The 144,179-nt window shown below is 40.8% G+C and overlaps 4 protein-coding genes across 12 annotated transcripts; 2 read left to right on the top strand and 2 right to left on the bottom strand.

Annotated features, from left to right (window-relative positions):
• Nucleotides 1-1,743: 1,743 nt before the first annotated feature.
• On the bottom strand, nt 1,744-21,274 carry odad2 (outer dynein arm docking complex subunit 2). Of its 4 annotated transcripts, none has more exons than XM_040018780.1 (22): nt 21,145-21,274; nt 20,294-20,541; nt 19,825-19,982; nt 19,270-19,474; nt 19,027-19,133; nt 16,816-16,952; nt 16,483-16,596; nt 14,223-14,350; nt 13,624-13,755; nt 13,348-13,479; nt 13,063-13,216; nt 12,518-12,664; nt 11,968-12,177; nt 10,848-11,081; nt 8,737-8,847; nt 8,471-8,625; nt 5,389-5,569; nt 5,235-5,296; nt 4,480-4,594; nt 3,424-3,612; nt 2,993-3,214; nt 1,744-2,370 (listed from the first exon to the last, which is right to left on the bottom strand). In XM_040018780.1, exons 2-22 carry the CDS (start codon nt 20,515-20,517, stop codon nt 2,245-2,247), a joined length of 3,243 nt encoding a protein of 1,080 aa, XP_039874714.1. In that variant the 5' UTR covers nt 20,518-20,541; nt 21,145-21,274; the 3' UTR covers nt 1,744-2,244. The 4 variants fall into 4 exon arrangements, with proteins under 4 accessions (XP_039874714.1, XP_039874712.1, XP_039874713.1 ...); XM_040018778.1 differs by having other exon boundaries at nt 1,747-2,370; nt 14,223-14,353; XM_040018779.1 differs by having other exon boundaries at nt 1,747-2,370; nt 14,223-14,353; nt 20,294-20,535; nt 21,145-21,259.
• A 2,843-nt stretch (nt 21,275-24,117) lies between these two features.
• On the bottom strand, nt 24,118-87,116 carry mpp7a (membrane palmitoylated protein 7a). Of its 4 annotated transcripts, none has more exons than XM_040018790.1 (17): nt 86,870-87,116; nt 55,390-55,537; nt 48,935-49,053; nt 44,880-44,957; nt 43,663-43,743; nt 41,558-41,689; nt 41,320-41,401; nt 40,723-40,808; nt 40,135-40,209; nt 39,650-39,846; nt 39,054-39,118; nt 33,301-33,471; nt 32,761-32,841; nt 31,675-31,768; nt 30,875-30,983; nt 29,136-29,279; nt 24,118-26,297 (listed from the first exon to the last, which is right to left on the bottom strand). In XM_040018790.1, exons 2-17 carry the CDS (start codon nt 55,424-55,426, stop codon nt 26,118-26,120), a joined length of 1,731 nt encoding a protein of 576 aa, XP_039874724.1. In that variant the 5' UTR covers nt 55,427-55,537; nt 86,870-87,116; the 3' UTR covers nt 24,118-26,117. The 4 variants fall into 4 exon arrangements, with proteins under 4 accessions (XP_039874724.1, XP_039874726.1, XP_039874725.1 ...); XM_040018792.1 differs by lacking the exon at nt 86,870-87,116 and adding an exon at nt 67,743-71,401; XM_040018791.1 differs by lacking the exon at nt 86,870-87,116 and adding an exon at nt 59,245-61,077.
• A 1,843-nt stretch (nt 87,117-88,959) lies between these two features.
• Nucleotides 88,960-114,172, top strand: waca (WW domain containing adaptor with coiled-coil a). Of its 3 annotated transcripts, none has more exons than XM_040018796.1 (13): nt 88,960-89,253; nt 89,457-89,487; nt 90,333-90,525; nt 100,656-100,747; nt 101,475-101,590; nt 101,690-101,805; nt 107,275-107,526; nt 109,794-109,916; nt 110,083-110,234; nt 110,558-110,682; nt 112,268-112,460; nt 112,545-112,672; nt 112,760-114,172. In XM_040018796.1, exons 1-13 carry the CDS (start codon nt 89,213-89,215, stop codon nt 112,827-112,829), a joined length of 1,632 nt encoding a protein of 543 aa, XP_039874730.1. In that variant the 5' UTR covers nt 88,960-89,212; the 3' UTR covers nt 112,830-114,172. The 3 variants fall into 3 exon arrangements, with proteins under 3 accessions (XP_039874730.1, XP_039874729.1, XP_039874728.1); XM_040018795.1 differs by having other exon boundaries at nt 88,961-89,253; nt 110,086-110,234; nt 112,265-112,460; XM_040018794.1 differs by having other exon boundaries at nt 88,961-89,253; nt 112,265-112,460.
• Nucleotides 114,173-126,152: 11,980 nt separating this feature from the next.
• bambia (BMP and activin membrane-bound inhibitor (Xenopus laevis) homolog a) lies at nt 126,153-130,670 on the top strand. The gene is made up of 3 exons (XM_040018803.1): nt 126,153-126,714; nt 128,433-128,711; nt 129,553-130,670. The coding sequence occupies exons 1-3, from the start codon at nt 126,639-126,641 to the stop codon at nt 129,966-129,968; spliced, it is 771 nt and encodes a 256-aa protein (XP_039874737.1). The 5' UTR covers nt 126,153-126,638; the 3' UTR covers nt 129,969-130,670.
• The last annotated feature ends 13,509 nt before the right edge of the window (nt 130,671-144,179 follow it).

Here is a 144,179-nt window from a genome sequence, read left to right as displayed (position 1 = left end):
GAACCTGTAGATGTCAGTGTGGCACTGTGCTGCATTTCTCCTTTTATCTCACCAAAAAGCTGCTCTCACTGTAATGTAACATACTTTAATCTAACCTCAAAGTCATGTTCCACAAACATTTTCCTTGTAATACAGATCACTATGAACATCTTAAAGGATATTACTGTATATCTGACACGTAAAATATCAGAAGGAGGGAAGAAAATCCTCGGATTTGTCACAGTGTCCCCTTGTCTCTCTTGTGGAACAAGTGGGTATATTTTAGAGAAGGAGTGCTGAGACATACATCAGAGGGTGTCAAGTAAATTTGCAAGGGAAACAATTACAACTTGATCTTTGGCCACGAGGGTCATAAGAAAAACAGTTAATAATGCTAGTACTTTAAAACACTGGTTTCTCTGATGAATTTAAATTCCAAACATTAAAAAAGCGTGCTGATAGACTTTACCTAAAGCAGACCGTAAGGTTTGATGCATCATTAAAGTGCAGCTTTACAAACAAAACAACAGAAGCACTCGTGCAGATTCAATACGCACAAATATAGAATAGATTAGAATAAAATAGCCCTTTAGTGTCATTGTACATGTACAACGAATTTCTGAGTGCTCCACACTAACTGTGACGGAATAAAATATAAATTAGTACACAAATTAGCAAACAACAGAAATATATACAGTCAAGAGAGATATATACAAAAATAAGAGAAAAGCCCACATTAAAGAACATCATATTCATTGATGTGCAAAGGTATGTATGAGGAAATTAACATAAATAAAACTGTGAATGGTCTGATTCTTATATAGTGCTTTCCTACTCAAAGCACTCTATACAACATGGCTCATTCACAAGCACTTCTATACACAAGTGCAAACTAACCTGCATTCACATCGGAGGGCAATTTGGGGTTAGTATCTTGCCTAGGGATACTCGACATGCAGCCTGGGGAAGCCAAGGATCGAACCAACGACCTTCCGATCAGTAGCTGATCTGCTCTACCACCTGAGCCACAGCCATCCCTGTGAAGAATGCGTGCAGACAGCAGATCAATTATGAGTACAGTGGATAAATAAATGTTATGTGACTCGTGTGCATCAATGCAGTAAACTTCAATTCTATTCTATTCAACTTGTAATTTCTAGTTAAATACTGAAATCTGTCCTGACAAGAGAAGCACCTTTGAGCTTTCATCATTAACATTGCGCTAATTCCGTGCAACAAAAGCACAGAAACAAAACACCCAAGCAGTATTTTTAAGTTCCAACCTGTGTCACCATTTATGACATTTAGTTTTCTATATGGGGTTACAGGTGAGAATAAAGAGCCATGCAAACTCGGTCCAGTTCGTTCAAAGTTGTATACGTGTTTGTCCTCTACATCATCCCTGTCCTGAGTCTCAGTAACGTGGCTCCATTCCTGCTGCAGTGTGAGCGCAGTTACCTTGTCCCGGCTCCCTCCTGAGTCTGAAATACTACTCAGAGTTGCCAGCTTGTGAAAAACCCCTTTGGCTGGTATTTAGTCCTTCCGTTTGGAACATAATACTGCAAAGCAATATTATAACTAGTCATTAATGAAGCCTGAGTAATTATAAATTAGTAGACCTGAGTACAGATTATCTTCAAACTTGAAGAGTTGGCTGGATTTGTACAAAGTGAAATGGTTGGCAATGAACAGATGCAAGGATATCACTGTTATAGCCTCATGCAGTAAAGAGCATGTATGCTGTATCACAAGACACAATAAGATGACTGATCAAGGTTTTCACTACCTCATCGATACGAGGCATTTTGTAGAGGGTCAAGCAGCTGTGGCAGTTGTTTGACTTCAAATGACAACTTTAATATCCACATTTAACTTTCAACTTTTTTCTCAAAATGAACATATTTTTTTCTTAAATCGGTCCTAATACTCTGTTGTAGGCACCTGAACTGTAAAGTAGGAGCTCAGGATTAAAGTTCCCTGTTGAAATCGAAACAAGAAAGCCAACAAATATACACTCGTCGATCAAGGTAAAGCAGTTTATTTGAAACCAACAGATAGAATATATCTGAAAGACAGTTCAGACAGTTCAGTGAACAGTTTTGTTATTAGAGCAGAAAGTGTAGGAATTTTTTTTTCTAACAATTAAATGGTCCAAACGAAATTTGATAAGCCTGGAAAAACACAGTTCTTTAAAGTAACACATTACATAACTGCGCTGATCATTTTTGTATAGTCCCGCTTACATATCCAGGGGTGTTGCTGTGATCAGTTTCTAAAAGTGAATAACTCAGCATTCCTGTTAGCCATGTACAGTAGTCGGATGCTGCGCACACAGCCGGCAGCAGCTTCCTGAAGCTCCTCGTCATCGGATCCCATCATGTGGATCAGTGGCTGTGGAAGTATACAGGACAGAGCTGACAACCAGCAGAAGAATGTATTCCCAACAAATCTCATTTACTAAAGAGTGCTTCTCAAAAATGAATTAAAACACCAGAAACACATCACATTTCAAAGCATGAGATGCATTATAATAAACCAGTCCACACATCAGTGTGGTTAGCAAAGAAGCAGAGGCAAGGCATTCCTAGGATTTTCCCAGAAAAACCAGAAGACGAAGTGAGCTAGCCTGTGGGTGAAAAAGCTGTGAACTTACAGAATAAGTCCAGTTAAAATCTAAAAAAACTGCTGTTCTTCTACTTATAACCACATTATTTTGTAGAAAAATACAAAAGCAGTCTGCTCAGTGTCGAGGAGTGTGTGTGAAACATTTGTGTTTCATGTGATTAAAATCCAAATATACATTATGGAGTAGTGTTGCAACTCTTAACTGGTACATTAATAAGGGCAAACATAGACACAGATTTAAAAAGTATTTCTTAAATTGGCACATTCTTACCACCCATTAAAAAAAATCTAATAAAAATGTAAGTCTAAATGGAGGAAACAAAAAAGCAGTTTGAATGTGACTGAATTTTGGAGTCAGATATCTAGGTACCACAGCACTGTAACTGACCTGAACTACTTCTTTTTCATGCATGGTAATACAGTTGTTGGGATTCCTTGACAGCTGATACAGGGCCATGGCTGTGCTCCGCTGTACCGAGCCTTCTTTCGACTTAAGGTTACGCACAAGTGGTGCCACAGCTCCAGCCTCACCAAATGATGCCCTATTGCTGCCCCACATGCAGCACTGTGCGATGGCATCAGCAAGATGGTGACGGAGCCTGTCATGAGTCTGGAGAGAAATAAGACGCTACTGAATCCCAGAGAGCATTTTTTACATTGCCCAGAACAAGTTGTGTCTACTAATGCACCCCTCATTAGCTGGATTCATACAGCAGTGAGTGATTAAAGAGCACCTAAACTCAGCATAAAGACGGTATATGAATACTGACAACAACACTACAACCCTGTTGTTTTTCTCCAGCAGTGAGGTGTTCTTACTGTGTTAGTCAGCTTGGCCAGCGATGGGACGACCCCGAAATCAGTAAGGATTGCCAGATTCTCCTCATCTTTGGCTATTTTGCAGATGGCAGCACAAATACTTGCCAGCACCTCATTGTTTGTTGAGCTCAGCAATTTAACAATCAGTTGGAATCCACCGATGAGCGAGCGTGCAGTTTCTCCTGCATCCTAGAGTCAAAAAGTCTGTTATTAGCTGCAAACGAACACAGAAGATGATCAATAGGGGAGCGGTCCTAAGAATCCAGTCCAGTGGATCCAGTGAATAAGTACTAACAAAGCCCGACCCTGTTTCCAGAAAATATCAGGATGCCTTTTAAAATGTAAATAAAAACAGCATGCAAGCATTTACATTTTTTTTCTTTTTAATTTTAATTTTTATCTATCTATCTATCTATATCTATCTATCTATCTATCTATCTATCTATCTATCTATCTATCTATCTATCTATCTATCTATCAACTTTCAAATCACTGAAGTGGACTCTGACAAACAACACGAGTAACTGATGCTTAAATTATTTTCTGTGTTAAAGCTCAATTTAGCTGGAATCTACACTGGTCCAAAATATGGATAGGCCTTGCTAACCACACAACTTAGCATAACCTTGTTCAAATATTGGCACACAATAACAACACAAAAATGTCCAAAATGCTGAGCTAGAGGTTTAAAGGTGGTAGTCCACTGGATTTGGACACAGTGGGTACATCAATATTTAATTTACAGCATTTCATAAGTTTATATGTTTTCTATGCTTTTAACATACCACGGTTACAAATGAATACAATGTTATTCTGTGCATGGTTGCTCTGTCCTCTGAGCTACAACCACCCCAACTGTGTGCCTCTGGAGCTGGTAGCATGTTCAGAGAAGATTTTCAGCTGGGAAATCAGAAGCCATGCCACAGGATATTACTCAGTCTGGCAAAAACACTGCAGAACTCTTTGATTTACAGGATAAATATGTGCTTCACTTCACACAAACAGGAGACACAAAAGACCCAGTTTTAAGTCACAGACAACTAAAGAAATATATACCTCTGCATTTTCAATGCATGCACAAAGAGCCCAAGCAGCACTAGACTGAACATCTGCACTGGGGTTTTTTAGCAGCGACCACACCAGACGGATTCCATCAAGCTGGTCAATGATTCTGAAGAGAGAGAAAGACATGGAAGTGTTGTGAGAAAAGAGGGAATGAAAGACGGAATGAACAAACAAATAAACAATTGTAAACACATTTTGCCCACTGTGTGAAACTCCCCACAGTAACTGGCTATATTTTATCATACTAACAATTTTTTATTGGGCTTTTTATCCCAAACACATGTAATGGGTTTATTGTTAGTTAGCACTAATAGATAACTAACAACGTGAATTCTGACATTAAGTTGTATTTAGGTTTAGGTATGTTAGTCTGACCAGCTCAGCTCCTAACAGTGACTGCAGGCCGATAGTAAAACACTGGGAATTAAACCACAACCACATTTAACACAGCAGGTACAATAAACAAAGCTTTTAAAACCTGTCATTAAGCCGGGGATAACAGGGTAACCTACCTGCATAATTACAAATGTAAAAAATAGGAGATTTCTTGAAGCATCAATGCATGACCAGTTAATGATACCGTGTTTAGTTCCTTGACTTGATGTCATTCTTTTGTAAAACGGTATGACCGTATTGTCAAGAATATGTGAGTGTATGAATATATGAGTCAGACACATCACATTTTAACAGGCAGTTTGTCTTGTGTAAATTGTACTTGTGATGTACAGAAAGAGACAGAGACTTACACCATGTTATCCTTATTTGTTGCACAGGCACCCACCGCTTTGGTAACATTCACAAGCAGCGCCTGGTTAGATTACAGGAAGAAGAATCGGTAAAGGAGCAAGTTGTAAACATGGCATCACCCTTAATGCAAAAATAGAAAAAAAATCTAGATACCTGGTTTGGGCTTGTGAGCAACTTAACTAGTGGTTTGATGCCTCCAAACTCACGGATGGCAGCCTTGTTAGCAGGTATCTGGGCAAATTCTCCCAGGGCTCCCACTACATTGACCAAGACTTCTTCGGGTTGATCAGTTAGTAGATTCACCAAGATCTTCAAGGCTTTGTACTCTTGAAACCTTTAAGGAAAGAAGACAAAACTGGGGTTGTATGATATCACTTAGAATAATTTAGCAATTAATTATATTAACCAAAGAATGTAAAACAACATTAAGAGTTTAGTAGTGTTTACCAGGTTGTGCTAGACTGGGAACTGTAAACATTTGTGCTACCATTGGCAGCAAAAAAATACATAGGTGGAAAGTCAGGGGATGAATAAAGTACTTCTTATCTCACCTTTTAATCCATTCACTAGTCTGAACCATGTGTGAATTGGTTTGAACAACAGACTGATGACTATCACTATGTCTAGAACCCCATGCAGGGCATACTACTCAAACTTAGCATTGACTTAGTTGCATCTGCAAGCCACACTGCAACCCACCTCTACTCCCCTTCTCCTTTCATGCCGTTTCTGACTAAATCCAGCATGAAATACTAGGAAAATACATACATATCTACAATGGGAAGAAAACCAAGTCAAAAATAAATGTAAAATGTCAACAGCCAGCACACTGTGTGGCTCCAGTTTTGCCTTTTAACTGCACCATGGAATCAATGTCTGTATTATCATTAATCAAGAAAATGGCTAATATGTGCTGCTGTCCAGACCATGTAAATCATTAGTCACAGAAAAGAAAAAAACATCCTGTTGTTTGCAGTGGGCCACAGGGTCTTATTTGACCATGAGCTTAATGACGGAAAAGAGAAGAAAGTCGACTTCCCTCTCAATACTCCTGTAACAAAACATATTCAAAAATGATTGTCATTTCAGTACGCCACTCAGCCTGTGACTGATTCTGAAATGAGCGCATGCCCCTAAAACCCTGTTACCATTAACAGCCTTTCCTTTTTGACAGTAATGGCTCAGTCGCTTCATTCCAAACTTTTGCCTGACCTAGACATTTCAACCTCCTAAGACCCGCACTCCTCTACGGCATGCATTTTTCATTTCTCTTTGATATTTGGTCACATTGGGGCCTTACTTTTGTTTTTAAGAAAAATAAGAGCCACATATGAGGATATTCGTTTAAAATTTTGATAGAACAGTAGCAGTATAACGTCCTCGTAAGTGGATATCAGGCCCTTGTCGAGCAAAATTGAGTATTTTGGTCTAAATAACCCAAAATGTGATGTCCAAATATGTGGACGCCAGGTCCTAGAAGGTTAAGTGATAAGCCTGAGAGAGTCCGAAAAAACAGATCCACTTACACATTCAAGTGGGAATTAAAAACATTTGCTGTACATCATGCTGGTTTCCTCCCGAAGAGGTGGCCAATTTCACCTTCATTCATATCCAGCTGTGCATGTCATCCAAAAAACACAACATAACACAACACACGGAAACCAAACCACAAAATGAGAGAACGCTGTCAACCTTTGTGACAAGTTAAAGTTAGAGTGAGGACAACCAAAGTGTTTTTTAGTCTTTGTAGTGTCACTAAATGTGGTTTACATAAGATTAATGGCATCATTTCTTCTCCCATGGAGGTTATGTATGTGAAAGTGTTTGTGTGTGTGTGCATGCATGCATGTCATTCTTTCTATAAACACTAAAATTGTTTTTATAATCCTTATAAAAATGTCTAAGGCTGTAGAGTGGGGTCATGTTTACTATCCATTAAAGTTGGGCTAACATCCTCCGAGGTCTCAAAGGTTGAGTTGATAATTAATTGGTCAAAAATTGGTAAATAGCTTCAAGTGTAGAGTGTATTGTCAACATAGAGAAAGTACCGTACAAAGACCTATTTAAAACTATGTTTGTTACTGCCATTGTTTGTATGATAACAGCATATAAGAGATTCTAAATATCACATTACTTTGGACCTCTCACCTCTCTTTCAAGGTCAAATGTTCATAAAATGTCTTTTATGTTGTAAACTGCTTAAAATTCTACTGCCATTGCTTGTAGTGGAAACATTTAGGAAGTGATACTGGCATATGGGAATTCTAAATATTACTTTATAGTTTTCATCCAAATATCATGTAACATTTGACCTCTGACCTCACTTTCAAAGAACAAAGAAAACGATAGGAACAAAATACAATACTGTTTCCTTGAAAGTAAATACAGCCCAGAGAGTGAGCTGCCTTGGCTGAGGTTTGCACTGTCTGAGCGCTTCTTCTGTTAGTATTATTATTATTATTATTATTATTATTATTAGCGGTAGCTGGATAACTGTTTTATAGTGTGACAATTCATTAAGTGAGGCAGAGACCCTGTACTGACAGCAAGTGTTTTAAGCTGCTAAATTAGTCATGGCCAGTTAAGCTTTCATTGTGTCAGTTATGATATATGAAGTGCAGAAAGCCTTGTGAGTGCTACTGAACCCTTTTTCTAATTATTTTTAGAATTCCACTAAAATCTGAACTACACATAAGAAAAAATGCATTTTCTCACCTCAGGAAAAAGCTTTCAACTTCATATAGTACTTCTTTTTTTTTTTTAAATCATAGCAATTATTACAACAGACTAGCTTATGAGTTCATTTGCTAAACTGAAGGGAATAACCAACACATCCTGACGTCTATGCAATCAGCATCCACGCTGATCCTTTTGTTTAGCTGTGGAAAAAACTGAAATCTAACAAAAATAACATGTGGTGATGGCATAATGTCCCTCATGCACAGAAGTCGGCAGGATGCGTTCTATATCCACCGCTGCTACTCATGTGTTCACAGACTGCATCATCCTGGCAAACATATGTTCGAAAGGCATGGGCATATGTGGACGATTCAGTGTTTTACTGCTATCAAACTATTTCATCAAGAGATTTGTCAAAGTCATACTAATCTGTTACATCTAATAACGAACACTAAAAAGTTATGACTACATTGTTCTTTGTGTCTCTTTTATATTCTCTTTTAACATCTGTGTGTGTTAATGAGTGGTACCACTGTGCTGTCTGAGGTATTCATACTTAGTTACATTCTCCTGGCTTATGGAACATTTCCATATTGCTCCGGTAGCAGCAGCCAGAAGTTGCTTGTTGTCTGCTTTATGCAGCAGTGAGACCAGTGGCTGCAGACCTTTATACTTGCGCACCAGGTCACGGGTTTGCTTATCCTCTGCACACTGCAGAGCAAAAAGAGAGAAGTGAGAGCTATGTTAACACTGTATAGAACTCTTTTAGTCCAAATCCTTTATTCTCCAATGGATCCAAGACACAGACAAGAAACAAGGTACCTTAAAGATAGCACTGGCACAGTGCATTTGTAGCTCATCGTTGTCACTGTTTAGGTTTCTGACCAAATCTTTGATCATGCCTAAAGTCTGAATGTCATTCCTGTAGCTCTCCTGTAGTGACACAAGAATAAACAGATCACATAACCATGAATGAACCATGAGGTGCTGTAGGGTTAGGCTCAGTGTGTCTCAGGCAGCAGCCAAGAGTGAAGGCCATGGAGGACCAATTGGCGGCTATTGAGGCTGGCGACTGAGTCCCAGCCTCCCAGTCTCCTCTCTAGTGGGGAAGGAGCCTGAACTAGTGTGTGAGGTTGAGAGATACTGGCTAGATATTGCCTCACCTCAACACATGGCTTGAGCTATGGAACCAGTCTCCTAGAGAAGGACTGGACTCTGTTCTAGTCTAGAGTTGCCTTCAATGGGAGGTGGTGGGCTGCGGTGGGCATCCTTGAATTAGAGTTTTAATCAGTGGACAAGAGTGTTTGATCCTTGCACCTGCAAGCCAGGGAATAGGTCCTGGATGTTGTTTGCGCTTGGAGTACCCAGTGTACCCATAGTATCCACCCTTCTGGGAGTTGCTGGGTGGTGTGCTCGACAGTGCTCTGTCTGGAGCCTCTGTTTTCCTACTAGGAGACTTCCACACTCATATGGGCAACAATAGTAAAACCAAATGGTGTTCTGTTATCGGACCTGCACTATATTGCCAAATGTATTCACTCATCTATCCAAATCACTGAATGTAGGTGTTCCAATCACTTCTGTGGTCACAGGTATATAAAATCAAGCACTTAGGAATGCACACTGTTTCTATAAACATTAGAAAGAAAGAATGGGTTGCTCTCAGGAGCTCAGTGAATTCCAGCGTTGCACTGTGATAGGATGCCACCTGTGCAACAAGTCCAGCCATGAATACTTCCTAGCTACTAGACAGCCGACAGTCAACTATTAGTGGTATTAGCTCAAGAACAGTGCATAGAGAGCTTCATGGATTTGTTTTCCATGGCCGAGGAGCTCCAATTAAGCCTTACATCTATAAGTGCAATGCAAAGTGTTGGATGCCATGTTGTAAAGCATGCCACCGCTGGAGTGAAAAATCATGCTTCTCTGGCTGGAAGAGTCTGGTTTGGTGGTTGGAGTGATACTTGACTAACTGCACTGTGCCAAGTGTAAAGTTTGGTGGATGGGGGATTATGGTGTGTGGTTGTTTTTCAGGACTTGGGCTTTGCCCCTTAGTTCCAGTAGAAGGAATTTAAAAATTTTCAGCATACCAAAGCACTTCTGACAAGTTCATGCTTCCAACTTTGTGGGGAGAGTTAAGGAAAGAATGACAATAAGTCAGAATTGTTTTGTGCTCATCCAGTGCTCTCCTAGGTCACACATTTTGTTCATAACCTTTAAGCACAGAATTTGTATGAACAACCAAGCATCGGAAAGTTACGGTTCGTGGCACCCAGTATCTCATGTGGTCTTGCTGGCTGCAGGCGGTGGTCTCCAGCTCACACTGGAGCAATTCACAGTCGAGCATGAACCAGTGAATATGAGAATTAACTCCTACACGTCTAAGGCCATGGCCATCAGCAGAAATAGGGTAAATATTTTGACCCCTCCAGATAAGGGGCTCGTTGCTGCCCCAAGTGGAGGGATTCTTGTTCCCTTGATTGAGGGAAGACAGGAGCAGAAGATTGACAAATAGATTGCGGCTGCTGTACTCGTCCGTCGTGGTCAAGAGAAAGCTAAATGTGAAAGCAAAGCTGTCGATTTACCGGTCTATTTACGTCCCTACCCTCACCTATGGTCACAAGCTTTGAAACTAGTAGAAAACCAGCAGAAACTAAAAACTAAACATTTTTAAACAACAACAAAGAAAATGTAAATAAGAAAGTTAACTCTGAAACTACATTTTAATTTTTTTTAAAGTTAAAATGAAATAAAAATAAAAACTAATTAGAAAATGCAAAACTATTATCAGTTCTATAAATGTATTTACAATAAAAAAGAAAGGGAAATTACTGGCATTGTCATTTAATAAAAATGATTTGCAGTATTTGTTTTAACACTTTGAATAGATGTTTTAATTTGACGACTTGTTGTCAATCCTAGGCCCCTCTCACCTCTGATGCACATTCCTGTAGGGTGCCAACCACTGGAATAAGCATTTTCTGAAGTGGAGACTTGAGCAGGCGTCCCAGCAGAGGGATACCCCCAGCCTTCCGAATGGCCTTCTTGTTCTTGGTGCTCCTGCTGCAGCTCCATAATGCTAAAGCCCCACAACAGGCCACCTCTATATCCTCCTCCTGGCTGGGAGTAAGGCTGGCTAAATTAGGAAGGCAGTCCAGCAGCTTTACCTGATTGGAGATATAGACACCCCAAAACTTACATGTATATAAACACACAGATGAAGCTGTGTGCAGACAAGCAAACACACTCTGTATTTAATCTGATATTCTCTACATATAAGATCTGTGAGCCTAACACAAATTCAAGAACTAAACTCAAAAAATTTATTTGCTAGATTTGGGTAATAATTGATGGTTCCAGATGGAAATAGCTAATTTTTGGTCATGATGGATGGGATTAAAGTTCTGTTACTAGAACATTTCATTCAGAGAGAATTAAAACAACAGAGAAGCTAGGAGTGGAAAACTGTCAGGATAGATGTTGATGCTGAAAAGCCCAGTGTGACCATTTAAAGCCATCATTCTGTGTTCATTTGATTTGAGGCTGAAAAAAATAAACAAGACATGGTGGCTAAATTAGGAAGGCAGTCCAGTCAAAGATCCCTCCATCAATAATCACAAATGCAGGTCAGAGGATGTAGGAGACATTCTATCTGGTACCCAGCACCCACTTTCTAATTTAAAAAAAAATTGATGACCACTATCAGGCATCTATTGTGTGAAAAGGGAACATAATTCTTTACTTCAAGGAAGCCAAAACAACAAAAAAAAACCCTTTGAACTATGTTAATATATGGATTTCATCAGAATAAAACAGAATTTTTCTCAAAGTTTTCAGGTTTTCTGAGGTTATTACACAGAAATACTACATCATAAACAAGCTGACCTGTTTTCAAGGAAAATCTGCCACTGTTGGACATTTTTCGTTATTACCAGTACAGAAAGATCAGGTTCAAATCTGCAGTGTTTTTTCCTGCTGCATTCCTCACCATGGGATTGTAGAGCTTGAGCCATGTCACACTCTGAACTTACATTTTACTGTGCTTACACTCACCAGTTTATTGATACCACCATATAACCTGACATTTCTTCTTGCTCTGCGGAACTTGGCCACGTTAGCGATGGTCTCGGCAGCTAAGGCCTTCAGTTCCTTGACTGGTGAGTCCAGGATCTTCACTATGCTCTGCACGCCTCTCATGTCAACAATAACCCGACGGATTTGCGAGTTGTGGCTGATGGTTCTCAGTATTTTTAGAGATCCGATCTAATCACAAGAACACACATTAATATTAAATATAACCAGTTAAAAATTCTGTTTGTTTTATGATAAAGAAACTTATGCCTACAAGAGGTCTCTAGTAGCCAAAAAAGTAGCAAAACTTTCCACTAAAAGTAGATAAAATGTTGCAGTACAACCCAGTTGAAAAGCACCAACCCACACATCACATTAGGAATGCTATAGAATAATTGCTACCCCATTTTTAAAACAGCATGCTTTCTACCTTGCACTCATGTTTCTGAAACTAAAACACAGGCTGGCACACATGGCCAGCTCTGTTCATGCCAGCAGGCCATGCAGGTCCAACTTTGCCATGGCAACTCACTTTGCATTTGTGTTCATCTGTATCCAGCAAGTTAAGGAGGACTTTAAGGCCACCTGTGTCCTGGATAGCCATTTGGCATGACTCCTGCATCAAATTAAAGTCCATCATGGCACAAAGAGTGTCAACAGTGACTATCTGGTCACCATCCTGAAACAATAATTTCAAACACAAATGAATTAAAAAGTAGGAGAGGAGGAAATAACATTAAGAATTCTCCATTCTCTCATATTGCTCTTCCCTCTTACTCTGTTGTTTCTTTTCATAATGCTACACATGCTGGAGCTGTTTCATTAATGCCACAGCCTTGTACTTTAAGTGTTTAGCGTTGTGCTGGTTAACACTGATAGAAAAAAATGATTTGCTGAATTCCTGGTGTTCAGTTTGGCTCATGGTAGGTTTCAGCATCTAATGGTAATGATATTATAAAATGACTACTGGGCAAACTATAAATAACTGTGCTGTGTGGCGTCCAGACACACACACACACAAAGATGTTTTTGTGAAACCTGAGTTTGCTTCTGTTGTGCAGAGTGAACTTATCATACCTTGAGATACTTAACCAGTTTCTGGATTTGCCAGTATTCAGAGGGCAGGTCTGTGTTAGTCTCTGGATGGCGATATGGCTGCTCCTCTTCCTCTTCACTCTCAGTGGAGCTCTCACTGAAAAGTTCCCCTGGCAGGGCTCCTGCTGATGTCTTCCTAAAATACACAAGAGCAACTTCTGCCTTTTTAATTAGACATACAATCAAAACCGTATATATATGTCTAACCTCTTGGTTGAATTTACCCCAATTGCAGATCTAGAGGAAACTCTTAAAAGGAAAACTTACAGTTTCTGGGAAGACACGTGTCCAGGTGAAGAAGATGCAGATAATTCTGCTTTCGTCTTGCTCTTGGCTCTTTGTCTTAGATTTTTGTGCTCATCTTCAGAACTCTTAAGGGGTTTATTTTCCTCTGTTTTACTATAATGAGGTGAAATAAGAGTCATTATAGCTGCTTCATGGCTACAATCAGATCCCTTGCACTTTTAACCTCTGCTTAGTTTAATTTAGCCCAGCTGCAGTGCATGAAGGAACCCTTGTAGGTTTTGACAAAAGAGATCTTACCGTTTTTGGGAGGACATGTGTCCAGGTGAAGAAGATGCAGAGAATTCTGCTTTTATTTTGCTCTTGGCTCCTTGTCTAAGACTTTTTTCCTCCTCTTCAGAACTCTTATGGCCTTTATTTTCCTCTGTTTTACTGTAATGATGTGAAATAAGACTCATTATACCTACTTCTATTTTGAGATGGTCATTTTTCTGGCATAATCATTATTTAACAATTCAGGACAGGGTTCAGCATTTTTAAGCAATTAAGATTAAAAAGACCAGTTTCTCCTCAGATGGGTACAAATATCCTGAGGTAAAGCTGCAACAGCTCAGCCCTTGCTAGATCTATTTATCAATCAAAGACCAAATGTGATAGATCTTTTGGGGATTCTTTTCTCATACTTATTCCTAAGTTTTGTGTTTAGCAGAGAGCAAAGAGGGTTTCCCTTGAATTTCTAAACCATATAACCATGTTTTTATAACATCTTAGCAGATACACTAAACACATGCATTAAAGACTTGGCATCATGGTCATCAAAGTTCATCTGCTCTTCAAGAAGAATACCTGCAATGCAATGAATATTCAGAAGAATTCTTAAGTAAGGAATCATCACATACCCACATGTAGACAAGATACCACTTGGTCTTGGTTCATATATGTTCCTACGTGTTGTGTGCAGCTCAAGCTGTAGTTGCTCATTCACAGTCTTTTCCTTTTTTGTTGATAGTTCTTGAACTGCAGAAGCCTGCTGGTAAGGGGGAAAGCGAGAAGTTGAAGAATGAGTGTAAATACCTCTTCCAATTTGCAACAAAACAAGCGAAATTTGACTGCAAAGTGCTGACTGTACATTTCTCAAATTCTTGCTTATATAAAAAAAGCTATTCTGATTAAGCTGATTAGCATTTCTTTGACTTCTTGTCAATCAGCGTGCTGTATTTTCCATCCATTTTTGCAACTCTATGTCTGACAAAGTCTTGGTCATGCCACTCAAGGAAGACTCATATAAAAACCACGAAAGAGTAAAAAGTTATAATTAAAAACACAAAATTGACATAAGAGCCCGTACTCAACAATATATGGACTTATTTATTTGGGCTGTGTTTGTGCATTAGCTAGAGCCAAGCATGCCCAATTGCTTTTTTCATTGGCTTGTGTTTTATAAAACACAAAGTGCTATTGGAAACATATGTCAATATACAAACCCACAGTTTGACTTTACTAGGCTAACCAACTTTCTCCAGTTCTACTATATGAGAAATGGACAAATTTGTACTTGTCTGCCTGGAACTCAAAAGTACTACAGGAAATTAGCCCTGTTGTTCTCAGCCAACTTTGGTGGTTTCTCCCATTGATACTTGGGGACGTCTAGTCCATATGCGGCACAGATGTTTCCTATACACAATGTCTCTGTGCTGTCCTTTTTTTGCTTTTAGCCTTTATTTGGACAGATGCAGTGAAGAAAGACAGGAAAGCAGGGAGAGAGAGAGGGGGGTCAGACTCAAATCCTTCTTCCTGATCTACAATCCAGGATACTCACTCCGTGTTTCATCCTTATGACTCTGACATTCACTAATCCTTACTCTCTCTCTTTCACGGACTTCAGGTGGAGACCTCAATGCACTGTAAGGAGTTTTTTTATGTCTTGGCATCAATGCCACCTATCACCTCCTGTGGCCAGCTTATTATTCCATCAATACATATGCCCTATCAGCATATGATCTTATTCCTGCTGTTCAGTTTGCTTTTCAGCACCTTTTTTACCTTCTAGAGGTACTTGGCTATGGCAGGCCTTCACTTCACCTCAGTTCCCACTGGCCTGTGGGATAAGAAGGTACTTGCAGCTGCACTTTTTATCTGATATTCTATCTTCTAGCAAGTTCGGATCGCCTTCCCTCTCTTTGCAGCTATTCGCCTACACTTTCCCAGTCTGAATGACATCTTGATATCCTCGCTAATGATCCTGGTGATGTAATGTTCCCTCACTGATGGGATTTTGCCAGTGAGCCGGGGGACTCCTGCTCTTGGTTGAGTGGCTACTTGAGGTTGGCCACAATCTTTTTCCTCTGATAAAGATTAGATCCTTCTGTCCCTGTAGGCAGCTGGGTATCAACTAGTTCAATTCTGCTGGTCTCTTTTACTACAGTTGGTTCATTATGTCCATATTGCTCACTACTGTTTCCACTGTGCAATAGCCTCTTAAACTCCAGCTTCGTCTTTTATTGATGTCATTGCAGTGAGCTGCCAGGTGCTTCTTGGGCAGGGTGGATGTTGGCTTTTGTGTTCATCCATAGTTCCCACATGTGTTAAAGATAACTGATCTCTTACTGCATTGGCTGGAATAGTAGCATCCATCAATTCTGTGTTGTCAGTCCTTGTCCATGTATAAGGCATACATGGACAAGTAGTAGTTCCAGTAGTCCACTTATCATCAGTATATCCGGGCATATATACAGATGTATAGTATTGCACTATTGCAAAAAATTCACATTCATTCACTCAGCTTAAATGGCTGAGAGTAGTACAACATGCTAACATAAACTGGGAGTTGGTGCAGACTATAAAGTAAAAAAAAACAGGGACACTGCAGGTTCATATACTAACAACTGCTCAATCACTGAAGTCATGTCCAGAAGCATACTCTGCTTTGCTGTTTATTTGGTCTCTAACAAAATTTTTTAGCCTGGATTACAGAATCCCAACTCTGTGTACAAATATGAATCACACAGCATCAGTCATAAAATCACAGGATTAGAGAGAAGGTTCATAAAACAAAGAGGCATTTGAGAACCCACACACTTTTGCTTAGAGAGTTACAATTCACAGCAAAAAAAGACACACCTTAATGTGTTTATGTTAATTGCTATTATTCTACCCTACCTGGTTTATTTTCTCAGCAAAATGTGGAGATCTGCTCTTCAGAAGTGTTACCAGGTCTTCATAAGTATCACTTGTTCGCTCATATCCATTCTCCTCCCCCTCCTGTTTTATGCCCTGTGAAAACAAAGTTAAATTAACTTTTTTTTATTCCAAAAACCACAATTTATTGTGGCTCACATGTCAGCTGTTGTTAGTTAGAGTTACAGTTGAGCTGAGGTTGGAACATATCTGAAAGCTTGTGTGAAAATGAAATGATTATGTTTTAAGCCATATTTACATAGAAATATAAAAGATCACAATGTGGACCACACTGCCTTTCACTTCTAGTCTTACCCCATTGAGAAAACTCCCAGCAGTGCTACAGGTAATGTAGAGGGTTTCAGTGTCACAGGGCTCAATCACAAGGTAGCAAATGTCACCCTGCACCTGTCTCCACAGGGGGGCACGATACCCATTTGAAAATTCAAAGTCTAAAAACAAAAACAAGAAAGCCAACTTAATAACCTTGGAAATGGTTAAAGGTACAGTCCGTTGATTTTCGAGTTTATTTCACAGAAAAAAAGAATTCAGCTTCAAGCCTCATCTCCTGAACTCAAGTTAGGGTTCTAACCAGGGTTCATACGCATTTTTGAGCATCAAATTCAAGCACTTTTTAAGCACTTTCAAGGTCCATTTTCAAGCTTTTCCAGCACATTACCAAAAAAAAAAAAGAATGCATGTTTCACTTTGCATCACCTCAGTAAGACCATGTAAAAATGAAAACAAACCATCTTAGGTCGACTTAAATGTACTTTGTGCCTCTTGTTAAAACAGAGAAAAATGCACCACACAAAAATACTGAAAAAGGAAATGGTTGCCTTAAATGCATATAGTATACAAACTCAAACACATTTCTCTTAAAAATTAAGACATGCAAATGTGAACAAATGAACTTGTTAGAGATATTCATCTCCACTTGAAAAAAAACAACAACCCTACAAAACAAGAAAACTGCACCAAACACCACAATAATACACAGCAAGGCCAAATTAATAAGTCTCTTATCAGGTATTGATGCTTCTTTCCTATGTGACACAAAAATAGGAGACAGATGTTTGTTTTTTTTAAGCACCCATGCCCAGAAAAATGGGGGGAAAAGGGAGGAGATCGCGTTTAATCGGTTATAACAAGAGGTCAGAAATATAAGTGCCGACGTGAGTAGTGTCCATAGAAACCTCCGAATCTCAGCCAGAAAATCATGTAAACCGTTTCAACAACAACCAAACAAAGCGAAGATACCAAACAGTTAAAAGAGCAGTTATGTCACCATGAATCTGTGGACAGGTAATATCCATATTTTGATTTATGATTTTCTGGAGTTAAAGGTGTTATATGCTATAAAATACTTTTAAATAAATTAGGTGAAGGGAAATAAAAAAGACCATTTTTCTATGTTTGAGTTACAGTAACTTTGACATAGTAACATCTGCAATAATGTTTACACCTCTGATGACATCTCAAAAGCGTTAGCTTTATTTTGATACCAAAACTGTTTACAGAGAGCTTGTAATTGCAGAGAAATACCCCACTTTTTTGGTCATTTCATTTTTGAAAAGAAAGCTCAGAAAACCCCTGGAGGCCTAACAGGTTAATTCCCAATAAAACTAACTGTGAGAAGTTTGACTACATTGCTGTCTGTATTATCTTTAAAGTCATAAATGATCACCTTTAAAGTGTTTGTGCTAATAACACCATGTACAGTAAGACAGGCATGGAGAACAGCACTGACTGGAGAGGCTTTGAACAGATGACACACTCAGTTCAATTCAACATATAAGACTTTAAGAATGCACAAGCATCTACCTAAAATCTATTTATTTAGTCTATCATCTGTGATATAATTATGCAAAATTATAATGTGTTGTTCATCTCCCTTAAACAAACAGGCAGCCTTAAAGTATGAAATATTAATATATTAAAACACTTAAATTTCTCTGCTGTCTTGCTCATAGAGGGGCTGTCTGATTGTTGAGGTTTTCTCTGTATTATTTTAGGTGCTTAGCTTACAAAATAAAGGTGATGGTTGTGATTTGGCACTATATAAATTGTTTTGAATTAAAGTAAAAATATAGTGTGTAACAATTTTCTTTTTACGCAAATAGTAGTTGAACCACACCGGCTGGTGCAGCCATCATGGGGCACAGTCTAAATTTCATGTTTTTGATGTTTCCTACAGTAGCTAATCTACTGACATCTAACAGTGCAGCATGATATCATTGGTTATGATGTCTATAGTTATACTTGCAATATAAATCGGATTTGAATGGGTTTTTTTTTGTTTGTTTGCTTTTTCTGTAGAATAGAATAAAATGTGTCATTATGTGTGCATGCTGCTAAATGCAGTGCAATGCAATGAAGCAAAATACCTGAGCTGAAAAATGACTTTGTAAACTGGAATCTGTCTCTCATGTCTTTGAGAGCAGCAGAACACAGCTTTTATGCAGCATTAGAGTTAACAGTGACCGCTTTCCTCGTATTCCAGTAAAATGTGGAACTGATTCAAACCTGATGTGTATCGCAGCGACTTCAACAGCCCTTTATCCCCTCCACTGCAGAACATTTGAAGGATTTCCACTTCATTCTTCACTGCTTTGGGGTTCAGCCTTACTTGTCTTTTGTGAATATTAAGAAAAACAAAACAATAATTCATTAGTAGTTACTTTTTTCAATATGCTTCCTAGTCCAATCAGATAGGCTGTTTCAAATGTGCCTGAACATGTCTAAATGGAAATATTGTGGAGCACTCACTCTGATATGTCTTTAAGAAGCTTGTCAAGGATCTGTTTGTCCATGTCTTGGAACAACTGAAACAGTTTGACCTTGACCTCCAAGTCCTTAGATAAGCCTTCCTCCTTCGTCCTGTCTACCACACTTACTGCATCGTCATGGGCTTCTATCGCCAGGTCAGAGGAAAAGCTCCTACCAAGAATATTAACCAGGGGCTCTCTGTTTTCTGAACAACAAAAGAGGGGAGGTTTAGCGATTCAAATTCAAAGGCTATGAGTTGAATTCATTCTGAACTATAAAAACAGCTGGCTTTGACTGTACTTTGTTTCTTTTCAAAACTAAGCTAATATTATCTCTCCATAACAAATCCACTGGCAGTATGAAATAAGTATTTCTATATTCATCATGTGTCCATCTGTTAAAGAAATATATATTAGTTCAGAGAAAGAATTACCAATGGTGGCATAATTGGATGGCTGTACAGAGTAACAAGGAGGACAAACACATTAAGTCTGTGGGTTATTGAGGAATGCTGGTGGTTGGACTGCTTGGGATGCAAATTCAACTCAAATTTACCTTCTAGACATGCCCAAACCTCCACCAACTTCTTATCATCCGCCAGATGAAGCAGTTTAGTGAGCTGGCTGAAGCTGCGTACATAAACAGTCGGTGGAGAGAGCTGCAGCAGTGGATGGCCCTCACTATCTCTTTCGTGGGACTGAACATCTGAGTCACTGAGTAGGAAATAAAACAAAAAAGAAACTTTAATTGCCTGAAATGCTTAATGGAGATCTGAATCTTTGTTTTTGTACTTTTCCAGGTTCATACAAAGGAAACCACACACTTAAAGTAGAGCAGACATTCTGATGAAATACAGTGGAACGTTCTCAATCTTACTGAAGCTGAAAAACAAATTAATTACAGTCCACATGCAGCTTTGAGTATGTCTAAGGTAAAAACATTTGGACACCATGGTGACAGCAAATCCTGCACAGACACATAATACCGAGAGCCAGCCAGCTGCCCACTTCATGATTAGACCAACCTGATGTCGTAGTCTGTTTTGAAATCAGACGCTACTAAAGTAGTACTCCACTGGAGTGGCTCCTCAAACACATGTTCAGCTTCCTGTGGGTGTTGGGAACTAAAGTGCTCCACAAAGTGCAGGATTTCTTTCAACAAGGACTCATTCATTGGTGTGGATGCCAGCTTTGCAGTACTGGAGCTGACCATGGTCCACTGGGCAGCCCTGGTCAATGATATCCCCATCGCTGTGTCTGGGATACTCTAAAACTTAACATTAACAAAGGAACCATTTGAAACAGCCTTTTAAGTCTTGGTTTGCTTGTTGGATATGACAGGAAATAAATAAATATTTCTGGATTGATTCATGGATAATTTAAAAAAGAAGACAGATGCTTGCACTGGTATCATGATGGCCATAGTGGGTCATTCAAATAAATGGCATGTACTATATACACTATATAATCCCCTCCCTCCTCCCATCATTATTATAGCTGAATAAAATCTAGAGCCAGACCCTTACGTCTGTGTTAGCTGCAGAACTTTAACAAAAGAAAGACATATCCAACAATCAAAACTCGCTAGAGGACAGCAATGCAATAATAAACAAGTAATGTATTATAATAACGGCGTTAATGAGACTGTGAAGAGCACCAGCACACTTTCTTGGGACAGGAGTGACTACAGTTAAGCGTATTTTTATGCTACAGAGACCCGTTATTAGAAAAGCCGATGGTCTTCAGCTAATATTAGATACAACAACTGAAACCACACCGAGGTATTCCTCATTAATTCACCATGAAGCAAGTCTCTTCCGCTGTCTGTCATGAAGTTATGACTATCTGTTTTTTATCTGTATTAGTACAAACTTACCGTGTATTTTAACTTGCTTTACAACACCTTTACTGGTAGCTAGTCAACCACAGTGTCCATAGAAACAAGACCACTATCGGCTCTAAGTGCCCCTCCCACTTTTGTTGCTATGACACTGGTAAACGAAACGGCAAGCGAGTTAAGTCCAAATTCACAAAACCAATTGTTTCAGTTGACACATGACGGTAGAAAACGACTTTTTTATATAGGGAAGAAGAAGAAGAAGAAGAAGAAGAACGATATTCCGAGGGTGTCAAGTGTTGTTGTTGTCACTTACTGAAGTTGGCAATCTTTTCAGCTGCTGGTGAACATGTTAGGAGCCTACAAGTCATGTACTGTATTCAAATTCAAATTTTATTTGTCACATACACAGTCATACACAGTACGATATGCAGTGAAATGCTTAGACAACTGCTCGTGACCTAAAATAAAAGACTATGAATAGGATAGGAAATAAATATGAAAAATTAAAAATAAAAAAAGTTAAAAAATAAAATAACTGTACAACAAAATACACAATACACAAAATACACAATATAGAAAATATATAAGAATATATGAAGAAATATAGAACAATAAGAGCAGCTGTATGAGTAATAAATGGTAATGAAAGAAATGTAATGTCCAGGGTTGTGCAATCCACATATTTAAGTGTCTTGTGCAGTGCAAATATGCTTAAAAGTGATTTATTTAAGTGATTTGTGACTAAGTGAGTGATTTGTTTAGATGACCATGCAGTGTCTTGTGCAGTGGCCACTAGGCTAAACAAATGTCCAGAATGTCCAGTCCAGTGTGTAAAAACCATATGTGTGGGTCAGTACTATGTGGTGATGTGATTGAGAGACCGTATCACCTGCGGAAAGAAGCTCCTCCTCAGTCTCTCTGTGTTGGTCTTCAGGGAGCGGAATCGCTTTCCTGACCTCAACAGAGAGAACAGTCCATTGTTGGGATGGCTGAGGTCCTTCACGATCTTCCTGGCCTTGGTCCAGCACCGCCTGCTGTAGATTGAGTGCAGGTCAGGGAGCTCGGAGCGGATGGTGCGCTCAGCTGACCGCACAACCCTCTGTAGAGCTCGTCTGTCCTGCATGGTGCTGTTCCTGAACCAGGTTGAGATGTTTCCCGTCAGGATGCTCTCTATGGTGCACGAGTAAAAGTTCCTGAGCACCTTGGAGGGCAGTCGGAAGTCTCTCAAGCGTCTGAGGTGGTAGAGACGCTGACGGGCCTTTTTCACCACGGTGTTGATGTGACAGGACCATGACAGGTCCTGCGTGATGTGAACTCCGAGGTATTTGAAGCTGTCCACTCTCTCCACTGGGCACTCGTTGATGACGGGGGTCTGGTAGTTCCTCTCCTGCTTAGTGCTGAAGTCCACTATCAGCTCCTTTGTCTTACTGACGTTTAGAAGGAGGTTGTTCCTCTGGCACCAGTTCTCCAGTACTGTACTATTTTGTTATTTTAATGATCACAGAAGTGTAGTAAACTTTTCACGGATAATATTTGTGTTTAGTAAGTCGAATAAACCAGTAAAATAAAAAGCTATGAAATGTTCAGGATTTAGCCTGTGGAAGGTTGGTGTGTAACAAATGAGATAATTATAAAAATCACTCTGTGTGATAGTTTGCATGTGAGAGGTGTATGAAAACACAGCTGCTGGGTGATCTTATGTGTGTTGGGAAATAATTTATAATTGTGATTTTTTTCATGAAGTTATGGCTATTGTGCCACGTGTGTCTCTTAGATACAGTGAGTACCAAAATGCCACTGAAAATTTGTCACACTTTCTCAAGGATGATACAGTTTGATAACCTCGAGTCAAGACCTGCAATATGTGTGATGACAAACTAGCTGCCTTAAACTAGCCCACTGAATGAACAATGGGCTTTGAGGTCGGTTCCATAATCATTAATAATCAAGGAACTGACCTCACAGCCCATTGTTCTTTCAGTGGTGCTAGTTTCAGTCATTGTTCAAAGGTACTGTTTATAAGGTTGTGAAAATCCTGCAGTCAGCTGAGACTCAAAGTCGTCACTTAGAGGAGTGACAAAATGTTCCTCCCACTGAAGACGCTACGTCCAGATGAACAGAACTTTTGGGGATTTACTTACTTGGATGACTGAACATGCATCAAGACATAGCTCCCATAACAGAGGTGTGGGACAAGTGGGTAAAGGTTCTTCAGATTTTAGATTTTTAGTGAGTTTGGGTCATTTTTGACCCCAGGCGTGTACAGGACATGAGGAGAACAGGAGGGCTAGAGTGTCTTCCTTAAAAGATGCAAAGCAACTTGTGGTATTAACAATTTAAGAGAAAATTTGGTCAAATACACTTACTTAGCACCTCCTAAACCCATCACTGTGCAAGCTTTAGACAGCCTGGAGGTGCTGTTGCCAGTACCCAGTACATCTCCGCATATTAAAAATGAGCCACTGACCTTGATTGCTTTTGGGGGGGAAAAACTTATTTGCCCATTCATTCACTTGTGCGTACAGCCTTGGGAGTGTGGAGGGTTAGTGCCACATTACTGTATGTGAAAGCAGCCATTTTGTGTCCCCCTTTACTCTAGTATCCTAATTATGAAGCAGGAATGAGTGAAAGACATCAGCAGCAATGTGTGGACTAACTGAGTAAGTGCCTTCTCCTCCTCTTCCCCCACCTAGCACTTCTCTGCCCAACACCATTAACTCTCCTTTGGTCTGCTCTACTCTCAAAGTGAGCACCATGGAAGGGACAAAATGTTTGGGTTAAGTCAACCTGATTTTGATCTGTACAGGATTTCTTTTGAACATCAAGCGGAGGGCGGCTAAATCCTCTTCTTAGGAGCCCCCCTTTCACCACCTCCACCTGTTCATTACCTTTATTCACAAAATATGCAACATTTTGCTAAAGAGAAGTAGGGATTGTGCTGGTAAACATAAAGTTGTGTTCACTCTTTGCTTGGCTAACAACATATGAATTAATTTGGGGACATTGCAATTACAAGTTTAGTCGTATTTTCTTTAATAAAAAAATGCAGCAGTTATCAAGAATAATGTAAATTCATACAATGTGCCACTTAAAGAGTATATCATTACAGGGAGACATAAAAAGGTATTTTCTGGAGACTGTACAAATGTGACTTTGATCTGTAAGATGGGCAGCAGGGGGGTGGGGAGGTAGAAAAACTGAATAAACAAAAAGACAAAAAAATGTTGGGACAAAGTATGGCAGACAAGAGTGTTAAAGACATTTAAATCATATTACATCAGAGCAGTATAACCAATCATGCTTACACTTAAAAAAAGGACACAAATCAAGTTTGTATATATCACAGTTGGTGGAAAGGGCGAAATAAATGATGCACAATTTGGAAACATACAACCTGAGCTGGACATTCAGCAGAGTAAGAGAGTATTCTTAGAGTAAAGAAAAAAAAGAATAAATATAGAGTTTAAGGAATCATTTAGACAGTTTGGATAATATGCTTAATGCTTTTTTTTTTACTGAGGCTTTGGAAGACTGATAGCACTCTTAGAGTTTTAAATGCAGCTAGAGATTGGAGGCAACCAGCCGAGCAAGCACAGAAATTAAGAGATGAATTCAATATGAACTAACTGTTATTAATAGGGATGAACAATGTACTAAAATCACAAGTTCAGAAAGACTAGCAGACATAGGCTAGCTCCTCCTAATTGTTTCCAGTCTCCAACTATCCTAGCGCTCTACCTCCTTGTATAAAGGACAACTTATCCATTGGCTTGTATTTTTGTCATATACTAAGCAGATATTAAACACTGCTAAATATGCAAAATATTGAGGTCATCTCTGGGAGGCAGTGCATACGAGCACTAGTTTCTGTTTACAGAGGCTAGGTGAGGGGCAACCAATCAGAAGAAAGTATACTTTTAAGGAGCAGGAAGTTAAAAAACAAAACACAACAGCCCAAAGCATAAATAAATGAAATATGGATTTTTTTTTTGTGTGAATTCTGGTGAATAAAAATGTAGCTGGAATTATAGTCTCCCCTTAATTTAAAGGAGGTCAGCTTGTCCCAGAATCAACAAGAGAGCAAAATCTGGAGCTAGGAGAATTGTAGCAGTGCTGATAATAGAGCCAAATAAAGCCAAGTAGAGCTGACAGAGCCAAAAAACTAAACTAGGGTGACGAACAAAAAAATGCTAGATTGAGAGAAAAAAATGCTTCTAGTAAAAAGAGGCTGTCACAGAGATGGCTACAGCTAAGATCATATTAAAGTCATAAATGTATATAAAATGCATAAAAAGGACTACAAGCAGATATTAGAAAATATATTAATTTCTTTTAAATAAAATTACACTTATTGCCCTTTCTCAAGAGTGTACCTGACAGTGTTTCGCTTGGAATAACAGTCATGGAAGATTTTAGATGTACAAAAGTCTAGTAAGACAGAAGGCAAGTATGTTTTCCTTTCTCCTCTTTCCCTGGTGCTGTGCTCTTTTACAGACAAACACATGTAAGTTGTCCACGAAGAAGAAATACATCAATCCCTTTGGTTTCTAATGGTCTAATGTTATAAAACCACTAAAGGAGTCCTGTTTGGCCGGTTTACTGATGTGCTGGCAGGACTGCTGGTGCTACGATGCTCCAAGCTCGCTCCACGTTCCGGTTTGGACCAAGGCGCTCCAAGTTGTGGCCATGGATGTGTGACCCAGACTGAGACCCTGATCAATGTCAAAGTCTTAGATTCTGGAAAGAAGCCTGCAGCCACAACCTGATCACATCTGGTCAGACCTGGAGCTTCCAGACCACAGCTGAGGTCTAAATCCAACCTGATCCCAGGCAGAAGCTTATTTTTAGCTCGATGCAGTTCAGGTATGGCGACACAGCAGCCAGGCACTGTTTTATTCCTGATTTACTTCCCAACACCGTCCCTGGCAAATATTTTTTTAAAAAGATAGAAAACCTGCATATTTTTGTCAAAGCGCTTCCCTTTTCTCCTTTTACAGTCAGTATGTCTCTCAGGAGTGAGTCCAGCTGACTGGAATCCAGTGTGTCTCTGTCTCCACTTTCTTTAGTGCCAACTGCAGCTCGCTGAAGGCAACATCGAGGTTGTCGTTGACTATAACCATCTCAAAGAGATGGCTGTACTGAGTCTCCATTGTCTGGGCCGTGTTCACCATCTCCTGAAAGTCTTCCTCCTGGGAAAAGAGGGAAGAGACAAAATAGATGGAAGTTAAAAACACAAAACAGATAAAATCTCTTTCATCAGTCATCCAAGTGACTGATGAAACGTTTCTCCCACTGAGAACGCTACGTCCAGATGAACAGAATCAACTTTTGGAGAACTTATTTTATCATTTATCATTCAAGTAAATACTGCCTTTCTAAATGAGCCCAGGTATCTCTTGGTGGGTTAGGGTGCTGTGTTTTTACTGGGAACACTTAACTTTAAATTGGACTTTAGCTCATTTTCGCTGCTTGTATCTGTGATCTTGTTCTTTCGATCACTACCCAAAGTTCATGACCATAGATGAGGTTAGGGACATCCACGGATGAATTGACAGCTTTGCTTTTACACGTTGTCATGATGAAGCTGTCTCTTACAGGGACTTTTGCCAGCAGTTCCTTCAGAATGTTTCTGGTGGTTTCTGCTTCATAATGGATTAGCTGTGTTTTTCTGCCCAGCTGTCTACCAGGTAAAAAGAACATTAATCTGAGCAGGAAGCCGTTTAAGGAACAGCAAGCTGGGTTTGGAAGATGAATAGAAAATCAGAGAACTTAAAAAGAAAAGATTGGTTTAGGATGATGCCTCTTCTGGGGGACCAAACTTGAGAAAAAGCACACCCGGGACTCGTTTATTCCCACTAGGTGGCCTAATTTCCACAAGAAGTTATGTAGCATCTTGTGCCTGTTTAAGTACTTTGTAACAGCATAGATAAATTTCATTGCACAGCAACAAAATACTGAGTCACAGTTTAGGTGAACGTTCCCTCTGTTTTTATTGTAATTCTTTTATTTGTAGCCTTTATACATTTGTTGCTTTTACCGTACAGGACTATAAATCTTTACAGCACTTCAGTGGCATGAAGCAGCACGTGTCACCCACGTTCTCTGCTGGACACCTGCTTTGTTGTGCCAATAAAACCCACCTGTCTTTGCGTTTTAAAAAAGTGTCAGAAACCAAAGAGATTTCCTCAAATCACTTTGAAATGCCTTTCTTCTTTCAGATTGGGTGCCAGTTTCTATGCTAACCACATTACAGCTGGGATTTTGCATTACATCAGATTGTTTTGCTTGTATTCACTTCACGCTTCCAGCCAGCTCGACTGAAACAATGAGACGACTGTTCCTCGGCCTTTATCATTAAAGCAGACCTGTCTCTTGCAAAGAAAAATACAGCTGGCGGTGGATTGAAAATGTCTGGGACGACTTGCCCAACAACAGCTTCCCTTCATTTAATAGTAAATATGAGATGGGTTTGGTTCTGTCAGTGTACATGAACATTTACACAGAGACTTTGTTTGTTAGCTGGTTGAAATACAGCCCGCTGTCACACAGCTTTATAGAAGTATATTTGTATTACATGAGAGAATAACAGAAGCTAATAAAGGGACGTTAAAACTGCAACAGACTGTTCACAACCAGATTGCTTCTGACAACTAAAGCTTATTGTTCTCAAGACCCAGCTGGGAAATAAGGAGCGGACTGAGACAGAATTATGTTTACCTGTGTGAATAATATAAGCTGATGCTGTGTCTGTATCAAGGTTTAACAAGCTGACCTTCAACCATAAATTCGCTGCATGTTCTAGGTGAAAGTGTATTGTGCTCTAGCATTTTCCTCAACACTTATTACCCATAAATGCACTAAATTATGCCTCAATAAGTCGGATCCTATTGTATTTTGTGTTGATGTGACTTGACTAACTATCAGCTCTGGGCATATGTGTTGTAACTTTTTTAAACAGAGTAATGTTTGACCTTTTGATTTGACATGTGAGTTAAAGGTAAATCAACACATGTGGAAATGAAACCACTGGCTATCGACTGATGACAAATTAGCTTTTTATTAGCTTTCAAAAGTTTTCTACATTCCTAAACAATGACCCCTTTGGCTCAGATGTCTGCTGCCTATACCAGAAGCCCTGAAATATTGCCAGTTGTTCTACAGAGGTCAACTAAAGTCCTGTGACTGTATCACTGCAGATTGCATGTGTGTGACTTGTAGTTCATCGTAATATAATTGCCAGAGACTGCTTATTTTCAGGTCATTTCAGATCAGGTCTGACTACCAGGCTTTTAATTTTTATGGGGTTGTGTTTGGGAAATTAATTTTTACCAGTTTGTAATTTCTCTATGGTCCATTCTGGTGTCAGTATAGAGTTGATAGAGCTATGACTAGAAATGTATCAGTGGAGTCATCAACTAATGTGGAATTAAGATCAGCTAATCTGCTGGAATTGCAGCTTAATTTGACTGCATGTCCTGCCTGAAGTAATGCTATGCTTGATTTGACAACTTTAGGAAGGTTTAACTGCTATATTAGCTCAAATAGAGCTGTTGAAACTGAAGAGAAATATTTTTATTTCACAGTATCACGTGAACCGTGCTTGAATGAAATGTACAGGATTGTATTTGTTCCTTGTTGGTCTTCAGAACGGCCATTTGCCCCAAGGCTGCACTTTGAAAACATCTGTTTGAATCAACCAAGCACCACGATGTACCTCAGGCAAAAAATACATCAGAACAAATCACATAAAACAGGTCGTGTGGACAGAGAGAAAGATACATTTAAACCCGACCAAGTCACAGTTACACAGTAACAATTTCCTCTTGCTTTTCTATCTCAACTTAAGCAGGGAGGTAATATCTGATTAACATACGATATAAACTATCAGCCATGTACAACCCACACACTAGAAATGCTTAGCTACACAGTAGTAATTCCCTGTCAGTGTCAACAGAAGGACTCTGTATTAAGCTCTTCAAATCTAAGCTTCAGATTTCAAAGTTTGAAGTTAAACAATAAGTTTTTACCGTGAAGGGTTTGGTGGAGTCTTTGTCGTCTTTGCCTGATATAATTTGGGTTTTCTTTCTGGTCTCTCTCAGTCTGTCGACGGTCGGGGGCTTCACGAACACAACGAAAGGTTTAAACTCTGCTGTTCGGAGATGCTTTATTAGCTGAAAAGAATAAAAGTGGATGCAGAGAAAAAGGAGTTAGGCATTTGGCAGCACATTAAGACGTAATCACAAAGTGTGTCACGTATGGTATAAACAGACTGTGAAAAAATTAATAGACAAAACATTTAAAAATATAATCCTGTAAAAAAAAAAAGGTTGCCAATTCATGGTCCACTTGTAATAGTGATATGAACTGGATTATGGGGTTGTCACAAAGTCCAGTTTAACAGATTCAGTCTGCTGATTTCCAATCGAGGAGATATTAAAAATTAAAATCTTCCTTCTATTTTTAAGCAAAGACATTTTCTGCCTTAAGTTCCTCAGACATGAAAAGTTGAGGCTTTTCCTCCATTCTCTCATTGTAAACCAAATATATTTCTGTTTTGCTGAAGCATTAAATCTTAAATTACCTTTTAACTTATTGACCTCTCTAGAATGAAAAATTCTTTGCATAAATGACTTATTAGTTGGACAGAACAATTAATAATGACCACAGAGCAGATGACTTCCCATCATTCTGAGTAAATCTAGAACTTTGAAATCATGTTTATAGTTTTTGCCATTTAAAAATGACTCACAAACACCAATCTGAGGGATAAAGATTACTCACACTAACTCATCACAGATTTTAAATTCTTTTGGAAGATAGTGGAGGATATATATGTTTTTATTTATGCCTGATCTTTGTGTCTGTCTCTTCTTTGTGGTGACAGTTTTCTGAAATAACATGCCAATCTGGTACCTTAAGGGCCTTTCACATAGGATATGGCAAGTGCAGAGCTGCACTCTGAAACCCATTTGTTTCTATTGCTTGCGCCACTCAATAACAGTTTTAAAGAGCAAGTGCGCCGGTAAGAGTACTCTTGCATGCAAGGGTCAACGTTTAACTGGGTTAAACTTGGTTAAACTTTGACGTACCTTCGCACGACCAACAGAAACGAAGCAAACAGCCCTACTAAGTTCAACCACACAATGAATGAAAACATGGAGGAAAAGTTGATTGTGTGTGTTTCCGAGTTCAACAAACTTCATGACACAAGTTGACATGCATACTGAGACTTTGGGAGGAAACAACACACGTGTTCACTTGTGGGGACAGTGCCAAAGCTTTCTTTTTTATGGATGAGAAATAGCTGGTCCATCGAGTTTTCGACGTACAAGAGCGCAACAACCACTGCAAGACAAATTTTAGGCCACTCGCTCCAGCTTGCGGTAGGTGCGCCCAATGTGAAAGGCCCTTCAGAGGTATGAGAGAGATGAGATTTGATTAGAGGTGGTGTCTGGTGTCTGGTTCTGGCATGATCATCTGACCTTCTTGCTGTGCTAATAGCAGTGGGTCAAGACCCACAACTCACAACAAGACAGATAAAAAACTTAATGGAGAGGCAGCAGCGGAACCACTGGGAAACAGCTTTCATCATTCACTCAGTTGGTCAATAACTGAGAAATGGCATTACTGTGGAGGTTTATGGTGACATAAGCCAAAGAGGAAATCTTCAAATAAAGTAACAGGACGATCTGCTTCTGAAACAGGTAGTTTCCAAAACAGGCTAAGAATACAGTACAGGGATGGTGAGAAAGAAGGTGTCACTCACATGAGGCTGGACATCCAGCAGGCACACTTTCTTCTTTGAGAGGATTGAACGTATCGAGTCCAGACTTGTGCCGTAGAAATTCCCTTTGTACTCGCCATGCTCAATGAACCTGAGACATGAAAAGAAGAGTGATGAGAAAAAGCACGAACGCACATCTTTGGATGGACGCATGGACAAAGTTTCAAATAATTATGTCAGTTTTTAGAAGAGTAATTACTGTAATCTGAGTTAAAGCCTCAGGCCTTGTACCTGAGCTAAAAGAGGTTCTTTTAGACTGTGATGAGACAAGGATTATTTTTAACTGCATATATTGTCCAAGAAAGAAAATATAGATCTTGAAATGAGCATCAGGAGGACATTTTTAAACTAGTTTACATAAAACAAACAAACCTTTCACTTTTTCCACTGTATTAGATATGTTAATTTGTGCTTTTAAGATTTTTTTATATATCCTCATAAGAGCAGGATTTTTTTTTAAACAGCAACTTTCAACTTTCACTTTTATAATTAATTTTCTACAATCACTGTGATTTCTGAGATTAGAGTTTTGAGAAATGGTGATAAACCAAAACAATTCATAATTGTTCTCTCCATTGTAGTAGACATTAAAGAAAGGCCGTTTGAAATAGAGACGTACAAACATATAATCTACACACAGCAGGATATCCAAAAAAGTTTTTCTCTTTTTTTTCCCAGGGAAAAAGTACTTTTGTTTTGGCCAGAGTATGAATATCAATTGTTCATCTCTGCTGTATAAAGTCTGAATGTGTGTTGTGATTGAATTCATCAGTTTTGCTTACTTGTTGTTTTGGATGTCCGTCTCAAAGAGCTGCTTGGAGATGAAGTGGTAATCCACACCATCGGTCTCCTGGTTCTTCTTGGGTCGACTGGTGTCTGAGTGAAAGAAGATGAAGATGGAAAGAGAGGGAGTGATGCCTGTGAGTCATTGCAATGAATAGTGCAATGCTCCTTGTGTGCAACAAGCAGAGAGACAGAGAGAGAGCCGGTGGTCTCCAAAGCTCCGGTTTTCAAATTAACAAAAAGGGGCAACACTTTCGGGCTTAACCCAAAACAACAGCAAGTGTTAAACATATCCATGTGTCCACTGGCAGCGATCAAACATTCAAAAAGAGCGAGACGAGACACTTTCCGATTCTCCTTCCTCTCAATGAGAGCCAGGACCTGTGCCATACGTTTCCTATACGGGTCTGAATCAGACTGTCTGGGCTCTATTAAACAACAGCAGCACAGGTCACATTTGAGAACAATTAACAGGCTGTGTGGAAAAAAAAGGCCACGCCAATGGGATTTTAATACCGGGGACATTTCAAGTGTCAGACTTTGGCTGGGGGAAGACAATAAAGTCATAAAACTTGGTTATAAAAGTTTTTTTTTTTCAATAATTAAAAAAATCTCTCTATGTAAAGAAATATTTCAAATAGTGAGAACAGTGAGAATAATACAGCCACGTTTTTATTACATTTTATTTTATTTCATTTCTGTCTTGCTTTTAATGTTGCATCCTCAATTCAAGATAAAGCACAGAACGAAAGACAGAAACTTTAGTTTCGGCACACAAATGTTTAAAGGTTTCTTTAGGATGAAACAAAGAGAAAAGAGATGGGTAGTTGGGAACACCACATTTAATGGTCAGCGAATTAACTTCTATTCTATTAACTAGTATAAAACACACATTCACATATAAGACGCAGAGATAAGAACAAAGAAATATGCAGAGAGAAAGACAAATGAACTGTACTGTTCAGCCAAAGTTTGGTGGGCTTAAATCAGAAGAGTGAAGTGAACTTTTTTCCCTTTTTTGATTTAACCTTTATTTACACAGGTAGTCACACTGACACCCAACGTCTCTTTTACAGGACACTTACGTGGAATGGTCACACTGAAGTGCTGGGGGTCAGAGATCAACAGTTTCTTCTTCAGTTCACTCAAGCCGACACCTGTGGGTCCTACATACAAACATCTAATTATAAACTCAGCCAAACTCCTCATCACGTTATTATCACATCCATAACATGATATGAGACATTCAAACTGTCTTTCGTCTGTACTTGGTGGTTAGAGTTGCCGAGGTTAACTCAAGACCTCAAACACTAATGATGAGAATATAAATTCAAATGTCTAATAGGATCAAATGATGAACTAATGAAAATTTGTATCCAAAAGATCTAAAGTCACTTATTTTTCTGCAAAAATAAATTTCTGGTTATTCATATTCACTTCTTAGGAACAGATGATAGAGAAACATAATATTCAGCTTCTCTCTTGCAGAGCTGGGCCACCTTTATTGTTTCTGTCGTCTCTATGTGACAATGAGGATTTTCATTAAATTCGGTATCCTAACAGCAACAGTGTGTGAGGTAAGCAGCGACATCAGAGTTTGAGAACTTAAATTTCTCTTCACTCACCTACTAGCACCACCAGCCTGTGTTTGTCTCCCCTTTGCCTGCGGTAGGGGACGACTTCCTCGTATGTGGGCACGTCAGCCATGTCGTACATTTCACTCTTCTTCGCCTCGTACATGGACTTGGTGGTCTTTCTGTCTCTCCTGCTGAGGCGAAAGCTTCTCCTGAACCCAGCTGGAGGTCAGCATGAGCCAAAAGAGGTGACAGAAGAAACAGATTAATCAATACAAAAAAAGAAAATTCTTTGTCAGTAGTGTAAAATCCAGCACAACCGTATGTACACATACAAATACTGTGGACTTCAATTTATAGTTGTTTCAGGATCTTGGCAAACACCTCCACACAAACATTACTTTCCCCAGGTGACATCAAACAGGTGAAAACTCATCACAGGTCTATCATCATCCAAAATACAGTCCCTCTCTCCTCTTGCACCCACTGACACACTCACTAAAATAACACAGGTAACTAATTACACAACAACAACAACAACAACAACCATCCTGTCTTCCATACCAGTGGAAACTGTATTACACAGAGAGGATGACAATGAATGTGCTCCAAATTTTAGAACAAGTCAGGTATGGGTAAACGAAGCTTGCTCATTTGTTATGAAAACCTCATAAGATGATCCAAACACGATCAAGTTAGTAAAAAGAAAGGAACTGGCACAAAGTTCTGATATCTACTTTGATTCAAAGCCCCTTCAGTAAAGTAGAAGTGCAAAAAGGTGAAGGAAAAAGATGAGCATATTTAACACAAGCTGGGACGACGCACACTTGCACACAGATACATACAGGAAGTGACTTTACTTCCATAAACAAACAGTTAAATGAAAACAGAAAGTTGGTATAAAGATTGAAATCAGTGAATGAATCTAAGCGGCATCAGCCAATTAATCTCTACACTTGATGTAACCTAACACTGACCCCCACAGCTGCTCTGTATCAGCCCAACACAGAGCTTTACTGTGATTTCACCACATTAATGCAAGCTAACCTGTTTATTCTGCAAACATGATATTATAAAAACACAAAGTTAGTATACTCACACAATGAAAATAGATCATTTGTCAAAGCACATATGTGATATGTGATTAAAAATTATGACATGTAACCTTTAAATCTGCAGGTCATTAAATGTCCCAGAGCAGAGATCAGCTTTAAAAATAATCTCTACTCTTTCTCTCCTGACCTGACTTTCTTATCTTTCTCCGTCTCTGAGTGAAGCTAGCTCTCTTTCTTTTCTCTCCTTGTGAAATACAGCAGCTGGACCTTTAACTAGCAACACACTGAGACCAACGGCACACAAACAGCTTGAGTCTGCTGATGTTTGTTGAGCTGATAGAAATGTTGTAGAAACATTATGTTGTGAAGCAAGGTTACTCCCTTTATGCTCATTCCTCTTCTGTAACACTAGCTACAAGCTGACTAAAACATACAGACAAATGCACTTTTTCCGACTCAATTTCAGCTGATACTGTTGAGTCGAGTAACGAGCCTGTTTTAAAAATGATATTTGTGCAAAAATGTAGAGAATAAGAGTAAATACTCAGGTAAAGTACAGATACCTGAAGGTTCTACTTAAGTACAGTAACGAAGTAGCCTCTAAACAGTGCTTACTAAGGAGATATCATTCTCAAGTTTGCTGGCTGTAAAATGAGCACAACTTTGGGATCAGCATCCCAAAGTTGTGCTCAAGAATCACTCTGGCAATGGACCTTACAGACGTTGCATCATTGAGAGGCATGGAGAGAAACCCCCCCCCAAAAAATGAGGAGAAAGACTGCCGCCTCCTCCCACTCCTTTATTTCCCCATGCAACCTCGGCAGCATTGCAAAAGCATCTGTAAGTTCTAAGATTTCAAACTTTAAATCATACAACCACATCCAACAGGCTGAAAAGCCATGCAGCAAGTACTCTCATAGAGAAGATGATATTATAACTCACTATTTTTTACTTCTTCTCCTAAGGTTCTCTCATTTCATTTAAACCTCGTTCTTGGCTGCTGGACTCAAGGTGCTGGACTTTTTTGGACAAAAAAATGGAATAATGTTTGGCAGAGTTCGGCTTTGGGAGTCACCCTGATTGAGCTTGGCAGACATGACTCAAATGTAGTATTTATAAACTTGCGTGTGCTCTGGATATCCTGTGAAATCTGGAGTCTAAATGTGCAAATGACAGTGGTAATAAAAACATGATGGGAAACATTTTCTGTACAAGACAGGGATTTGGAAGCAGCTCTCTGGAATTAAAGTGGTTGCAGAACCAAAGTGGGCCATGGTAATTGTCATTAAGTCTGACTGGAACCACATCAGCAAGACCGGCCTTCATCCGGACCTCCACAATGCAGCGAAGCACACAAACCTTTCTTTTAAGGCAACTCCAACCAGAACCTCTCAAAGAAGTCCTCAGACCCACAGCAGAGGCAGAACAGGATAACTACATACTGCAAATCCATGACATGATCTGCCAGTGCACTCATGCTGTCAGCATGGGAGCACAAATAGCACAGCATAGTGAGAAAGTACATAACTATTTAAGTCCAAAAAGTGAATTATGTAAGAAGGTTTAAGAAGTGAATTATTTGCCCCACAAGTGCTCTGTGAGTTAGAAGAACAGGTCAAAGGTATGAACAACTGTTCCGTCCCGTGAAACATGTATGACTTAATAGTTCTTAGAAGATGATATATGAAGGATGCATGTGGAAAAAACAAAACTTGTACTTGGCCACTGTCCTCATATTTATTATAACAGTGAAATGACCACATCTGGCAGGAAAAGAAGGCAAGAAGACAAAAGAAGACAATCTCTCACCTAGGTGAAATCCACCACTATAATCAGCATCCTCTGGTGATGAAAAGAAACAAAGGAGCCAAAAAGAACCACAACATCAAGTTAAATAGAATAGTCAGAAATGAGCTGCAGCCCTCTAAATATGATAAAGGGAAAAACACACAGGTGCTGTTAAGAAGAGAGTGGTCAGAGTGGTTTGGGGTAAATTTTGCTTGAGTTACATTTTATAGTGTGTTCGTTATTTTTAAATATTGGCCTTTTGCCCAGAATGACAGCCACGCATGTAGAGGTAAATTCAAGGACAGGTTACATATAACCTCCATCTAGTGAGCAGCTAAAGTTGACCAAAATAAACAAAATACTCTTTTTCTTTACAGAACTAACAATGTTGAAAATGTTGATGATCCCAGCTAACTGACTAAGCCCCATTTAGCCTTACAGGCCACTACATTCTTGGCTGTGGTGTTGGACGATTCTTGGAGACAGTGAATCAGTTTGTGCTGTGACTGAGTCCAACAAATATTACTTGTGACGGGATGATTCTCAAAAATGATGTCCACATTTATGAAAATGAGTCGAGGAAAGATGAGGCTTTGTAAAATGTTAAAGTCAATAAAATCTATGAGGAACCATTGACTGTGACAACTAATGTTACTCTTAAATGGTGAATAGCTTTAATGGGTCAATTGGGGAGATGAGGTAAGAAGTGGACCTCATTACACACAAATAGCATGAAGGGGAACCAATCACAGATGGTTGGGTTAGTAAAGTCCTACTCGGTGGAGGGTGTCAGAAAAGTAGTACCTTCAATCTCTTCAGCTTTGAGTGCAAGAGAAGCAAGGAATGGAAATTAGGTAATACTAAACAAAATATTAGATTAGGAAAGTAAACATAACTCAGGGATGAGGAAGAAATATAAGAAGAAACCTACCAAACTCTACTGTCACATCATCTTAGAAAAGCAGAGCAAAAGACAACAGAGAGAACATTATAAAACATTTTAAAGCTGAGTGCCACATCCACAAACATCCTATGCAGGTTCAATTCAGTCATTTCTCACAAAACACTGAAAAAGCAAACAATTCTCTTCAGTTTTGTAATGTTTGTGAAAAATACCGAGCTTGACCACTACACAGTAACTCCCAGTATCACTCTAATGGTATCACTAGTTTAACTATCTACGTTTCAAATAATAAAATAACTCAAGTTCCACTTGGTTCTGAAACACTCGTCAGGTCTTCCTGAGAGGAAGTTGCAGTACACTCAGCTGTCATGACATAAATTGATGGAACTCATTGAGGAAATCTTATCCTTAACTTCTTTCTTTTTTAAGGTTGGGTTTAAAAAGAACACGTACAGAAACCCTTCATAAGCCATGCTGCTACTAAAAGGTTACAAAAACACCAGTAAGTGGAGCTTGAGTTCAGGTTTTATGAGAATATAACAAACATTTACTTTCTATTTGCTCCTATTTTGATAGAAATGTATATCCATTGTTACCTAGTGATACACAATCTGCGGTACATGTCTGTGGTGCAGTCACTATTTACAGGGGGGAAAAAAGCCATTTAGATTCATAAGCCTCCAAATGATTGATATTGTAATACTGATACAGTCCTCTGTAAGTATTTAACAGTATGAAGCTCACCTTACATCACTGCATTCATTTTCCAGAGTGTTGTTCAGCATGTCCAGAATTAATGACTAACCAAAACAACAGTCAAGACCTATCTGTGCAAGGTTGTTTGTAGGCTAGACGCATCAGGCACGAGAGCGGCAGCTGTTCTGAAGTGTGTGTACCTTTATCTGACATCTTGTTTCAAATGTCAGTGGTCAGGTCAGTTTTCCCACTGACGTTGCCCTCTTCCTGCTCTAATGTGGCATCTTAAGTTGGGACAGCGACCTCAAAATGTGGTTTTAAGAAGGATGAGAATTACTGTACTGTAAACAAGAGTTTAGCCACATTTAATTATCTAATTTATTTGAAACTAAACCTTAAAGAAAGAATGTGATGAAAACTGCCATAAAGATGTATGATTAGTCCACCTTTATCAAGTCCATGGGTGAGCTGCCAGGGATGTTTACATTGGAAAAATCTGGGTAATAATGTAATAATACTGTAATACTGTTTGTCTTCATTCTCTCTTCCGGCAGTGATGATAAGGAGTTGAACTCTGCAGTTGGAGTCAATCACGGACAATTGCTGAATAACAGGCCGCCATCAAAACCATCCTTGTTATTACCCTCATCATCATCACCCCAAGAGTATAAGTGTTTATGCAAATTAGAAGCCAGGCAGCCAAGTGACAATACCAGTTCACATGAACTTGTCTTTTATCTTTGCTATCTGCATTATGCACAGCTTTTAGAAAATCAATCATCTCTTTAGCTAGAGTAACAGCCAGAGGGCAAACCCTCTCCTAATTCATATTAAAGCTCCTGCGTGACTACAACAACAATCATATGACCCCCTATGAGCAAGCACTTCGGTAACATTGGGAAGGAAAAACTCCCTTTTAACAGGAAGAAACCTCTGGCAGAACCAGGTTTAGGGACGGGCGGCCATCTGCCGTGACCGGTTGGGGGGAGCAAAGGAAGACAGGATAAAAGACATGCTGTGGACTTAGTGAACAACACACAAAGAGGCTGTAGGAGACACATGGAACAGACTCTGGATAGAAATTTAGAGGGAGAAACATTGAGCAGACAGGAAGGAAAATGAAAACAAAGATAAATCTAAATTGCTTCTCCAGACGACCAGCGTGAACTACACAACTACACGAAAGACTCCAGTGGTGGAATCAGCAGAAGGATGAGTCTGTTTCAGAAATGAACTCCACAAACTGTCCTGACCAGCATTCCTCACTTTTGCCATTCTTCTCTTCCTCCCATCCACCTGTTAAAGACAACTGTCTTGTTGTGGTTTATTAGTCGCTAACACAGCAAATAATATATGCTTACATGATCGTCTAGTAGACCTCCTTAGGGACGAAAGAGTCGTAACAGGTTGCTGAAATGCAAGTCTCCTGAAAGCAAAAAGATGGATAAAGAAAGAGAAGAAAAAGGAAAGAACAGAAAAAAGAAAACCATCAGTTTTCATGGTCACTCTGGGAATAATAAACACTCTGCTATGCTACAGAAACCCTGCTCTACAATATCCTTCATTTCTATTCTGTCAGCTGAGACTGGTGAAACCAAAGATTGAGGAGGTGAAGAACAGAACATCTTTCTATTGACAAAAGTAGATTAATAAACCTGAATATAAAATTCAGGTTTACTCTTCAGCCTTCCTCTTTCTGCCCAAGCCTCCTGAGCTCTGTGTAGGTCTGGTGTGTGTTTTCCATCCACTTGCAGTTCAATGTGGATTGGTACCAGCGCTATCATTTTCTGTCATTACTCACTTTGGACCAGAAAATGTGTGGAAACCCAGACTACTTTGGCAGAGTGAAGCAAGAATATATGGATTAAAGAGGGAGAGAAAGGAGATGGAACATCTATGACAGTGACAGCACTGAAGCCAATAAGGTCAGCCTTGTAAACAGGCAGGTGTTTCTCACCTCTCCTGGAACTGTTTGGATGGTATTAAGCCAGCACGAGGATTTGTGTCGCCCTCGTGTTTGGCCTGCCACCAGGTTGCATCATCTTGGCTCATGATCTGTAGGATGCAACCCTTCTTGAAGGCCAAACCAGCTTCCTTACATGGGATGGTGTTGTCATCTTTTGGGTCGTAGTCAAAGAGCGCCTTCACAAACATCTGTACATCATCATGAGGGAAAGGCAAGAAAACAAAGAGGAGGATTGAAGACACAACAGGAACAAGTTCACTATGTTGTATATAAAATGTTTTCTTTCTAAAACATTGTCATCATGGTTAAAGGTGATTCACCAAAGCTCAGAGTGATTATTCTCAAAAGATTACAGCAATCGATGGTAAACGCTGCAAGTGATGGCCAAGATGGTCTTTCAATGACTTTCCACTATCAAAGGGTCTAAATCACTTAACAAGTGGATAAACCAAATAACAGAGAAAGACAGGACCTACCTGTGGCTCCTTGATAGATGCCTCGTCCTTTGCACCAGGGACAACTTTAAAGGTAATGGCTCCTTGTGACTGTGCCTAAATAATGTAGGAACAGAAGTTGGAGTAATTTTAAAGGATAGTTTTCCTATCCTTTTAAGTATTTTATAAGAGACCTAATCTAGTTACAGTGACATAGCGTCAAGCATTGATTTTTCAACAAAGGAAGGTTTAGTGGGATAGCATAACCATTCTTGACAGAATTAGGGAGTACAGTGCAGGGGTGTAAAGGAGGAGTGTTGAGAGCTCAAAGACTTTTGTGTCTGAGAAGGCCTTAAGAGTTTAAGATCCCAGGCACATGACAGAGCTCATTTAGGCCTGTGACCAAAGCTGCATGGAGGAACTACACATCATCGGCCTCATCCACAGAGACTCAATGCATGTGATCTATCGGCCAAGACAGACTTTCCCATCAACACGGCAATGGGAGGCCTGGGTCGTGGATGAGTTGATAAGGGGAGGTTTCTGTCATTATAAACAAAGGCTGGTACCAAGGGAGTGGAGCTGAAAAACCCTCAGTCTCACAAACGTCCATAGAAAGACAAGACTTACCAGAATACGAATGATTTCCTCTGGTTTCTTGTCGTCCACAGGGATTCCATTGACCTCCTTCAGTTCATCCCCTACATGAATTAAGCCTGCCACACATAAACAGACGTTTTCTATTAGATGGCAGCACCTGATACCTACTAGAGCAGTCGTTCTGAGCAGCCTGAGTTGATCTGAAACTGTGACGTCAACAGACTCCATGCCACCATGTGATGCCAGTCAATTACGTCACTTGATGAGTCATGAGAGTGATTCCTTCACAAACATCAAAACTGCCCTTTTTGAAACACGGCATCCAGGGAAATGGGTGCAGAAAAACCAACAGTGTGATCGGACAGGTATACCAACGCCTCCATGTCCACTGTTGTGTGCTGGGTTTGTGTTGCATACAAATGACATCATGGGACTTTCAACTGAGTTGCTATAACGACCCTATGTAAACTGAGGTGCTACACAGTGACAGAAAATGACAGAAAACTGAGTAGAATCGAGTACACACACATACACACACACACACACGCGCACACACATACACACACACACACGCACACACACACACACAGGCAAACTTATAAAAGAGAGAAAAAGGCTGGAACCAACCACTTCTGTCAGCTGGCCCTCCCTTCATGATCCGGGCCACAATGATGGCACCTGTGCTCTCATCACGTCTTATTGTTGCTCCCTATAAAAGAAGAATAGTCATTATAACAGCATTTCTACCTTTATGACATTATAATGTGCAAGTCAAACAGCAATGACCTAAAATTACTGTAAAGATGAAAATTAAGGCGTAGAGACAGATAGATACTGCACACAGGATGATTGTTAAGTTACTTACCAGTGGCTCCTTGTTCTTGACCAATCTTATAATTTTCACAGAATCTTCATCGTCATCGATGTCTTCAGGCAGCGGAGGTAGTTCGGGGTCATACTTCTTTTGGGCAACTGCGTCGTGGACGGACAGGAGGCTCTAGAAAAAGGAGAAAAAAGGATTTATGGGAGGAAACACAAAACAGGTAAGGGTTATCTGTCAAGCCACGAAGGCCTCAACTTTACCCCAGTCCACTTAGCTAAATAAAGTATGGCCATGCATGCTATTAAGAGTCCGATCTATCACTTCCTTTTTTAAGCAGGACAGAGACACTGCAGACTGCAGGGAGGATGGTTATGAATTGGGTTGTCTCCTTCATGTGCTGGGTGATGGATTTGAAAGCATTCAAGGCCAGAGTTTGTAGATGAACAAGCGTTAATTGCCATTAGGCCCGTGCTCTCCCTCCATACATCTCTCTGATTAAAGGCAACCCAGGCTCGCCCTGCACCATTGCTCAGCAAGAGCTGCAAATGGAAGGGAGGGGGGGGGGGCAATGTGACCACCACAAAATCCACGCTTTGCAGGGTAAGGTGGTGAAGACTCAAAAGCAAAGTTCTCAGCTCAGATATTTCACACTTTCACGAGCAGACATAAAAAGAGACGGGACGCAGACGGGAATGATGCCATTCAGGAGACATTCATTTTTCAAAGGAAAAAAGTGAGAAAAACATCTTCCAACCAAAGTGCCAGACAAAAGTAGAGGGGTGGAGAGCAAGAGAAACAGGGAAGAAAGAGAAGGATATGGTGAGAAGAGAAGCAGTGTGTTTTATGACATGGGAGCATGCTGCAGTACAGCATTCAAGATGTTGCTAACTGGGAGCAGATGAGAGGAGGAGACACAACTGGAGCTATGTGAGTAGTCTTTGGAAGTCAAAGAGTCTGTATTACCTTACTATAACTAAAAATAATAACTTCTTTCGATCAAGAGAATCCCAAATGAATAACACATGTAAAGAAAATCTCACAGCCAGGAAATCTTTAAAAATGGTTGGTTTTGATCCTACTTCAGAGATAAAATGCCACTCCTCTCCAGCTTGTCTTCTTTGGCTTGTGCTGCTACACCGTCTGCCAAAATTCACCAGCCAGCAATGGAGGAAGCAGTAGCAGAAAGAACATTTTCCATTGTTTGGTGGGGAATTGCTTGGCTGACCCCATTCTGCACTGGAGCTGAGAGACCACTGCGCAACTACAGCAGCAATTATATGTGTTAGGTGCAGGGGAAAAACATAGTAATGAGCCAAATGAGTACCGGTTTGATGGAGGTGTGTGTGGAGTTGCTGATTCTATGTCTAAAATATGTGCTGCCTGGTGAAATATGTGTGTCTGTACCTATAGCACCTGTAAAAAACACATGGTCCACACTTGTCTTTGAACAGATTAATGTAGTTGTTCTTAATGTGTTTGGAGAATTTAGGAAATGAATCATAATTACCAGCTCAGACATTGAAAAATCCATGTTTGAGAACCACCATCTCTTGAATTCCTGCTGTTTGACACTGATAGGTATTAAATATTTGCATGTACTGTAAGTGTGTGTGTGTGTGTGTGTGTGTGTGTGTGTGTGTGTGTGTGTGTGTGTGTGTGTGTGTGTGTGTGTGTGTGTTATGTTGGGGGAGAACTAGAGAGCTGTTGTTTCTGGCAGAGCCCAAACAAGCATGACGACAGCGCATTAAAAACGGAGCCTGTCCAACTCTGCTTCTATCCTGCCGTCGTGAAGGCAGCTCTGTCTGGCTGAGACACCTGGAGGCCCTGATGGATGGCCCCAGTTATGCATTAGAAAATAAAAATGTGTAAATTTATTTTGTAGCTGTCTGCATCTGGCTAACGAGGTCAGCAACGGCAGCCAAGAAAACGAGACAAGGCCTGGATCTAACAGGCGTGTTATTTTGTGTACAGCACGATGATTGTAACGCTTTAATGTGGCTGCTGTGCAAACAGCAAAGATCCAGAGCCAGAATTGCCAAATGCTTTGCTGTTTTTTGAATGGAATAATACAATCCTCCACAAAGAGAATATGTGGTTTTAGTTTGTTAAAATCTGCTCAGTACAAAATAAGCAAATCCTTTACTCACCTTTACATGTGGGTTTGCCAGCAGTTTAAGAAGCTCTTTGACATCCTGACTGGCTGATTTGCCTTCCAGCTCATCAGACACCTGAAAAAAGTCAAGGACACAATGTTCACACAACTGTGCTCAGACCATTAAGCATGCTTCTCTTTTTCAGGTGTGCATGTGAACATTCAATGCTTCGACAAGAAGACAACAGCAGTCTGTATTATGAAAAACCACTGGTAGAGGTTTGTAATTAACAGTTCAACTCTGCAAGGTGTGCCTTGTGTCAGTAATGAATAGAGGACTTGCATTTAGAGAGATAAACATACTAGTTATGCTTTATCTAAAGAAGTTATGTTGGTGTATCTTCTATTTGTATCATATTGTATTAAGACATAAAAATGCAGCTCTTTCAGTTACAGGATTTATCTGCAGCTTCATCTGGTCTTAAATTAGGTACATCGCAGCTGGAGGCAAGGCCACACTTTGTCATGTGGCCTAGAACTCCCACCTACTGGCACCTGCCCTTTGATAAATCTTCTATTGTACCAGATCATTTTCCAATGAGAATCTCAAGAACTAAAGAAAACAGTCGGTTAAACCTGGAAACAATGGGAGCTCTGAGAGCATCACTGATTTATGGAAGATCCTCCTGGACTTGGTTGGAGTGTGGAAAGGAGCAGCAAGCCATCCTGCACAGTAAAAACTGACATGAAAGCCACTTGACACTGATGAACCCTTTCTCTGTGTTTGTATTTTTCGTATCTGACCCTGCAGGAATAAAATGCAGACCAATGCTCTCTGATGGCACCAAGTGGTCTGTCCAAGTAACAGCAGAGTTTGTATGAAGATGTTTGGAAGTCAGCCAGAAGAGGAAAATGGTTTTCCAACAGGGAGAAGGATACAAGTCAGCCATAACAATCATACAGTTCTAGATCAGTGGCCATCATTTGAACTATTTATTGAGGATGTGGTGTGTCTCACTTCCTTACACCAACAGCACTGGCCATGCTGGTTTCACTTGAGCGGTGGCAGTCACTTGCTGGGAGTTCTAGACAGTGCGGCCGGGGCCAGACGAGGGTTGAAGTGTCATTTTATGTTAGTCAATAAATTAAACCTCCATTAACCGAAACCCATCTAGACAGACACTGTTCACCAAAGGTTCCTTTAATCGATTCATTTGCCTCCCAGCCAATAAAAAGATCAATCAGTTTAAACAAGTTTTTTAAAACACTTACGTCACGTGCCAGAGGTGCAGCTCCTTCCAGGACAGGGGCGGGCTTGCTCTCCTCATAGTGCTGCAGCCGTTCGTGGATCTGAAAGGATAGATTGTATTCATTATTAAGGCTGAGATAGTAGTGAGCACATGTGGAAGAAAAAGTGTGCACGCTGGAAGCCGTGTGCACGTCTCCAAACACACGTGTAAGAAAACATGTACAACTTCCATCAGCACCATCTTGTACATGCACAGAGCTCATTAAATCATGTCCTTAAATACCAAAAGCACACACAAAGATCTTTCACTCCCTCGATCCACTAAGTATTTCAGTTAGCTTAGCCACTGTACAAACAATCCAGTTTTCCACCATGCATTCGATATGTCCCAGTGGCCCCGTGATGATTCCAAATCATTTCAACAGTCTGGTGAAATTGGCTAAACATTTCCTTATCAGCCTCAGCGCTGTGACTGCACAGTGTTGAGAGACAGAGCTGCGTCTCTGGAGAGTTGCTAAAATGGAAAGTAAGCCTGACTCGTGCGCTCACTTTCACTCATTTATATACGCAAAACCACTTCATCATATGTGGAGCAGAGATGGAATAATTTATATACACACAAAGCACACGTTCACACCCACGCACACAATGTCAAAGGCACAGTTGCACACTTGTGCCTACGCACACACAGACTCACAAAAAACACTACAGATTTCCCATTTGTGATTTAAAAGCAGCTGCGCAGGAATCCATTGACAGCCTACAGGCTGCTGTCAGGTCCCATCAAGGAACAGACAAGGACAGCTTTCCTCCCAGCAGCCACTCCTGCGTCTCTCCTTCCTCAGGCCCAGCATGGTGAAGGGGATCTGGGCCACGGGTCTGACTGATAGCTGGGCCCCGAGCCTGGAGCTTCCAGCTGGATGTCCTAGAAAGCATTCCAGGAGGATGGTGGAACAGAGGAGCCTCTGGCTGAGGAGAGAGTGACAGAGACGCTCTGGGCCACTTCTATATCTAAAGAGCCAAATCCACACATGCGGGAGTGCACGCACGCACACGCACACACACGCACACACACACACACACACACACACACACACACACACACACACACACAGATGGAGCAGTGACAATGTGTGACAGAAAATCACTCAGCAGGACAGAAAAAGACAAGAAAAGCAGTTTGTTTGCTGTCACACTGAACAGCTACAGATGCTTTGTGCAATTAAAACATCTGTTTTAGGAATGTTAGACATAGTTTTTACTCCTCGCAACACAAGTGATTATGTTTTAAAGCTAGATGGTAGCAGTACTGTAAATACGGAGGAAAGCAAGTCAGAATCACTGACAGTTGAATGTTCTGACACACTCACAGGACGGTATTTGTCCTCAATGTTTTTGGCCCTGGTAGAAGCTCTGATTAGCAACAACATGAGCAGCATGTGTAGATGAGTTGATTTGAGTCTCTTCAAGCTGTCATCTGGCTTCGATAATCAACAGGGACCAGCACCAAAATCCAAAACATGATGTCATTCAAAAACATTACCTAAAACCAAATGTCACCCATCAAAATGCACTTTTATAACTTTCCAGTGAAGAAAACGCGACGCAACGACGTGTGAAATGTCTTTACATCGTCTCTCCCCATCAAGATTCCAGTTTAAATCTTGGCCTTAAACAGCTACAGCCATTTCAGCTGGACTTATCCACACAGTCTGCCGAGATAAATCACAGCCTGTTAGGACTCTGTCTTGGCCAGCACAACAGTCATGTTTCAAGGCCAGCTTAGAAGTTCAAATCCTGCATAAAGCCGTTATTACTCAGCAATAAAACACGGTGCATTATGCGTGTCGTGGAGGTAAACATGTTTTTCCCCTGTGGACATGCTGATGGATGTTAGGACTGCTGTTGATGCTTCGGCAACCTGTCATGCTGTAAACTTTTTTAGACCCCCAATTACCTCAGAATTAATCCTGAGATAAATGGGGGTCAAATCACTCTATAACACTATATAAAACAGTGCTAACTGCATCTTGTGAACATCATCTATAAGCCCTAACATTATGGCTAACTAGTTTTATTTTTCTTTCCACTGAGTTATTGGTTTGAAATAATCTGTCACTAGTTTGCTAACATGAACTAATGTAATGTTTAGGGTCAGGGTTGCACACTTTGGAGACTTTTCAAAATACCCGAAGACATAAAACATAGTATTTAAGCAGGCTTAAGACCTCTGCCCAGAAAACTTCACATCACATCCTTTACAAGCTGAACATCTTTTTCAAAGTGACCCGGAGCAAAACCCTGTGACAGACTGGCGACCTGTCCACGGGTGTACCCTGCTTCTCGCCCTAAGACAGCTGGGATAGGCTCCACAGTCTCCCCTGCAACTCTGAAAAACAGCAGAGAATGGATGGATGGATGGATGGAGGGATGGATGAAACTGGAGTAATGGCTGTGGGATTTTCCTTGATTACCAATACAGACAATACAAAATGATAGAATAGGGACTGGTTGACCTGTAGCTTTCTTCTTGTTTTAATTGTCCCTCCAGTGTGCTTGACATGGTTCAAAAAGTTTTTCAGTAGTCAACAGCATACTGTGACCTGTCTGCTGCAATATGGAGTTTCCTTCTTCCTTCCCCTGTCCCTATCATAACCTTGCATTTGGCTTCATCTATCATCATCTAGCCACTTTTGGCTCATTTCAGAGGTACTTGTTTGTGAACAACGTGCTTGATCCAGTAAATCTGGGCTGCAGTCAACCATTGAACTTTAATGAAAATATTTGGAAGGTAGCCTAAATCCAAAGTAAGACAGTACAAGGAAGGGGATATATTTTGGATTCAAGTGAGGCTTTTAAAATATAAATAAGCACCTGGGTCGTGTCATGAGAATATTTTCTAGCAACAAACAGATGTAAATAAAAGCTGAAAGATGATATCGGACAATAATTCTTTCATCTCTGTAACATAATCGGATTAGGATGGATGTGAGACGTCCCGACCATCTGGTGAGTACAGGTGAGAGAGACAGAAAGAGCATATGTCTGGTTTAAGTCTTCATGTTACTCTGAATTCTCTACTTCTTTCTTGTTTCTCTCTCCATCTGTGACACCTCCTCCTCTGGACCGTCTCTCTCCTTCCAGACAGAGTGACCAACAACTGGTTGTAATTATACCAGGTGAGGCATGAGCGTTTCCATATGAGCGACCTGGGTTAGGAAGCCTGTCAGATTAACGTGATGTGTGTGTGTTTTCTCTCTGCTGTTTAGCCATTCTTTCGTATCCCCTCTACAACCTTACACAAACCCCAAATAAAGGTGGACTGTGGAGATTTGGTGGCAGAGCTTTAGGAAGAGGACAATTAAGGTTTTATTAATGGTGTGTCCATGATGTTAGCCACGTACACCTGAATGCTGCATCTGGTTTCTGAGTAAGACGAGATGGTTGTTTAGTACTTGTGTGCGTTTTAAAGTCTGCCCGTCTGTCCATTTGGCTCACTAGGATGGCTCAGTTAATCAGTCAGACACAGCAGTCGAGCAGCTATTACATTTATTTACTGAATAATAAAGAATGGAAAGCTGATTTGCAGGAAACTACCCCATGTTTGGGGGGGAAATTGTTCTCTATTTAACAACAAAAATCAGAGAAAGATTTCAGACAAACCTTCTCCCCCATCTCTGCAGCTATCTAGTTTAACAGGCAGTAACCAAACCACAGGCCCCTTCCTGCTGGTAGAGGAAGGAATTAGAAGATCTGGGCAAGTAGATGGGGCAATAGGACTGTAATTCATGAATAATAATTGCTTTGGAGGCCGGGGACTCCTCTTTTCAAGACTTTTTATGTGACTAATTTAGTTGTCTGCCTTCTTGACAATAAACTTTGTACACAATCTACATGTGCAATTAAAGCTAGGCTTGGTTAAACTGAGGTATTCATATGTATAGCACTTAAATGAAATTACTTAAGTGTTTTAAGTGTATTTAAGAGTTATCAGTGCGTGCATATATGAGTTAAACAACACGTGATTTTCTGAAAAATATGTAGGCGAAATTCCTATAACTCTATTTGTTTGTTGTACCTTAACAAGTGAGTGGAGACTTCTCTCTCCAAACATATCCTGAAGGAAGGTGTTGTCCTCAGAGCAGTTGACATGAGGCTGCAGCTGGGATGGCAGGGCCGCCAGCAGCTCATACAGACCTGCAGAAGGAAAGAGGAAGCAGGAGGGGTCAGTGTGGTAGTGGGAGGTGTGAGTTGTTGCATGCACAGCAAAAGACACAAGTGCTGTATGTGTGCATGAATACATATACACCCAACACACCCAGAGTCAGGCAGAAAGCAGATGCACACGTAAAAACAAAACACACAAAGTCCTGTACTAGTGCCTTTAGGAAGGAGTACATACTTACACAGACTACAGCTCTAATTATAATCTGTGGATGCTCTTCCTTTTCCTTCCATGCTGATTCTATTACGCATTAAAAAAAAAACAGAAACAAAAATGTATGGTTCAAACTTCTACGAGCGACAAAACAGACGATGATATCCCTCGCTTTCTTGCCACTGGAAAGAAGAGGAAACGTAAAGGCAATAAACTATTTCCCTTCCCCCGCCTTTACTTCTTGCTTTTGTTCCAGCCCTTCCTGTTGTTTTAGGGACGCTTCTGTCCATGATTAGAAACAACTGAAAAAAACAGGGAATAAATCTGAATCCTCTCAGAACAGCGGATGCTGAAATCCACAAGGCCTTTCAGGGTTTTACTCACCCAGCTTATAAAAAGAATGAAGATTTCAAATTCAATTTAAAGAGAACCAGACTGGGGAGCTGATGGTTTCAAGATTAAGCAGGGGGGAGGTGAAGCACTCAAGACGGAGAGAGCACAAAACCAGTGAGTGAGTGGGGTTACATCCAAACACAACACAGTCTTGGAGCACAGCTGATGGAGAGTGGTAGCAGATACTTGTTTGCTGCTCACTTCTGGTCCTCAGCGTGGCTGTGATCCACCAAACTAGGTGATGCATTAAAGGTCAGGCTCATACTGAATGCAGTCAAGCTGCATCAAAGACCCCTTCACTAATTCTCCAGAAAAGGCCCCCCAGTTTCAAACTCCACAAACACAACCACACTGTGCTTTAAAGCCTTTGAACTAACACTGATCACGTGAAGAAGTTCTAAACATATCCACAGCAGAGCCACTGAAACGTCAAAACAAAGACAAGTGGCTTGGCTACCTCTCTGAGAGTGTCTTTCATCAGAGCACAGGGCAACAGAGAGAAAGGAGAGAGAGAAAAATCACCACAGACAGAAGCAGAGTAAGTCAGAGCTGAAAAGGACTGATTGATGGTTGACGTTGACTGCTGGACGAGCGACTGACTGAACTGGGTTCTGACCAGGTTAGAGTCAGTGTGTACTGGCAGCTCTGGACGTTTTGTGGGAGAGCTTATGTCATGCTCTCCGTCTGCTGCTGTTGGGCACCAGGATACATCAGTATGATATCCTGTCCTTTTCTCTAAACCCTGACACGATTCCTGTGCAGTGTTAGCGCCTCATACCTCACCGTTTCTCTGGAGAAAAAAAAAGGGGGGAAGAGAGACCAAGAGAACTTTTACACATAATGATGCAGGCCAGATGCAGGTTCTGGTGTCCTCATCACCAGAAAGTTTGCTTTGTAGCTAACAAAAGCCGACTGAGGGCAGCTGGCCCTCTCAATCATTTACAACTTGGAACTCTCTACAGAACATCTCACATAATATATTCAACTAAAGGATTTAAAGAGACATGGGATGAGGTGATGGGTGTAGAAAGGGCTGCTAAGGGAGCCCACTTCCCACACTATACTGATCTTCTTACAAAATACGAACTGATGAAAACAAACTCGTTTGAATAGAGGAAATGAACGCTGGGTTTTGTCTTTCTCCCAGGTGCTCGGTGAATTATGGACCCCCCTCAATATATGGGGGGATTTACGAGGTTTGCCAGACTGCTGGGGGAATAGTGTTGTGACAACATATTTCAAACACTGCCTTGTGAACATGTCTGAGAGTCATGTTCACTAATCCACTTGAGGCTTGATTTAGCTTCCTGTTCTCCAGTTGAGAGAGGAGGAAAGACGGCCTCAAGCAACAGCTTTACTGACAAAGCAGTAGACTTGATAGTAAAAGATACTTATTTGAAATTTTTTTGCCAAACTTGCTGAAAAAAATGGTTTTCAGTGAACTTTGATAAAAGAAATTACAGAAGAGGATGTACTGATGGATAACTGCAATCACACTGAGGAGCGTGAATTTTTGTCAGGCATGTGTTTGGTGTTTTGCTGACAGATTTGACATGTTTTCAGTATAAATGTGGGAACAGGGTGACAGCAGAAGTTGCAGACTGATGGATTTGGATGGAAAATCTCAAAACCCCATTATTTGTCACTATGACCTGCCAGTTTAATAAGCTAGAACTGTCAGATGACATACAAGGGCCCAAATAGCAGACAGGTCTGGCCCGGATCTGGTGTCAAGCCGGCACTGCTGGCTGACTTCCGGCATGGTAAGTGATATGTCATCCAGATATGGGCCAGGCCTGGCATAGATGGCACTGTTTATGTGATGGCATGCCACATTTGGCCCGATGTGGTTTGGTGTATGTGGCCCAGGCTCATAGAAAATAGGTCTGGCCCGGATCTGGGATCAAGCTGGCACTTCTGACTGACTGGTGTCATGCCAGGGTGTATGTCAACCAGATGTGGGCCAGGTCTGGCAATGATGGCACTATTTATGTTCCTATTTTCCTATTTTAGTTAGAAGACCCAAATGCCATGTTGCAATACTAGACTGCTATGGTAGCCAACGTTTCAAATGCAGGTTTGACAGGTTTATGAGTGTACACTTTATCCAAAACCTAGTGACAGTTTACTCATGTTTACCACTGGGTGGCTGTAGTTCAGGAGGTAGAGCAGGTCATCTACTGATCGGAAGCTTAGTGATTCGATCCCTGGCTCCTCCAGTCTGCATGTCAAGAGTGTGAATGTGTACGAATGTAGTTAGGAAGCACTGAGTTAAGAATCAGTCCATTCACTGTCTGAACACAGTTTCATCATGTTACTTTTGTACTATTATGTTCCAGCACATGTTGTTATTACATGGCTTGATTAAGGTACACATTAGGCTGATATCTGGGGCCAGAGTTGAAACTGTTCTGGGCCAGCACAGGGCCAGCAGTGTGTCTGCAACTGGCCTTGTGCTGGCCCATGTGTGGGCCACCTCTGGTAACCTGATCTGGGCCACCAAAGGGCCGTCATTCTTTGTGGTACGTGTGCCACGTGTAAGCACAATGTGTGGGCCAGATCCGGGCCTTACCAATTTTGCTATGTGGGGATGTGTGCTGCATACAAATTCAGGAAAATACACATCAAAACACAAACATTTTGATGAAATGTATCTACAAATTGAAATTTACAGACATACTTACAGTTTTTAGAGGTTAACATTTTTCAAGTTATTAAATTTATATGAATTATTATATAAACAATGGCGTGGCTTTTTGGCAACAAATCATAGGTATGGAAAATGTCATTTTTTCCCACTCATCAAGTCAGGAACTCCCTTTAAAAACACACATTAGTAATTTAATGTGTGTGATACCATCCCTACCATATTGTCTGTTTTCTTCTCATGATTCTTTTAAAGTCAGGTGTCACAGTGTAAGTACCATATTCTTTATTTCCTCCTGAAGTTTAGCTTAGATTCATTTCTCTTACCTCTGAATAAATCTATGGAAGTGCTTGTTTGTATAAGCCTTTGTGTTGTTGAATGTAACTTCCTTTACTCTATGTCCTCTTTGTCTATGTGTTATTGTCTGAGTTTATTCTCTCCTTTTTTTTCAGTTCCTACCTCTTTCATTTTAAATGTTGGTTCCTCTTTGGGCTTTCACTTTTAAAGATAGATTTGGCAGAAATGAGTTTCATTCTAATTAAGGATGGGAATCAATAACAAGTTCTTGTAGAGAAACAGTTCCCAGTAGTCCAAGTCCTTGGAACCGTTAATGTGTTTGCCTATCGATTCCACTTATCCACTTGCACTTGCTCTACAATCAGCTGGTGTTAAAGTGCAAATGATATCCAGGACAGAAACAACTGTACTATGCTCTTAACACAACTTTGGCTCTTTACAAGTATCTGCATAGACAACATGCTAATGCTAAGCTAGCCAAGAACCTAAAGTGATGTTAAAGCTGAGTGAATGGCAACCCCAGACCCTGAACTTCAACAGATTACAAACAGACGAGCACAAACCTTTGAGCATACAGTCTGTAATTAATTTGCACAAATGTAATGTCTTTGAGATCCTACTTAACAATGGTGACAACAGCTGATATTGATAATGGAATCAGAATCAATAAATTCTGATCAATTCCCATCCATACTTCCAAGGATGGCTGGGCTGTCCCTTAGAGACAGGATGAGGAGCTCGGAGTCGAGCAGCTGCTGCTCCACATTTAAAGGAGTCAGATAAATAAGGGATCTGACTAGGATGCCATCTGGATGCCTGCTAGATGAAGTATTCTGGGCATGTCCTACCATGGGGTAACCCCAGAGCAGACCAATGACTTGCTGGAGAGATTATATCTGTTGATTGGCTCTGTTGAAGTCTTGGTGTCCCCTAGAAGAGCCTCCTTTCTCTGACTAAAGATAAGGCCGCCAGGGTGAGGGAAGTCTGGGCTTCTCTGCTCAGGCTGCTGCTGCTTAACTACGATACAGGGTGATTGATGGATGGATGGATGGATGGATGTTGTTCATCCTTCGCGTGGTAGGAAGGTGTGATGGCGTAATACCTTGCTAAGGGTGCAACAAACCTCAGCATAGCACAAACCTTTCTCCCCATGCCATAACTGCCGTTCACTTTAGTTTATCTCAGTTTCTCATTTCTTCTCTCTCGTGCTTGGCCTCTCACTCGCCACACGATTCTGCAGAGTTTCATCATCATCATTTTTGTGGCTTATTTGTGGTAGCAGAGCAACCTTTAAAACCAGGGCATGGCAAATATAAAACTACACTGCAGAAAGGAAATTCAATAAAATATTATCTATCATATGTCTTCCAGCTGGAAGTACAGATTGTATTGAAACAGATTAAACTACAGTGGTGCACCAGGAGTCATCATATTTTTTAAGATGTTATTTCCTTATTACATTTTGAAGCTGTAGTTTTAAGTCACAGCTGATCTAAAAATGTATTTATCAATTAAACGGTTGCTTTTTTTCTTGAAAACTATGAATTCTGTTTTCCATCATCCTCACAGAACTTTGGCTCCTAAATCAACAGCTTTCTTAGGATACCAGGAGTAATACTACCAGTAATCTGTGCGAACGTCGGTAGAACGCCAGGCACTCCCTATGCCAGGCTAACCACAAGCATTTATGACTTCTCCCAACCTGTAACACAACATTCATCCATAATGCTCATTAGGTTTCACCTGCACACACAACTTCACGGCTTTCTACTTTGCCTCTACAAATTTCCAGAACAACAGGACCTTTGGTTACTAGTAAATGGACTGATTCTTATATAGCGCTTTTCTACTCTCCCGGAGCACTCAAAGCACAACATGCCACATTCCCCCCCATTCATTCTTCTATACTTCAGGGATGTTTAGCAAACATTCACACACATTCACGCTGCGACGGATGCATTGGAGAGCAACCGGGGGTTAGAATCTTGCTCAAGGATTTTTGGCATGCAGACTAGGGGGAGCCAGGGATCGAACCACCAACCTTCCAATGAGTAGCTGACCTGATCTATCACCTGAGCTACAGCCACCCTGGTGCTCTTTACTCTGTTAAAAGTCTGGACACAGAAACACACACGCTCTTTATCCATCAGCGTAAGACTTAATGTGTCTCCTCCTTTTGTCCTCATGCTGTTCGGAGCTTGTCGGGTCAAGACCTCTGTGTGTGCGTGCAACAGTGATGTAGCCGCCCATTAAGCCGGTCTGAGAGGAGGAAAGCGTTCCTGAGGGGAGAGGTGGTGATTTCTGCCAGCTGTCTCGGTGATGACAAGTCTGACATGTTCCTCATTCTGACATCAAACACACGCACTCCTCACAACTGGAAGGCGAGAGCACGGTGTATGTATTTTAACATCGTTTTGCTCTATGTTGTTAAACTGTAAATTCACAGCAGTATGCTTTTCATTGAGCTGGGCACAAAATGGAGCGAAAATAGACTTTGGTTTATTTTCCAACCGCAGTTTTACATGGTCCACTCGAGTCAAGAAAAAGTACCCTGAGGCACACGAATAGTAATTCTTTTCTACACTGAAATTAGATTTAGGCTCCCCTTAAAGTGGTGGGCGCACCAACAGGCTATACTGATATTTAAATAAAGATGTATTCATTTTTCAGCTGAGGTCAGACTTGCATTCATACTCTTCTATTTGTATGCTGTGGAGCCACATAATAGCATGAATCAAATAAGTCCTTTAGCAAATTCTTCTATAAGACACATATTAGTAGTGTTGCTGATTGTGTTCCTCGCCTGAGGTTCTGTTACCTGGCTCATGGCCGGTTCCGGTGGCCAGGGCAGGCATGTCTCCTGCCGGCTACTTCCTGGTTCTCCTCAGACTGTGGAAAATGGCGTCAGGAGCTCCTCGGAAGCAATCTCCAGCTGAATCTGAGGATGGGCTTTATGCCATAGAGCCCTGCAAGAGAACAAGAATTTTGAGCCTACTTGTGGCAGAACAGATGTATATGTCTTGAGTATGTGTTTAGGGATTACACTGGCATCTGTAACCATGGATATAAATATCTATTATACCAGCAAAACATATATTTTCCTCTGTAGGTGAGCCAGTGCATGTGCGTTGACAGTGTGTTCACAATTTACTTCTGGTGTTTACAACGCATTATTTTTTCTGCTGCTACTTTTCAGCTTACATATCCCCCTGAATCACAACATAAGGAAACCAAGCAGCTAATGTGCATCAGTGTGGACAACACACACGTATTCTGCTCATTTCCAACTCCATGTCTTTATTCTTGGATTCTATTGAAGTAGTTTTCCATTATCCAGAGCTCAAACTAATCCTTTTTTCTCCTTCTGTTCATCCTCTGCATGGGTTGGAGTTTCAGCTACTTTACCCCAACCTTTAATAAATTTTATGTATATAAGACTGTATCACAGCAACAGTCACATCAAGGCGCTTATTGTAAGCTAAATACCCTACAATAATAGAGAGAAAACCCCGACAATCAGACAACGCCGTATTAGAAAACACTTAGCATCAGTGGGAACTACAATCTTTAACAGGAAGAAAACCTCCAGCTCTGTACAAACACATGTAGAGTTTGAGCCTACGCAGCAAAATAGAAACAAACATGAAAAGTCTTAAGGCATGCTGCACCATCTTTTTCTTCATTTTTTGTTGCATGTGAAGGGGAATGACCACATTCTCAACTGTTAGTGTCTGTTCAGACCACAAGAAAATCTGATGGTCATGGGAGGAGTAAAGTGACACCTTGCCATGTTGATAAAGGTCAAGCTCTGCTTAGTTGCAATGAGCTGTTCCTCCATGTATCCATGTAAAGCCTGACATCTCCAAATGGTTCTCCCACCATCTAGTGGGAACTGTTGCAACTGCAGGGAGTGTTCACCCTAAAAAACCCAGCTGGGGTGCAACCTGAAGGACTTTTCCTCAACAAACCACCTGTATGTGTGTAAGTCAGAAGATCTTGTCTGCATGTACGAAAACACATCTGGGTGATGGAAATGTGTACAGACTGTTTTTCTTCTTCTCTTTTCAAAAACAATCCTTTCTGCTGGGCCTGCAGGGAGAATTGGTGGAACAATCTGAATCTCAGCTGGATGCTGATGAAGTTAGAGAGAGAAACAGTCAGGAGGTGAATGACTTACAGAGAAAAACACTCGAGTGCCTGAAACTTCTCACTGCCTATCAAGAAATGTAAAGTCTCTGTTTCAAGTTTAAAACTTGAAGACAGTTTTGTTATTTAATCTTTAGCTTCTTCTCCTCTTTCTTGAGCAGACGGGACACTGCGCAAAAGACATCAAGAACTTCATCAGGTAAAGAAACAGGAGAAAAACGTGTCATCCTCTGAATGCTTTCTCAGCGTTCAACTGGGAGAAATGCTGTCTCCATCTGGGCCTGACAGGAAGAGCAACGACAGGATACAAGAGAGGTCAACTTTGCCAACGAAGGTCAGCGCCACTGAATCCTCCCCAGGCACCCACTGGGATGTTGGATTTTCTGTCTGTCCTGTTCTTCCCACATCAAGTAACAGCAAGGCCAGCTCCTGGCACTGGATTTTACTGGGCCACCATGAATGACACTCGTCTCCACTGCGTAACTGATGACCATCCAAAACCAGCCCTGTCACACCTGCTCTGGTTACAGCTCAAAGGAGCAGTTAGCTCCAAAGTTATCCAGCAGCTCCAGTGTCTGCTGATCAGCTTCAGGGTTTATCTACACTGGTCCTTATATGACAGAAAATCTATTCAGCAGCCTGTGCAACACATGCTCCTTTTACCAACACCGTTCTGTCAGCTAGATTGAAGAAATTTATCTTGTGACATTTAAATAAAAGCAATCACTGCAGTGATCACAAATTTGATGAAAATATTTAATGTTAGCTTTCAGATTCGACACTTCTTAGACACTCAATCCTACTAGATGTTTTAGTCAGTACCAAATATATATTAAAAGGATAAAACAGTTTGAGGTCTGTGTAATCACTGGTGATCCCCTAACCCTTTACCTCCAACTATCATCTAAATCCACTGCATAGTTCTTGCAGCATCCAAGGCCACAGACTTGCTGAGGTATTAAATTTGCAGACAGTAATCAACAGCTGCATGCTGAAGGGTACACTATGTTGTTTTTGCTTGCTCTTGTGTGTTCCCATAAAGGTCAGTTATGGTAGCAGACAGCACACAATCTTCCAGCCCATTAAAAGAGGTTTCCAAATATTTTTCCTGTGATGATGTTTAGAGGAGGGAAGTTCTGCTACAGAGACTGAAGATGAGAGATGTACAAGCTCATGGGTTTAAAACGAGGAATAAAGCTGTACTTTTTATGGAAAACTGTGGTTGCTTCAAGCCACTATGATGTAGAGTAGCTGAAATACAAATTGATTTCTTTCTTCACAGTCGCCCCGATACCAACACCCCAAACCACCACAATGTGCAAAGTCAGACAGACAGAAGTAGATAGAGTTACAGGCGATGCACACAAGCATACATGACACACTTGTAAGAGCATAATTGCAGCTTAACCAGCTGTGGTAAAGGCGAACATTCATTTACACACAGTGGAACTCCATTTCAATGAGCTGTGCATAATTGCAGTGTATTAAAGCGTGGTCTTTGGGAATTTTTATCCACATGACATTCTGAAATGGAAAGAAAGAAATTGAGAAATCCTTCTGATGGCAGCCCTCTGCCGTTTTCTGGTTCTTCTGTGGAAAAACACATTGTTGAATAATGTCTTTCTCCTGCCTCGCTGTGGCCCTGCCAAAGTGTCACCACGTCCATTCCTATTAAGCATGAGGCGTGTGGCGTTGGTGGGACAGGGTTGAGTTTTCTGGAGCGTGCCATGCGTCTTCTGCTTAATAGCCGTTAGCTTTATGAGGGATCGGGGCTGCTTGAAATAAGACTTGGCGGTACCTGGCACGGTTTGTGTTCCTGCAATGACTGACTGCTATGAAGGAGGAGAGGAGCAGTAATAACAATGAATAGGAAGAAGTCCATGCATGCATATGTAAATTAGGTTAGGTTAGGATTAGGTTAGCAAATGTGGAATATCGGTGTAAACCAAGATGTAGAAGAGTTCATATCAAGGGCAGCGTCCTTGTAAGCAGTTAACAGGAAAATGTGAAAAGTGAGCTCTCATCTCTCGGGCTCAGGTGGGATTTTTTTGACAGCTCAGGCAGAATCAGCACTCAGCCATGTGTTCCTCATGACTGTCCAGTTGTTCCACATAAAATACTTCTGCTTATGTATATGTACACACATGAACACACACACACCAAGAAAATCAATATACAACTCTCTACTGTAGTCTATATTTCCTATAGAAAAACTACACTAAAGGTTTTGCAGCAGCACTCCAAACTGTAACACTTCCCATGTAATAAAAGCTCATAGTAACAGGGTAATCGTATCGATCAGTATGAACTGTACAAATACTGATAGAAAGTGAAAAAAGAACAAGCAAAGTCACTTTGTCTACACAAAAATCATTTGACCACAGAAACCTTCATGAGCACATGATTGAATACATGTACAGGGCAAAAACAGGTTCAGTAAGCCAACCAGCCAAAATCCGATGACAAAGATGTTCTACACAAGATAACAAATCAAGAAGAAATGGCCAAAAGCTCTGCAGGGACTTACCAGATCACCTTCTTCGTTCAACAGAAACAGCTTTCTATGCAGCAGCAGATACTCAGACGTGCACAAAAACATTAGAGCCTCCCATACAGGATGATACCCACCCGCCAGGTGTGTCAGCTCACCTGGAAAGACCTGAAATTCGAGTTCCTCCTGCCTAAGGGTTGACTGCGCTCCACCCACTTTTAATTTACACTACAACTCAATAGTAAAGAGACAGAAAGGGTGTTAACCAGTTTGACCCTGGCACAAAAAAAACAAGTCTTATCTTGGTCTTCTCCGAAACTGGAAACTTTTATTTGACTTTGATTTTACATACAGCCTTGCTTCTGTTTGGCTAAACATGCTTTTAAGTATACTATAGAAATGTATCAATCAAACTATATTTCCTTCTGTCATACACAATGTAACAAAAAGGTCCAGATAAAGTGCTTAGTAAACGCAATGCAGCGTAGTCTTTTCAAAACGTAATAACAACAAATAACCACTAGATGGTGCAATCAGCTCACTAAATATTTTCATTGCTCAGCCACCAGGAGCAAAAACTACTTTGGAGAATAGCTGACAGCTTACATTCACATTGTTGCTTCAGTTTGTGTATTTTTTGTGTGTGTGAGTGTCCCCATCATGACCTCAAGATGTGCCTCAGTGTGCCAGTAAATACAGGGATCGGTAATCTCATCCACTGCCTGCCAGGCAGGGCCCCATTATTCCTCCACAGAGGAGGCAGTTTTGTTCTTGATGCTCATTTAGTTAAGGTGGCACACAAAGACAGAAAATTATAATGCTTATTAACAAATCAGATTACAATGGATTTTGAGAAGAAAAAAAAGGAATTAATTAAGAGTATTGTAGTGCAATAATTTTGCACGACTTGAGCAAGTTGCCAGTTGTACATATTATCTGAGCTTTTTTCATTGAACACTTAATTCAACCCTGATCTGCCAAAAGAGGCATATAAAGAAAGCAGATAAAGGGTCATTTCAAGCAGATATTCTTTTTCAAACACAGCTTTGCAGATGCATGGCCAAAAATCCTTGATAAGGCTTTTTCAGGAGCATTAACGTACCATTTGCCATTTTCCTCCAAGTATACTGAATGGGGACATCTATTACCTGCGTAACCTTCTTACTAAGTTGAAACTAACAGATAATGATAATAAATGGGAGATTAATTGTCCATAATAATACAACAGCACTGCTATAATACACAGTGTGTTTCTTTGTCCACAAACTCATCGTAGACCATCAGGTGTTGAACAACCAAACCTTTCCCACAGGTACATCTTAGGCTCCTGAAGGTTCTTATCTAGATCAGATGTCATTATTTCACAGATTATTTCACATATGCCCACGATGAATACATGTCACCCTTTGATTACAGCTCTATCTTAAAGACCTCATAGCATCAAATTATCTCAACTGAGCCCTCCCTGAACATGTTCACTTCCTGTTTAAAATGAGTTCTTTCTCCCCCCGTGTTTGCTTATAGGAGAGTGTCTGCTTGTTGGGGTTTTCTCACTAATATTGTAGGACATTTACATCACATGCCCCTTGAAGCGGCCGTTAAGGTTAATTGATGCTGCATAAATTAAACCTTGCTGAAAGGAACAGTGTGTTACTTAACGCTTATAAAGTTTTTAGCAGGAGAAAAATAATTTTTACCATAAAACCTGAAAGATATGGTCCAAGTCTTGTGCAGTCTAATTGTATTTTTTAAATCTCTTTTCTGATGATATTCAAATGTTCAACATATTTTATATACTCCTAACAGAAGAAAGAGTAATTGCCATATCATAAAGCCTATAAACAATGACTCATTAAAAATACAAATATACAGTACATTTGTTTCAAATGCTCCAGTGTACAGTCAGCTGCTTGCTTGTCCTTAACACCTCCTCCTCCACCTCTTTGTTCTCCTCCTGTCACTCCCCTCTGCTTCCCATGCAGACATAGCAGCTCTTTGTCTGTCTCTGACCCATCAACAAGGACAGGAGGCCAAAGTGACTATCAGTTGCCACTGACACATTCCACTTTCTCTCTCACACACACACACACACACACACACACACACACACTTACCGTGTTGAACCAGTCATTAACCAATTACATTGATCCTAGACATCAGATGGAGAACAAAAAGGTGGGAGTGGTGGTGCAGAGAAAAGAGGAGTAAAACACACTTTGCTTAATCACATAATATCATTGATTTGAGTACTTCACTTAAGCCCCACAGGACTCAAAGTCCCTGAATGAAATTGTGTTTATTTATAGTGAGGGAGATGCTAATGCATGACTCTTCTTCACACACACACACACACACACACACACACACACACACACACACACACACACACACACACACACACACACACACACACACACACACACACACACACACACTTCAATTTCCATTCATTAGATGAGCAAATAAAATAAACCTACAGTGAGAGGGACAGAGAGAGAACAGCAGGTAGCCATAAGCCTCTCTAATCTCTATGTCCTTCCAAATGCCAGTGTTGCCGGGTAGCCTACATCCTCACCAGATATTACCGGAGTGAAGTGCTCTACCTGGAGTGCACTGTAGGTGAGGAGGGGGTGAGAGAGAGAGATATACAGATAGAATAAAGGAAAGAGAGAGAACGAGAGAGTTTGACAGACGGATGAGATGAAGCCGATAAGAAAGCAGGAATGCGGCCTGCAGAAAGGCCGATAAGTTAAAGTACGGTCTGCCTACTTTTCATGCATGTTGACACACACGCCCACCCACTGTGAGTGTTTAACATATGAGTTACCAAAGCTGCAGTGGAAAGTGGAAGCGAGCCCATTAACACGTGCATAATTAATACATGTAGAAAGCAAGAGGAAAGAGCAACAATGAGGAGAATATAAAAGAATATCACCTAAATAAAGGTAGATAAATAAAAAAAAGAAGTGTAGCATTTACTCATCCCAATGACACCAGCTGTATCTCACGCTCCTAGCTGCACTCTAATGCTGTTTGGCCCATTTTAGCCCAAAATAACTCTCACTGCCACTATAAATAATCCCTTGTAGTATCAATAAGCATTGTGGTAAAATTCGAGGCACAAAGCTAGCCATGTCAAGACAACTTCAGAGCAAAGATAACTATGAGTCAGATACATTTACAGCTGTACAGGTCCATCAGTAAGGCTGCACTTATTTGGATGGGTGTTTCATCTGTTTCATAGGAATTCTGTCATAAACCAGAGGATTGGAAACTTTTCTGTATATATTATATGTAACACTTTACATAATTGGAGAAATTGTGTCTAACGTTGTCGTTAGCGACAAAAAGGTTCCTGCTTCAAACTTCCTGGTCAGCCGAGACCTTCCTGTGTGTTGCTTGTATGTCCTTGCAGGTTCCTCCCACAGTCCACAGACATGCATTTCAAGTTAACCCCAGGTGTAATCACGCTGATAATGTGGAAGTCTAAAATCTCACAAAAAAACTGTATGTATCAAATATGGCGTTAATGATCTATGAACATTTTTATAGATTTTATATTTATGAGTTTGTTTTAGTAATGGTGTTTGTAGCATCTTACATATTGTAATTGTAATAATAAATAAATAAATTAATCAAGAAAAATACAGAGATGTATAGATAAATAGACATTTGACTGTTGATCCATGGCACCCAACACTAATGTCCACATGTAAGACATTCACTGTATTTTAAAAGCAAAGAGACTCCAGCGTGCAGTCTCTGTAGTTGCACCACTCAAACAAAAAACAGAAGAAATTGGTCAGAAGTCTGAAAACCTGGTAATTTTTGAGGACGCACAGCTTGAGTAAAATCCAAGACCTTAGTAGACAGCTGCATGGATTAAAACTGCAGCTGATGCAGGTCAGAGCTAGAGCTGGTAAGGTCATGCTACTGCAGTAACAAATATCACCATCATCGTGCTCAGGAGATGGAGAGATAAATGCTTAAGTGATGGTTTGCGTGATGAGCTCTTAACTCCCATAATTCACTTAGAAGTCATAAACTAAGAGTCCCTCTGAGCAAGTAGACATCTGCCTGCTCGTAGATTACAAAACTGCCATGTAAGTGAACGTCCGCTCTAAAAATAGGGCTTTTATTTCATTAATCCCCAGAGAGGTGGGCTTTTTGGAAATGTTGCCTTTTGACTTGATATAAAAATATCCTGAGCTTCGCAGACTCAAATGCAACTGCAACAGGATCATTTTCCATTTCGGGCTGGTTCAATAACTCCAGGTTACTGACTCTGGTGTCATTCTCTTGAAGACACAGCATTATAGCACATTCTGGCCCAATGCAAAGAGAAAATCCTTAGCAGACTGTGAGCAAGCATTTAATTCTTTTATAGCATACTGGGAGGCATACGCTAAACTGACCAACAATAAAACCAACACTTAATCTCATCTTGTGATTTATCATCATAATGTTGATCACCTGCCACATGTTTAAAAACTACTAAAACTGTCTTTAATCTTTTTATGTTGTCACTATTTATCTACTCTGATAACAGAGCAGGATCCAAGTCCACCTCTCACAGTATAACAGGTGCTATGAGGGTGGAGGCAAGAATAGAAGCTGGCACGCCAAGGGAATAACAACGGAAGGTATATGGCTGAAGCAATCCTTGCTGCGAAACATCACTTGCAGCGACTGATAATCTGAGGGCTAAGCTGCTTATGTTGGAAAACAAACATTACTAGATGCCACCCAGCTGGTGGTGGAGCAAGAGCTTGGTCAAAACCTGGACCCCAGAGTGAAAAGCACACGGCCGTGTGTCCAGAGCTCTGCTTCACTGCAAGTAAACAAAGATATTCAAGAAAAAATAATCAAAACACATCTGAGAGGAATGTGTTGTGTAGCCATGTAACCACATCAGTGGTTTACAGTCACAAAACAAAAACTATTCACAGACTCCTTTAAACAGGAAGAAATGTGTTTTAACCACACACCAACAGCAGTTTTAACTAGAAGCTGTTATTATCTCAACTTTTCATCTATCTGGGGGGGGGGGTTACCATGCCACCCACTGGAGCCACTTCCTCCAATAAGCCTCCACAGTTTGTCTATGGTCTTGCCCCCTCCGTGACACAAACACAGGTTTAAATCAGCCGGGGTGACAGTCATCTTACGTGTGTCCAACATAGTTTCTAACTGCCAAGGAAAGTCCAAACCACCGAGCAACCTCAAAGCTGCCAAATCCTCAATTCTACTCTCTCTGCGTGTCACACAGAAGCTATTCAAGGAACAAACTAAAGGATGTCAGGTCAGCACTCCAGCCATTTGGTGGCGATTGTTTCTCAGAGCAGATAAAGATACACTGTTTGCAATAAGTTAGCTGTCCAGTGAAGGCAGGAGCTACAAAGTGAAATTTTAATCAGAAGTAATCAGTGTTGTGGCTGAAAGCAATGGCCTGGTCCATTTAAAACTGCACAGTCAATAAAAACAGGTCTGCTGGAGTTCCCAAAATTACTGGATTTGCTCAAAAACTGCACAAATTTGAAACACGAGCTTTCAAAGATGTGCGACTAATGCCTCATCCATTCAGTGTTAACGGCTTCTGGGAATCCATTTGAAAAGGTAGGATGCACCAGCTTTGACTAAAACCCAGAGTGCTTCTTTGCAAAACAGGGGTTAAAAAGTCAGAAAACACACCAAACTCTTCTCCATCACCGTGAGGAACAGGAGGCAGTTTCCTCCACCTCTGCCTCCTGTTAGTCATTTGTCCACTCACCCCCTCTATGATCCCTTTCAGAGTAATGAAGCAAGGCCTCCAGATGACCCAGACCTAAAATGAAGCAGCAGAGACCTACACTAAGCTCAGTAATAAATAGGAGGCTGTACAGAGTTCTTCACAGCAAACAGAAACACATGAAGATACTTCCCCATCTTAAAAGAGAAAAGCTGGTAAAACCTGACTTTTCTTTCAAGATAAAAGCTGGCAGGAATTCAGCTTTCATATATTATACAAAAACTATAAAATTGTTCTTGGTTAACCACAGAGTATATTTCCTTAAAAGTCCTGTGATACATACAATTATGTAACAACTAGCACAGAAAGCATTCGACAAACCAGCAAAACTCAATATGGAGACTGTAGGCAATGAAGCATGACTTTATCAGCTAAGCTCTGCTATGTTTCTTTGCCTCATCAGGTGAAACTCTACACTGTTCCCACATTGAACAATGAAATGTGAGAACATCTGTCAAGCGTGCGCGTGTGTGCACGTGTGTCTAACAACATCATTATCAATTCATCGTGACAATGCATGTTGAGAGACAAGCTGGGAAAACTAGCCTGCTGAGAGAACCGGATCATCACCAATAAGACAGGAAAGGATTTAGATGTGCGGCTGTACACTAAATCACTTTCCCCTCACGTTCATAATTTAACACAAGCCCGGTGCATAAACACCCAATCTTTATAACAAACTGTTAGGACACATCCTACATCTGGTAGATGAACTTTCATGATACAAGAATAAATCAATTCACAATAATGCTAATTGTGTTTATACAAAGCCTTGATCCCAAACTGCAATTCCCACTGTGAGGAAGAGACTGAGAATCGTTCCATAATGTTTGAGGTCATCCAGCCTCAACTTTAAATTTAGTAAACTTACTGAACACGTTGTGTGTGGAGCGGAGTTGACAAGAGGCAGGTGAAGTGAAATACCATTAATGGAGTTGGCGACAACATGCAAGTGCAGTAAAAGCTTCCAAACAAGCGTTACAACAAGCATACTGAGAGTGAAAGTGAGTGAATGCAGGAGGGGGAGAGAATGAGAAATATGGTCTCCATCTGAGCTATTTGGTTGTATCGACACAGTTTACACTAAAACAAATAAACAGACAAAAAGCTGTTGGTGTAGCTGGAATTAAATACGTCCATGCTGCTGTCACTTTGCTACATTAGCTCTCTTGCTAGCAGCCAATGTGCTGCTGCTGATGTGTCTCATGTGACAAGACTTAACAGTGATATCTGAGGCAATTTTTCATCTCAGAGTCAAATCAATATCCAATACAGTTATTAGATCACTATCACCTATTGACTTTTTGGTCAGTATCTTCTCCCCCTTAACGGGCAGACCAATCTCAACGAAACTTTGCACGAACATCGTCACACATACAGCGATTAATAATGTTTACATCTTAAAAAAACATCCATAATAAATCCCAATTGTTCTTATTTTCATCTTCATCATCCCCCTGTGAATGCGATATTGCATGCTCTGTTTGTGTTTCCCATGTCACATTCAGCGTACATTGCCATTGATAACTTAACAAAATTTGAATCACAGCTGGAATTTTCTTCATGTCGCCATTAAATACAGAATAAAAAATTTTAAAAACTCTTGCATCCTGGTAAAAACTACCGATAGGAAGGGTTTCTGCTGTTATTATATAAATATTGCTAATATTATCTTAAAATAGCAAGCTGTTCCACCCTTTTCTGTGTTAACCACTTCAGCCACGATGAACTGTCATATTTCAATATGTAGTTTCCAAACGTGGACATCCAGTCACAGTTCATTTTAAGAAGATTAAAATCATTTTATTTGCTGAAAATCCTAGCTTTTTATGCCCGCTTGCAGTCCCAATCAAAAGTTTAAGACCACTTGAAAAATGGTAGACAGTAGATCCCCTACGTGCGGCCGTCTTCACCACTTGCAGAAATGTTCCCACACCTCATGGAAATGCTTGCGTCAAGCATGCCGCAACAAATTTTTGAAGTGATCAACAATAACGGTGCAGCTACTCATTACTGAGTTCATGTTTGGAACTTTGATTTCTGTTTTGGGGGGTTTACAGGGTTTTTTGAGGTGTGGTCCTAAACTTTTGATCAGCTGTAAAAGAGCCTGCTTCAGTTTAAGCGTTGTTTTCAATAAATTGCATGCTCAAAAAAATGTTTTGTCTCACTCTCATTTCTTCTTGTTGAATGTTGAAGCTCTACTTGGAACCTTGTTAAGTTCCCACCATGCTAAATATGAATATTTGCCATTTTTCCAAAAAAAATGGGAAACTTTGGATCCGGACTGTAATTCATTTAGACTAAAAAGGCATGCAGGTAAAATGTACCTTGGAGACTGTGACGGATGTCGTTAACCTGGAGACAACATAGCCCACAAGTTCAGTACACTAAGATTGTGTTTGGTTGTCCCTAAATGGTGGATACAGAACCAGAAAACATGACATGTCGTACACAGCAGTAACCCTGCTGAGGTTGACTCTGCTTTATTTCATACCAGATGGAGAAAGTCTGATCGAGCAGATGGACAAAGGTGGTGAGATGGTGTGTGGGAAGCTTTGGTGGCAGAAAATACTGTATTACACCAAAGCTGCTCCTCTGGGGGCAGCAAAACAACTGTCAGCCAGGCTGCCACGATCAGGGTAGTACCACCAGGGCAACAAGCAACTCGCTCTTAGTATAACGTGGAAAATGAAAATGTACTGTAGACAGACAACACAAAAACAAAAACAAACAAAAAAAAACTCACCTACAATGCTACTGTGTGTGCCACCACGTGAGTCCAATCCTTCCAGCAGATCACGTTTTCAAAACGATATCATCACCAAGGCATCAGACATGAGCAGATGGCACAGATCTATAGAATCAATTGTGCTGTGTCATAAAATATCCACGAGCAGAAGCTTAACCTTGGAGACTGCAAATGCAGCTTTTTCTACTGCAGGGCGGCGTCTCACACAGACACTGGCTGTGAGAATGGGAGTATCACCATAGCTATCCCCTGGCAGAGTGACAGCAGCCATAATGGAGTGTCAGCAATCAGCACCTTCCAAATTACCAACACACACAGGTCAACCTGCGGTTTAATACAGCATGTGTGCATGAGGGTGAGTGCATGGGGGCGCCAAGGCTTACTGTCTCACTAAATCTTTGCTCTGATGTCTCAGGCTGATAGAGACCATCACAGATTTTGGTTGTGATAGTTGGGAGTTTCCTACAGATTTACATTTTTGCTTAGCTGGTGACGGCATTACTTTAGAGCAGATGAAGCACTACCATCCTGGAGCGACCAGCTTTGGTCCATGAAGGTGGAGTTCAGGTACTTCTTACAATGGAACAAGATGTTTTTTGCAGATGAATGATACTAAGTGCAGACAGAATAACGACCTGAAATGGCCTGAAAGCCGGTTTCTAGTCATAAAACGAGACTAACTGCAAAAATAAAAGTATCCAAGAATGTATCATCGCATATGGCAATGGTCCTCCAGATGGATTAAAAAAAACAAAAAACGTAGTAACATGATTTGCCACTTTACTTGGGCAGGCCCATCAAAGTTAAGTCAATGTGTGGGAAAACACTGGTTTTGTAAATTAATTTAGATTTCATGTATAAGGTGATGTGAGATATAAATGTAGTAGGCACAACAATGTAGATCAGGGGTCTCAAACTCGCAACCCAGGGGTCACTTGCAGCCCACATCATCCCTGCTTGTGGCCTGCATGTTGGCGTGAATGCACTTTGGCCCTTGAAGTTACTTTTTTTGTTAGGAGGATTTGTTTGTTGTTGAGTACAATGCTAAAATAAGTTCTTTAAAAAGCAAAAAATGATTTAATATGAGGGCAATATGAGCAGGAAGCACACACATGTTGAGATTGGCTGTGTTAGTTCAGTGAGAGAGTTATTTATAAAGAAAACAACTTTCACTAGCAGTCATAAAACTAAAGTGTACATTTTCTGCATTTTTATGTTGTCAAATACAAACAAAATGATAGCAGAACTGCTGCCACGTGTCTGGCCAGAAAGAGAGTACCAATTTATTTATTTAGTAATTCAACGAAAGGCTTCAGTTAGTTAGGACGAGAAAAAAAATCTCAACAACTATTTGGCTCTACAAAACATTTGATTCATTAGACTCAAGATCAGACATGATGTATCAGTTGATGTTGAATCAATTCACATGTGCCTGTGCAGGTTTAGCAGAAACGTTTTTTTGGGGGGGGGGGGGGGGGGGGGGGGGGGATAGTAACATGCTTTAGGCAATAGCCGAACAATGCCAAATTAAATATATTTCTAGAAACCATGACCTCTAATTTTTGTATCACCTCATATTGTCGAGAGCTTTTAATCTGCGGAACGGAAACCACAGACCGCCATGTATTTCAACATAAGCCTCTGTTTGCAATGACTGTCTTGCTGCTGGTACTTCAGAACTGAATGAGAACAAAACCAAAACCGGGCGAGTTCTTACATGCAATTATGGGCTAGACTCAAAGACATTGTTGGGATTAAGGAGATAGACAAACAGGGTATTCACATAGAATTTAGCTTCTAGTGCTGGGAAAGTGAGAGAATTCACCTGAGGCAGTGAACAGGGGAAACAGATCGGTGCAGCAGTGCATCAGCTGAAGTCAGGGTGGTAGATCAGAAGGCCTGCTAGCACATTCCTCGACATTCATGTTATGCAGTACGGGAAAATATTAGACTGATAAATGAAAAACAGCAGTGTTTATGACCTCTATTTTTCCTGGCAACGCAACAGATTTTGGCTTTGGTTACTGCAAATGAAAGAGGAGGTATAAGCAGGGAGAACAATGCCTCAATTGATTATCAGAGTGGTGCCCCAACTCTAAACATGACTCACCTCATTTAAAACCACAAGTCTTTCAAAGACCAAACTCTAACATCATGTTCGGGGGACTTTGACTCTCTCACTGATGTGCTTGAACTAAATATTCAGACCATATATTCAGTGTTCCTGTGAGAATTAATCAGAAATAATCAGCTGCAGCTTCCTTCAGTGTCCTGTCACATCTATCAGACGGTGCTGAGCCGTCTGAGCTGAGAGACAATAATGATCCCTTTTGTCTACGACAGCCATTCTAAGTGCCTAAGCAGCACCTGTCAGCAGCTAATCAGGTACACAGAGAATCCAACACACATATCTCCATTAATTTCTCCCGTCTCCCAACCCTTTTCATCCCACTCTCTGAAGTGCTCTCATCCCCACACTCCTCCACATTCCACACACACAATGACGTACAGCCGGCACTTCCTCCTCCACTCTAGCAAAATGGGATCAGTTTCCATCGCAGCCTGGCTCCCATCGTCCTGTTGCTTTGTTAGTGAAATCGGAGCTGTGTGGATACAGGTTACTTAGTCTACAATTATAAAAGAAAAAAGTTCTCAAGCTTCAAAAAAAGCTTTACAAAAGGTTTCTACATGCTGTAAGCATGTTTTACTGTGAACTCAGAGAGGATTGTGTAATTAGGTGTAGGTCCTTTCTACCTTTCAGATTAAGTTACAAGGTTAGAGGGTTAAATAGAACTGAACATGTAAACACTTCTCCTGCCTGCTGAAGGGAATTCAACCTGTCTTGGCCTTAGTAATTAAACATGGTCTCTGTTCTAATCCATAGTTTTTCTTCCTTTGTGTTAATTCTTAGTTCTTGTCCTGCTTAGTTTTATGAGTGTTTTCTCAATGAGAAGGAAAACTGTAATTTGGTTACATCATTGGTCCCTCTCTTAGCTTATCCTTGTTTTATTTCCAAGGTTTGTTTTCCCGTTTGTGTTTTTAGTTCCCTTCTTTATTCCTTTTCTGTCCTTGATACTGTCTTGATTGAGTTCACTTGTGTCTGATTGGCCCTTTAACTGTTATGTGTAATAAGTGTGTTTTTTCTCAGTCTTTGTCAGTGCAATAGACCTCATTCACTAATGTGTGCATAGAAATGATGTTATTTTGCATAAAAAAATAAGTGCGTATACAAATTTACTGTCAGATTCATGAAATGCAAATGCATTAGTGAATCAGCATAATTCTAAACCAACAGGATAGTGCAATCAGCATTTTCATGTCTCCATTTAACTGTATGAGCAAACAGATTTACCTCAAGGTGAAGGAAAGAAAGTGGCAGTGATGTTGTAAGAGAGAAGCCTGTTAAGGCAAGACAGCAGGAGAAAGACCAACTGAAGAAATTTAGACAATAGTGTCCTAGGAGGAAGCCACAAAAGGAACCGCTTTCCAAAGCTTCCAAATAAAAAGCAAGCTCGGGCTCAGAGTCTGAGGAGGACAAGAAGGTCCAAGGTGGACAAGGGAGTAGGGGTGGGTTTTGATAATCGATTTATCGATTAAAATCGTTTCTAGCTCGGATAACGTGATATCGATTCATTAAAATCCTGAATCGATTTTTTAATATAAATTTATTTTGCCCGAAATGCCAGAATCTCAGGTGAAACCTCACAAAATGTCAACAACCACCAAACAGCTAAAACAGTGAATGAGAGCAGGAACACAATACTTCAACGCACAAGACTGCCGTTGTTTACAGCGCTGTCGGCCGCTGTTTTTTTCCTTTTACTTACTTCCGAAAAGAAAACCTAATTTCTGCTGTTCAATGGGCTACTGAACAAATTGAAACGGTAATGTTCATATGTTGATTAATGGTTTTCTTTCGTTTTTGATCTACTGCAGAATATTTTTATAAAATCCCAGGCCAGGAAAATCACCATCATCTTTTTCTGTGTTTTATCTTCAGCTACTTTGACACAAAGGCCTCTGCTGTGATGCTTACACCTTTGATAAAGTCTTGCGAGTGTCAGCTTCCTTTTTATAGATACAAAAATATGTAAATGTACTGATCTGAATTATAACATTTCTGACTGTCTGAGGCAAAATTTCCCAGATACAAATGGAATTGAATCGAATTGTGGATCGAATTGATTCGGGACCTTGTGAATCAGAATCAAATCGATTCTAGAAATCAGTGACGATACCCAGCCCTACAAGGGACACCTGATCTGTCAACCAAATAAGAGAAAGTTACTAAAAAACATCCATATTATGGGATATTCTGGACATCTGTGATAGTACGTGAGGACATTAAACAAGGTTGAAAGTCAGTTTTAATGAAAGATAAGATTCTTGTTGCACATGGTCTGAGGCAGTTTTAAATCAGTTTGTTGAATATGAACAAATTAAGGTGTGAAAATAACAATGAACTGCAGATTAAACTCAGATTTGTGCATATCGACTGTGAATGAGACCCACTGTGCTTTGTATAATTCCTGCTGTTGCTTCCTAATTAGATTCCTAATGTCTGATGTTTATAGTTTTAGGCCTGTGATTGCTTGGTCAAAGTATAACATTTCCTGTTGACCACCCAACTGCCAGTTTATTTTGTACCTGCATATTAGTTCTTTCTATGAACTTCATCAGAGATGTCTGACAGGTACCAGCGGTTATTCTGTTCAAAAATGCAACTAAAATTGTGTTGAGCTGTGCTGGTGTATGCTGCTTTTCAGCTTTTCCTCATTCAACACACAAACCTTGTATTAGTGAAACCACATTTTGGGCTTTACTGGGAAGTCATGCACAAGTAAGAAGGAAAACTACCCAGTTCAAGACCCCTGAGAATGCTAAATAAACAAATAAAATCAGTTTCCAACTAAAGCTGGTATCAGCTGGCACACACCAAAGAGAAAAAACAACCTTAAAACTTTACTTTGGATCCAACATATTCAAACCATCTAACCACATATTTCTCCAAGTGCAAATGGGAGTTGCTATCGCTGCAAACCTCTGACACATGTTGAATGTTTCTAGATAAAGTTTTTTCTTGGAAATAACCTCCTTTGGCTGAAAAAGTCCAGATAATGGAATAGTGGAGGAGTACCTGGCCGTTATCTTTGCTATAAACGCAAAGCTGAAAGAAGTTGCCTGGGTGGTGAACATGGCAGAACCTCACTGTATCGAGCTGAAACTTTTGTTTTAAAAATGAAAACCTAAAAAACCATTGACAGCCTCAGAGAGGCGGTGGACTGCTGAGTGCCACCAGTGATGATCCCTAGTTCTGTGGATGATGGCCAGGCTAGATGTTCTAATACCTCGTTACGCAACGAGCCATTCACTTCACCCATTCACACTCCCGTCTGTTCAAATCACATAGATGAACTAAAGCATTTTCTAAGCGTTATTAGGCTTCCCCAGCTTTAAAAGAACTGTTAGGGATGAAAGAGGATGTGTGTGAATCAATGGTGAAAGTCAAAAGCTTAATGATGTGGCAAAGGGCCTGCTTGGTGTCTGCACCCGGAATTTCCCACGTTTTATTGTGCAGAACAAGAGTGCACTACACAGAGTACACACTGCTGTCACAGATGTTATTGACAAGAAAAGAGCAAACTGATGAGTGACCTTTAACATGCAAGCAAATTTACCAAAGTGTGCACAATACACTTGGTGATGCATACACACAGTTACTCAAAAGCACTTTCACAGTTGCTTAGACACTCCTTAGTGTTTACTGATGTTGCTCTGCAGTCTAAATGCCAGCAGCTCTGTTGAAGCTTTGAAAACTCAGCTCTATCTAAGGTCTGGGAAAATGAAAAACGTGCAGTTTTCTAACTAAGATTCTGATTAGATATAAAACTTTGGAGTGTCATGTATCAAGCGAAGATACATGCAATAATGGGTTACAGGCAGCTGTAGCCAATCGCTGTGTACTAGGCCTCAACTACACTAAATGGAGTCACTGAACTGCTTTTCAAAACTGTGTTTGATGTTAGTGCCTAATGACTCTTTATTAGTGTAATAATTTGATAAATATTATGAGTTGTAGTGATGTTGTTACTGATGAATGTTACTTAGTCCTAATTGGCACCAATAGATGTCCTAATGTTTGTTTTAGTACACTTTACTGATGATAACTTCTACTAGGGGTGGGGGAAAAAATCGATACTGTGTAGTATCGTGATATTTTGTTTGCTAATAATGTATCGATACAGGGACAGCAGAAATCGATATTTTGTTACAAAAAAAGTTTTTGTGGACTGGAACATGCTCTGACTTCAGAGCATGTTGATCCTTTTTCTGATTCCTGAGATTCCTTCACTGTCCAAATGTGTTTAACTTTTTTTTTGGCAGCAATAAACATGACAGTTTACTTATTTTAATTTAAGACATGTTTTATTTTAATTAAGTTTAAAACTTTTTTATTTAATGTAAAATTATATTTTGTTTTAATTTACTTTCAAATTCTTCAGTTGCTGAATGGGCTGCATAGTTTTCATAAATTTCATAGTTCAGAATAGCTATAATTGTACCAGATGGTTGCATTCAGTTAAGTTGGACTAGACTGTAATACAAACCGTTCAGTTTGTCAACAATAAAACTGACTGAAATGAGAGACTGAGTGTGAGACTTTGATATTAGATAAAATGAATATTGATAAAGTTTACCGTTATGTACAGAATCTGAATTTCACAAAATATGTTTAAAAATTGCAATAATATCGTATCGTGCGTTAAGTATTGTGATAATATCGTATTGTGGGATGTACCAGACACACTGGACCCATTACAGTTTGCTTACCGTCCAAATCGTTCCACAGACGATGCCATCTCTCATCTCCTCCACACATCACTTACTCACTTGGACACTAAAAGGGGGAATTATGTTAAAATGCTCTTCATAGACTACAGCTCTGCATTTAACACCATAATTCCCTCCACACTCACCACCAAGCTGGAGCATCTGGGACTCAGCTCATCTATGTGTCAGTGGATCTCCAACTTCCTAGCTGGCAGACCACAGGCAGTAAGGATGGGTGGACATGTCTCAGCCTCCACCACTCTCAGCACTGGAGCCCCCCAGGGGTGTGTTCTGAGCCCCTTGCTGTACTCTTTGTACACATATGACTGTGTGGCCACTACCAGCTCCACCACCATCATCAAGTTTGCTGACGACACCGTCGTGGTGGGCCTGATCTCTGATAACAACGAGACGGCCTACCTGAAGGAGATTAGGAATCTGGAGAACTGGTGCCAGAGGAACAACCTCCTTCTAAACGTCAGTAAGACAAAGGAGCTGATAGTGGACTTCAGCACTAAGCAGGAGAGGAACTACCAGACCCCCGTCATCAACGAGTGTCCAGTGGAGAGAGTGGCCAGCTTCAAATACCTCGGGGTTCACATCACGCAGGATCTGTCATGGTCCTGTCACATCAACACCGTGGTGAAAAAGGCCCGTCAGCGTCTCTACCACCTCAGACGCTTGAGAGACTTCCAACTGCCCTCCAAGGTGCTCAGGAACTTTTACTCGTGCACCATAGAGAGCATCCTGACGGGAAACATCTTAACCTGGTTCGGGAACAGCACCATGCAGGACAGATGAGCTCTACAGAGGGTTGTGCGATCAGCTGAGCGCACCATCCGCTCCGAGCTCCCTGACCTGCACTCAATCTACAGCAGGTGGTGCTGGACCAAGGCCAGGAAGATCGTGAAGGACCTCAGCCATCCCAACAACGGACTGTTCTCTCTGTTGAGGTCAGGAAAGCGATTCCACTCCCTGAAGACCAACACAGAGAGACTGAGGAGGAGCTTCTTCCCGCAGGCGATACGGTCTCTCAATCACACCACCACACAGTACTGACCCACACATATGGTTCTTACACACACACTGGACATTCTGGACATTGTTTTCACTTCATCACTTAATCACTTTAAGCATATTTGCACTGCACAAGACATAATGTGGATTGCACAACACTGGACATTATATTCTTCATTTCCAGTTAATACTTGTACAGCTGCTGTTATTGTGTATATATTTATTTATATTTCTTCATACATTCTTATATAGTTCTATATTGTGTATTTTGTTGTACAGTTATTTTATTTTCAACTTTAATTTATATATTTTATCTTATTCTTTCCCAGTTAAATTTACCCTTCATTCTAATTTGTGTTGTACAGTTATTTCATTTTTAACCTTAATTTATATTTTATTCCTTCCTAGTTAAATTTACCCTTTTTAATTTTTTCATATTTATTTCCTATCTTATTCATAGCCTTTTTTTGTTTTCTTTAGGTCACGAGCAGTTGTCTAAGCATTTCACTACATATCGTACTGTGTATGACTGTGTATGTGACAAATAAAATTTGAATTTGAATTTGTATGGTGATTCCCACCTCTAACTTCTACCATCTGGTCCAAATAAGGTAAGATCAGGTTAGAGCAGGGCGATATGACCAAAAATATTTATCACGATATACATTTGAAAATTTGCGATAACGATATAACTGACGATATAATTGACACTAGACAAAATACTTTATAACTCCTCAACTTTATTGGTGCAAAAAAAAACCCATCAATGTATTTTCACTTAAACAAGCAGCTTTTTTATGTGCATTAAAGTTATATAAAAAATTTGCAGTGCAAATGCAAATTCCTTGCTGACAGTTTAACCAAAAGGCGTTTCCAGTGGAAACTGGCCGACATATCCTCAGCATAACCATGTATAATATCCACAAAACTTAAAAAGCGGTTATACACACACAATACGGTAATATTATGTTGAAGCACAGTATGTATCACTCCGTGAGGCACCTGCCTACAATAGCCGTAATGCTCCGACAATCCATCAAGCTGTGCGGGTTCGTAGATTAGCAAAGTTGTACTAAAACATTTGACAGATTTTCCAGCGCCGTGTACCACATAAAATCGTTTCGAGGTCAGTAAACACGACCAGAATTCATACATAAGGCACACGGGATTATAAGGGGCACTGTCGATTTTCAGAAATATCAAAGGATCGATTTTAAGTGTGCCGTATTTTCCAAAAAAAACATGGTAATAACGACGCCCTGCTAGCATGCTCTACCAAAAATAGTGCTTTGTTGTGTATCTGATGGACGAAAGCTAAACCAGTTCCACACCACTGAAGTTGCAGCATTTTTACAAACCAATTCTGGTTCATCAGTTTCATTTAACGATCCGCTTTCGCTCTCCTCATTCTGCGTCGCCGCCATGTGGGTATGTAAACAAAGGCACTGTGCATGTGCATTTTACCAATGTTCTATCGCAATATTTCATTTTCCTATCATTGCCCAACATTACACCGGTATGATATAGCCCAGCCCTAGATCTGGTTCCAAAAAACCAGCAGCGATAATACTAAGCTGCTGTGAGTCTCTTAACCAGGAGGTGATGTCATAGTAGTTCCTGTCATTTTTTATATCGACTCTATGGTCTACACACCTCTCCTCTATCAGTAGCTACTGCTTTCTGTTCCCTTAATACAGTTTTCAGCACCATTAGGAACTTGTATGAACTTCTCCAGTTAAGGACATAAAGAAAGGAAATAAACAAAAGTGGTGTAAGTAACAACATACTGAAATATCACAGGTCATAGCATTTTTTCACACTGCAGTTTGGTCTTTTGAAGTCGAAGCATAGTCAGCTGGATGTGGTTACAACGTTCACACATTCGAGTGCTGTTAGCGTCAGAACCTAGCCCTCGCTGAAACCACTGAAAGTGTAGTCAAAACCAGTAAAACTAAAACAATCCTTTCCAGCATCTGTCTCACAGGTTTCTCGTGTGATGGGGTGTCTACTGAAATACATTAAAGGTACTAATGAAGGAGGACACATGTCTAGGTTGTTGTGAAAAGATTTCTTTGATACTTAAGATGGATATCAATAAGATTTTAACTGATAGCAGTGCCATTACTGATTTTGCCTATAGGTCAGAGAAAGGGACGTCAATTGGATTCAACAAAATACGCTTAAAATGAACAGTTCATCTGTTTAACTAATCAGATAAAGACAATTTTTTGTCACTTTTTAACAATTTTAGAGACAAAGTTTTAGGTGATTTGTATCTCAATTTAAAAACGCGAACTTTCATCTGTTTAAACATTTTGGAAGCTTAACTTCCAAAGTTCCCTTCTCTGCCAGCATCTGGAGGTCATCAAGAGAAAGGAAGGACGATTTTTTTCATTCTTGATCAAATACCAACTCTATAGTCCAGTCTATTCATAGAGATCAAGTTACAGCTTCATATTTATTTGTCAACACCAAAAAATTGCATCACTAAATGAAGTTTAAGGGAAAATCTTTTCCTCCACACTGGCCTTGACCTTTGGGACGACAGATTAATAAGTGGCCAAAACATCTCCAGTAAATTCTTTTGTTCTCCTTTAACAGCTACTTCACATAAACCTAACTGAGAACTAAAGCAGCTTTTCTTATATGCATATCATAGTCTTGTCTTGTCAACTGCTTCTGAGAATCTTGGGTTGAGGTGTATTGTTGGTAAATGTATCCCTGGCAGATTCCCTTATGATGTTTTGGAGATTTAACACCACTGTCCTCCTGTATTAAAAAAGAAAGAAAGAAAGAAGCAAGCTGTTCTACAGTGGCTCACTGGCACACAATACTCCTCTGTTCACTGGATGCCAAATGGTCCAGTCATCACCCCTCATGCCACCCCAACCCCTCTTTCACTGTCTCTCAGGATTTTTCTCTGTCTTTCCCTGTGACAGAAGCTGCTGCTGATGGTCAGTCAGATTAGCTGAAGAGGCAACTCGAAAACAGACAAATAAAGAGCTGCTTTGTGTCCCTCTGGTGCCAACGACCCCGGAAATAAGAGAGGAAACTGAGTGGACAGAGAAAGAGCCATTATAATGACCAACTGTTAAAGGTTGGGTTTGCAGGGAAAACCAGCAGTACCTGGGTCAGTACGATGTCCAATTATATGCTTTTATTTTAATGTGTATTTCATGTTGTCGCAGAGGTTCTCAAATAATGGATCAAGCACAGTGAATCTTGAAACTATAGAAAAACTAGAGATTTTTCACTTGTTCCACTGGCAGATTTTTTCACTTGCCTCTGACAAAGGACACTAAACTCCATTAGGCAGTCACTGGGTGGTGGGAATTATTAAAGACTGTAATTAATAAGAAAATATGTGAGGGGGGAATTTTAGCTGACTGCTAGCATGAAAAAAAAACCTTTAAAATGGAGGCAAACTTTTCTGTATGCATTCAGATAGAAAACTAATACTAACAATGCCAAGCATCCCTCCTTAAAGAAACCTGGCCTTTCAAAAGAGCATGCAATCTGATTGGGAGGTCACAAATCTACTCACTACCTTAATACCACTGTGCTGCTATACAAGCACTTCTGAATAGAAAGCTGAAATACAGAAACAAGTTAAGGAGATCTCAAGTGATGTAGTATAATATCAATCAAAACTCTCTGAACAAGTTTCATTATCATAAAGCAACCATGTGACCCAAACCCTATCCCCACACTGCACATCTATTCAAACTCTATTCAAATCTAAATAGACTAACAGCTGCATTATGGTGCCGCCAGAGAGAGTCAACTGCACCAACACACGGTGCTCCATGAACACCATACGCCTGCTGTTATCAACTGACAATCCAAAGCAAACTATAAATATCATACTTTGATTTCACCAGAGCAAAAAAAAAAAAAGAAAATACAGTCAAAGGTTACTCAGCAATTAGTGGTGAGCTAAGTTAGCGGTGCTTTGATATGAGGGTTCTGTGTCACAGGCGGCAGGGAGTGCTTACAGCTGTTTACATTTTAGGATGGTTCCCAAAAAAAAACCCAAAAAACCAACCTCATTTCAGCTGGTGGAAATGTTAGGCTGAGGCAGTCATTCCTGCTGGTTTGAATCATGTATGCAATGTGAAGGCAGTTTAGGTTCAATGTGGCAAAACCTGTTTAGATAACAGCAGCATGAAACAACAATGTATTAGTATTAGAAAACAAAGGGACATGGGTCAAATTTACCAAACAACACTGCAGAAAACAACAGAAGCATACAAAGTCACAAGAAACATGCTGTACATGCAGGAAGCTACAGTTCATATCAGCCCAGAACAGTCATTAAAACACTGTAGCAGTCACAGCTGTAGTCACATAAGCTCAGTGCGAAATAATTTAGTTTTTCCAAGTCCTACTGTGGTGCGTATAACATGTAGGTTTTCCTATTGACTATTCACTTGTGTAATCCTTATATTGAGAAAGAATTAGGGTTATTTTCTCTCCAGGTCTCACCAAACCTTCTCTCACAAAAAAGACTAACAGAGCTCAGAGCGTAGCACACTGCCCTGCTGGTTTAAATAGTTTATAATCCCTTTGTCCCTTTGTCTGCCATCATTTAGACTGAATAGCCTTTATCATGTGGGTCATCAAAGAGTGAAGATTGCATAGTTAATAGTCCTATTAGACTCTTGTGAAGGGTTTATTCACAGTCGAATTGCCCTAATTGTGTTCAATGAGCAACAAGGGAGTAGACACACACAGAGTGGGGCTCGTGGGCTAAAGATGAATGAATGAATGCCTGTCCGATACAGGCACACACAAACACACACACAGAAGCCTGAGAACATGCTTTCCAGCTCAGAGACAAAAACATGCATTCACACACACACACACACACACACACACACACACACACACACACACACACACACACACACACGCACACACACAGACCTCCAAAGATTTACATGTACTGGCGTGTAGTTGAGATTGCTACCCCTGCAGCCAGAAGTAGGTGGCAGGAGACATCAGCAACAAGTGTGGAGAACTACAGCTCACACTACTTGAGACACCCCACACACAAAAGAGGGGGGATGTACCCGTGAAAAACAGCATTGCTTTCTGGAAAGGGTCCCTGCCAACTGACAAAAAACAGGCAACAGGAGAAAAAGAAGAGAAAAAACCTCTTAGCCTAATCAGCACCATTCTGGAGGTCTGTGCAAGATGCCACCCACAGTCACAGAGAGCATACCCAAGTACTAAGTCCCCTGCCACTCATCACATCAATGATAACAATGCAGCAAGGTCAAGAAGGTGAAGACATCTTGAGTGACATCAGTAAATGAAACATGCTTTACTTAAATGCACCGATCCACTACAGAATGAATAGCTTTAGATCTAGCAGGCCAATAGCAGCCCACATCAATGGATACCCTAACTCATTCCCTTCTTCAAGTCAATTGGTGAAGCACATACAGGTCATGCAATTGAAACTGTTATTTTAGCCTTTCCACAACTGCTGCAGTCTGCAAACTTCTTTGCAACCCATCTCACCTCATGCTGTTTAATATAAATGATCAGCGGCTAAGAAAACAAGAGCAGTTGTAGTGGAACTCAGATTCCTTGCCAGAAAGCCCAAGGTAGCAGAAAAAAGGAAATACATTAACATTAAGTTCACTTAATCTCTTTATTTTGTGTCCTTGCTCTACAGGACCCTTCACCATGTAAAAAAAAGAAGGCAATGTTTTAGGAAAAGAAGTCATGTTCGCTTGTGTTATCTGTTTTATCTGATGCTCTCACAGCAGCAAGCAAGGAAGACTGTGCTGACATCAGTGTGTTATGTGCGTGTTGCATCATAAATGGTGTTACATTACCCTTACATTAATTAAATCAAATGCTCAAGTTACTGTCAAGTTGCTGTTAGAGGTAAAGGCGAGCAAGGAAATCATGGGTCACAGGACAAATGTTTGGTAACTAAGTGCTCCAAACACTCTAAATATCATGGCCATTAATACAGCAGTGGTGAACGTCACTGACAGTTGACGAAGAGCTTGTCATGCTGATGGAGTAAACTTGAAGCCTTCAGGTCAAATAGCAAAAACAAAAGTCTTCCTATTCAGATCCACAAAAGTCATTAAGTTCACATTTAAAGAGAGTTACATAAACTGCATTATTTAACTAAACCACCAACAAGCGCACAGTTTAGGCTGTTTTAGTTCTATTTGCCCCGAGCGCACTGAATAATTCATGGCGCTGCCATAAGCGGAACAGGCATAGTAACACTAAGCAGGGGCCACGCATGGAAAACTCTCATCAATAAAACACCGTTTGACAAATAAGCCTGACATCAGTTAAGGGTACCCTCTTCTGCCTCTAGCCCTCACTGACTGCACACAAGTTCTTACAGACATGCATCATGTCTTTACATGACTGTGCGACATTGTCTTTGAACTAATTATAAAAGAAAACCATGCATATAGAGTTTACTGTACATATTCCTATTAGCGCAAAGGCTTTAAATGTAAATCAAATTAGGTTAGAGATGTAGCTGAACACGTGCATGTCTTAATTGCCTATGACCTAAATGAGAAGAAAACAGCATCCCACAACAAGATATCACTTTCCTACTAATCATGTTTAGACCTTTACACAGTAGCACATGGCTTGACATTCTCCCTTAGGGTTTAGGGTCTAACTTATTTTCACTAAGTGCTGTCATTCATTCAGTCTCTCTGTTTTCTCCATCAAAAAATGGGCCGCAGTGAGTAAGGAGGGCTGCATGCCTGCACAGTGAGCGCAGCGTTTCATGTACACAGGCTGGAATGTGACGCAGTTGACCGTCGGTGTCTGATAGCTGGCATCTGCTAGGTGGGCTAATTCCACCGCAGCACAGCAGAGGCTTAGGTGGTACTGAGAGAAACTCTACACCTCTGCAAGGCAGGCAGGGGCATGAGAACACAGCATCACTAATGCTCATCAACCATGACCCCTGCCAGGGACCCTGACGAGCACATCAGTTTAATGTATCCATCTGGGATTGGCAGAGCGGCAGAAGGCTCACAAGTCCACTGCAAACTCAGAGATTACAGAAAGATGGTCACTATAGACAGACAGTAGGACTGATGGATAAATAGATGGATGGATGAATGGTGTAATGAAAGAATGGCTGGGGTGGGTAGATGGATGGATGGATGAACGAATGAATGAATGAATGAATGAATGAATGAATGAATGAATGAATGAATGGAGAGACTGATGTGTCATTGGATAGCCTGTTCTCAGTATGCATGATGCTTGGATCATTACAACAACAGCAGTGATGAAGTAAGAACAGACTGAGTCAGAGAGGATCACTTCCACTGATGTCAGAATTGTTGATCTAGTTCTGGGAAGCTAGCTTTAACAATCTCATCACTTCTCAGCTGTCAATTTCACAACATGGGTTGCAACATGTGCGATCATGGAAAATGTGCTATATAAGACCCTTGACAAATCTACATGCGAGGTGTAAAAATATTTTGATCAGTCTGGCTTCAGACTGTATAAATGGATTAAGCTAGTGAAACAGCATACTTGTATTCATATTTCATATGATGCCAAGTTTAGCAAATGGCCAGCTGTAAAGTAGGTTTGCCACAAGGCAGTGCTCGAAGACCTGAGCAAAGAGAACACAGCGCTTGATGAAGAGGAAGTACTGCTGAAACACAATGACTTTTAAAAGAGTCCACAATAACACCATGTCTTTCTCATGATTCTGTGGATTTTTTAGTCTTGTGCTTCACTTCAGTGCCAGAGGAGCTGCACACTGTACTCCAAACATTCACAATTAGCAGACACCTGCCTACTGCTTGAATTAGACTTAATTTATTACCTTTCATATTAAATATAAGCAATTCTTGGAGGTGTTTAAGAAGAAAACATTTGTGAAACACTTATTTAATAAACTTATTTTCCCAGCGTTTCTCTTCCAAGTCAAATGCTTACAGCTGTGCTTAGACTGGTGTATGAGCACAGCTGCTCAGACTTCCTTCTCCCGTGACACCAGGCTTCTGCTCGGGGGATGCTGAGATGTTTCCAAGCCAGCTGAGAGACAAAGTATATCCCGACTCTGCCCAAGGGTCTTTTTCCTCTTTGGCCATGTCTGAAACACCTCACACGCTGACCTTGTGATTCTATCTCAGATGGGAAGCTTGTCAGCCTTGCCTTCGCAAATGACGCCGTACGACAAGGGTGACGCAGCATCCACTGGTGAGAGCTAGATTTTGGTGTCATTTTAGCCTGTCGTGCACCTCTCAGTTTTTGTAAGCAGATGTAGGTTCTGCAGCTGCTTTTACTAACATTTTATTGCTCCACGAGTACAGAAGCTTGTGGATTCACAGATTATACAGAGGACGATATTGCAATAGTTTGAAAAAAATGAGACTTCTGCTTCCAGTTTTAACTTATTCTCATTGTACAGCAGCGCTGATGTGAAGGTTTTGTCTGAGTAGTGACACCTAGTGTTCAGGAAAATACTGCAGAAAGTAACCACGCCCTCAGTGCTGGTAGAACTGCTATAGAAATGTGGCGACACGCATGTCGCAACACAGCCTAACAACACAGCCTAACAACAGGTATAACAGGTGTGAGTCCAGGCAGGCATAAGTGTTTTTCAGTTGCTACCATTAGCTCATGGGCAGAGATAAAGCTCAGAAATTAAACTGACCAATCAAATTGACAGTTTTGCCTCTAGGCTCAGCTCTCTCCTCATAAAATCTGAATAGATGATGCAGATGCTTCACCAATCCATCTGTCCACTCTTTCCCCCACTTGTGAACAAGATTCCGGGATACTTAAAAACCTGCAGCATTAACAACAGTCCCAGTACCCCATTCTCCTGAAGCATCTCCCACAGGACACCCAAGAGAGTCATAGATACATGACAGACATAGAGTGGTCAGGCAAACTCCAATGAACTGTCTTCACACAAGGCAATTTCCCATGACTCTGAGAGCTGATAGTAATCCAAACTAATGCTTGGATTAAGAGTCTTAAACCACTGTATCCCACCCACCCTTAAGCCCCAAGAAAATAGCCTCCCTGCTGACAAGCAGTTCCGAACCAAATCTCAGCTTTGTCTCCGGCCGTGGGCACAGTACTGAGCTGCTGATAGGTTTCTCATCAACACAGACCAGGCTGGTGTAGGGACAGGAAGCGTTTGTCTCTGTCAGCAGGTTGCCAGGGTGAATTCTGGGAGTTAAGCCTTCTATGCATAGCATTCTCAGTTCCCACATCTCCCTCCCCCAGCTCAGTGACCATCCACGCCAGGAACAAAACCCTGAGAATGCGAGCTATGCAGAGCTGCAGCTCGGAGACACCTGTTCAGGCAACCACCACGGGTCAAACTCTCCTACACGGAGCCTCGTCTGAGTCACAGCATTTGACCCCACCCTAACCTCCGCTGCTCCCATATACACACTCCAGAGAACTATGTGCACAAAAAACAAAAGAAAATCATCTGGCAGCAGGGATTTGCACAGTCAATTTCCAGGATGCAAACATTTGTACCTTGACCCCTTCAATCATCACTAAGAGTCCCTGAACCCACTAACCATGACAAACCTGATTTAATGAAACCCTCTGTCATGATGCCCGACTGCTGACCTCACAAACAAGCTGGAGTAATGAACTTGACTAAAATACTTACAAAGTCTCCTGAGAGACTTTTCCTGCCCATTTGGAATGCAGACTAAAGGCCTCCTACCTTTTTCTAGACAAGATTTGAAAAAAAAAAAAAAAAAAAAGCTGGGTTATTCCCAGTGAGAGCATAATAGGTGGCCAAAAAACTGTAGATTAAACCACACAGAGGAATGTCAGCTCTTCAGAAAGTCCCCTCAGTGGCAGTGAACCATGAGGAAAAGAAGGTCATCCTCTTACTGTCTTTTTTTTCCCTTTTCACTCTCAGCCAAAGCACCACAAATGTGGTAAAAGGATACGAACAAAATCACTACTGAGTGATGGGACACAGTTCAGGCACTTTACCTGCCAGCAAGCAGTGAGAGGTTTATTCGAAATTAAGTCACCTAGACATTGATTTAAATTTGGAAAACCCTTGAATTCAATGGGATGTTTGCCAGTGAAGTCCAGCTTTCTTTTTAATGAACTGTTTCCTCCAAACATCACTGCACTTCCTCTTTTACATGAGAGCCACATTTGGAGTCAGTGGTTATGCAGAATTTAACTTTCAAGGGACTCAGAGGAATAAGAGGAATTGAAAACAACAGCTTAATTCGGCAAATTATACTGGTGTCTTGGGTCCCTTTGACTTTTGGCCACTTCAAGAAACCCATTATAGGAAGATACTTTCACTTCTGGACTATCAGGCACTCTTAAGTAAAGATGCACAAAGGGTGTGAGCTATAATTATATGAAGGCATAGCAATAAGGATTATGAAGGAATTGTGTGAGACAAAACACACATACACCTGCTCGATCATGATTATGCACATTCAAAATATGCAAAACCAGTGGCTGAACTGGGAGGCGGTGGCAGCTGGCCAAGTGCTGAGTCTCCCGGTGTGGCAGCCCAGTCAGAGGCTTGGCGATGTCAGCCAGTGTCAAGCTCCGTGTCACCATACTTGACTTCGCAGGGCACAAGGGCTCTGTATTCCCTCTGTGCACACTACAAGGCGTGGATAGAGGGAGAAGGAGCTTTACGTTGTAGGTGTGTGTGCTTGTGGAAAGGTTGTCTTTATGCTTGGTTTGTGTGTATTTTACCAGGCTGGACTACCTGTGTCGTGTCATTAGGTTGTACGTGTAGCCGTGCATGTTGCTATCACTAATAACAACTTATCACTGTCATTTCGAAACATTGTTGTGGGCCCTGCAACGCAGCTGCGTTCACTTCCCCGCGGAAACCCCACACAAGAAAAGCCGTCAGGTGAAATTGTATTTACTAAAAAGGCGATATTAGGAATGAATTTCACATTTCACTGCGCATATAATATCGACAGAAGGGGACGAGGTTAACATTTCCTTCGAATTAATCAATTTTACCGTGTAAAATTTGGCACAAGTCCCAGGTGGTTACTTTTATATTTTGTAGGTTGGTAACAACAGAAGTTCGCTGTTAGGTTAGCGCATACAAAGCAGCTCCACCTCTATTACACTGTTACACGGCTAGTCTCGCTACCTATAGCCTTACGCTTTTCCCCCATGGAACCACTGCAATATTCACGGCAGCTTTTATTTTAAATACAAATATATTAGTTTGTTTTCATTGTTCTGACAGCTGTGAGGATAAATAACGTGATGGTTCTACTCACTCGGAGTTCGGAGTTGAATGGCCACGGTGTAGCTACTCCACTGGTTCTTTCGAGGACAAAACTTTTCACTGGTTTTGTTTCCCACTTTTAAAACCGTCTGTTCTTTCCTTTGTAGACCCTTAACTCATCCCCGCTCTCTGCGGTGTGTGCTGAGCTTTCAAAACGTTACGCCTCGGCAGACGGTGCCACTCTCCAAGAATCGTAAAGTGCTCTGTCAAGGGGCTGACTTGGAAGCGGTTTGTATATTTAGACACAGCGTTAGCGGGAGGGCGTGCAACAACACAGAGCTGCTCTGAGATCTGTGCCGCGCGGAGCTTTCACCACCCAGGCAACCCCATCCGCTCGTTCATTGGTCAGTGCTCTATCGAGGTGTGTCCAGAGATTCATTCTACATTTTAATTGGCTTGTTTTCGTTGTCCGTCATCCGCAAACGCCTTGTAAACTTGCCTTTCCGTAGTAAGCAAGGAGGCACAATTACAATTAAAAATCAGGTAGCTGAGGAAATATGTTTATGGACACATTGATGGGAAATTTACAGAAGTGCGTCCAAAGCAAAGGTTATGTGTGCCGGTTTAATCATAAGGAGTGAAGTAATTCATTTTCATTTATCGACAAGTATCATAGTAGGACTTTTTTGTTTTGTTTTTTCTATTTTAAAAAAAAAGCTGAAAAAAACGAAACTAGAAAATCAAAACCCATAAGAATCTAGTGTTCAGGTGAGTTTTTGTACCTTTCCTACTAGAGCCATAAAACTGGTGTGATATCTCCCCCTATCGGTCATATTAAGATAGAAAGCAACAAGTTGCCCAATGAAGGGCCAGAAGTTATTTGATTTAATTCTGCTTTATTCCTAAAACAAATAAACACATACGTAAATAAATATATTAATTAATTAATGCCATTTTAATATAGCTCAGAGACATCATACACATGGTCACACGCAACACTGGACGTGTGTGAAAAAGTTCCTGAAATATGCTAACAATAGAAACACCCCCTGTTTGTGGCCTCTTGTCCCCACATTAATTTGCACTGTGAGCCAAAATGCTTAACTGCAGCTTCTTTTGTCCTCGGGCTTGGGATATGATGTGGGCTGCATTGTCTGGGAACAATGGACTCCTGCAGCCCCCTTGTGACAGCTACTCACTCTGAAACTTTAATACAACCTGGTCAAACTCTGTGTTAGGAAATGGCTTCACGTAGTACGCGTTTATTATAGTCCATAACGATTCCTTTGGGGATTTATATATTTATGTTTGGATTAGTCTTTTTTTTTATCATTACTATATCCCTTTCATAAATTTTTGACAGACAGATTTTTTAAAAAGTCGACTGAAAGTAGAATAGTACAGTAATTAAAAAATGGCCCCTGTTTCATTTGTTAATCTGACAAAGGAAAGTCTGTCATTCAAAATCTTCCCAGTCGTTTGTGGTATACCATAAACCGTGTTTTAGGTAGTGCAGTTTTATTGATTGCTGACGCTTAGATGAAAATCACCTGCGATGTCAAAGTACAACCACTAGATGTCAGGAGAGAACAAGTCACTGGCAGTCTCAGATCTGTCAACATGATATTTATTCACAATCGTTTATTCAGTATGGAGGACCACAAGAGCCACGTGCATTAAATCAAAATTCTGGGTAGAAAATAGTAATTTCTCCGATGCAGCAACACAGATTCACGTTTTTGCAAGTTTTGAGGGGACTCCAGTCGCTTTGTGGCCCGGATGTTGCCATAGAAAGGGGGTGTGTGTAGTTGCAGCGGTTGCAGCTAGGTTGCCAGGTCTGTAAAAAAATTGTAGTTAATGTATATATATATATACTCGTCATTTTTCCAAATACTTATCAGTGACGTCATAGTGCTGGCACGCGAGGTGATTTTAATGCGCCGTTAAATAATTTATGTGTAAGTTTTACATATCCACATTCGGTAATGTTAAAGTAAAATTAACAGTATTAGCTTAAAACTGTCAAAACAAATATATGTACATGGCAGAGAGCAACAAAACCTCACATATATAATGTTATTAGCATGACTTGGTAAACATTTTCTGACTTCACGAAGGCGTGCTCCTAGTGGTGGATGTGGCCTATCTGGCAACCCCGGTCTCAGCTCGGCTTCTCTGCTACGTTTGCTCGGCTGTTAGAGACACGGCTGTGAGCCAGAGTGGGAGATGGACTGAGTGAGGGCGCTCTTTCGACCAGTGCAGCCGATTTAGCATTGCAATACCCAGAAGCTAGGCTGAAAAATAACTGGCGATTTCAGGTCGCTGAATCAACACGAAAACATAGTGCAGTTATCAGTCTTTCACATCCCACTCCAATCACACTAACACGGCATTGATGGTAATGTATGCAAGGAAACAACCGAGACTCGGCGATGGGTAAACACCTCCTTTTAACCTTACTTATTCACATTTTTTTTTTCCTTTTCCTCATAGCTACGCTTTGACAATCCGCCATTTTTACTGAAACCAAAATAACTGTGTGGAAACTTGTATCCCTCACTCGCTGCGGGGCTTTCACCGATTTCTGAACATTGACATTTGAAGCTTAAAATTCACAACTGTTTCCTTTTTCTTTGCAGGTGCGACCGAAGAGATTCTCAGCCCTATCAGGTACTTGTTAGCCAAGCGTCTCCTGCTAGCTTGCTAGCAGCAAATAAGATTAAAATGGACACTCTAGTGCAGGCTTCTGGAGAGCACAACAGGCCCCAGTCAGTGCGGAAAATAACACAAAAAGTAGAAAGGTTTGCTTAAAGCCTCCATGTAAGCCCTGTAAATGTATCCTAACGTTAGCATTGCTAGTAAAGACTTGACAGAGTGAACATATTCGTCGAAGTCGGCTGTTTTGGAAAAGGTACGGGCGAGTTTTATTACAGCTGAAAGCTAATGATAGCTTGTTACTGTTAGCTTGCTTGCTAGCCAGTCCGATTAGGGCCTGACCGCAATCTGTCATTTTAAGGATATAGCCAGTTAAGCTTCCTTAATATCAAAGTGCTTGATATTTATACAGCAAACCAGTGAATTCACTACCTAATTCAAATCGCGATAGCCAAGTGAAATGGCGAGCTAATACTCATAGGTCGAATAAAATATTGTTTACTTCGTCATTTAACATGTGTTAGTTTGCATGCATACGTTGTTATGAGCAGAAATACGGGCACAATTAACGTGGCTGTTAAATATAAGCTTATAGAAGGGACGAAGTCGATAAATAAGCTGCTCGATTTATATATATATATATATATATATATATATATATATATATATATATGCATTTCCTCGTGCTAATTAATTTCTGCATCATTGAAACTATGAATGAAATGACATGACAGTACTTTCAAGAGCTGAGGACTCTGCTCACCATGGCTGCTTTTAGAAACCTGCTAATGGTGATAACAGAAGCGTAGGCCTATTTTAAGTGTGAGGTTTTTAGTAAAGCGTTTGATTTGTGTTTACAGACTCTCAAATACTCATCCAAGAGCCATCCAGGAGGGGACCACCGGCATGACAAGATGCGAGACTCTTCAGACGTCACCCCTCCCTGCAAGATGCTCAGGAGGTCTGACAGCCCTGAAAACAAGCACATCGACAGCACGGGACACAGTAGAGCAAAGGGTGTCCACACGCACCGGGCCAGAGACAGGGATGGAGGTGAGAGCGGGGAATAAAATGAGTTTAGAAAGAAATAAAGCTGCTCTCTTTAATTACTCCAGAAACAGGTGCTCTTTCTCTTAGTGAGGCGCTGTTTTGTTTTTTTGTTTTTCTTACAACTGAGTGCTTCAGTATTGAAACTGCAGCTGTCAGGTTTTACACTGTGGGTAATCCGGCCGTGGTAGTTTTTGAACAAACAAATTTAAAATAAACGCGTTGTTAAGCTGTTGCTATGTGCTTTAATTTTAACCACTGAGCATTAGTCTCTGCAGGTTGCATTTGATTGAATGAATGGTTATCGTGGTTTCCAACCTCACAGGTAGATGTTCTGTGAGTACAGTTAAAGTTCAGACCAGAGTAAGACCACACTCTGCACAGACATTCAAGTCTTGAAGGACACGTTTTGTGGAGGGGAGTAACTGCTTTTGTTTCTTCGCCTTGGTCAACTGCTAATTTTAACAACATTATTTCAGTACAGTTTTGTCAAAGTGGACTTTTTTGGTAAACTTTGAGTAACTGGCACGCAAGCAGTTGAGTCCATGCGTGGAGTATTGTGGTGTTTTGAGCTCCTTTTCAGACATGCTCTCCTCTCTGGAATCGGAGTGTGTCAGCTGTCCTGGTCACTTTTCTGTAAAAAGTCACTACAGCAAACTAATACTACTCGAACACTAGTAACAGTGCCACAAGTTTGCATGCAAGCAGCCACATGATGGATAGGCTCTGACAATATAAGGACAGCACGTGTCTTTCTTTTCCAGACGAAAACAGCTGTTTGCTAACTTGTCTGACCTTTAGGCATTGGCCACATTTCATTACATTCCAGCACCAAAGATCCATTTTGCATGTTTTTAAGTGTAGGAAGTGTATCCATACTAGGGGTGGGCGATATAAACGATATATGATATAAACGATATAAATTTGGCCAACGATATAGATTTTGACTATACCGCTCTATCGCGATAGCGCATGTTGATGATGTCATCAAGCTACGCCTGTTTTGGTCGAAAGCATCGCAGCGGCTACAACCATAATCATCTGCAAATTATGCCGGGCAACAGTCATAGCAAAGAGATGAAGCACTTTTGAAATATGGGGAAAGCCAAAAACTGCGCTTCCTCCACTTCCGTAACATTGATTCATTAATGTTGAATTCTCTCGCAGCTGCTCTATTCCCATGTTGTTGCAGTATATTAATAACTAACCTCGTATTGTGGATGAATGATCTAAGTTGTTCTCCTGACTGAAGTTTGGCCCGTTTATAGCATCCTGCTATGCGATTGCGTTTGTCTCTGACCACCAGAATCCCTCACGTTAACTTTTATCGAGTGGAAAAAAGTTGGCGTTCATCCTCCAGCTTCACTGTGCTAATGTTATGCTAACATAGCTGTGTCGCTAGCAATCACGTAGCACAACATTATATACCAGGTAGTCCAACTTCAGTAACCCTACAAACGTCACTGCTGTTTAGTTTTCTGTCTTCATTTATGTTGGAAGTGGCAGCAGAGCTGTACGTTTGAATTAGTTTCAAAAATCTCTCAGTCAGAACATGGTATGTCATGTTTAGGTGGAAACTAGCGAGCTAACTTCCTGTTAACTTCTAACTCCGTTAAATTTAATAAATTCTGTTTTCATGGATGCCTGGATGTTAAACTTAATTGTCACACCTGGTAAAGCAGCAACGCTGATGATTTTATTAAAGATGAAAGAATTTAGACCGTTTTTAACTCTCAGTGTTCGTTTGACTTTGGGACCTGAAGAGGACGGAGTTTTGGACCCAGATTACTCCGCGAAGCTCCTCACTACAGCAGCCATAATGCTCTGACAATCCATCAAACATTTTTAACAGATTTATGCACGCCAAAATCGGTTTGAGGTCAGTAAGCACAACCAGAATTCATACATAAGGCACTCTCTCGATTTTTGAGAAAATTAAAGGATTTTAAGTGTGCCTTATAGTGTGGAAAATACGTTATACAGAAGAAAAGAATATATCGCGATATATATCGTTACCGCACATGCTTCAAATTATATCGCGATATGAATCTTAGGCCATATCGCCCAGCCCTATCCATACCCCTACAAACTGTGTGTCTTGTCTTTCCCTCAATGTTTGATCTGCAATTTCAGTTATTTGAAATGTTTCTAAAATGCCGTTTCATGAAGTCTTTACTGTGACGAAGACAAATGCATTGACAGTTTAGGGTTAACAAGATTCTCCATCATGAATCACAGAGCCAAAATATCAGTGCAGGATTACAGGTGCTCCAATTAGATTTCTGCATATAAAGCATTTCTAATGTGGGAGAATCTACAATGACAGCAGTCTAATAATGTTCAGCCCAATGTTTGAATCAGTGCAAAATAACTAGCCTGGAGCACTGCAGAGATGGACCGACATCCAATCTGAACAGCAACACCTGGTCTGCTTTCTCTTTTTCTTTCTCTGTAAGATTATAGTCTCCTACAGGCAAAGATGTGAAATTGAAAGCGTTCAGACAAGGACTGCTAGCTGAAAATTTACATTTACAGCTGACAAGGAACTCACTCAGAAAACAGCAACTCAACACTTGAAGGGACAGCGTGTGTTCTCAGTGAAGCTGATGGTTAAGGCTTTGAATTCTTGGGTTTCTCAAATGAATAATGCTAATATTATTAGCGCGCCATACCAGATAAATCTGATAAACATTCTAAACAAACCTGCCTTAAAAACTGCTTTAAAGTGTCATCTGCCTTTTTCATCTCTGCTCCCCTCCTACTCTCCACCTCAAACATTGTTTCCTAAGCTAAAGTTAGGGCTTTAACACACAAAAACATGCATAAACAATGTCCAGAATTTCCAGACATTGTCGCAGTTACTGATTTTTAAGCAGAAAAGAAATGCTACCCTTCCATCTGTGGACAGCTGACAACAAGCTGGTTAAACAACAACAACAACAGCTGGTTATAAACAAAGTTATGATAGCTGGTGTTTGAGTGTCCTAAACATCGCACTTTGCCTCTGATAAATACTTTAATCACATTCGCAAATCTTATGAGTGGATTGTTGGCCTCAAAGAAAATTTCATTGAAACCAGCTAATAGCAGTGTTACTCTCACTAAAATGCTTACTGATGGGCAAAGTTTTGGCGATCCTCAACAACTCCTCTCAGTATCTCTGTCATCCATCAGAGGTGAGCTTCACTGACTCATCAACTCGTATCGTAATCCTTTCACAAACTTTTACAGCCTCAGAGTAAATAGTTGTGGACACTTCTTACTTAGCATTGTGAGGGTTAGTAGAAAGAACCAGTCCAAATTAAGTAAAATGATGTGACAGCGCAGAGATGTGTTAAGTCAAGGAAAAATAACCCACTGGGCAGTATGTTTGTATTTTTTTTGTCTCCTGTAGAAAGTCTAAATTTTGGTTATGGTTCCCGTTTCTGTTTTGTAGCAGTTTTTGTGTTCAGTTAGATGTGATTGAGCCAGCACTTTTAATATGTCGATATGTCATACTGACATGTTGGAGGTTTCAGTAAGGGAATACAATCGGTCTTAAATTCTGTATGATGTTTTCCTTATTTGCAGTTTCTTCTGAATAGCTGTGTCGCAGTATTGTTACTATTATTATTTGCTGAACTCAATCTTTTTAGCAGATATGAACTTTATTATTTTGGAGTTTTAGCAAATTGTTAATAGGACTTGAAATTATTATTTTGTTTTTGCTTCCAGATTTTTCTAGAAGTTTTTCTTCTGCATTATTTACATATCTGCAGAATTGGATAAGCTTTTTCAAAATGACTATTGCCTTCAAGTAACTCTGATACTGTGATTTTCAGACAAGTGGCACTCTTAACTATTATAACTACTATTATAGGTACTCTCTATAATGACAAACTAGACATATATTAAAATGCAGGCTCTTTGCCTTAAGCATTACATATCACTTGATATACTGTTGTCATGTCACTTATGGCAGTGTACAGAATGCCACATAAGTACTATTAAGTATAATTTGTGGTCCTGCCAATGTGTCTCGTCTGTGTAAGCGTTCCCGTTTAGACAGCGAACCTGCTCCCATCCAGTCCTCCAAAATACGCAACTGGAGGACAAAGACCTATGTAGCCATCAAACCAGGTGATTGGTTGAAGAGTGGGCAGGAGTAGGAAAGGCAGTGAGAGTGTAATTCACCAAATCCTCAAAGATCAAATAATACAGCAAGAAAAACACCAACACAAGACTGTCCACGGGCCCATATTTTGTACACTGTGTCCATCAACAACAAACACTTTCTACAGGTAGAAGGCAGTCTGTAACTGTCAGAGGACTGCCTTTTTGCTACCTCCACTCAAACATAAAATAAGTATTGGTGTTCTGTCAGTGTGGTGGGAGTGTCTAAAGATGTGGCAGCATCCATGTAAAAGTGCCTCATGTCTGAATGCCAGTGCCATTTTTACAGATTGGTGCTACATATCTCACACACGAAAAGGCATTTAGAAATGCATGGGAGGGTTAATCACAGCTGTACATTAGTGAATTTTGCATTTACATTTGTAGTGTTATATTACTGTAACTTTCATATTACTAAGTTGATGGGGTTACGCTTGACCTGAAGAAGTGTCTGTCTACAGACTAGGAATACCTTGATAGCAGAAATCTGGTAGTCTATATAACAAAATCAATCAGCGATGTTGTGCCACAGAGGGCTGTACAGGGGTGACCTGACTGCATGTATCTATTCTGATTTATTTAATTGTTAAATGATTTAGTCCTTTATGGTGACAGAATTAGAAATGACTTCTTTCTTTTAATATACATATATGCATAAGAAATATACAATTTTTGTAGTTTCTTCAGGTCAGTGTAGCTAATTAATAACTAAAGGTGTCTCTTGCGTGCTTCATGTCCCAGTGATGTCCCACACCTGCTGTTTGGTGTGAATGATTCCTCAGTAAAGCATTTCATCTTTCACAGCTTTCTGCTGTTTATTGTGGAATTACTGTATCCATGTCTAAGCAAGCTTGCAGAATAACAAGTAGATAAAAAATGCTGCCTGTTCTGTCATAATTGCTTTGACAGTGTTGGGTATTGAAAGCTATTTTTATTCTAGTTCTGGTTGGTTTGTAAAAATCAAACTGGATTTGTTAATCTTAGAGACATTTGTTGCTGCTATGGAACTATTTTTATGGTCGCTCATGCGGAAGTCGGTGCTTTAGTTGAAGATCTCATTAGACTTGGATTCTTTGAGTTGCGTTTTTTCCTTTTGTACATTTATTTTATGACAAAAAAAGAGTTCATGGTTGAGATGGGAATCCCAGTAGTTCAATTCCTTGGAATTGTTAGTCTGCTTGCCTATTGACTTTTCTTATCGGTTCCACTTGCATTACAATCAGCTGATTTCAGTTTGTCCAAGAGAAGCAAAATAGTGGCACAGTCTACAGCGTGTATATGGACATTACTTTTATTGCACAAATTAAAGCTGAGTAAATGCTGACCCCAGCCTAGCAAACAGACACTGAACTTCAACAGCTAACAAAGGGATGAGCTGTGAGGCTACAGCCTGTTTCTACCTGTTCATGCTTCCAAAGTAGAATCATTGTGGCGACTGGTTTTCATGTTTGCCTTGGGTTGCCAGCTTTGTGTTGATACATAAATAGTAGCCTCGGGCTTAAATTGGTCGATGGTAAATGGCCTGTATTTGTATAGCGCTTTACTAGTCCCTAAGGACCCCAAAGCGCTCTACACAACCAGTCATCCACCCATTCACACACACATTCACACACTGGTGATGGCAAGCTACATTGTAGCCACAGCCACCCTGGGGCGCACTGACAGAGGCGCCCCAGAGGTTGATGGTAATTTTGAGATGAAGGGTTTCAGGTCATTTTACAGAGAAACAAGTATTGTAATGTTAAACTAATCACTTTCTTCAGTGAGTGATGTGTAATGGAGTACTTTTTTAAGTAATCACTGATCACAACAAAGAGGGGAAAATGCCCAATGCTCCAACATGCACAAACATCTGATCACACAGGATGAAATTCATTTTGCACGAGCAGATGAGTTGACATTTCTCGACTTGATGGAGGAAAGAGCCAAGGAGGAAGAAAACCCCACCTTAGCCAACTACATAACTACCCGAAGATGTCAGTAAAGCTGATGATGTCCTCTTACACGTTGGCGACAGACATTAACTGTGCTTTGGTGAATTTGGCTTTCAGGCCACGGTACACTCTTTAGGTTTCAGATAGTTTGTGTTTGACCAGCTGTTTTGTCAGATTAGATGTGTGGCTAGCTTTGTACTAGAAATGTTCCAGAAAGCATTGTGTGTGTGGGGGGAGGTTTTTAAAAAATTTCCTCAACATTGAGTGATATAACATGGTCTTGCGCTTGTTTTCCCTCAAACCCAGATATGCTCTGGTACAGAAATTTGGTACAGATTGAGTTCGTGTGAACCGATACTCAGTTGGTCCGACAGTGTAATTTTGACAGAAAATTTAGTTTAGTCATAATTTAGGATTCTAAATTCTTTGTTTTAGTTCACTAAATATCATAAGATTATCGTAGACTAAATGTAAAGTTGATTCAGTTGACTGAAATATGTCCTGTTTTCAACCAGTGAAACTTATTCCACATGTTCACTCATTTAACTCGTCCCGCCTCTCTATACAACTTAATTGTGATTCTGATTGGCTCTCATCTCTCCTGATCATTTTCATCTCGTTTTTATTCGTCAACGAAAGTGTCAACATATTTCTTCATAGTTTTTGACCTTGTGCATTAATTTTTATTTAATTATCACCTTTTTTACAGTACAATTGGGGAACTTTTGAAGGTATTTGGCAGGTGGGGCTTTGGTGGGAGGAGGGTATGTATAGTGTCGGGTAGGGCTGGGCCATACTATACCGTTCACGGTAATACCGGTACAATGTTAGGCAACGATAAGAAAATGAAATATCGTGATAGAATATGGGTAAAACGCACATGCGCAGTGCCTTTGTTTTCATACGCACATGGCCAAAAAAGCATGGCAGCAGCGGAGAATGAGAAGGGAGAAAGCGGATCGTTGAGTGAAACGGATGAACCAGAATCCGGTCGTTAAGTGATGACGTGACGAATCCTACTTCCGGGCCTAAAGTAGTCTGCGTTTAACATGGCTTTTGTGTTGTTAACATGTTTAATGTTTTGTATTTTCTTCTATTTAATCTCAAAAAGCTCCTAAAACAGTCAGTGATCACTGTTGACCTCCCTCGGCTTTTATTACCGCTAATCATTTATTTAAGCTCAGTTTTTAAAACCTTAGGAAGCAACTACAGCCCAGCCCATGCAGCAGTATATGAATGATTATCTCAGTTGTCCTCCTGGCTGAAGTTTTGGTCCTTTTACAGCATCCTGCCATGCGATTACATTTGTTCCTGACCACCGAGAACACTCACGTTAACTTTTATCGAGTGGGGAAAAAAGTTAGCTTGTTTATATTATGCTAACATAGCTGTGTCGCTAGCGGTCACGTAGCGCATCATTATATACCAGCTAGCCAAACTTCAGTAACCCTACAAACGTCACTGCTGTTTAGTTTTCTGTCTTCATTTATGTTGGAAGTGATAACAGAGCTGTACGTTTTAATTTGTTTCCAAAACCCCGCATGTCATAAATTCCATTTTCATGGATGCCTGGATGTTAAACTCGATTGTTACACCTGGTAGAGCAGAACACTGATCATTTTATTAAAGATGAAAGACTTTAGACAGTTTTTCAACTCTCAGTAATGCCATAGTGATCGTTTGATATATGGACCTGCAGCGGAGTTTAGGCCCAGACACGGCTAGTGACTTTCAGACTTAACGACCGGATAGGTTTGTAAAAATGGTGCCACTTCAGTGATGTGGAACTGGTTTGGTGTTTGTCTGTCAGATACCCACAAAAGCACTTTTTTTTTTTTTTTTTTTTTTTTTTTTTTTTTTGGTAGAACATGCAAGCGGCCATCATTATTGCCGTATTTGTCAGACTAAGGTGCTCGTAAATCTGGGAGTAATCTGGGTCCTAAACTCTGTCCGCTTCAGGTTCCAAAGTCAAACGAACACTGCAGCATCACTGAGAGTTAAAAACTGTCTAAATTCTTTCATCTTTAATAAAACGATCAGCATTGCTGCTTTACCAGGTGTAACTATGAAGTTTAACATCCAGGTATCCATGAAAACAGAATTTATTACATTTAACAGAGTTAGAAGTTAGTGGATGTTAGCTCGCTAGTTTCGCTAGTTACCTAAGCATGATGTAACATGTTCTGACTGAGAGATTTCTGAAAAAATTCAAACGTACAGCTCTGCTATCACTTCCAACATAAATGAAGACAGGAAACTAAACAGCAGTGACGTTTGTAAGGTTACTGAAGTTGGGCTAGGTGGTATATAATGTGATCACTAGCGACACAGCTATGTTAGCATAACATAAACAGTGAAGCTGGAGGATGAACGCTAACACTTTTCCACTCGATAAAAGTTAACATGAAGGTTCCTGATGGTCAGACAAATGCAATCGCATGGCAGGATGCAAACGGACCAAACTTCAGTCAGGAGAACAACTGAGATAATCCATCCACAATAGAAGGTTAGTCATTAATATACTGCAACAACATGGGAATAGAGCAGCTGTGATAGAAAACCGCATTAATGAATCAATGGTACAGAAGTGGACGAAGCAAGAAGAATGAGTTCAATAAAGTTTGATTTATCTGACTGCTTTGTTTTGCTTAATGTGTCTTATAATCCCGTGCACCTTATAGTCCGAAAAATATGTATTTGACTTTTTTATTTGGCACACTGCAGTTTAATGTTGCAGAGCACCACTTTTTAACTTCAGTGGGTATTATACATGTTATGCTCAGGATATGTCAGCCCATTTCTACTGGAAATGCCTTTTGGTTAAACTTTCAGCAAGGAATTTTCCTTTGCACTGTTAAATTTTTACATAGCTCTAATGCACATAAAAAAACAGCTGCTTGTTTAAATGAAAATAAATGGATGGGGTTTTTTGTTTTTTTTGTTTTTTGCGCTAGTAAAGTTGTGGAGTTGTATTTTGTCTCGCATCAATTATATCGTCAGTTATATCGTTATCGCAAATTTTCAAATATATATCGTGATAAATATTTTTGGCCATATCGCCCTGCTCTAGGGTCGGGCATTGAGACCGGATCCCAGTATCTGTTTAATATGTCTGTTTTAGATGTTCAGCCTTCGCTTGCATCCACATTGCATTGGACCTGAGAGGTCCAGTGAAATGATACAAACTGCTTTTCAGTCAGTTGTCCAGTTGCTTTTGAGCATCTGTAAATAAGAGACTATGGGTGTAATTTCTAAGAGTGTTAGTATGGGATGGGACTGATCTGTCTAACCGGCCGTATGTCATAAAAATTATCCTGGAAATATGCTCAAATTATTTCTTGGGTTGTAAACCTAAGATGCTAGTCAGGTTTTTTTTTTAATAAAAATTATTAAATGAGATGATTTACAAGCTAGTAAAGTTTATAAGCTGAAACTTTCATTTTGCACCAGTAGCACATTGTAGTGATGCCTGTGTGTCCACCGCTAGAGAATCTAGTCTATACAGAGTGATGCTCACTGAGTCATTCATCTCCTTATGCTGCATGTGCAGAAACAATGATCACCAGAGGCCTTTCTGTCACGTGTACCTTGCCTGCTGTTCTGCCTCACTGACATATAGTTATATCACCAAAGCAGTTTAAAAATGTTATGGCATGTTATCTCAAAATGCACACTCTTGTAGCATCTCGGTAAAGATGAGAGTTCATATCCAAAAGCAGGTTCACTGTTTCCATCGGATTGTTGTACTTGTTCTGTTACCTGTTGAAGTGCTGGCAGTCTTCAAATGTATCAAGTAGGCAGCTTAATTCTCAGATTTTTAAGTTTCTAATTATTTGATAGGCCACATAGCTGGAATAAATTATACCAATACTGTTACATTAATGGAGCTTACTTGTTAAAGTACAACCTGGAAGTTAAGTTGGCCGAGAGAACATTGATGCTTGCCGCAGTCTGCTTCATCCAAACACTCGGTGATGCCAGTGAACTTTGTTTGTGTTTTTGTGTGTTACTCATGGATCTCTCCCTCTGCTGTGCTGTGTTTCATTGCAGGGACCAGTTATTCTCCACAGGAAAATTCTCACAATCACAGTTCCCTTCATAGCTCCAACTCGCATTCTAACCCCAGCAAGACCTCAGACACAGTAAGTATCGCCTCTTCCTTAACACAGGAAGCTATAACGGCCCGAAGTCTTGTCTATCCTGTGCAATAGACTGAATTGTTTCCTGGCAGCAGCACCTGCTGATGTGTCGTTTCACAGGTGTAAAAAAAATAGTGTTGTTTTTTGGTACTTGCATTTCATCTAAGTTCCCTTACATGTCACACATAAATCAGGGTAATCCTCCTCTTACACTCAAACTTGTGCTTTTATTTGTAGTTATTTCTACTTTGCTTTTCTCTCAGTGCACGTAAGCTTCAAGTCTCTCAGTAAGCTTCAAGTTACTCATAATATTGGATTAAATTTGTTAGGTTATTTCTAAATGATGGAAATGAAGAAGAAGAAAAAACTTCAGTGACAATACAGTAATGTTTTAAAAAGCAACCCTTTTCAATCTGATGCCTTAACAGCCAAACCTGTCTCTAGAATGAGTCTTCCTCCTTCTTACAAAGCTGCTCTGCAAACAGCCTTCCTAGGCTTTCTGCTTTCACCCCAATATCTATTGTACATTTCAGATTGTATTACAAGTTCTTGCATCAGAACCTGCCCACACACACACACACACACACACACACACACACACACACACACACACACACACACACACACACACACACACACACACACACACACACACACACACACACTCTCTCTCTCTCTCTTTCATTCTGTCTCATTGGCTTCATGTTCCTAAATGTATATTTCTTTTCAGCCTTATGAACCTGGTGATGACTGGTCAGAGCACATCAGTTCCTCTGGAAAGAAATACTATTACAACTGCAGGACAGAAGTGTCCCAGTGGGAGAAGCCCAAAGAATGGCTGGAGAGGTAGCTAAAACTATTTCATTATATAAGCTTTGACTTTGTCCCAGTGTTGTCACATAAAGAATGCATGCATGGTTAATTTGTATTGTATGCGTTTCATAGAGAACAGAGGCAAAAAGAGGCAACAAAGACTGCTGTTGTCAACAGTTTCCCAAAGGACAGGGACTACAGAAGGGAGGCTATGCAAGCATCGGCAGCCCCTGGCTTTACTGGACCTAGTAAGTGTTCCACACACTATTAAATCATGCACTGTTCTAGTCGGGTCTGCTATTTATGATCATACTATGTCAAAACTGCTTTGTTTACTTTTTGTGTGTGTGTTTGTTTCTTTGCTTGGCATGGCAGATGTTTATCAGTAACGGTCCTTCTACACAGCTAAATAAAATACATTTAAAGATTATTACTGGTTCATTAGTAATGATAGTGTTGAGGTGCTCTCTGGTGGATCAATGCTAAGGAACTCTTTACCAAGCTACTGAGGCTCCAAATGACTGAACAGTGTTGCTGAGGTTTTACGTTGTGTACTGTGGCAGTGAGCTGAAGCTAATTGAGTTCAAAGCTATTAATTTCTGCTGTGAAGTTAAGGGAACACATCTCAGTTTATCTAATTATAGCTGTTATTTTGACATTCTGTCTGTTCAACCAAGTTGGGTCGAGTCTGCAGTCAGTTTGAGTTTAGTAATTTATCTGCAAAATCGCTGCATTGTTTTCCTACTGGATAATATGAGATGCATTTTTTACAAGATTTGGGACTACTTTCTGAGCGGAATTCTCGAGGGAGCCGAAGAACTCCCATTGCAATCCTGTACAATCCTTCTATTTTATTTGGATGGCAAAAGTTGCCAAAGCACTTGGCGTTTAATACCACTTGGTAAATATTACTGGTCTTTATTTCAACCAATTTACTAGTGGATGAAATGGGAGATAAAAATCAGTCTAATCACCAAATTTTATGAGTAGTAAATTGAGCACAGTGAGATGGAGTGTCCATTAGAATCACGTTCTAATAATCACAATTTTCAGCAACAGATGCATATTTTAAATGCTATTGTGCGTAGGGCTGTGCGATATGATGAAATATATCGGATGACGATATGAAAACATCTGTTGTTTCATATTATACACTATCGTTTGTTTCGTGGTGTTGCAAAATACACTGTTAACGGCAATATTTTTTTTTCTTCTACCACCCACGCAAGAATCACGTGAGAGAGTATGGAGAGAGTTTACGGATGAGAAGCAAAAAAGAGCCGTCAGGTGCTCAAAATAAACCTTTGACTCAAACTTTAGAACAGGGTTTTCCTGGCAGCACGCCATGTAATAAATACAAAGAAAATGGCAGCTGTTACAACTTATATCTAAAATATATAGTTTCATGCATCGGTCACAAAACATGACTCCAGGTACACAACGCCCAGCAGAAAACACTTCACACAAGTCGAGTTGCCTGAGATTAACTGAATTTACAGAAAAATCAATATTGTGATATATATAGTTATTGGGATATGAGATTTTGGTCATATCGGACAGCCCTAATTGTGCGTGTAAAATATTATGCACTCTATGCTGTGCGCACATGCAGTATCAGTTGGCAGTATGGCTGTAGGATCTCTAGCTGTGCTAATTCTAGCATCCTTCTTTTGTTTCAGGTTAGCGTCCACATGTTTGTGCTGAATGTGTACATGTGTTGCTTTGTTTGAATGGAGACAGTGTCAGAATATTCTGTTTCCCTCTGGTCCATCTGACTTTTTAGCTTCTAAATGATCTTTTATGCTCACAAGTTTCCATCATAGCTACACCGGTGCTGCCATCTGCTGGGCCTGCAGCTGCAGCTAGTCGCTGTATAACGTCTTAGATCCAAAGATCAGTCATTAATAAAATGTATTTAGGTTAACAGACTGCAGTTTCTCTTGCCAAGTATCAGGGGCAGCAGTATTAAATCGAGTAGTCAGTTACTCACACACATCCCTGATAAATATGTATTTGAGCCCTGGAAAAACAGGGACTGTGAAAGAGATCTTACGCTAGAGATGCTGGAACTACAGCCACATCTATAAACTACAGTTGTGTTACAGAGTGAAGCATCAAACAGTCTTTGGCTGATTACACTGCCTCACAGAGAGACCCAAACCCAACATCAGGGAAGGTTTTTATTTTGTATGAAGCTGTTTTGCAGAACTAGAGCTGCTCGTGAACCCAAATAATTTCATCTTTGCACACTAATCATCGATCCATTTTCTTTACTGCTTATTCGGTTCAGTTTCGTGTGAGGGCTGGAGCCTATCACAACAGTTCTGGCGCAAAAGGCAGGGTACAGGAAAGCTCACTGGTCTCTTACAGGTCTAACGCAGAGGCAGAGATAACCATTAGTGCTCACATTCATACCTACAGCTAGTTTCAAATCAGCAGTTGCCTCCTATGGGTGAGACCCCACGCAGTCATAGGGAGAACACACAAACGCCAGGACGTCCTTCTGTGAGGCCAAAGTCGTGACCACTGCATGACTGTTTGTGCACACTTTAAATTTGAAATGCAGATATGAATAAGATGCGCAAAGTTTTAAAGAGGTTTTTTTTAAATACTTGTTCACCATCATGTGAGATTTTGTGTTCTTTAAAAATCACAATCACACAATCTGTTGCCGAGTCTGCCTATTGTCCCCGTGTTATTGGCTTATTTCACAATGACACAGAAAACTTGTCTGTGTGTAGATGGAAATAGTTATTTGAGTGGGCCGGTCCTGATGCTGTGTGTTTGAACAATCTGGTAAATGATTTCCTGGAGCGTGGTTGTCTTCTATTATTGTGATAGGAATTTAAGCAAGGCTGCTACAAGCTAGTTCCAGGCAAAATGTTGCTGAGCGTTTGTCAGTAGTAATCTTCTGAAAAGTAAACAAACATGTAATGAAGTGGTGTACTGAGAAAAGGATGTCATTTATCATGAATAACCTGTTTCTGAATATCTAATAACCGCTCCTTATACTGCTTCCTGCTTAACAGAGGAGTACATGACATACCTGACAGATATGTTCATTAAATCTTTCTGATTTACAGAAACACAGTTATGTTGTGTAATATGTTAACATTTTCTAACCGTCCAGACACCCAGCAGGTGGTAATTGCTGCTATATTTAAAGCGTGGTGATCACACACTTGCTCAGTGCAAAAATTTACCTCCTGGAAGTTTTTGTCTTTACCTGGACAAAAACTAACAGGCTGTAATGAAGCAATTATATGAAGGATGCTTACAGCTTGTAAAAAAAATGAACAAACAAGCATTCATAACATACACGCTTAAAAGATCAAAGTGAACAACAGTGACGTTAGGCTTGCCTGTCATTGCTTCTGGATGGGTTGTGAGCTGATAATTGTCAGACAAAAACAGAGGTTTCCACATTGGTGCTTATCAGCCGCAGGTCTCCACAGCACTACGCTCGCTAATCACAAGCTTTCAGTCTATGAACGTCTGTATATCACTCTCACCACCTTTATAAAACTGTAAAAATGAAAGCGGAGTCTCCTTTTAGTGCTTCACAAGGTAGTTATAGTTGAAGCGTGTTGAACCTGTTTATAAGGATGCAGACTAAATTGGCCAAATGACAAAAATGAACCTACTCAAGCCCTAATACAGTCCTGATCAAAACTTAAAGACCACTTGAAAAATGGCAAAAAATCATATTTGCATGGTTGGATCTTAACAAGGTTCCAAGTAGAGCTACAACATGCAACAAGAAGAAATGAGAGTGAGACAAAACATTTTTTTGAGCATCCAATTTATTGAAAACAACACTTAAACTGAAACAGGCTGTTTTACAGCTGATCAAAAGTTTAGGACCCCATGCCTTTAAAAGGCCAAATCTGTGCAGAAATGTGCATTTCATTGTCATTTTCGGTCATGACGTTCTGATGGCAAAGGGAAAAACTTTCCCTTTTTCAATGTTTTCGGGTTTTTGAACTGCCTAAGTAGGGTCTCTCGCAGTGCGCCATCACTGTTGAGGTGGGGTGCAGTAGACAGTCATGTGGAATTTCTTAAATGATCCTGAGGGTTATGGAACAGGACTGTATGAACACATGAAATCATCATATAGTGGCATGCTTCACTACAGCAGTCCATGTTACTAGTATTGTGTATTAGGGTTGGGCGATATGTAAAACTTTTCCAACCAATAATGGACGACGGGCGATACATTTGCGCATGCGCTGACTTTTTGATAGGCGGAGCAATGTAATCATGCACGGACTGATTTGCGCGTTTACAACACGGGAGTCCAAACATGGACAACTAATTTCTCCAAAAAATTAGGGCTGTTAGCGTTAACGCTGTCATCACCATTAAAAATTTTAACACGCTCAACCCATCTGGAGCGCAGAATGAACAAACTTTGGACAAACTGCCCGAAATGCGTTGCGTTTCGGGGACTTTGACTCAGCCTGCACTCCAGATGGGTTAATTGTTAATCGCGTTAGTCATGATGACGGCATGTTAACGCTGACATCACTGAAATAAATATCAAGTTGCCCATTTGGGATGAAAGAGGTAAACTTAAGGATGTAACCAAAGTGGTGTGCCGCTTGTGCAGATGTATAGTGCGAGCAAAGTACTCAAACACAACTTGCATGAGCACGTACATGCGCATGAGCACGTACGTGTCCACTATCCGCCTGAGTATGCTAGGCTATCACCAGCTTCTGCAGCTCCATCAACTCCATCAACAAGCATTTGGGTGCACTCTGAGGAGGGTGAATTTGCTCGCAGATAAAAGAGGGTGCTGTTAAAACAGCGCTTTTGGTTTTTCGGGGTTTTTTGTTTTTTTTGCTGTTGACTGCTTCTATTAACGCCATCATTATTAGCAAACTTACTCATGGGCAAATAAATAAATAAATCACTCTTGTTAAAACGATTGCCGATGGGCTCAGCCTATCGTTGATAGTCGATATATTCGTCCAATCACCCAACCCTATTGTATATTAGTAATGCAAATATACAATAACCCCATTCAGGGCTGACATTGGTCACAGTTCTCCTTCTCCTTCGTAGTCTTTCAAAAGACAGCTATTAAAATTATTATTGTGATCATTTTTACTACGTTTGCAACCATACAGGAAGTTAACATCTCACTTTGTGAAACGTTTAATATAAACAACTAAATGACAAAAATTAGATTCTGAATTCTGGTTTTCAGACCAACAAAAAATAAGCTGAATCATAAGGGTTCAGTTTTGTTTAGATTGTTGCCCCGTTTATGGGCAGTCATACTGTAACCAGTCATGCACAGGCCTCTGAAGGTGTTGGCGTAGTGCTTGTTCTTCCATTGAAACACAATCTATAAAATCCAGCTGGAACAGCAGAAAGTCTTGTAAAGCCTGATCAAATGCCACAACACTGATTTAAAGTACTAAGACCAGAAACAAAACCACATGCAGCATTCACATGCTGACTGTTTGACCAGGTGTCTCACTTGCAGGGATGTGTTAAATGTTGAAGCAATCACAGTGGCTTGTTTGCACTTATTGGCATATCACCGTGTGCTGGAAAGTGAACGATAGTTCCTGGACAGGTCTTTTTCAGATGAATGTTGTTGTTTTTTTAAGGTTGTGTGTTTTATGTTGGACCATAAATTATTGGAGGAAATGGATTTCAGACTTCCACCTTTGATGACACTGCATCTTTATCTTTTTGCTCCACAGAGTCTGCCCAGGTGGAAAAGCCTGCAGCAGCACTTGCCACCCAGTCTCAGTCGTCATCTGGCTCTGGGAGCTTGAATCCGTCATCAGGCCCACCTGGGTCGTCGGCGTCTACAGTACCCGTGTCTCCAGTCCTTCAATCCCCAGCTCCTCCGCTCCTCCAGGACCCCACCCTGCTTCGACAGCTTCTCCCAGCACTTCAGACTGCCCTGCAGCTCAACAACGCCAGTGTGGACATGGCAAAAATCAACGAAGGTAAGAAGAAATAGATTTAAGAGCCGCTTGACATATTCAACTTGTCTATATTCAGCTTGCAGCAGAGACGGTGATTGATGGCCACTGGTTACAAGAAGGCACTGAAATTATTTACTGTTATCAGCTTTTGTTCTGACACCGTTGTTAGAAGCTTTGTCATAATCTGTCCTGTCAGTCTAAGCACAGTACAGTCCTAACTCGACATCGTCAGTGTGGTGCTGTTTGCATAGCTGATGTCTGGATGAAGAATGCCTCACGGCAAGAGTTTGCTAGATGAGAACATGGTATCTGACCATGTGACACTGAAAGGAAAGATTCAGCTGTCAGAGTGGTATGAGATGCATTAATTGTAAAATGGGAACGACAGCACAGACTTTTCTAAGTCTAGAATGTGTTGTAATGTACCAGATGCTGGCTGCTAGATGTCCTTAGAAGTCATCCTGCTTCAGTTTGATAGACTCTGTCAAGTCCAAGGTTCCAGGGTCGGCATGAAGATAATGGTGTTTCAATGTTTACAAGTGTGAGTCACTGTGGTACCAGCTCATGGTGTAAACCATGGCATAGTAGTGGGAACTTCAATAAAAAAAAAATTCCCCTCTCACCCCTGCGGGCGGTCTTTATCCTTCAAGCTCGGGTCCTCTACCAGATGCCTGGGAGCTTGAGGGTCCTTTGCTGTTACTAGGACTGCGCGCTTCTGAACAGAGATCTCGGATGTTGTTCCTGGGATCTTCTGGAGCTACTTGCCTCGCTTTGGGGGTCACTGCACTGAGTGCTCAGATTACCACTGGGACCACTGTTACCTTCACCCTTCACATCCTCTCAAGCTCTTCTCTGAGCCTTTGGTACTTCTCCAGCTTCTTGTGTTTCTTCTTCCTGATGTTGCTGTCATTCAGTATGGCTATGTCTATCACCATGGACATCTCTGCTTGACTACCACTACTACGTCTGGTTGGTTAGCCATCAGTATTTCGTCCGTCTGTATCTGGAAGTTCCACAGGATCTTAGCTTAGCTCATTTTCAACCACCCTAAGGGGTGGTCTCCCATTTTGACCTCCAGACTTCCAGGCCATACTCTGCACAGATGTTTCTATATTCTATGCCATCCCCTTGGTTATGGCGTACCATGTTGTTTTGTGCTGGATTGTGTCAGGGGCACCTTGGGTCTTGCCTGTTGTGGTAGACCCCAGCCTCTATGGATCTTGTGCTCTGAGCTTGTTCCTATGCTGCCATGATTATTGTCTCTGTGCTGTCTTTCAGTCCAGCTTTGTCCAGGCATTGGTAGGATTTCTGGATGTCAGCCACTTCCTCTATTTGCTGGTAATACATACCATGCAGGGGCCTGTCCTTCCATGATGGTTCTCCTATTGCCCCTCTCTCTCGGGTTTCTGCTGCCTGAGGTATTCACTAAGCAGTTAGGGCCATCTTCCTGATGTATTCGTAGGTGTTCGTTATCTCATCCTGGACGGTGGTACTGACACTCACGAGTCTTCCTTAAGCTTAGCATACAGCCTCAGGGTGCTGAAGTTAGGGTGAAACCCTCCATGCATGGTCATAAACTTCCTGGTCTTGATGTCAGTGGCTTCTGAGGTTGTGTAGAGAATTTTTGATCAATAATTCAAATGTCTGTGGTAGCAGGTTATGCGTGGGGTGTATTTGTAGCAGCATAATAACTTGGGCTAAGGTACTTTATATGTATGTATATCAAATTTCCCTGTTACCTTCTGTTACAAATATATGTGAATGAGCTATATATGATGAGAGAGCAGTGTGGGTCTGAAGTTTTAAGATTTTTCCCTCTCCTTATGTGTGACATCTCATTTACAAACATACAGGAGAAAAATATTTATATATATATATATATATATATATATATTTTAAGACAAAAAAGGGATAAATGAGGGCCTGTTATGTCCTCGCATTTATATTCTCACAGGTGGGTTTCACTATTCAGAGATGCCGTTGACAATCAAAGCAGCAGACATATGGACGTGCATACTGTGTCATATTGCACAGCATAGAGTTGATCTCGGTTAATGAACAGGATCACTTGTGCTGAATAACACTGATCACCACCATATTCCCACCAGAAACATCTCTGTAAACACACAACTGATAGGCTCTGCTTTTATTTCTAATTTCTAAACCAGCTTATAGGAGACATCTGAGTTTTGACTGTCAGACTTACTGCAGTGCAGTATCTAAACTATTCTTGTAGCAGGACTCGTGTCATCAGTTCTAACCACGTGTCCATTTTCTTTTCTCTGTAGTTCTCACAGCTGCCGTCACACAAGCTTCATTACAGTCTATGCTTCATAAGATCCTCACTGCTGGACCATCAGCTTTCAATATCACTACTATCCTCTCTCAAGCTGCTCAACTATCCAACCAAGGTAAATGAAGCTCATACACAAGTGTTTCTATACCACCACTGTATTCTTATGTGTGCTGTGAAATGACTGCGTCGGCTTCCTGTGTGTTTCCTGTGAGGTACTTAGAAGTTGTATTTGAAGTTGTTTTGATTCCCTAGAGTGACTTTGTTGTTTTGTTTATGTCTAGCAGCTCAGCAGTCGAACCAGTCACCAATGTCATTAACATCAGACGCCTCATCGCCAAGGTCCTATGTGTCTCCGAGGATCAGCACACCACAGACCAACGCTGGTCCTCTAAAGCCCCTCCTCAGCACACAGCCTGTCATCACACAGCCAAAAGTAAGATAGTAGGATAGTAGGCAGGTACTGAAAACTCCCAGCTTAGTGAATATTGAATATTTCCCAAGGGGGGAAAAAAAAGGTCAGAGGAGGGGGAAAAATCAATAGTTTGCAATTATGAACGTGAAATGCTTTCCAAAGAATGTTAACAGGTGTGAAAAATCTTTTGAATTTATTAAATATCCACCTACAGTCACGATTGACACTGTCAGTCTGTTTCATGTATTGTTTGTGAGATAGACGGACATGCTTCAGATTAAGCCATTGTGTATATCAGTAGTCTGTTTCAGTGAAATGACGTGTTGTTTGTCTTGTTGTTTTAGGTAAGCACGCCATCAGCAAAGCAGGCATCTCACCCCCAGCCCACATCCCAGCAGCCCCTCTCCAGCGATAAGCAGCACAGTTATGATGCGACCACATCTTCCCCACGCACCCTCCAGCGCCAAGGGTGAGTGTCTGAACAACAGTTCATTTTATAAATCCCACTTTTTGGGGGGTTGCTTGGAATTATGACATGAATGATGAGTAGGTGAGCTCTCAGAGAAACAAGGGATGTTTTTTGGGTTTAGGTGTCAATATGCGTGAGTTCATGAAGCTTGGGTTGTCCCTTCTTGAGGGCAGAATTGGTTACAAGTAATTAAGACATATCTTGTTAGAGTTATATTAATCTCTGGGCACTGATTTCATCTACATCTGCTATCAGAGAGTGGAAATTCTGCATTAGCGAAAATACACTCACTCTCAAAAGCTGTTTTCAGTTTTCATTTTGTGGTGTTGTTGCTCCCTCTGCTGGCTGTTGATGGAACAGTGAGTTGCTCTTTGATTCATTTCTAGGTCTTGATTTACTTTGTGCAACAGTCATTTGATTGGAGGTGTTCATTACTGCGTGAAGTGTATTTAGTGTTAGTGTGAACAGGTTTGAACATGACTTTCCTCTGAGCTTAACTCTTGTACATGCAGACTCTCGCAGATATTATTCAAAATCCAATTCCAAAAGTCAGAATCTGAGATCCGAGTTGGTGCTAATGTAAAAGGGGCTTAAGCTTAATCCAAAACATTCTGTTATATCTGACATTGTTATAAATTAACGCTGACGTATATCCATGGTAACATACTGAGTTTAGAGTGCAGCACAGCAAAGTAAATATAGTTCAGCATTTATCCCATTTTTGTGCAGAATATGTATCTCAGGGGTCTTGAAACCATATTTTCATTTCAGTCTCGCATGAATCAGGCAATCAAGTGGACGAATTCAGTTTTTTAGGAGGGGGGAGATCCATCACTCACTCAGAAGTACTGCTTCACATCACTCTAGAGAGCTATTTTTGTACAAATTACCCAAAGTAAATTGCAGTGGCTTTAAATGCCTATTTGGGTAGAGTTACTATTATGCCATGTCAAGCTGCTTCTTTTCCTTAAAACAACAGAGTTGGCCAATCTGTCAGACTGAATTCAGGCTGTACTTCTGTTTTTTATCACGGCCCACCAAGGAGGCCCCAACCCACACTTTGGGAACTACTGTACTAGCATTATGAGTTAGCAAGTTCAAATTACAGGCTGTTGACAGTGTTTCTTGCTCGAGTCAGTGTGCTTTGTGTTTATTGTGTTGCGTATTTAAAGTGCACATTAACACAAAGCAGAACAATTACATTTGTTGTACTTGGACCCTTGCAAACACTTGATCACATTCCAGGACAGCTGACCATCAGGCTGTTGCAAATCAGCACAGAACCAGATAGATCTGGCCTGACATCAGTCAGCTGCCTGCATGCTGCTCACAAGTGTCAAACAAAGGCCTGAAAATCTCACACTGCACACACAAACAGTATATTGTTCCATTAATGTGCCAGCTTTCTTCTAGATCACCGTACTATGTTGATCTATCGATTGTAACTATAATACTGAGACACCTTGTGAAACTCACGTTATCATGTTCAGCATTCTACCTCAGAGGGCTGCTGTATGATTGTCACAGGCCAGTTTGTTCATGCACATCGCTCACATTCTCCCCAACACTGTGCTCACTTCAGCAGTCAGAGGAGTCCCTCCCCAGGTCCCAACCACGTCGCCTCCAGCAGCAGCAACACCTCCAACTCGGCCTCCGCTCTCCCTGCCCCCTCAGCAGCCCGACCCTCTTGCTCCTTCACCCCCACCTTGGCTGCCCACTTCAACGAGAACCTTATCAAACACGTGCAGGGATGGCCCGCCGAACACGCAGAGAAGCAGGTCTGTACCACTAACATTTCCACAGGTTTTGGCTACATCTTCATGAAAGCATCGTTCAAATGATTTTCATCTTAACCCTCACAGGCATCAAGACTACGTGAAGAAGCTCACACCATGGGCAGCATCTGCATGTCCGAGAACTGCACCGAGCTCAAAAACCTGCGGTCTTTGGTCAGAGTCTGTGAAATACAAGCAACATTGCGTGAGCAGAGGTGAGGGTCTGTGTTTTAGAAGAGTCCCTGTTAATGATGTAAAACACACCTGCACATAACTCATTGTTCTCTGCCTTTTCCCCACAGGATACTGTTTCTGAGACAGCAAATCAAAGAACTTGAAAAGCTGAAGAATCAGAATTCTTTTATGGTCTGAGAACTTCTGATTTGCAAGTCGGAGCAGGTGTCGGAGAAGAGTGGGGACGGGTGGGGGTGGGGAGACCCATTGCACATAGTCGGAAGCTGGAGGGAGAACGGGTTGTTCAATTTCAATTCCTCTTGAGCCCAGTCTAAACACACAGACACACACACACACAAACACACACACAGAGGAGCTGTAGTCAGGTTTGCTTTGGACCGTTGGGCTGGGAATCCAAGAGGGAGAAATGAAGAGCTGTTGTGGGAGGATGAGGGGAAGGGGGGAGGGCAATTTACAAGACTTTGTTTTGTAAAAACCCGTGGCTGGCGGGTGGACGGGGAGGGGTGTAGATTTCTTGTAGATGTTATTATCTATGTTGTAAATATGTTTTGTAGATTGAAGCCATGGAAAGCCATGCCTATCAAAGCTTTTGACATCCAGACTAATCAACGCCTAGGCGGCTACATTCATTAGCTAGCCTTTTCCTTCATGTTAACTCGTCAGCAGACTTTACAGCTTCATTTTGTCAGTTCATAGATCGCTGAACCACTGAGCATGTGTGACCTGCGTGGAAACAGAGGAGGATGTTTGAAGGCATTTATTTACACAGAAGCCTAGCATAAAGCATAACACACTGTCGTCGATGTAGTTTGGGTTTTATTTTAATTTTTAATTTTTTTTTTTCTTCAAATCTACTCTGTCTAGATTCTCTTCCTTCCACCCTCTCGTGGTGAACTGTAACATGTACTTAGGCGTGGCAGACATCCCCTCTGTGTGGGTCTGTGCTTCCAGTGGTTCACTGATTCGTTTTGCAGCTTTCTGGTGGCCCTGCATTTCCCAGTCTGAAAATAAACAGTGCCTGATGGTGTGATGAGTGAGTGATGGGGGGGAAAAAAAAAAGACATGATGGCGTGCTGCTTTGGACCATTCCCGCTCCACTCCCCTGGCCTCTGCCCTGCCTCACCTCCTCCTGAGACATCACACCCCTCCGTTTTTTTTCTCCCGCACCCTCCAACTGTTTCTGCTCCTGTTTTTTACATTCAGGTGTCATCACTGGTTCATTCCTTTGTACAGTTGCTAATAGCAGTGCAGTTTTAAGTAAACATAAGAAAAGGGTTTATTTATAAAGAGTTGTTGTGATGAGAGCTAAATCATGACAATATCCACACTTGTTTTGTTTTTTTTTGGTTTGGGTTTTTTCTCTTTTCCCAAAAGCACCCAAGGTTAGGAGATGTATCACAACTGCGAGCGGGTCAGAGGCAGGCGGGTGGGTGTGTATGTGGAGCACCTCTTGAGTTAGTGCAGGGTAACAAGAGGTCAAATGTGAAATGTATGTATTGTAATAAACATGTTAAACTAAAGCGAGCACTGGTTATTTCCTTGGAGTGTTAGGTTTGGTTCATTTGCTAGTGCCTTGTTGAAAGTCTTAAGCCTCATTCACCTGTTGAACCCACTTTCTGTTTTTTAATCCCAACAAGATTATCTTCAACAAGCATGTGACACACACACACTCGATTTTCTGGCACGTCCCGTCCTCCCCTGCCCTGCTCCCCTCTCGTTTGTTTGCTTCCCACTGTTGAAGAGCAGGGTCCTCAGTTGCAAAGGCCTGTTTATTTCTCCCACCATAACTATCTATTGATAAGTGAACTGCACCACACATTCAGTAAAAGGTGACCACATCATTGCTTTGTATATTGTTTCCTGAAGTATATTGACAAATGAAATAAAATATGCCTTTCCAGGGCCATGTTGTTCTTGGGTTTTTGATGGTGCTGCAAGCTTAATTTTCCTCCTCTCATTTAACTCTGATGTGAAACGCCTGATGGTTAAGTAAACATGTAAACTGGGACGAGCTGTGCCTGTCTCATTTTGTTCAGTGATTGAGCCAAATTAACAACCCGCTGTGGCTCACAGTAGATGCTCTTAAATGCATCTGCAATCAAACACACCAGTCAATTGCAAACTGGAGCTCAGCAATAAGATTACCAGTCAGCTGTGTAGACTCTGATCCCATCTTGTGCTTTTATTTCTTTCGTTCTTGCGGTCATTGCTCAACACGTGAAAGCTTGTTGATCAAATATGTGACATAAAGTCAAACACATCAACAGGATTTTTTTATTTTATTTATTTTTTTAGCAGTCTATTGTAACTGTGTAAAATGTTGAAGGTTGGTAATCTGTTTGGGATACGACAATATTGATATTTTTTTTTTAAAAAACCCAGAAAATGTGAGACCAGTCCAAGAGCAGGATTTTAACTCTTCAGTAAATATTGGACTTGCTGTGGAGGATAAGGCCCGAACCACCTCAGCTGGCTACTTTTGATGTGGAGGAGCAGCTCTCCTCTGTGCCCCTCCTGGATGGTCCAACGTCTCACCCTATTTCTACGTGAGAGGCTATCCATGGAGAAAGATCATTTCCGCCGTATTTATCCGTGGTGTCGTTCTTGCAGTCATTGCCCAAAGCTCATGACCACAGGGTGAGGGTAAGGACATACCTCAACTGGACCATTGGATACCATGAGGACCATGGCCTCAGACTTGGAGGTGCTGAGTCTCATTCCTGCTGCTTCCCACTCGGCTGGAAACAGTGCAAGCTGGAGGTGACCACCTGATGAAGTCAACAGAACCACATCAAAAGCAGAGGAGACTCTTAGGCCATCCAAGTGGAAGCCTTGCACCAAATCTTATTGTTGGCTATGCGGACCAAGCTCTTGCAATAGTTTTATTAGAATAACACCCCTTACTCCCAAAGTGCTTGCTCATAGGGGGTCATATGATTGTTGGTTTTTTTTCTCTGTATCTATGAAGCGCCTTGAGGCGACTTATGTTGTGATTTGGCGCTATATAAATAAAATTGAATTGAATTGAATTGAATTACTCGCGAGGAAGCAAGCACAGGACACTCCAAGAGACCACAAAACGTGTGTAGACTTGTTGGGCATACTCTCAAGTATCCTCCAGAGGGTAAAGAGCTGGTCTGGTGTTCTGTGGCTGGGACAAAACCCCCATTATTCCTTCTGTATCGCAGGTTTGACTAGCAGACGACTCTAGCACCCTGGCATAGATATTCCAGAAGTGGCTTAGGAGTGTGATTCCTCTATAGATGATGATGTTCTCCTCGTGCCCAGACTCTGCTTCCTGTATGGTAGATCTGCCAGTGTGATTAAGGAGGTCCTCGAGGTATTCCTTTCACCGCCTGACAATATCCTCAGCTGAAGTCAGCAGCGCTCCACCCGCACAGTCCAGGTAGAGGACAGGTTTTCCCACCGGAGTCACCTGAGGGTTTGCCAGAATTTCGTCGAGGCAGTCCCAAAGTCTTTCTACATGGCCTCTCCATCCATAACCTGCTGGGAGGCTGCCAAGGTACGAGACCCTGGTGGTTCAATCTCTGACTACCAAGACTAGTTACTGGGACACGGAACATCACAAAAGTCTTTCCTGTAATCTTTTAAAGTGCTTAGCAATAGCAGGCTTTCTGAGGATCTTTCATCATTTTCCTTTATACATTGTCTGAATTTTCCATTCATTTTCAGTTCTGTTCTTGGTGGTTTTTAGAGGATTTTTTTAAAAGTCCCTTTAACACTCCCTTCAGAATCATTTGAGCAATAAATACCAACAATAACCAAAGTCTAATAGTCATAAAACAATATTTTTACACCAACAAAGCAATTCCCAAAGAGCTATTAGCTGAACACTTAGCATGTTTCACCATGGTGTGTGGTGTGTTGTTAAAATGTGAGGAAACTGGACAAATGCAAGATGAGAAGAAGTGGCAGGCCTGAAAACACTAACAACAAAAGATGAACAGTACCTGAAAGTCATGACCTTAAGAAAGAGGAAAATATCCGGCAAGAACCTGACACAGGAACTTCAATTCTTTCATCTACTGTTCACTGAAGCCTCATCAGTAATGGTCTCAGTGGAAAAGTGGCTGCCAAGAAGCTGTTTTAAGGAAGGAAAGGCCAAGGTATGCCATCTTGCACATCAGTTCTTTGGGAGTAACTGACATTTGTGACTAAAATTGTCATGAATATGTATGGAGGGGGTCAGGAAACAACAATCAGTAAAAACAAGGGTGGAGGCTCTTCCATGGCCTTTGGCTAAATTACAGCCAGTGGCGTTGGGGATCCTGATGAACGCAGAAAAATCTGATTTTGATCCACCATTTAATACCATGTGGAAAACATCTGATTGGCAACAGCTTCATTTTTCAGCATGACAATGATCCCTAACACTGCCAATACAGTTAAACCATACCTGGACACAAACACACAATAGAACACTATCAGTCATTGACTGGCTTCCCTGGATATCAACACTGTTGAAGCGGTGCTGGATCATCTTGGCAGAGAAAAGAACAAAAGGCAAAGAAGAGCTTTGCATGTCCTTTGAGAAGGCTGGAGAACTTTCATGAGGACCACACAAAAACATGCCAACCTGCCCAAAGGGCTTCAGGGTGGTCTGAAGAATAAACAGGTCAACAGCCAAATACTGGCTTTGAATTCATTCAGGTTCAGAACTGAAAACAAATTGGGTTTTTTTTGCTTTCTTTTGGTTTTTTTGTGCTATTTGTTCCAATATATGTTTTACAATGTTTAATGCACCTATTTCCTATTTTTCTATGAAAACAAAGAAATGAAGAATGGCTCCAGACTTTGTGCCTTGCTTAGTTTGAACTTACTGCTGAAGCTCTAAGCTGCCTGCAGAGGGCAGCATCTGCTTTCTCATCTCGTTATTAAAAACAGTGTGACGGCTCAGAGCTCTTATTTTGTCATAACCAATACATATTTTTATGCATCTAATAATATTCTTGTTTTATTGACAGGGAGACAACTCTATTTCAGCATCAAAGAAAGCTATTTTCCACCCTTTAAATTTCCTGCATTTTATTCCTTATTTGTTTTCATAAAATCTAAAGTAATTATTTGCCAGTCTTGTACTGTTCTGTAATTTTTTGATCTGCCTTTTTTATTTAAAGGATATATACATGTGACTTGGATTACTTTTTAAAAAAAAACAACCTCTATATACTTTTTATTTTATCGATTTGTTTTTCGTCTTAATTTTATCCTGTAGCATTTCTGGCCTCTCATGACTGTTTTAATAAATCAAACCCAGTCAGCTCTGCACATCTGTATTAAAGATCTACTGTTTACTGCTACACATCATTTAAAAGGGGGGAAATGCACACAAACCTTACCCCCCTCTCTACTCTACATTGCTGTACGCTAAAAGTAAGAGCAGCATGAGGAAAGTGGAAGATGCGATTAAACAGGTAAAAATCAAAGGTGAATGTCATCAGCTTGCTGTCTCAAACAGTCTGGATAAACAGGGGCAGATCTACAGGGGTGGCATGTGCCACCCTAAAATGATCTCTTGCAACCCCAGTTTTGCATATCACAGTGCTGTTTATTAAAATAAGCTAGCATTAACACTTTGAGCCCAGCTACAATAAACATTGCCTATAAATTCTTAAACTAAATATATTACATAGTATCACATGGAGACTTAGCCAGGCCGATTTGTGTGGCATCTTATTGTTCTCTCATTTTAGTTTTAGTAGAATTTTTAAATGGTTGTACAACAACGCCAGATGCAGTAGCTGAATTTATTTTAGGTAATATTTGTATATAACTTTATTGTTTACTAAATTAGTGCATGCGTTTTTAAAATTTAAAATGTATATTTGCATTTCAAGTTAAGAAAATCATTCACTAAACATGTTTGTGGTTTTTACAATAAAAACTATAACTTTTTCCTACTCAGTTTTGTGTGGTTTTCAGAAAAAATAACTGTAAATTCAGACATGTGTGATAGTGCTGAAGAGTATGATACCAAACAAAGGTAAAATAAAAAGTAGTCAAAAATGACCAATGTATCCTGGACCCAGAGGGTTAACCCAATAAATCATGGAAAGCTAAGTTTAAATTTTTTGGTGGAAAAAGGGTAACAGTGCAGTTCAGACAGTTCAGAGTCTGAGACTGAAGTCAGACTTGGGTTTGTGTGTGGCTATACAGTACATAAAATCAAAATACACATGTTTTATGTAACTGAAATGTTTAATTATGTAGGTTAAAGAAAATAAAGTTACAGGCTATATTTATACAGTGGGGCAAAAAAGTATTTAGTCAGCCACCAATTGTGCAAGTTCCCCCACTTAAAATGATGACAGAGGTCAGTAATTTGCACCAGAGGTACACTTCAACTGTGAGAGACAGAATGTGAAAAAAAAAAATCCATGAATTCACATGGTAGGATTTGTAAAGAATTTATTCGTAAATCAGGGTGGAAAATAAGTATTTGGTCACCTCAAACAAGGAAAATCTCTGGCTCTCACAGACCTGTAACGTCTTCTGTAAGAAGCTTTTCTGTCCCCCACTCGTTACCTGTATGAATGGCACCTGTTTGAACTCATCATCTATATAAAAGACACCTGTCCACAACTCTGCCATGGCCAAGACCAAAGAGCTTTCGAGGACACCAGGAAAAGTATTGTAGACCTGCACCAGACTGGGAAGAGTGAATCTACAATAGGCAAGCAGCTTGGTGTGAAAAAATCAACTGTGGGAGCAATCATCAGAAAATGGAAGACATACAAGACCACTGATAATCTCCCTCGATCTGGGGCTCCACGCAAGATCTCATCCCGTGGGGTCAAAATGATCATGAGAACGGTGAGCAAAGATCCCAGAACCACACGGGGGGACCTGGTGAATGACCTGCAGAGAGCTGGGACCAAAGTAACAAAGGTCACCATCAGTAACACACTACAACGGCAGGGAATCAAATCCCGCAGTGCCAGACGTGTTCCGCTGCTGAAGCCAGTGCATGTCCAGGCCCGTCTGAAGTTTGCCAGAGAGCACATGGATGATACAGCAGAGGATTGGGAGAATGTCATGTGGTCAGATGAAACCAAAGTAGAACTTTGTGGTATAAACTCAACTCGTCGTGTTTGGAGGAAGAAGAATACTGAGTTGCATCCCAAGAACACCATACCTACTGTGAAGCATGGGGGTGGAAACATCATGCTATGGGGCTGTTTTTCTGCCAAGGGGACAGGACGACTGATCCGTGTTAAGGACAGAATGAATGGGGCCATGTATGGTGAGATTTTGAGCCAAAACCTCCTTCCATCAGTGAGAACTTTGAAGATGAAACGAGGCTGGGTCTTCCAACATGACAATGATCCAAAACACACCGCCCGGGCAACAAAGGAGTGGCTCCGTAAGAAGCATTTGAAAGTCCTGGAGTGGCCTAGCCAGTCTCCAGACCTCAACCCCATAGAAAATCTGTGGCGGGAGTTGAAAGTCCGTGTTGCTCGGCGACAGCCCCAAAACATCACTGCTCTCGAGAAGATCTGCATGGAGGAATGGGCCAAAATACCAGCTACTGTGTGTGCAAACCTGGTAAAGACCTATAGTAAACGTTTGACCTCTGTTATTGCCAACAAAGGTTATGTTACAAAGTATTGGGTTGTATTTTTGTTATTGACCAAATACTTATTTTCTACCCTGATTTACGAATAAATTCTTTACAAATCCTACCATGTGGATTCATGGATTTTTTTTTTTTCACATTCTGTCTCTCACAGTTGAAGTGTACCTCTGGTGCAAATTACTGACCTCTGTCATCATTTTAAGTGGGGGAACTTGCACAATCGGTGGCTGACTAAATACTTTTTTGCCCCACTGTATGAAATGTGTATTCCTACTGTATTTGATGCTTTTTTTTTTTTTTTTTTACCATATATAATTCATATTACAGAATGTAACACCTGCATGTGTGTGAAAAAATGGCTTTGATTTTGCCACTCTGTTTGATTTCCATGCTATCCTAAGAAAATTTCTCTAGATCCGCCCCTGTGGATAAAACAAGCCCACCCAGAGTGCTGGGGAGTGTAGCCCCTTGGACCCAACCCAGAACAACAAAGCTTCTGTGAGCAGTCTCCCCGTGCCTCTCTTTCCTCTCTTTCCACAGAAGGCTCTCAGGAGCAGACAATATTATGTTGAGGAGAGTAAACTAGATCACGAAAGAAAGAGACAGTCTGCCTGTCTGTGACTCTTCAGACGTCGATATGGCTCACTTCAAAGTGAGAAGAGGAAGCACCAGAGGAGGTGTTAGAGGAAGGCTGTCTATCTAGACGGAAGTGTTCACTGAGCTGTTCATGAAATCAGTGATATTTGAGTGAAATCACTTGGGCCTCCTTAGGGAGCTCGGCTTAAAATGTACTTTTTAAGAGTGAAATTAGACCCCAGTTAGCCCTCTGCTCCCTCTGCCTCAGCAGCAATGGGGCTTTTATTAAGCAAAGCCTGTCCTTTCTGCAGCAGGTCACACCTACAAGTCTCTCCTAATGTGTGAAAGCAGACGCTACCTGTGGGGCACGATCACACCCTTAAAAGAGCACTTACATGAAATGCCCCTCTCCCCTCTATGCCTAAATCCCTTTGACGCTCATCTTCTCTGCAGGAGAAGACACAAAGTTTTGTTTTCTTACTGCTACTGTGTGGGGGGCTGGGGACAAGCTCACAACAACACCTCTCACAGCTCACTTCTGACACCCCCACATCCATGTATAAAGCATATAACCAATTATGAAATGCCTAGCTGTTGCTATAGTGATCTCATTAGGATTATCTTGGCCTAGGTCTGGATCATATGAACAGCTATGAACAACCAAAGCTATCACACTATTTACAATGTATAACATATACGTCTTGATAAATTTTAAAGGTTTATCAAGACCTACTGAAACTTATACCATTTATAGTTACATAATGGACATGGATATAATGTGTAGACTCTCAGCTTTCACTTGATGCTATCCAAATTCAAATTGGATGAAGAGTTTATGGTAAAATGGTAAATGGCCTGTATTTATATAGCGCTTTACTAGTCCCTAAGGACCCCAAAGCGCTTTACATATCCAGTCATCCACCCATTCACGCACTGGTGATGGCAGCTACATTGTAGCCACAGCCACCCTGGGGCGCACTGACAGAGGCGAGGCTGCCGGACACTGGCGCCACCGGGCCCTCTGACCACCACCAGTAGGCAACGGGTGAAGTGTCTTGCCCAAGGACACAACGACCGAGACTGTCCAAGCCGGGGCTCAAACCGGCAACCTTCCAATTACAAGGCGAACTCCCAACTCTTGAGCCACAATCGCCCTAGGAGTTTAGGAGTTTCCGCTCCTTAACATGTGCCAGCTTCTTTTTTAAAGGGACCAAAGGTAATTGGACAAGTGACTCATAAGCTATTTCATGGACATGTGTGGGTAATTCCTTGGTTGCGTCAATATCAATTAAGTAAATAAAAGGCCTGGAGTTGATTTGAGGTATGATGCTTGCACTTGGAAGAATTTGCTGTAAACAGACAACATGCGGTCAAACCTGCTCTCCATGCAGGTGAAACAAGCCATCCTTTAGCTTCGAAGACAGCTCCGAGAAATTGCTGCAATATTAGGAGTGGCAAAACCTACAGTTTGGTACATCCTGAGAAAGAAAGACAGCACTGGTGTGCTCACCAACACAAAAAGACCTGGATGACCACAGAAGACAACAGTGGTGGATGATCACAGAATCATTTCCAAGGTGAAGAGACACCCCTTCACAATGGCCGACCAAGTGAACTACACTCTCTAGAAGGTATCATTATCCAAGTCTACCATAAAGAGAAGACTGCATGAAAGTAAATACAGACAGTTCACTGCAAGGTGCAAGCAACTCATATGCCTCAAGAATAGAAATGAATAGAGAATAGAGATGAGCGTGTATTTTACTTGTTGAAGACTAAACTTCAGATAGAAAGGCCCACAAACAAACAGCAACTTAAAGCCACTGGAGTAAAGGCCTAGCAGAGCATTTAAAAGTTGGAAACCCAGCATCTGGTGATCTCCATGAGTTCAACACTTCAGTCTGTCAGTGCCGGCAAGGGGTTTTCAACCAAAGTATTATAAGTTGACATTACATAATTTCATTTATTTCATTTGTCCAATTACTTTTGAGCCCCTAAAATGAAGGGGGGGGGGGGGGGGGGGGGGGGTTAAAAATGATTTAGTACCTCTCAATTTCATGCAGTCTTTTTGTTTAGTCCTGAAAATCTGAGTTGTTTCATTTAAAATTCATTGTGGTAATTTACAGAACCAAAATTAGAAAAAACAAAAATGATTCTGTCTAAATATTTATGGACGTAACTATAGCTGTGTGTGCATGGTTTTTTTCTGGGTACTCCATCTTCCTCCCACAGTCCAAAGACATGCAGTTAGTGGGGTTAGGTTCATTGGTAGTTGCCCATAGGTATGAATGTGAGTGCAAATAGTCTCTCTGTGTTATCCCTGCATCAAACTGACACCTGTCCAAGGTTTACCCTGCCTCTCACTCTATGGTAGCTGGGACAGGCTCCAGACCCCCTGAGACCCTTATAAACAGAACAGGATGGGTGCTATGCAGAGCTTTGCAGACATCATGTTTACATGTTGTAGCTGTGTACTGTCAGCATGGGGCCGTGTCAAAAATATGTGGAACATCTGGTGATGTGGCCTGCTCTTTCTGTGTGTTTGTGCTATTTGACTTAGCCACTAAACGTCATGTTGCACAAAGAATGTTTTCCTGTACTAGAGGGAAATTGAAACAAGATTTATGCTTTTGTGTTAAATACCATAGCTACTCCAAACCCTTCTGAAACCCTGCTGTACACCTCCCTGGTTATGTATGAGGCAGCTTATGCTACTAAATAGACTCTCACAGGTTATACATAGACAATTAAAACTCTCCGTTTCACACTCTTTCTACTTGTAAGTGCTTCACTCCCTTTCCTCTTAAACTTCCAAACCAATCAGCATTTGTTCTTTACATGGTAATGATGACCAGTGATTCCTTGTTTCTCCCTTTTCTCTCCCCCCCCATCAGATGTCGTTGTAGTCTCTGCATTGGTATAATCCAACTTGCTATATGCAAACAGACACAACTCCATCTGTCTTCTATGGAAATGTAGAATTCAGAGCTTGTTGAATAGGTTTAATTAAGACTAACCCTTAAAGGTACTTACTGGAAACTAATTTTTTTTACATTTTTAAAACCTTTCAAAATTAACAAAAGCCATAAACAGAATGTGAAGAACATGTGCAAGTGAGTCAGTATATTTTTTTATTTTACCAGCCAAGCCATTAAGAGCAGATTATTATTATTATTATTATTGTTATTATTATTATTATTATTATTATTATTGTTGTTGTTGTTTTTGTTTTTGTTGTTGTTGTTGTTGTTGTTGTTAGAAATCCAAAAAGAAGTAGTAAAAGTTAAAAGAATAGCAACAAACATCCAAAAACATTTCAGCCCTCAGTGGTAAATTACTACAGCTGATGGTAGAAGTTTTATTTAAATTGTCTGGAGGTATTACAAAAAGGACCTTTAATATCTCGAAATTCGACCTTCGGGTTTTGAAGCAAATGTGTGAACCACTAAACTGCCTACGTTGTTTAGGGCACTGTCACTTTGTAACGTAAAATTGTCCTTAACAGCTTCGACCACCAGGGGATGATAGTTGTCCATCAAGCACAAGTACAGACAGGCTTTAAGTAGGGGAAAATAATGCAGCTGGGATATTAAAGGTGAATTTCCCTTCATATTTGACTGAAAACGAAAATTTCTCATGTTTCTTGTTAGCAGGAGTTAAGGTCAGAGAAACAGCACTTCATGGGGAGAAGAGGTGCCTTAGCATTTCTGCCCAGCATCACAAACTTTACGAGGACTTCAGATGAATAAAGCTTCCAGAATTCTGAACTACTACCTTTGTCCCGTTGCACCCATTTCACGCACTCCACAGTTACAGATAAATGATGTAACGCCAGCCGTGGACTGGCGCCTCTGTGGAATTGCAGATAATTACTTTAATAGCAGTGTGTGTGTGTGTGTGTGTGTGTGTGTGTGTGTGTGTGTGTGTGTGTGTGTGTGTGTGTATTCTCCTGTGTTGCCTGAGGCAGTATCCTCCTGTTGTCTGTTGGCCGCAAACCGCCTGCGGATGTTTTATTTCTGCGCTTAATGAGTCATTACATGAATGAAAGCATGCTTAACAAATGCGTGAGATTATTAACACGCATCATCTATTTGTTTGTTTCTTCTTTTTCTTCTTCTTTTTTTAATACAGACACCATCTGCGGATGAAGCTTGCGCGCACACCTATGTTTTGCATTGTCGGTTGTTAATGGGTAAATGTGTACTGTGTGCGTGCGTCCAGGGTGTGTGTGTGTGCGCAAGCCGTCTCGGTGGCGCCATGTGCTTTTTTGGATTGCTAATTTCTCTGACTGTCCGCTCTTTCCTGCAGCAGCAGCAGTGTGATGGCCTGAAGGGGAGAGGCTCATCGCGGCGTCAACCTGGCTGCCATCGGGATCACCCTGCAGGTATCTGCGACTGTCCACACTGCACACACGGCTGTTTTACAATGCACTTACTTGTGCTCAATGAAGAATCTGTCAGTACTCTTGGGTAAGTTTTGGGTAATTTATATCATCCAAATTTGGAAAAAAGTGGGGAGGATTACATCACATATCGGCTGCACCCATAACACTGAAAACACAGATAATAGTCCAAGACCTGCATTATCATCAGGCGACAGTATGATTGTGTGCGGGACAGCTGTTAACCTGCTGGAGTGACTGCTGCCCGGACCAATGGCACCCACTACTGATAAATGGGATACTTTATTATGGAAATAAAGAACGATGAATGAAAGCTTCAGAGTGATCAAGCTACAGAAGAATAAGCAGTGTGAGACCGGAAACAAGTTGATTATGTCTAGAGAATAAATCTTCAGGGGCTACCTGATTGGAACATTAGGAGAAATAAATCATATAATAATAATTCCTCAAGATGACTGTGCAAAACCTAAAAAAAAAATCTAAAAGAATGCTATGGGTTTTTTTTAAGTATAGTGTTTAAGTTTTAACATATTAATGGCACGATGCGTAACATTAAAATTTTCTGTTAACATTATCCTTCCATTACCAGTGTAACTGCATCTGCTTATTTATTTAGTAATGCACTAATAATAGGAGATCCCATTTGTTTTACATACATCGATAATAAAACATGCTTTATGTTTAGTGTCCATTTCATGTAATTTATACATAGAATTTATTCATATAATTTATCTTAATATCTTAATTTTTCTCATTCTCTTCTTTTTTAATAGTACTTTCCTTTTTAAAATACTTTATATTTTTTGCCTTATTTTGAAAAGAGCCACCGGATGCTTTGTTGTACGTCCTATCACTAACTTCTTTCTCGGTAGGCTGGCCAATCAGATTAGAGGAGGCGGAGCTCTGACTGACCACAGCTATTTCTGCTCGATCGTGCCTGTCCCTTGTAGTCTTTGGCACAGCGGAGTTGTCCGTGTTTAGTGTTTGTTTCTCAGTCGTGGAATACAAAAGTGATGCTTCGACGTGACCGGCTGCAGAGCGAGACAGATGAAGACCAGCACTGACAACTTTATGACTCGGTTTCACTCTGTTCAACGGAGTATATATCTTTTCTTTTGTTTCTGGGCTTGAAGAAGAGGCTGCTGTATTTTGTGCGCTCCGGTAACAAATTCGCGAGGGTCTCGGTGGCTCCATGCGGGAGAGGAGACATTTTGGGGTGTTTTTTTTCCCCTTTTTCCTTGGTGTTCCAGTCAGGATCGTGAGCTACCGCGTTCCGACCCCACGAAGGCTTCATTTTTCACCATAGCTTCATGTAAATCTTTTTTTTCTCGCGCTGCTTTCTGCCCAGCGGACTCTTCTGCTGCTGCTACTGGATATATGAGGACTCTTCTTGTGCAGTAATTTGGTGTAAATGGATCGCCAGTCCAGTTTCATTTCCATTTGGCTACAATTGGAACTCTGTGCCATGGCCGTTCTTCTGACCAAAGGTACGTGTGGACTTTGATGCGTGTTTGTTGGCTTCTTCAAAAGAGGATAAACAGTGTTTTGAAGCGATAAAAACGAGGCTGAACGTAACCCTCAGTCGACGGCTCCAGGCTTCTGCGGGGCAGCTTACGCTCGCGCCAGTGTTTGCGGGGAAAACCCGTCATAATTAGCAAGAAAATGATTTAACATTTGGTCATAAAGTCGTACTTTACCAATGAGGGGAATCATAAACGCGTTTGTTTATTACTGGGTTTTTTTTCGTAATAAACATATTATTCTCCCAGTCGTCTTCAGATTTCAGTTCATTTTATTCAGTCATACCTCCCCTTTAAAAAAAATAAGAGAAAACTTAATAACAGCAGCGGAAACAACAATAACTACCCCTGCCCTCATTATTATTCTTTTTTTTCTGAAGGCATGACATACCTTTTTTCAGTTAAAACCTAATTTTTAATAAGACCTAACCTCTATGCACTGTTATTAATATAATAGTAATACGCTGTGATTAATCCTCAAGTGTGTAATACAGTTCTTAGCTGCTAGGCTACACTTAATAACTCCACTAATGTTGTAGCTGCCATTCATACGAGACTTAGCAGGGCTAGAAAAGCTTCAGTACTCCCCCCGCCACCACCCCCTCAGTCCACAAAGGGGCCTCTCCTTTCTAATGAAATATTCTCCAAATGACCTGCCTGGGCCCCACCGCTCCAATCATTCACAGGGAAAACACTGATCTGATGAATGTGTTCCTGCGCTGCTAAGTTGGTGCAGTCACAGACTTTCGGGCTTTTTAGCTCTCTCATTCCAGGTTTTGTTCCTGAGTCCAGCACATAAAAGCTTAAGGGAAGTCTTTATATGTGGAGCTCTGATAATTTTCCTCAAAATAAAGCAGTCACGGAGTATGTGAAATGACATTTACATTGGTCGTCCTGCAGTGGTCCTTATACTTATAATAATAACAGTAACAGAGGGCATCAAAGGCAAACTAAGTTGATAAATATGTGTTTCAGTGGTTCTGTTTTGTTCGGGCAGATCCTTGGCCCAGATTTCTGTTTTGAGAAAGGAGCCCTGGATGAAGTAATGAGTGGGCCCGTGTAAGAGCAGGTTGCCTTAATGATAAGGTTGCTGGAGGCTCCTTAGATGGGACCTCAGAGCTCCCGCACCCAACCACCACACCCATACCAATACCCCCAGGCAATTTTGCATGCAAACTTTGGATGGGGGAGAAAGTTTGCAGGTAAAAAAAAAAATCTCTTCCTCTCTTTACTAATTTTCATTTAGGTTGAAAGAAATTGACGTTTGAGACAACCCACTAATTACAAGCTACGTGCTTCCTGTTTTAGAATACAGAGAAAAAGAACCATTTAAACGTTATGCTCTTAAATGAAGGTGTGACAGGTGAACAGGTTAAAAAAAATCCTGTGATCTCTTCAAAAGTTACCAGGTTGTTTAATGCAGGGCTTAACAGATACTTTTAGAGCAGTACTTCAAAATAAAAGCAGGGTATACCACTATGGGAAAAGTTGAACTACAGTTGGTGTAAAATAGAAGCCAGCATGAGTTTGATTAAAAACACGGAGAAAATCAGCTGCAAAATATACAAGTTTTATATTCACATGGTTGGACGTTAAAGACAAAATAGCCATGGTGACTCTGAAACCTTGAGCGGATTAATGTCAGCACAGGTTTCCCTAACGCTGCCTTTTTTCCCCACTTTTAGGAGAAATTAGGTGCTACTGTGATGCGCCGCACTGTGTGGCCACCGGATACATGTGCAAATCAGAGCTGAACGCCTGCTTCACCAAGGTGCTGGACCCGCTCAACGCCAACTCTCCACTCACCCATGGGTGTTTAGACCCCATTGCCAACGCTGCGGACGTCTGCAGCAGCCAAAGGGCCTTGGATGCTCTCAGCAGGGCGGCAACACTGGAGTGCTGCCATGATGACATGTGCAACTACAGGGGCCTACATGACCTGGCGCACACCAGAGACTCGACAGGTAAGTAAAACAGGGTAGCGGAGCTGAGCTACTGGCTGTCGGGATGTTTGTTTTTAGACTGTAGCTACGTTTTTAGAAACGATGGCACTTTGTGGAGGGATTTTACGAGTCCTCTTCAGCAAATACTCCCATGTTTTCCTCCATCTAGTTCCAGGAGCAATACATTGAGCTTTAATGTTCTTTAAACACTTGATGTTTATGGATATTCAGACCACCCTTGCCCCCTTCTGCCCCCCCACCCCAAGCTTAATAGAACTTTGGTTTGACTTTTAATGGGTTCCAGCTCTGTGCCTGGGAAGGCAGGGAGCAGCCCGTTTACCTTTAAGCACTTGGAAAGAGATCAGATATAATCTTTTTCTTTTTTTTCTTTTTTTATTATGTGTGCACCATGTAATTTTCCCACTGAGCTGGAATGTGCCTCATAGAATGAATATGCATGTTGGGCAGAAACATCAGCTTATAGAGTCATGAAAAGGTGCACGAAAAGTCAGAGAGGAAGGACGGCAGCTCTCCTGTGTGAACCCGAGCACAGCAGACTATAGTTTATTAGCTCAAATTAATTTCTGGCTCTCAGTTCGGGACAAGGTGACTCATTTGTTTTTGCCCCTGCTGGCCTTTCTGACTTGTGCGTTCGCGTCTGTCTGTCTGTCTTATTTTCCCTCTTTGCGGTTACTTTACTGGCATGACTGGCGAGTAGAGCAGCTCCTTCTCATTAAGCTCCAAACAGCAGTTCAAACATAATCACTTGCTTTAAGACCAGGCTCTATGGAGCAGTGGAAACCATATGAGCATGCATTTAACCAGATTTTTTATTTTAATTTTTTTCCATGCGTGTGTGCAGATGGCCGCTACCAGCCAGACAGCAACAACAGGAACCTGGTGACCCGGGTTCAGGAGCTGACCTCAGCCAAAGAAGTGTGGTTCCGTGCGGCTGTGATCGCTGTGCCGATCGCTGGCGGCCTCATCCTGGTCCTGCTCATCATGCTGGCGTTACGGATGCTGCGCAGCGAGAACAAGCGGCTGCAGGACCAGCGGCAGCAGATGCTGTCGCGGCTCCATTACAGCTTCCACGGCCACCACACCAAGAAGGGACACGTGGCCAAGCTGGACCTGGAGTGCATGGTACCTGTGACGGGCCACGAGAACTGCTGTCTGACCTGCGACAAGATGAGGCAGGCTGACCTAGGCAACGACAAGATCCTGTCTCTGGTGCACTGGGGGATGTACAGTGGCCACGGCAAGCTGGAGTTTGTATGACCAGTTCCTGCTGGGAACTGAATGACTGACACCTCCAAGAAACAGCCAGGACTGCCTCTCAATTGTTGGCTTTGGCTCTTTTGTACTTTAAAAAGACATTCCCACATTTTTTGTCCTTTGGGTTGTTTTTCAATTTGTTTTTTTTTTTTAAACATCAGCGAAAAAATACGAGACTGATCTCATGCCTTGTGGTTTTTGCTAGAGGAGCACTTTACTTGAAAATGAAAGGCGAAGCAACGAGGAGCTGTATTTAAACTTGAGAGGGCAGGGCTGAGGTAGAGTGAGAGCTCTGTCACCGCTCCCGAGGATCCTGGACTGTTTTATTTTTACACTGAGCGCTGAAGGATTCCAAATCTGTCTTATTTGCACATTTGTAAAAAAAAACAACAACAGCAACAAAACAAACATCATTGCTTAAGACAACAACTCAACACTGACACCAGGGTACAAAATAAAATGACTTGTGTGAGGAGTAAAAAAAATAAATAAATCAGTGTTTGGCTGTAGGTGTGCGCACTCCTCTGTGTATGTTTCATGATTCAAGCTTAATGTAAAGATTCTAAATATATATATTTTTGTCTGATAAAACTGACCGGCGTGTGTCTTATTCTGGGTGAATGTCCAACATCTCTCTCTGTGATCAGACTATAAGCTTGATTGAGTGTGAAAGAAGAACTTCCATTAAAAGTGACTTTTTATTTATTTGCCGATTCACGCTTCTGTTTTTGCTACATATTCAGCTTTGAAATGTACCATCCGTGAACTTACAGACACACTGCTGGGGCTGTTGTGAAGTTTTTAGTGACTATCAGATCTTGTTAAAAGCACGCGCTAGGGTGGCCTTTATGCTGTGTGTGTGTGTGCGTGTGTGTATCTAATGGAGCTAACAGTAAAGTCTTGTTTTACCATAGAGATGCTATCTATCTCAGTTATTCCTGAACCCTCAGCAGAGGTCAGGTTTTCAGCTTCATATAACTCCCTCCTCATGGGCTACACTTCACACAGGAAGTAGTAAAGCTGTTTCTTTTCTATACTCCACTCTAAATGCCAGTAAGAGTCACCCAAGTTCCCCCGTCTGTGTTCAGCAGAGTATCAGTGAGGAGGGATTGCAATATTGAAGCACAAACTCACTCCTACACGTTTAGTCCTGCTGCTGCAAATGCTCACCAGAGCACCAAAGGTGTATCAGTTCACTGCTGAAGATGGGTTAGCCTAACCCTAACAAAAATCTTTTCTCTTCTTTGTGATATTTATTGAAACTACAGAGTCCAGCTGTTCTGAAACAAAAATGTCAAAACGTATGTCTTTAGTAGGAAACAACAGACAAGCAGTGGATGGAAACTCATCTTTGGCTTTGCAGGATTATTATTAAAAAAAACAAAAACAATAATAGTTATTCCTTGTTGTTAAAAGGTTGGTTCACCCAAATTACAACGTGCCGTTCAGCAAAGCTCTTAGTTTGGAACAGAAACATTATAGGAGAGAAAGAAAGAGGCAGCACTTAAAGAAGCCCGATCTATGGGAGATGTCCACAATAACAAAGATTTTGGGAGAAGTATAATTCTAGAGGTGAAACGGCTTTTGAAAACATTTGTGGTGCAGTGATCAGACTGGTTTTTAAGTGGTTGCCAGATTTGACTTGTACATATTTTTGTCTCCCAATGGCCAGTGAAATTAAAAGTTTAAAGTTAAAATAACTTTCCTAATTAGTTCCCGTAGGAGCAGAGGAGAGTGCCAAGGAGAGTAACTTAATTTTAGGGATCCCGTCCAGGCTTCAGTCTCTACCAAGGACCTCGATACAACAAAAAAGCCACTTCAGCTGTGACAGTGTGCTATAAGCATTATATAGCAACTACATGAGAAATGTGATTTTTCTTTTCATTTTACTAATTAAAGTAACCTGACTCTCAACTAGTGGAAGGAAAGTGATTTAGATGTGTTACATACAAATGAGAGGGGGAAAATATCAGACTTTAAAAAGTTGATTTTAATGCTCAGAAAACAGGATGTAGCAGAACATAATGGAAGAGGTCAACCACTGGCAATGCAAGTACAGCATGTGTATTTAAGATTTTACATGTTTTAAATGTTACTGAAATGTGACATTTGCGTGCACATACAGTTTCTTATAAATTTGCTGATTGTGCCAGGAGTTAGCACAGGCTGCCACAAATGTCTTTGTAGATCGCTTTTAATGTCTTTGTGAAGCACTGGATAGCGTAAAATGGAAATCCAGTAATTTACAATACTTGAATAAGTATATTTAATTAATTTCAATTTCAATTTTATTTATATAGCACCAAATCACAACAACAGTCGCCTCAAGGCGCTTTATATTGTACAGTAGATCGTACAGTAATACATACAGAGAAAAACCCAACAATCATATGACTCCCTATGAGCAAGCACTTTGGCGACAGTGGGAAGGAAAAACTCCCTTTTAACAGGAAGAAACATCCGGCAGAACCAGGCTCGGGGAGGGGCGGGGCCATCTGCTGTGACCGGTTGGGGTGAGAGAAGGAAGACAGGATGAAAGACATGCTGTGGAAGAAGATATGATTCAATGCAGAGAGGTCTATTAACACATAGTGAATGAGAAAGGTGACTGGAAAGGAAAAACTCAATGCATCATGGGAATCCCCGACAGCCTACGTCTACTGCAGCATAACTAAGGGAGGATTCAGGGTCACCTGGTCCAGCCCTAACTATATGCTTTAGCAAAAAGGAAAGTTTTAAGCCTAATCTTAAAAGTAGAGATAGTGTCTGTCTCCTGAATCCAAACTGGATTCCACCCCTGCCCTTTCAGAATAAAAGCCCTTTTGAAGGGACTGCGATGACACTGTCACAAAGTATTCGGGCTGCTGTAGAAAGGCATTGCTTTTCTGCTCAATTCTTGCAGAACGGGGATACAAACTGGAAAAAAAAGGGTAAAAGCTGGATTCTGACAGCTTGTTTGAAGTCTGAGGTCAGGTTTCTCTCAGGCTCGCTTGCTGGTCAGCACTTTCTAAACTCCCGCCGAATATTTACATTTCTAAAAAGTCCAAATGTGGCAGTGATCGCTACGGGAACTTGCAACAGGCTGGGTATTATGCGCCACGTGCGTCATGCTGGAGGATGACAGGAGAAGCTTGGGTTGAAAAGTTCACACCCTTGTGATTGCTCTCGTGTTACCACGGCAATGCAATTAAGACATCCTGTAAGTATTTTGAAAGTGGAGGTCTGCTTGGCTAAAAAGTGTGTGAGTGTGTGTTGAGCACTGACCCTTGTTTCTTTCCATTAGGAGGACAGGAAAACACTATTAGCAGCTAACCACTTAACGGCAGCTTGCATTAGCGAGGCTCAGCCCACGCTCAGGGCCTCCCCCAGGACTATTACCCTTGTAATAATAACAATGTCCTTTGCCTGGCCTGCCTAATGTGACTGCTGTTTTCTTTAGCTTGATCCCACTTTGCTGTCTCACCCATGGGTGTCAGGTAGCCACAGGAAGGTTAGGGAATCACCTCAGGTAAGCCTTAAAGGAGGATGAGCAAGTGGACTCCCCTTTTGTGCATCTGGCAGCATTGGGAATTAATTACATGCACACACACAGCTCCAGCTTCCACAGTACGAGGCATACACAGGCATGGTCATTAGCATCGGCCTTTTTGTGCAGCGCTAGGCGGTCAAGCTGTCTGCATTCACATGCAAATTTAATGAGGTGGCCAACTGGCCCGCATCAAAAGAGCCCCAATTTGTTTGGAAACGACTTCAAGCCGGCCCCCAGCGCCGCCACCAGTACAACCACCACCATGACATTGGTGCCAGCTTCCAGCGGAAAATCTCACCGTCCTTCCCTTTTTATCTTAAATGCCGCCTCCTGAATGTTCTCCATCCTCAGGTGGGCAGCCTTCCTGCTGCAAGGTTAACAATCTGAAATGTGTGAACCACCGCCTCTGCGTCCCGGAAAGCCGTATGCCCACTGTGGCGGCAGCGACGTGTGGAACAATATATGAAGTGTAAACACACGTGGAACCTGTTAACACCTGTGCGTGGCGATGGCTGCGTGCCTCCTGGGGTTCGTAACAAGCCCTGTTTTAAACCCTTGTTTTAGAAAGATCCTCTGTTTTTTTCCTTGGTTTTCTTCACTCCATATCCTCAGATCACCGTATTTTCTGCTGCCTACCTGATCCACAGGTGGAACACACGCAATTGGTAGCTCAGCTGATGTCATGTGTATTCAGCAGCAGCTGTGGTAATCAAAGGATGTTTTAAGGTAATCATGCCAAACAAATTGCTGGCCATAGCTGATAGTTAAAACTGTGGAGGTGCCTTAAACTTGTCTTCTCTCAATCCTAGCAAGGGAACGAATCCTGTAGTTGCAAAACAATGACCCTACTGTTCCTTTAATTAATGTGTGACCTTGCTAAAGATTTCGACAGTACGTTTATGGTCTCGTTAACTAGGTTTATGTCATGTATTAGCCAATATGTTCACTATTTATGTAATGGTCCCATATAGAGTAAAGTGGCTACTTTGGGATTGCCATACGAGTACAAATTGTCATGCGGCCCTCGCACAAGATGAACATTCTTGAAAAAGCAGCAGCACCTGAAGCTTTAAAACAATGAGTCAGCAAACCATCTGCTTGCCGAGTGATGACACAGTGATTACTTCTAGGTCCAAGGGTCTACCTCGCTCGATGAGGCTCTCGCGTTTTCTCATGTGAGCTCATGTCTGAGTTTTGTCCGTTTTCTGCATTTGCTTCTGCTCACTGGAAGTCCTGAACATTTACTTTTACAGAGAACAATTTAACCCTGATCCTACAGACAGGATAGTGAAATTCCCACGATTCCTCCAGATGTCCTGCAAGGGTTAAGATCTGGTCCACTGTTTAACGGCCAAGACACAATCCTCATTGCTCCACCCAAATCCAAGGTTCAAGGATCGGCCAAAGCCCCCTATTCTGGGGCTGAACAGTGCAATACCCCAGAGCACACCCTCTGGTCCCCATTTTTAAAAATGGAAACCACCACCACCACCACAGTGTGCCACTCCACAGACGCTATCTTATACGGCCAAGTGACATTAAAGAGGTGTGTCAGCCAAGACACTGGTAGTATCTCAGGATGAATCTCGCCCAAACCTGGCACCTTGCCTTCATTAATCTTCTCAACTACCCTAGCTGATGCTTTCCCCCTGGGACTTCAGGGTCTGCCTCTGTCATATAGGATAACAACATCCCCAGTCCAAGTCTGGAGCTTTTTATACAGTCTACAGATAATTTAAAGATTTCCAAAAAACGTTCCCATAGAGTTTTTATGTACACGATGAAGTCTAAATCATAACCCTGCATTTAAGATAAATCAAGCTTCAGCTTTTTTGATTAATTAATGATCTAAGCATCTGATTCTGCTGATGTTCAGGACATGAAAACAAGCAGGTGCTTCAGCCCTTACGTACCATCATACAACAGGTTCTTCATACTCAACAGAAGCAACAATAAAGCTTCTATAAGATACCGAAGCAGCCTCTGCAAAGGCTCTACTGCAAAGTGGCTGCAGTCTAAATCATATCACTGATACTTGAAGGCTGTTTACCATTTCCCAACCACAAACAAATAGAGACATTCCGGAAAATAAACACAACTTGCAATTCCATAAGACAAATTTAACAAAAAAATAAAAATGTAATTTTTAATTGAAAAATGTGCATGACCACAGAAACAAATCATCGTCTGTGGTGACAGACATCCGCTGGAATAAGATGTGATCTAAATATTTAGCCAATTCATTTCCTTCCAGTGGATAAAGCTACAGCTTTAGAGCTCCTCCGCCCCATCTAAACATTTACCCCAGTGTGTTGTTAACATTTAGATATAAATCTGCCCCAAAAGGAAAATAATAATGTTGGGAATGTTTACAGGACAGAGTGGGCTTCTTGAAGTTAAATGTCGCACTCTGCAAATAGCAAAAAAACAAGAAAAAAAGAAAAAAAAAGGTTTATGTTCCTAAAAGAAGGATCTCCAGCCAAGACTAAGAAGAAACCACAAACAAAATGGCTAATGAGCACACACTCAAAGGCATATCTGCAAACATTGGTCCTTGAATGATCAGCTACTCGTGCGCTCCTTTAGAAACTCGACATTAATTTGCCTTCTTGTTCAGCTGAGGTGTCTCACTGGGCCCCGTCTGTCAGCTGAGGGCCCCTGAAGACAGATGGCTGAACAATGCAACCTTCCTCTCAATGAAACAGCATCGTTCATTTATACCAGTCACTCAGAAATGCCCTTGGTTTTGAAAGGGAAAGCACATTTGCATGTCAGGATGATTTTGTGCTGATTAAAGAAGTGCTAATGGTAATTAAAAGTGGAAAAACACACAGTTACTTTATTGTGAAACACAGCCCCGCTGAGCCGCTGAGCCTAAAAAATTGAAAATCTAGGTTACATTTATTTTGTATAAGGTAGTTTTTTAGTTTTGATTATTGTTTGATGAAAGATTTAGGAATGCCAGTGGGTTTGCTAAGCGTACACAGCAAAATCTCCAGTGTTAAATGAACACTTTTGACAGTGTTATATGTTTAAAAGTAACCTGGCTAACACTGAGCAGTGCTGGTTTTCTAACACTGGAATATTTCTAACATTTTGAGTTATTTTCCAGTGTTAGAAAATCAGCACTGCTCAGTGTTAGCCATTGTTAATCTTCAAAACTGACTAGGTTACTTTTAAACATATAACACTGTCAAAAGTGTTAATTTAACACTCAACAGTGTTGTATTTAACACTCAGAGGTGTGGACCCATATAGACACTCTCTAGTGTTAATTTAACACTGGAGATTTTGCTGTGTAATACTACCTTAAACAGTAATTTTCAAGAGTTGCGCCACAGCCGTAAAATATTCTTTAAAAAAACATCCATGACCCACTAACAATAGGCTACTACTAAGAAATGCTTCTAAGCTTGGAAGTGATCGTGAAGTAAGCTAGCTTAATCATGAGTGAGCTAGCTGGTCATACTGAAACTCACTGTTTAACTCACTTTACTCCTTTATATTGATTCTGAAAGGTATAAGAAAAATAAATTACTGCCCAAGCTTTTAATATTAAGTAATGATTAACATAACTTGAAAGGAAACGCCAAAAAATAAAGAAATATAGCTGCTAAATTATTCAATTTTTTTAAGATTTTATTTATACAGCACCAAATCACAACAACAGTCGCCTCAAGGTGCTTTATATTGTAAGGTAGACCCTGCAATAATACATACAGAGAAAAACCCAACAATCACATGACCCCCCTATGAGCAAGCACTTTGGCGATAGTGGGAAGGAAAAAACTCCCTTTTAACAGGAAGAAACCTCCAGCAGAACCCGGCTGAGGGAGGGGGCGGGGCCATCTGCTGCAACCGGTTGGGGAGAGAGAAGAAAGACAGGATAAAAGACGCTGTTTCCATGAAACACCCTGTCATGGAAACAGCATTCCCTGTTCCCTGTTGGCTCTTTCAGTGGATTTTGCTACAAAGCAAAGACTGTTTAGGAATGGTTTGTTTGAGGTGTTCACTTGGTCTCCACATTTAGATCCATTGACAAATTACAGGACTTATTGCTAACATCTTGTTGCCAGATAGCACAGCACAGCTTCAGGGATCTACTGGACTCTTGCAAATAATCTTAACACAAGGAGTAAACATATTTGGAAATAAAACCAACCTGATGATTTATGTTGAGACCAAAAATTATTATTAAATTATAACTATACACCTGCTGCACAGAGAAGAATTGTAGCAAATTAAAAGTTAGAATCATGTACGTTTTCAAAACCTTTGTGCGTTTGATTATAAGAGAAGTACCTGGTGCAAACGCAGCATGGTAACATGAATCAGGAACAAGGACATCCCAGAGGTGTGGCAACTTCCTAAAGCTTGCGTGCGTGCCGAGGACCGACAATAATGGCTCCCATAAAGCCTTTTGACTTGGCACCGGACCAGCTTTCTCTACCTAACAGAGATGTGCACCTTGAGCTGGCAGCACATAGCCTTGGGATTTGATGCTACCTGGCTGGCTCTGATGTGTGTTCATTGTGAGTGTAGATCCCAGGGATTACTGGCTGAAAGCAGAGAAGCTTGTGTCTCTTTGACAACATCTCTGTGTGAGCAGGGCTAAAAACCAATATCAGAGTTTAGGAAGTGGTCTAAAATAACATGTGGTTGGTGACATAGATTCTTCCAGAGTTTGTACTTTAAAGCTGGTGTTACAGATGAAAGTTTAAATTCTAATCCCATACAGACTGCAGGAACTTATATTCAAAGATCCCCCCATGTATCAGCAGGTATGTTTACAATGGAAAAAGTAACAAGAAAGAAATAACTGTCAAATCTATAGGTAAAAGCATTCTGCAGTTTTTTTTTTTTGTCATGTTTAACCAGGAGTCCAACAGTCACTGCTTAACTGACGGACTGAAAGAATTTACTGTGATAGTTTTCACAGAGTGCATTCGGCATCGTTCCACACGAGGCCAAAATCTTTAATCCTTTAAGGAATAAGAGGCTTTGGGTTGGACTGTTTTCTGGCAGGGTGCAGTGACTTGCTTGAGCGCTGTTGACATAGACAATCAGTAGAAATTACACAAGATACAGTTTTTAAGTAGTTCAGTTTATGGTGGTAGGCAGATACTGTTACTTTTGGAATTTTAGACAAACTTTTGCCTCCTTTCCCTGCCGTTAGCTAATATAATCTAAGCTAAGCAAAGCTACACTATGCTGATTTAATAGAGGCAAACTCCCACTCTTTGAATTTCCTGTTTTTATAAGAAGAGTTTGTGAGATAGTCCAGGTTTACTGTGGCCCTTTAGAGCTGCAGCCCCAAAACCATAAGCTTCACGCAGTGAAAGGCAGTTTCCTTAAAGTTCTTGAGTGACCGGTCCAAGATCATAAACCCTATACCAGTTTTTAAGGTTTTATAGGGGTTTGAGTGTAGTAAACAAACTTTGCAAGAATAAATGGTATTTATTTAGTTTTACTCATCAAATGAGCCGCAGTAGTCTAGAACATATATCTTCCAGTACACCCATGTAAGGTTCTGTTCTGTTTTGATTGACTCAGGTGCTATCGTGGAAGCTGTTTTTTGAACAAAACTGACCTCCTCGTTGGAAAAACAAAAGGACGTCGGTGTTGTTTCATTTTAATCTATCACATGGTAAATTGTAAAATTAAAATAACATTTGTCCTTTTTCATCTCAAGCAATAACCGCGTCAGTCTTCTAGATCCAACTCGCTGGTAAGTGAATTGAAACCAGTTTTGGTACATTAGGCTCTCCAAAGACAGATGTGAATCTTTTAGTATGCCAGTATATACTTGCAAAAATGGCGATACAGCTCCAATTCAACGAATTAAAGCTTTGTGAAATGCACCACACCCCTTTCAAAGGACACACATGATATCATTGTATGCTCATTAAAATATGAGGCTAATTAAAAGTTTAAAACTATGCTGCCAAGATTTATTATTTTCAAAAGAGTTGTTTATTATCAGGTGTCTTGATATAATTTTCACCCTCAATTTGGAGGACAAGTCTGGTTTGTAACTCACAAAGTGTCAGTGTTACAGAGGAACACGTTAAAGTATTTTTTCTTTCAGCTAAATCACTTGTAACCAACTTTAAAGGCTTGCAGAGAGGTTGATCTACTGTAACTCCCTCTTCATCTAGTGTTTATTCTGGCGTTGTCAGAGTGAGCTGTTCAACATGTTGAGGAAAAATGCTCTGGCGTGTATTTTGACAGAGAAGACCCACCACTTTAAACCACAGAAGGATGTATGTTAAATACAGTGAATGTAATAAGCAAGCGGAGCGCTAAAATCCCTGACGACATGAATTTATCTATTTGTTTATGTCTTGCTAACTGACGTGCTGAGTGTTACTGCTCAGGCCATGTAAAATTTGGCATTTAGGAGCTGCTGTGTGTGGGGAACACTTGGTAATCATTCTCTTCTCTGCACATTTTTATGACATTTTCTTGGGAATGTTTGTTTTTGGGGAAGATGTGAAATCAGAACAGCGCAGTTAATACTGCAGAGCTGAAGGAGACATCAGCGTGGCCAAATGTATGGGAAATAAACACATGAAGTTTCCAGCGGGAAATTACAAAGCGACAGACACAAACATCACCATCACCTCTCCATCCAGACCAGCCTGCTTCCCTGGGGGAATGACTGGAAACTTATTAGCCAGTGATCCAGCACTTGAGGCCCTTAACCTGCAATCTATAGCGCAGGCACTTTAGGGGTCAACCCCCCTCTTCCCTGTTATGTCCTTGTCTGCTTCCCCCAAAACATCCTCATACAAGAAACTCTGTGTCAATCCGTTTCTTGGTTTCTCCAGTTTTGGAAGGCTGAGGAACTCAGAATGTAAACTCATCTGATTTCATTTGGAAGATATGGTTTTATCTCCAGTATAAGACAAAGCATGGGTACAAAATGTTTTCTGAATTGAAAAAATTTGCATCCAAATACAAGGAAGAAATGGTTAATTTTTGGCATAAATAAAGGTGATGTGGTTTGGGTAATGATACCAATACCATACATATTTCAAGGTTTGTATTTGTGTCTTTTGTCCTGTCTTCCTTCCATCACCACCAACTGATTACAGCAGATGCCCCTCCATAAGGTAGGGGAAGAGGTGTCTTCCTGCTAAAAGGGAGTTTTTTCTTCCCACTGTCACCAAGTACTTGCTCATAGATGGTTGTTTGATGGTTGGTGTTTTTCTCTGTATTATTGTAGGATCTTGATGGTATAAGACTGTGTGTGTGTGTGTGTGTGTGTGTGTGTGTGTGTGTGTGTGTGTGTGTGTGTGTGTGTGTGTGTGTGTGTGTGTGTGTGTAAAAAAACGCTTGTTCCTGAGGATAAATAGGGATCACTTGAAATCATGCAAAGCTGCCTTAACAGATACAAAAAATAAAAATATGAAGCTAGAAATTAGTATATTTTATTATTATTTATTTGCCGTAAATCTCATAAAAATATTTTAATTCCTTGAGCTGAATTTAAGAAAGTGTAAATTCAGCTCAAGGATTAGAAAGTAGAATCGGCACCTACATAAGTAAATGTGTATATTCCTCTCTTAATTGTTCCCATGTCACTGCTGCACTAAGAACCTCACTGACCCACACAGTTTACCAAGTCTGTTGGACAAGTCTGTGTCCTGTTTGGAAACCCGAGCGTGCAGGGGTAAACAGCAGGCCCTGTGCTTATCTGGCCGTCTGTCCCTGTATCTGCCACGAGGCAGCTAAAGCTCTCCAGGGTCTCTGGCATCCAGAGGGGAGGCTGGTGAGGCAGGACAGGTTGTTTCTTCACTCTGCGGTGCTGTGGCTGTTTTTCTAGGCAGGTGTGGTGTGGCCAGTGGTTTTAGTGTTAAGTGACCTCATCTCAACCTCAGTGTTTGAGGCTCCCAGCATGATACCCTTAGAAGGTGCGCACCACTGCAACTGAAGAAAGTTCCCAGTTTTCGTGTGTTGGCCACTCTTTACTTCAACCGTCTTTTTTTAATGAGCGCCAGTGAGATGCCTGATATCTAACCAGAACGAGAAGTTTGCAACAAAAGAGATTTTTCCTAAACAAATGTAGAGAACGCTTTGCTAAGAACCCCAGAGTGCTCCTTGCCTTCAGGACAGAAGGGGAAGTTGATTTCTAAACATAAATATGTCTAGATGTATGCCTGTCTCTGGAGATTGCCACTGAACAGGTCAGGCTAAACAAACAGGGGGCTTCCTCTGTCTGTCCGTCTTCCCCACCGAACTGGGAATCAGGAGGTTCCCTGTAGTTAACAGAAACACCAAACTCCTTTAGCCAAGAGTGTGCTTGTGTATGCTTTTATGAGATCCAATTACCCATCTACACAGACTTCACCGAAATGTCTCATTGTGATTAAAAATATAAGCATCACTAATGAGTTCTGTTGCTGATGCTACCTATAGGGTCTAAAGCACAATTCTGTGTTTTGTATGGTTTGCAAAGGTCATACAGATGATTGTTTACAACACAATTATTTACAAGCCAAAGCCTGAAAGCCTTCTCATTCTTTCTTTGTATATCTATATAATTATGAGAGTGAATAACTTCAAAAACATCTTCAATAGAAGTTCTTCATCTTTGCACAACATGTGTTAGTTTGTGAAAGGCTGTATTTGAAGCTTCATATAATGAAGCTCATTACACTGGCTTCCAGTACAGTTTAGAATTCATTTTAAACACTTAGTACTGACTTTTAAAGCTTTGAATCATGATCCTCCTGTCTATATTTCTGATCTTTTAGAACCTCACACTTGCTCTCACAGCCTGAGATCATCTAATCAAAGGCTGGTGGTAGTCCCCTGAACACGTTTTAAAACCAGAGGTGATAGATCTTTTAGAGTGGTGGCCCCCAGGTTGTGGAATACTCTCCCTCCATCTTTACGTTGCCTGGATTGTATTTATTCTTTTAAACATCATCTTAAGACTCATTTATTGCGACTAGCTTTTAATTAGATTTGTGCTGTATGTTTGATTGTACTGTTTTGTGTTTATCTGTTTTATATTATTGTGAAACACTTTGTGGTTTTTATCCTGTGAAGAGTGCTATATAAATCAATAAAGTAAAGTAAAGTAAAGTTGAAGTCAAACAACAATATTTCGATAACTGTACTATCATCCATGCCTAAGCTTAACCAAACAGCAACTTAAAACAATAATCATAACTCAACTATGTCAAAACTGATGGTTCCACAAAGCAGTACACACCCCAGCCTCCTGGATAAAAGTGTAAAGCCCTGTGCGGCCTTTGTTGGATTTTGTGTCTTTTGCTGCTCCTCTCTGATCCTGGTTCTGCCAGAGGTTTCTTCCTGTTAAAAGGGGGTTTTTCCTTCCCACTGTCGCTACGTGCTTATTTGGTGTTGTCTGATTGTTGGAGTTTTCTCTCTATTACTGTCAAGTCTTAACCTTACAATATAAAGTGTATTGAGGCGACTGTTGTTATGATTTGCTATATCTGAATCTGAATTTAATTTTATACTTGGTCACCTAATACGCAACCGATGTAGCTGCTATGCACATTGAAAAATTCTGTTAAGAGGTGTATGCAGGTCTTTAAAATATGAAACCAGTTGACCAGAGAAGTATCAGTGTGCTAAAGCTAATGAACACACCTAATACAACGTGTTTCTCACATAGAGTGTATAAAAATGATGAACTAATGCTGGAGTGATTTAAAATGCAAATAAGTCTATAAGAAAATAACCCATAATTCCTCTGCGATCAAAGACCTTAGTAAACAATTTCCTGAAGAATTTATCATTTTAATTGATGGATTCAAATCTTACTGAATACAACATGATGCTCATTTTGGAAAATACTGTTCTCCCACGGAGTTACAAATGATCCTAAAACAGGGTATGATTTAGGGTGGGCCTACCTTGTGATTGACGCGCCATGTATGAGTATGCATTGTACTTGTGTTTCTCAGTCGTATCTTCAGGGTGGTTTATTTGGGAGTGATGCTATTAAGTCCAACGCCGTGGATTTTTCATTTCATACTTTTGCAAAACAGTGGAGCTCTAAGACGTCAGTTCTTGATAAAAACTTGTTAATGTGATAGAATCTTTATTCTTTGGGGTCTTATTAACCATAAAACACAGGGCCATAGGTGTAAGCTTGAGTTGCTCCTTCACAGTCTGTGTCTCTATGTGTATTGGAGCAAAGGAGCAGAGGAGCCGGGAGAAAGAAAAAAAAGAGCACCAGGCCTGTCCTCTGTGCCCTACCCAGCTCTGCTATTCATCATCAGGTGGAAAGACTGTTTACTGCCGGGGTCAAGGTCCCAGGCACATGTTTACGGGCTTTCTCAGAAGATCCATTGTTGTTAAAACGCACCCCAAGCACGTAATGGCGACACTGAAGATCATATCTAACAGGGCCCCTCTGCCTCGGAGGCAAATGAAACCCATTTTAACCAGTTTCATAAGAAAAAGCACATTTAAAAAGCCATTTAGAGCTGCGGGATAAGACACTCGCCACGCTTAATTATCTATCTCCCATGACTGTTTCTTATACCTGCACATATAAATAAAAATGACTTTTTATTTGGCCTCCGATTTGCCCTGAGACACGCTGAATTAGATCTAACATCATATTTCCACGGAAGCTCCCTGTAATTCCATAACCTGTGAGCTGGAAGCAGGAGCTCTGGCTTTCATTTGCTCACTTTTTT

This window comes from Simochromis diagramma, unplaced genomic scaffold (genome assembly GCF_900408965.1).
Source record: "Simochromis diagramma unplaced genomic scaffold, fSimDia1.1 OVJJ01000717.1, whole genome shotgun sequence".
Taxonomy (NCBI): Eukaryota; Metazoa; Chordata; class Actinopteri; order Cichliformes; family Cichlidae; genus Simochromis; species Simochromis diagramma.
This window is presented reverse-complemented; position numbering and strand designations above follow the sequence as displayed.

Coding starts and splice junctions, on each gene's coding strand:
- odad2 (XM_040018778.1), bottom strand. CDS start 20,517: ATGGGGATATCATTGACCAGGGCTGCCCAGTGGACCATGGTCAGCTCC. Junction 19,983..20,293: donor AAAACAGACTACGACATCAG/GTTGGTCTAATC, acceptor TTTCCTACTCAG/TGACTCAGATGTTCAGTCCC. Junction 4,595..5,234: donor ACAAATAAGGATAACATGGT/GTAAGTCTCTGT, acceptor CTCTCTCTTCAG/AATCATTGACCAGCTTGATG.
- mpp7a (XM_040018790.1), bottom strand. CDS start 55,426: ATGCCTGCCCTGGCCACCGGAACCGGCCATGAGCCAG. Junction 40,809..41,319: donor AGGGCCAGCTGACAGAAGTG/GTTGGTTCCAGC, acceptor TATGTGTGGCAG/GCTTAATTCATGTAGGGGAT. Junction 26,298..29,135: donor ACTCCACCAAACCCTTCACG/GTAAAAACTTAT, acceptor CTCTTTTCCCAG/GAGGAAGACTTTCAGGAGAT.
- waca (XM_040018794.1), top strand. CDS start 89,213: ATGGTAATGTATGCAAGGAAACAACCGAGACTCGGCGATGG. Junction 89,488..90,332: donor GAGATTCTCAGCCCTATCAG/GTACTTGTTAGC, acceptor TTGTGTTTACAG/ACTCTCAAATACTCATCCAA. Junction 101,806..107,274: donor CCCTGGCTTTACTGGACCTA/GTAAGTGTTCCA, acceptor TTTGCTCCACAG/AGTCTGCCCAGGTGGAAAAG.
- bambia (XM_040018803.1), top strand. CDS start 126,639: ATGGATCGCCAGTCCAGTTTCATTTCCATTTGGCTACAATTGGAACTC. Junction 126,715..128,432: donor GGCCGTTCTTCTGACCAAAG/GTACGTGTGGAC, acceptor CCCCACTTTTAG/GAGAAATTAGGTGCTACTGT. Junction 128,712..129,552: donor GCACACCAGAGACTCGACAG/GTAAGTAAAACA, acceptor GCGTGTGTGCAG/ATGGCCGCTACCAGCCAGAC.